The 144,179-nt window shown below is 44.3% G+C and overlaps 3 protein-coding genes across 3 annotated transcripts in view; 1 reads left to right on the plus strand and 2 right to left on the minus strand.

Annotated features, from left to right (window-relative positions):
• Positions 1-22,796: 22,796 nt before the first annotated feature.
• Positions 22,797-66,056, minus strand: Lcp2 (lymphocyte cytosolic protein 2). The gene is made up of 21 exons (XM_051180964.1): positions 65,690-66,056; positions 61,489-61,551; positions 58,012-58,058; positions 45,865-45,930; positions 45,393-45,424; positions 44,318-44,355; positions 43,017-43,218; positions 40,951-41,048; positions 39,392-39,458; positions 39,208-39,291; positions 35,906-35,931; positions 35,732-35,751; positions 35,511-35,627; positions 34,269-34,299; positions 33,852-33,864; positions 32,894-33,023; positions 30,978-31,027; positions 29,063-29,157; positions 28,290-28,367; positions 26,547-26,702; positions 22,797-24,359 (listed from the first exon to the last, which is right to left on the minus strand). Exons 1-21 carry the CDS (start codon positions 65,765-65,767, stop codon positions 24,237-24,239), a joined length of 1,614 nt encoding a protein of 537 aa, XP_051036921.1. The 5' UTR covers positions 65,768-66,056; the 3' UTR covers positions 22,797-24,236.
• Positions 66,057-109,496: 43,440 nt separating this feature from the next.
• Kcnip1 (potassium voltage-gated channel interacting protein 1) overlaps positions 109,497-144,179 on the plus strand; it is a 360,887-nt gene continuing 326,204 nt past the window's right edge. The window contains exon 1 of the mRNA XM_051180966.1: positions 109,497-109,619. Coding sequence (XP_051036923.1) covers positions 109,532-109,619 — 88 coding nt within the window. The 5' untranslated portion in view covers positions 109,497-109,531. The remainder of the gene's footprint in view (positions 109,620-144,179) is intronic.
• On the minus strand, positions 135,756-142,943 carry Kcnmb1 (potassium calcium-activated channel subfamily M regulatory beta subunit 1). Its single transcript, XM_051180971.1, has 4 exons — positions 142,565-142,943; positions 141,083-141,240; positions 139,652-139,823; positions 135,756-136,040 (listed from the first exon to the last, which is right to left on the minus strand). Exons 2-4 carry the CDS (start codon positions 141,214-141,216, stop codon positions 135,771-135,773), a joined length of 576 nt encoding a protein of 191 aa, XP_051036928.1. The 5' UTR covers positions 141,217-141,240; positions 142,565-142,943; the 3' UTR covers positions 135,756-135,770.

Genomic DNA, 144,179 nt, shown 5'->3' on the forward strand with positions numbered 1-144,179 from the left:
ATAACAGCATTAACAAGCTCAGCAGTGCAATGCCTAAAGACAGTGACCACTGAACCCAGTCACTGGCACTGTCTTGACACATATTCATCCCAAGTGCTTTAGGAACTCCCCAAGGGTAAAAATAAAACCAAAAGTATAGTAGAAAAAGCTTTACCTTCCAAGCCCTGCACCCAAATGATTGTCACACTTCAGTCACATATGAACACCAAAGGCTCCCAGGACACTCAACTTCACCCAACTAAGCAAATGGCTGATGGGGTTTCCAGCACAATTTTGTGAACATGGACCTGTACTTGCCTCTGGTTTGCATGGTTCCTCTTCAGCTTTGCTACAGTGCCGGTGAGGTGGGAGACCACGGACCTGAGGGAGGGAGGGGGTTGCAAGAGCATCAAGGTTAAATGACATGGGAACTATGTGAAATCACTAACATGTTTTCATTGGCTGGACCACCAAGGGAGGAAAACCCCATACCCACCAAGCGTATAAAATGTTGGACTACTGCCAAAAGACATTTGCCACCAAGCCAAATGACTTGGACCCATAAGGTAAAAGGAGACAAGTCGTACAAGTTGTCCTCTGACATCTACACATACACTTAGACACAAGTGAACCCATATGCATACACATATACACATAAACATAAACTATCAAAATAAATTAAATACTGTTTACTTTTAAAGGGAGACACCAGGTTGTTTTAAAGAACCCAACAGGCCTGACTGGTGGGAAATCTAACCTATCCTTACATCACACTGTCTTGATCCTGACTAATCTTTACAAGAACCTAAGAAGCAGGTCTGGGTTCCTATTTTGCAGAAGAAAACACTGAGGTCCAGAAGAATTAAATTAGTTCTTCCAAGTTCCAAATATAGTAAGAGAAGCCAGAATTGGCATTGAAGTTTACTAGCATCCAGAGCCTGAACTCTCAGGGTTGTTGTAATTTCTCTCTTGAGTAAATGAATGAAGGAGTTGATGAGATACGATTGCCCTTGAAAGCAACCAGGGCCTCTAGCACTGGTGATGTTTGGCATGCTAGTCCCTGAAATGTTCTTGGTCTTCCTTCAGGCACTAAATACATAAATGGCCAACAAAGCACCTCCCGAATACCCTTTGCCAAATCATCTGGGTGGACAATGATGGGCTTTGTCGGGCAAGTGTGTGCCCTCCTGGTTCCTTATGTGCTCTGCGGGAAAGGAAACTCCACTGGAAGTTGGATGGGCCACAGCCCCCAAGCTATCCAGCCCATAGACAAGAAGACACAACTGCCTCTTCAATGAATGTGATTCCTGCAGGATGGCTGTGTTTCTGACAGTCTGCCACTGGGGGGTGGAGTGGGGCATCAGGACAAACCCAAGAAAGGAAAAATTAACCTATGTTAGAAGGAGAAATGGGATACAACCTTTGCTTCCATCCTGAAACAAAAGTCTTTGAATAATTCCACTGAAGAAGGCACCTGTGTTCCCCTCCATAACAAGTCAGGGTCTGTGGTCTCACGGCAAGCAGCTGCAGCCAGGCTTTGAAGATGGACATCCTGGCTGTAGGGGAAACATTTGGTAATGCACCAGAAAGCCCATTCCTCTCCCATCTCATTCTAGAGCAAGAAGACAAATACATGATAAATGAAGCAATCACTGGCTGAGGTGACTATTGTGGAGGAAATAAGGGCGGTGATGAGTCATAGAGGAAGTGGGCGAGTGAATCAATCCGTCTCAACAGGAAACAGTGGGCACAGGCAAACTGGGTAATTTATCAGTGACACCTCCACGTGGTGTGGGTTAAGTTTGGGTAGAGCAGAGTTATGAGGGTGCATCTCTAGCTAAAACCTAGACAGTAAAGGCAAAGGAAATAGAGTCTAGAACAAGAGGTAATTGACAAGCTCTGAATGATGGAGCAAAGACCTTCAGAAGAGACACTGCCATCTAGGGTGACCCAGCAGGAAGGATCAAGAAAACAAACACAACTCAATATCCATGCATCTGTTTTGTTGTTGTTATTGTTGCTGTGAAAAAAGGAGGCAAAGCAACTTAAGGTTGGAAAGACTCATGGTCCAAGGATACAACTCATTATATGTGGATACATGGTGGCATAATCTTGGAGCAGCTGGCCATATTACATCCCCATCAGGAAACAGAGTAAAGCAATGCATGTGGCTGCTCAGGCCTCTTTCTCCTTTTTATTCAGTCGAGGCTGGAGCCCATGGAACGGTGTTGCCCACATTTAAAGTGGGTCTTCCTAGCCCAGTTAACCTTATGTAGAAAATCTCAGAGATTTGTTTCTGATGATTCAAAAATCCCATCATGCTATCAATCAAGTCAGGCATATCATTCATTCACTCCCTGGGCCCACCCCCGGGATGCAAGGCTCTCATTAGCTGGGAGGCTTTTAGGTTAGGAAGATGAGGTTAGACTAGCCACTAGGAATGCTCTATGTGGCATTGTCATCCCACATTAAACACATATTCTTCGGGTGCATTTATATTTCAGTCTCCTTGGGGACTCGGCCTGAGCAAATAGGAGGGGGCTATCTGCAAATAAAGACTCTGCTATGGTTTAAAAAGAAATTGTCACCCACTGGCTCATGTTTTAAATCTTTGTTCCCCAGATGGTGGTACTATTTGGGAAGGCTGTGGACGCTTCAAAAAATAAGGCCTCACCAGAGGAAGCAGATCACTGATGAGTAAGCCTATGTGCGTTCTTATCCCTGGGCTCCTTCCTGTGACACATGTGGGCTGTGCTGGCTGGTTTTCTGACAGCTTTACACAAGCCAGAGTTTTCAGAAAGGAGAGAACCTCAACTGAGAAAATGTCTCCATAAGATCGATCTACAGGCAAGCCTGTGGGGCATTTTCTTAATTAGTAATCGATGGGGTAAGGTCCGGCCCATTGTGGGTGGGGCCTGTGGCTTGTGGTCCTGTGTTTTATAAGAGAACTGGCTGAGCAAGCCATGAGGAGCAAGCCAGTAAACAGTACCCCTCTGTGACCTCTGCATCAGCCCCTGCCTCCAGGTTCCTGCCCTGTTTGAGTTCCTGTCCTGGTTTCCTTCCATGATGAACAGTGATGTGGAGGAATAAGCCAGTTAAACCCTTTCCCTTCTACATGCTTTGGGTCCTAGTGTTTCATCGCAGCAATAGGAACCCTAAGACACAGGCCAGACAACCACAGACCCGACCCTCTGAAAGTGTGAACCAAAATAAATCTTGTTTCATTTATGTTTTCTTTTTTGTTTTTTTTTTTGTTTGTTTGTTTGTATTTTGGGGGTTTGTTGTTGTTGTTGTTGTTGTTGTTTTCCAAGTATTTGGTCACAGAGATGGGAAAATTAACACAGAAGATTAATCTTCCTGTAAAGCTGGGAGAAGATTCTCTAGCCCCTAAGAAGTGACTTTGATCAAGTCACTTAGTATTTCTTAGTCTGTTTCCTCCCTTGCCTAAAGAAGAACTTTGGGCTTAATGATCTCCAGATATCAGGAAGTGCTGTGTAGAGACTTTATAGAGGCTTGTCATGGTAAACCCAAGCTCTTGTTTGACCAGTCACCTGGCAGTGGGTGCTGTGCATCTGTGGGGCTGAGCTTTGCCATCTGCCGGTGGTTGCAACAGTGACAGCGTCTTCTAACTAAAAAGTTCTGGCGTTCTGTGTGCAGAGTAGAGGCACCACAGGTGTCTATTCCAGTCCTTCAGGGGAACTTAAGCAGCAAGCAGGCAACTCTGAGACAGAGGGCAAGAGTTTGAAATCAACCAGCGCTGCCACCCTCTGCCCAGGGATCTTGGGCAAATTGCTCAATCTGTCTAAACCTTTTTTTCTCTTATGTAAAATGTTGTTCTTACCAAAATCGAGTGAAATCATATGTATTAAGCATGTGGAGCATCTTCCTTAAGTGAGACTATGCCACAGCTGCCAATAACATCCAAAGAGCACTTGAGAATGGTCTCAGATTTGTCTGTGCTTTTAATCCAGCAGTTTTCTGGCTTTAGTGAATTCAGTACCACCATGGTTTTTATCAGGACAGGACCATCACTCCGCCACTAATATCATTTTTGCCTTGCCCTGGGTTATGAGCATCTAAGATGGTAGAGGAGAAGGACATTGTTTACCTCAGATACCCTGAACACCAAAACTTGCTAGCTCCCACCCTCAGGACCTCAATATCTTGCTCTAACTACTGTTAGAGACCCCGATAGGATATGGTATCCAGCAGAAGAAACTCAAAGAACTGATCTGGGAACTGCTAATTTAAAAGAGTAGCTTTGGCAAAGTGAGCCCTCCTCTAGGATATGAGGGAGATAATAGCCACGTATGTTTGGAGGCTGGAATCAGGATGGCTGTATATTGCCTCTAGGGCCAAGCATTGCTATAGCAACAAATGACTTAGCAACAGCTCTGAACAGACTGCTTCCTTGAAAGAGTTTACATAATAGAGATTATGGTTGGGTTCTCTCTGGAAGGAACAACAGGACTTTTCTTGTCCTCTTAAACATTAAGGACATTTGAAGGACCAATTCTTTCTCAAAAGCTATATAATAAGGGAGGATGGGTGGCTAGAAGGCTGTGCATTACAGTAGTGACAGTTTCTTAAGAGACTGGAGGTGACTGTTTTTGTTCTTTGGGGCACATGTGATAATTGGAAGCTTTTTTCACTTTTCTTTTTATTTAAAGTAGTATTTCTATTTTATTTACGAATATGACATTTTATTCATCATTCTTATATTCTTCCTTAGCATCAAATATAATTATGAATAGAATATATTTAGAATTCTTTTTAATTAGTTTTATTAGTTTTTTTTTTTACTAGTACATAGTTGCACACAATAATGGAGTGCTCTGTTGTATTTTTGATACGCATATACACTGTGTAATGTTTATAACAGGTTAAATACACCTGTCTCCACAAATGTCATTTATTCATGGTGAAAAGTCCAGTTCTTTTAATCAAAAAATTACCTTAAAATAATAAATTGGCTATAGTATGCAAGCCTAGCAATGTGGAGAAAATGTTTGTGGCCCAGATGAGGACTGGGCCTGACATTGGTGGAGAAATGACCCCTATGGGCTTCACAACACCCGTCTCCCGGGCATCCACTGGCATCAACTAAGGAAACACCCCAAAGTGATGTGAAATGTTATCCATCATCTTACTGAGGGGAAGAGTTTGGATCCTGCTGTCTTTGGGATAGAGACAAAAAAGCCCAGTGAGGACTATTCCCAGTTATCATTTCTTGACTCAAGTACATGGCATCATCTCCCAAGACCAAAATGTGGGTATGGTGTAATGGGTCAAATATGTCTACTTTTAAGGCAGGAGTGAAGGTTTTACCACAGCTCTCATGACTCTGGAGAAAAATGAAATTTGAGAGGACACAATGTGAGTATCTGTATGTCTGCTGTAGCTATTCCAATGTGCCATTATGACAAAACGCTTAAACTGCATGGCTTGAAAGAAATGCTTATTGGACTCTTAGTTTCAGAGTTCAGTGCACAGTCTCTTGATCTTGCTTGGGGTCTATGGGTAAGACTGTGTTGCTTACTTCATGACATCTGGGAAGGGACCGGGGTTCTGATATTCCTTTTCAAGGGCATACCACCCACCAATGATCTAAATTTCTTTGACTATGCACCAGACATAGTTCCGACACTTACCAGTACTGTTAACAACCAAGCCTTCTAATATGTGGGCCTAAGATCCTAACACTGAATCTGGTGAACTGGAAAATCATATTTTTCCCTGATACTTTTTTTTCAGTTGCAAATATGGTATTATTGGGGAATAAGGGAAGAGGGGAAATTTCGTGGGACAAGTACTTGAAGACAGTATTATTGCATTAGTTCACATGTTCATTAAGCTCCTCTTGTATACTGGGTATTCATTCACTTGGGTGAACTCATAGTTGCACAACAATATTTAAGCAACTATAATAAACCATGTCCATGACCAATATATGGTAAAGGTTAAAGCCATAGGCTTTGGTTCAGACTCAGATGTGTATACAGCTTTACACATAGCCATTATGTGACCTTCAGTCCCTTGCTCAGCTGTACAGGGGGAGGTAGTGCAAGCCTACTGTTCTCACACTTTTGTGTGTGATTCCAGAGGTCTGGAATCCTAAAGTAAAATGGGTTTGGATTGGAAGATTTGTGGCTTTCTTGGGAGTCCTCTAGCTCCCTTGATGTATTAGACCACCTGTCTTGCTGTAGCTGCAGCTCTGGCTGCATTGTGCTCCAGTTCATACTCCCGTACCTGCCTAGGAATCCAGCTTGAAGTACTTCATTTGCTTAGTCTTCCCACCCACCTCCATTTTTAATTTTGTCAGTGCCATGAATTAAGAAGGAAACAGATCAGATTTATTCATTCCAGCCTGCTCCATGATTGTGCCCAGAGGCTTAGAGACACATTGTAAATCACAAAGAATAATAATTATAATAAAGAATAGTTCTCTGTTGAAAGCTGCCTTAGGGGACATCTGTCAACTTGTTGAGGACCTCCAGAGAGCCAGCTTCCTCTTTCTTCATTCCAGAATAAACCACAGGGAAAGAAACCTGTAAGTGACAGAAACTTCAGGGCCAACAGGAGAGAAATTCCCACTCTAACCCTTCTTGGCTAATCATGCAATTTCTTATCCTTAAAAAAAGGGGGTGGGGACATTAGCATATGTTAGCAGAGAAAAGCAATACAATGCTCACAACAGCCCTACTGAGTCAATTCCTTTTTAAAAATTAATTTTTATTTCAATTAAAAACAATCTTATTTTACATACCAATCCCAGTTCCCTTTCCCTCTCATCCTCCCATTTCCCCCTACCATCTCCCCATCCTACCCTCTATCCACTACTCAGGGAGGGTGAGGCTTCCCATGGAGGATCATCAAAGTCTGTCACACCATTTGGGGCAGGGCTGAGAGAGTATTGCTCCAAGGGAATGGGCTCCCAAAGCCCATCAGTGCACTAGGGATAAATACTGGTTCCACTGCTAGCAGCACCATAGACTACCCAAGCTGTCCAACTGACACCCACGTTCAGGGGCTGTAGATTGTAGGCTGGTGATCCTTTGCTCTATGTCTAATATCCACATATAAGTAAGTGCATGCCATGATTGTCTTTCTGTGTCTGGGTTACTACACTCAGGATGGTTTCTTCTAGTTCCACACATTTGCCTGCAAATTTCAAGGTGTCATTTTTTTTCCTTTGAGTAGTGTTCCATGTAAATGTACCACATTTTCTTTATTCATTCTTTGGTTGAGGGACATCTGGGTTGCTTCCAGGTTCTGAGTCAATTCTTAAATGTGCCTCATTTTGTACAGGAGGAAGCCAAAGCCTTGGAGCTCATAAGTACCATTAGAGTGCACATTGTAGTCCTGGGTTTATACCCAGAGCCACACCAGGGTAGGGTGTTAGAAACTTCTGGTTTCTTCTTAACAGTCGTTTCTGAGCATTGTATTCCGATCCCCCAAATGTGGCCTTGGTGCAAGGATTAGACCACTGAAAATATTTTAAGAGCACACTGCCCTCTAAACTGGCTTCCTTCTGGAGAAACTAGGGCACATTTCTTATTCTCTGATGCCTGGATTAATCTGGGTCATGTACAGAGCTAAATTCAGAAGTCCCTCCTTCAGCAATTTCTTTTTTCATGGTTTCAGTTACTTGAAGTCAACCATGTTACTACTGCCTTAATAGTATACGACATATATACCATTAAATACTATATTAAGATAATTAGTAGAAAAATTCTAAAATAAAGTAGTTTATAAGTTGTAAATAACTTTTGTATGTGTGTGTATGTTTTTGTGTATGTGTGTATAAATAACTTTTATTATAATACTGTGGTGGCTGGTTTTAGTGTCAGCTAACCATCAGAATCACCTAAGTAGGGAGCCTCAACTGAAAGCTGTCTTGATTCCCTTAATTAACATTAGAGGGGCCAGCCCAAAGTAATTGATTGGTGCTATTCCCGGGCAGGTGGTCCTTGCTTGGATAAAAAAGCAAGATGAGCAAAGCCATGGGGAGAAGCTACCCAGTAAATTCCTCCATGATCTCTGCCTTAGTTCCTGCCAATAGGTTCCTGCTTGCTTTCCTTCTTTGACTTCCTTCAGTGATAGACTGCTAAGGAAGTATAAACCAAATAAACCCTTTCCTTCCCAAACTGCTTTTGGTCACGGTGTTTTATCACAGCAACAGAAAACACACCAGTACAAAAAATATATTCTAATTGTCTTATTTTGTTGTTGCATTTGTTAATCTCTCACTTTGCCTGAATTTTAAAGTTAATTTTATCTGATAAACTACTTTATCAGAGTCAGTGAAGTGGATGAATATATCTTTTGATGTTAATCTCCCTTTCCATATTGAACTAATAAATGTATGTCTATGTATCTGTCCTTTCTTCATTCCTTCACCTTTGTCTTTAACCAGGGTTCCGGGACATAAGCCATATAGGGCATAGCATATATATATGTGTGTGTGTGTGTGTGTGTGTGTGTGTGTGTGTGTGTGTGTGTGAAAATTCAGGATTTGTAAAGAGTTTTCTATTATCCTAGGTTCAAGCATTCCCAAAGAGTCTTAGAACATACCCGTCTACAAGGAAAAAAGGGCTTGAGTCTCTTGGCAAAACAGAAAATAAGACCTAACTTTGGCAACAACCAGCCTAGCCTAGTCAGGGAGAAACAATGGCAAATAAATATTCAGTGTATTCTATGTCTTATACATTCCCATCATTTTCTCTAGCTAGGTCATTTTTACTACACAAGACTTCCTAATGGTTTCTGTCAAGAATCAAGAGAAAGACAGAGAGAGAGAGAGAGAGAGAGAGAGAGAGAGAGAGAGAGAGAGAGAGAGCACCTGTTCCTTGATGGTCCTGCCTCCTTTGGCCCTATACCACTTGTTCTACACTACTACACACTTGCTGATGTGGTTTCAGTCTCTCTCATCTGTGGGCTGCTTCCTGATGTGGTACTCTTGAACACAATACTCCCTCTGCCTGAAGAAAGAGTTCTGTTCTTCTCACCTTAGTTTGAGAGTCCCTTTCTCATAAAAACCATTCATGGAAGCCACTAGATCCATGTCACATCCCTCAACAATGAACAATGTCTATTAAATGCAAACGTAATATACACATTATTACCTTCATAATGATGCTTCTGTCAGCAAAGGATAGCTTGTAAAATGGTGGTCCCATTATGTCTCATCTTGGTTTGTATAAGCAACTGCATGCTACAAAGTTTACATATAATCAGTTCTCCTAATGATCCCATTAGTCCTTAGCATCACAAAGCTGTGTTAGTGTGACCTGGCAACTCCAGCATGTCTCCTTCACATCATGGCTTCCCAAAAAGCTAAAGACCTGACCATTTGAATTCAGTGCTAGGTATATGAAATGTAACATGGTGATTAACAGTGAAGAGAGACTCAAGGAAGACTAGTTGTATGAATAAATGACAGCACACAGTACATTTGCAAAAAAAAAAAAAAAAAAAAAAAAGTGGAAGTCCCATTTCACTATCTAGTGCTTCTTACAGTTTAAAGTTCAATTATTTTTTTTTTTTGCTTTTTTGTATCTGTTTTAATAAAATATGACTTGTCAGTCGCTAACAGTACCAGTCCTAAGACATCCTCCTGTACAAGAGATGGTCAGCAGAGGGCCCCCCAGGAGCAATAATTGAAGTCAAGTTTGGGAAGGCTGTTGGGAGACCTAAGGTCTCTTCAAATCTTGCTGAGCAGCACAGAGAGCATGCCACCAGTAGGCTGCAGGACACTGTGGCACTCCAGCCTAGCACATCCCGACCTGGCTTCAAGAAATGTGTTCATAAACAGGCAAGCACAGGCCCCATGGATTATTTTGATGCAAATATACCACTCGAACCTGGAATTGTCATTTTCAGGCTAGAAGAATTTGTAATCAAGAGCTTATCATTTGGAAGGGTCCTGCAGGAGTGTTAGGGGAGATCTGCTTTTTGCTTGCCAGTCAGTAGTTTTATTTCCATTTTAATTTTCGGAGCATCTGCCCCCCAGCAACAGCCTGTGGTTTGGAATTCATGGCTCTGTTGTGTGTTTACCCATGGTGCTTGCTTGTAATTGACAAATTTAAATTCTGGTCATATTTCATTTATTACCCAGACCCAGGGAAAAATCCTGGGCGGAAACCTAATTACAGCGGAAGTGCCACAAGGTAATTGCTGAGAAAGAAGTCGTGCAGTGCAGGGCTAAATATTTCATCTACCCATAAAATGATTACCCTGACAAGATTCTGAAAAATAATAAAATCTGTTTAATAAAACAGAAGCAAAATACCAGTGTTTTAACACACAAAGTATTAAAACATCCTTCATTTTGGACAGATCCCAAGTCATCTGATTTATATTCAAATGATGATACGCAGCTGAGACAGTCCCAAGGTCCTTCCTACACATGGCTCTCTTGAAGACTGCGGGTTTGGCATAGCTTCTAGAATAGTTTAGTCTGCTTTCTATTGCTCGGTGAACACTTTGGTAGAATGATGGGGATACCCTCAATTTGGGGTTGCTGTGTGTGGATGGCTATAATTCATGACTGATGCCCAGCCACCCCTTTCCTTAGAGGTCTCAGTAGAAGTGCAGCTTCTACTGCCAAAGCCCAGCCTAACATCCTGAAGAGTACCAAGAGGCAACACTCCTTTAAATTCCTCTGACCTCCTAGGGTACTGCTATGGCCAGGGCCTGTCTGCTTATCTGGCTGCTAAACAGAGACATTGAGCACTTACTGTGAGCCAGGAATTGTGGTAGGCAAAAGGCAGAGGATGTCAGGAAGAAAGAACTCTCCTTTAATAGAAGTGCTGCAAGGAAAGAAGACAAGCTCAAACCCCAACAACAAGCACACAGACATAGAGATGGAATCATTCTCTAAATACTAGCAAGTGTTGCCTGGAAGCAAATAAGGGGCTCAGTGCAGGGTGTGAGAAGATGGCTGGCATGCTCCCTAAAGTACAATAAAGAGCCCGCCTGTGAGGCACAGAAGGAAACAAGTGTCACACAATTGTTGGCAGCATGTATTTGGACTGAGGGAGGAGAGGGGAAAAGGGAGAATGGAACTCGATCAGGACGAGGAACAAAATGTTTGTGCCAAAAGCTAGAGAGAATCTCCTGTGTGCTCAGAGGAGGGGAAGGGGATGATCCAATTTACTTATCCACTGTCCTCGGAGAGTGGATTACAGCAGGCAAGAGTAGCTACAGGATGCCAGTAGGGACACTCTTGCAAGGATCAGGGGTCTTAAGGACATTCTTGCAAGGATTATGGGTAGGAAAGAAGTTGTCTTACACCAGGGCATAACAGCCAAGATGGAAGTAGGGAGTTTTGTGTACAAAAGGACACATCTAAAAGCATGTATTTTATAAACTGTATCTTAGACATTAGCTCTAGGCTTCCCATTATGACGGTAAACAAAACTAGAAAGCAGTAACAAAAAGGTCAGGAAACAGAAGGAATGAGCTAAATCGAAAAGATCTTGAGAGTCTGCTCTCATTTCCTCTTCCCACTTCAGTGATCAAAGCAGACAGCATGAGTCTGTTTCCACTAAGCTGGGGCAGGCATTCCACCCAAACTCTTCCCTACATATATGGATCTTATTTAGATCTCAAATTATATAAATGTCTAAAGGGGAAAAGTTCCTGAATGTAATAAGTTAAGTTGTGGCCATGCTTTTGAGTCTTACAGAAGATACCAGTGAAGCTATAAGCCATCATTCCTTCAGGTATGGTAGGCACATGGACCACCTGGGTTACAGGAGAGATGGGAGGTGGGGTGGGAGGGAATTGGACTTGGAGATTCAGAGGGCCACTCCTTAGATTTGCCAAGTCAGTCTTTGAGGGAGGTCCCTGAATCTGCCTTTGAGCCATTGAGCCGCTGTGGTACTATGTAAGGACTGAGGGTCTCTGCTTGAATGTGGATGATTTACCATGCTGAGCAATGATCAGAATAATTTAAAATAGGGAGAAGGGAGAAGGGGTCACCAGTTAAATTACAGCCAAATAAATATAACGAAGTCAGCCTTAAGTCCCATAATGATGAAATGATGAGTGCTAGTAATCCTTGCCCATATGCTCCTGGAGATATATATATATATATATATATATATATATATATATATATATATATAATTTTTATAACAAAAGATGAGCACACTTACATTCTGGTGTAATTGACTTCATTCACCTAATAAATCCTTTGATAAAGATGCTCATTCCTCACTCCATGGACAGCTGATGAGAATTCAAGGGGGTGGGGGGAGCACAATGCCCAGAGGGAGGTGACATTAGATCAGGATCTATGCCTTTAATAAACAGAGGAAGTATTGTTATGGGATGGATAGCTGACATAATAGAATTAGAAACATATTTTATTTTGGGACAGAGACAGGTATCCTCTGATTGGTGGATTTCTGGAAATAAACACAACTTGTGTCATGAATATGCCTTGCTAGATAAAGGGATATCTGAGAAGCCAAGCACAAAGAATTTTCAAACAAAAAGGCATCGCAAGAAACTGTTAAAAACGGTGCCTTGCTGAATAGCATCAGCTTTCTCAGACAACTAGCCCCTTCCTTACATGCTTCACAGGGAAACCGAAGGAAGAGGAGAGCCAAGTTCTGACACAGTAAGTGTATCCGTGTTAATATTTTGAACACCACATTGGAAGGCTCCAGCTTTCTCTTGGCTTCTGCAGCCACTGATGCTACAAGGCTCCCCACTGTTGTGTTCACAGTTGAAATGTTTAGGATAGAGATGTGGCAGCTTCGGCAAACAGAAGTGCAGGAGTCCCAGTTACATTTGAATCTCAGATAAATCACAAATTTTATTCTAAGTGTATCCTATAAGACCCTCAGGGCCTTCATACTATTTTTCTTATAAAATTCCAATTAGCTGAATAACCTGTATTTTGTCTGGCAGCCTTATCTGATTAGCTCCCTGTCTCAAAGGGAGAGAGACATTGGATACAACTGCAGTTGCATACTTGGAGGTAAGTGAGGAGCAATGTAGATTATCATTACTAACATCGTTCTGCATTTCAGAAGGTATTTTCCTGGGAGAAAAACCACATGGCTGCTCCTGGAAGATGGCATTGGGAAGGTGACTCTGTCACTTTCCATCACAGCAGCCAAGGTCTTCTGATTGCTTCTTGCTTCCATTGTGTAGTTGGCCATGGGAAAGCTCTGGTCATGTGGACGCAAAGGAAATCTCCCAGATCTTTTTGGCTCTGGTCATGCCTTTCAGATGATGATGCTAGTGTGAGTTCAGGGCTGCTGCCTCCTAAATTCAAGTTCACGAGATGGAATATAGCCCTGTTTCAAAGGGAGTTAGGAATCCTGTGTCCTTAGACACAGTGACGAGTACTTCCAATTGATAAGGAGCTGCCAGAGGAGAGAAACAGAAGCTCTGAGATCCAGCAAGAGTAAGGTAATTTACCCCATTTGTTTTTCCTAGAAACTAAGCCTTTATGTCAGGATTTTGCAATAAAATTAACTGAGGGACTCACTCTCAGCTTCATAAATGGCTTAATCACCTTGTTCTGCAATAGCTTTCCTCTTCATGGTGAATTCACCAGCCTTTTAATCTCCTTTAATTGATTAACATTAGAATCAATAACTCAACTATGTTGGGTTCTGGTAAAGTGCTACTACCAAGTTAATAAGGACAATAGACTTGTTTGTTTGTTTTTTGGGGGGGTCTCCACTATAAGAGTTCCAAGCTGTATGTAGTAGATCATGCATTTATGGTTTTATTTTCTTAGAAAAATATCCAGGGTGTATAGCTGTATACCTATTTAAGGAGGGAACACACTACAACTACAATAAGTTGTCATTGTCACCTAAGGCAGTGGCTTGCCATAGTTGACCTTTCAGAGTTCTTCATCTGTCTATTCTCCTATGATGATTATTTAAAAGAAATATGAAGTCAGTTCTCTGTGAATAACAAATGACATGCCTTTGCAAATGACAGTCAATCCAATCTATCTACAAGAGGAATTCAGAGCCACTGTGTAGGTGGCTAGCTTACAGAGGTTACCAAAAATTCTGTTAGTCCGGTAAGAGGCATTTTAAGCACAGGAAGTGAGGCAACGGCAGTTACTGAAAACACTAGGTGGATTCTGAAATAGATTCAATGTGCTCAGACCCTCACATCCCACACAGTCTCAGCCTTCATCACCACTTCATTTGTGGGATTCTCCAGTTACAAGGCTATCTTTGCACACCTACTTAAACAATAGTTTTTCTTAAGTGCCCCCCCTTTTTCTTGCTATTTCTGCAGGGAATTTCCAACATATCTAAAGGGGAGGGGGAGGGAAGGAGACAGATGGTAAGCTCTTCTTGTAAGTCGGTTTTATTCTGAAACTCTATTCTCCCTGTTGTTTTGCTGTTAGGTTAGTCTTACTTTTGTAACATGTTGGTGCTGGTTCTATTTATTTTTGTATTGTTGATGTCCTTGATTCATAAAACGAATGTCACTCACTCTGTGCTGGCCACTCCACATTTGTGTGCCTGTGGGTCATTATTATGTGTGTATTTAAGTTCAGTGGTCAATTAAAACTAAAAGTCCTGGGAGGCAGGCTGGGCTCATTTACCTACACAAGATGATCTATCGGTGTACCAGGCAGTGTAGGAGCATCTTGCCTTGCCAGTGTAAGTCAGTCCTAATAAGACACCACTGATACAGCATCACCACCAGCAGAAACAGCCTCTCATAGTTCTGGAGGCTGGAAGGTCAAGGCCAGAGAGACACAAAGCTCAGGTTCCTTCTTAGGCTTCTGGGCTTGCAGGTGGCCTCCTTCCTGCTGTGTCCCCAATGATCTTCACTCTCTGTGTGAACATCGATGGCTCTTTTTGCCTGTTACAGTCCCTCCACATAAGGTACTGTTAAGATGTGATGGGGTCCAATCTTAACACCTGGGTTTCAAGGCACAGTCACATCTTTAAAGGTGCTCCAAATAGAGTCACATTCTGAAGTTCTGAGGGCTAGCATTCCATCACAAGAATTTGAGAGGGATAAAAATCTAGTCCAGCAGATGGTAATATGGCTTCGGAGGCAACCATAATGGTGCAGGGAGAATAGCAGAAGGACTGAACCACAGATATGCAATGAATTCTGTGTTTCTGCTGTTGCCGGGCTGTGGATCCTTGAGCAGGGCAGGAACTAAGCTGTTTGAGAATAAAGATGCTTTTTCTATGTAACTGGGATAATAGCTGCTTCAGAGCTGTCAGACTCAAACTCCTAACATAACACAAGACATAGTGAACTCAGAGAACACCCATTGTCAGTCCTTTGTGTCTAGTTATATATAGTCTTTTAACTCAGAGTTCCAAACAGAAATAAGACATCGAGTGGTTATGTTAAAAATATTAACTGAGGGGAGTATTGGCCCAGGAAACTCTATGAAACCACACGAAGGCTGTCTCTAAGAATTTGAAAATTTATATCTAGTACACGGAGGATTAGGAAACTGTAGAAAAGGAAGGATTGTCAGAGAGCATCTAATCCAGGATCCCCTAATGCATGGACAAATACCACTAGTGGTATGAAGGATGCTTATATGGGGCACATAGGCATCAAACATCATATGTACTCACAGATAGTTACTCCTCTTCCAATTCTTTCAATCTTTCTGATCCCATTCAGATTCAAGTCTCAGTTTGTGACACTTTCCTGGCCAATAAGAACCCATTTAAACAAAGACCAGCCTCTGAAGGAAGACGAAGCATAAGAAGCAATCTCATGTAATGTAAAATAGTCACATTTTCATTACCTTTGTCTTCTCCTGTTACCTTCTAGTCACATTTTTATTTTACCTATACTGATGACATATAATTTCTAAAGTAAATTTAAAGGAAGGGAAGTTTAAGATAGCAAATAATAACAGCATGGGTACCACAATAATGTAATCTGCAATAGACTATTATATGAGTGAAATTTACCCTGTGCCTCTCACAAGGAGACCAAATGAGGAAATGAAGGAAGGCTCAGAAGAGAAAGGTAGTCTTTTAGAACCACAGAGCTAGCTATCCTCGGGACTGAAGCTTTGTTCTCCTACCCTATTGAACTTAGCATAAGGCAAGTTCTACATTGTTAAATTGAAGGTAAGCTAATTTTAAAATGACCAACAGACTGTGTTACGACTTGTCAGGGAGGCACTGATTCAATAAGGCTTGCCTGTATTGTACCAGATGCCTGGGGAAAACAGAATACTCTAGCACCTGGTGTTGGAGACCTAAGATCTCAAAAGGTTAAAGGTACTAACCCAGAGCACCAGGTAAAATGCCTGGGCCAGTTACTAAGCTTGTAGTGGCAGGGATTCCTCCTGGAAGCAAACAAAGATGGCCTGAATCCCAGCCTCTCCACTTGACAAGAAACCACCATATCTGTCAGCTCATATGTTCATATGAAAAAAAATTTTAAGAATGACACCAGCAAGCCATACGGTAGTAGCGAACACTTTTAATCCAAGCAGAAGCAGAAGAATTTCTGAGGCCAGACTGGTCTACAAAGTGAGTTCCAGGATAGCCAGGGCTACATAGAAAAACCATTTCTCAAAGAAACAAAAACAAAACAAAACAAACAAAAAAAAGCAAACCATTAGGATGCAACAGTTACCACCCACCAAACATCTCTGATGAATTATCTCACTTAGCTCTCAAAATATTCTGAGATTATTTTATTGCTCCATAAGATGGAGGAGGGGATTTGGTCTCAGAATGGTTACATGTTTATCTGTATCTCTGCAACTGGAGGAATTGTAAAGTCGGCTTCAAACCAAAACAGAGTCAATCTAGAATCTGTCCCTAGATCCAGCACTGCAGTATGGAAAGAGAATACAGGTAAGCCAGCACCCAGGAAGCAGAAATGCCAAGGCCTTGTTGGTACTCTCAGGAAGAGTCACTTGCATCTAGAATCCAGAAACTTCGAGTGTGTTACTCATTTAAGACTACAATTCCCAGAGTGCACAGGTGAAGAAACTATCCAATCAGAAAGAAGTATGCAGAGACACCTGACCAATCATCATGCAGGCAGAGACGCTGGCCAATCAGGAAGCCTATCCAGTTTTCCCCGCCATCTCACCACCACACCTAGCGTCAAGTTGGCTGACTATAGAGCGTCTGACAGCACACAGTCTGTTGAAGGTGACAAGGCTTTTATTTGTGGTGACCAGTTGGAAAGGTGAGCGTTATTTGAAGCCATTCAGTCACCAGACTAACTTCCTGGCTGCAAGATGGATGGAGAGTGGGCACCCGGAGAGTGGAAACTTCCAGGCTGCCTTAGGCCTGTTCCGAGCTTCTGAGCAGGGAGGGGTTGGGCCGTGGGGACTCGGTGAGCCCCAGAGAGCACAGGTCCTCGGGGTGCTGGTGGGGCTCAGGAGGAAGTCTTCTGAACAGAATCTGCCCTGGAAACCCTTCGTCGGGGTTGAGGGCTCGGGCTGGGCCCTGTGGGCAAGTGCGTTAGTGACGTCATGCCCTCGTGTGCCAGTGTTGGTGCTGACTCGGTCTAGTCCTCGGGGCCGAGTGGATCTTCTGGGCACAGTTGAGCATCATTTGAATAACGGTAAAGCTGAGCTGTCTGTCACCAGCCCTGTGGAATTTGGGCACCCTAAGCTCTCTGATGCCCACACCCCGGTCCTTTGAGAGGGGCTCAGGACATTCCCATAAGTTTCGGGTTCATGTTTTATCATCATTTATGAAGTTCTACACTTACTGTTTAAAATCATGTTTTTTTTTTTTTTTTTTTTTTCCCTCCTCAGGGAAAATGCTGGGTTTTGCATTCTTGTTTTAATATTCAGGGTCTTAGAGGTGGATGTTGAATGTGTTTTTTATTCATTAATGTCTGGAAAATAAAACATTTTTTTAATAGCTGCTGTAAAGGGAGTGAGCACTAAATAGGATAAATGACTGGAATTCAGGAAGGTACAATGGCAAGGTCTAACTTAGTGGTTAGTTTGCTTTCATTATCCTACACCAACAATCCTGACATGTAACTACCCACCCAGCTTTCATATGGCAGGAGTTGTCTGGGGTAATTGTGGTTTATTTTTCAAGTCACTTTGCTATGTTTGACTAAAAGGTTAATATCTACTGTGGGCAGTCTTGATTGGATATATTTACTGTATAGATATATTTACTGTACTATATATAGCACAATGTGGTGATTTATACATTTCAAATAGTCAAGTGCTTATCCTTGTCAATAAATTAAAAATAATCACATTTTAGTTTTAAAGAAATTACAAGTAGGCACTGCTATTCAAGAGTAAGAGACACTGAATAAACATAAAATTAGGGAAGCTCCTACACAATTGCTAAATTGTAAGGTAGTTTATAAATGAGGATTTCAGTAAAGGGAACTTTGTTTTTATTGTAAGGGCCCCATTTTGTGAATGTGGTTTGATAAGAAGAAACCACCCTAAGAATCCTTTTTGCAATTGTTTTCAAATGCAATTCCATTTGACACCTGAAAAAAACAAAACAAGTTGATGCGTCCCTAGGTTATAACTGGCCTAACCATTTAGAAAAGACAATGATTTTAGTTCTAAAATAACTTTTTCTTTTATTAATTACCTACATTATTTTAAAATACACACAATTATTATTTTTACAAATAATTTTTAAAATTTTATTTTCAACTGTGTGTGTTTGTGCCATTTGTACACGGGTGTCTGAAGAGACCAGAAGAGGAATCTGGATCTCCTGGAGCTATATTTATAGGCAGTTGTGGGAGACTGGGAACCGAGTTTAGGTTGAAGGAACTCTCTGTACTCTTGACTGCTGGGTCATCTCTCCAACCCCCCCCCCACACTACATTTCTATTTCTCTTTTATATTCAGATGTTTAAGAATAATCATCATGACCACAAGCAAAAAGTGGAAGCCATGATTAAGAATATTAATACAATTTCTTTGGAGATGAAGAAGATGAAAGGTAAGGAGGGAGTCAATCAGCATATTTGCATGCCACTGCTATAAAAGATACTGTAGAGCTAATTTGTGCTTTAGCTAGGGTAGTGTTCCTACTAATTATAACTGTCCTGTTAAGAAGTATTTACAGTGGGGCTGGAGAGATGTTTCAGCGGTTAAGAGCACTGGTGTTCAAGTCACACCACCCAAATGGCTGTAACTCCAGTTCCAGGGGATCTGACACCCTCATGCAGACACACATGCAGGCAAGACACCAATGCACATAAAAATAAAATCTAAAAAAGGAGGAATTTATGGTATATTCTCAACTGTATTTTTTGAAAATGCTAGGACTGAATCCCTATTTCTGACACTAAGAACTTATCTAACCTTTCTAAATTTACCTTCCTTCCTTTCCTTCAACAATTACATGACTATCACGTTCCAAAAAATTCATCCATGAATTGTGACTAAACCCCTGAAGTTATGCCAGATTGAGTTAAGTTTGATTCTGTACATGAAGTGGTTTTCATTTTAAATATATTCTTAGTGTAATAATAAATCTTAAAGGTCATGGTATTTAGTTAGTTATAGATATGTTCTCTTATTTTCTGCTAGCCATGTAAAATTTCTGTGATTGAGTATTTCTAGGGATAAGCTCTCCCTGAGGCAGCATGCTGGAGAACTCTGTCATCAGTTAACCCATTTCATTTTAGGTAGTTCCTTAGGGATTAGCTGGAATCTGTACCCCTACTCTCTTCATCTATAGGCCCCATTAACTATCCATAAAAGCGATTTTGGGTGTAAAATTATTTTTACAGCTCTAAGATTTTTGTAGATATGGTCTATCATTTCTGAGACCTGCAGCTGCAAAAAACAAATACCGAGCTAAAGTGATGCCCACCACGAGGAGAGACAATCCAAAGTAAGGGCAGCCCTGAAATTGATTCATCAAGGAGGGGCCAGGTTTCCCATCTTTCTGCTCTTCCATGTATACTCATCATTACTCCTGAGGTGACCACACACAGATGCTATTTCTGCCTGTGATACCTTTTTATAAGCCTTTGTCCAGATAGCTCCAGCGATTCTCCTTTCCTTATAAAGATGTGAGGGCTTAGATAGAGGGCTTGCCCAGCATGCACAAGGCCCTGAGTCCAGTCTCTGGTACTGAAAAATAAATACCTTGGGAGAGAAGAGACTTGTAATAAGGGAATGGTCAAGTTCTGAATAGGGAGAGAAACAATTTACTAACTAGGGGACATTTGAGGTGTCATGTTCCTCATTTTAAAAATGAAAAAACAAAAAACAAGTATAGTTAGGAGCAAGCCTGCACCTCCCCCCAAAAGTGGGATGATGTGTACTTACAAAATCCAACTCTTAAAGAGGGTCTATGTAAGTAAAATTGAAAGCTAAATATGGAGTTAGTAAAAGCTTTCCCCTTCCAGTATAGTTGGAGGAGTGGGGAGTCAGTGAAAGTGAAAGAATGTTGTCTTTGGTCAGGACCAAATGCCAGGAATTGAAAGGAAACAAACAAATAAACAAAAACCTCTTTTGAGATATAGAGAGAAATACTAACATACTCATAACTACCCTGTCTTCATCTGCTTTCTGTTCCTGTAATTAAACTTCATGACCAAAAGCAAATTGGAGAGGAAAGGGTTTATCCCACATTATAGCTGGCAGTCAATCATGAAGGGAAGTCAAGCAGAGACCACAGAGAAATGTGGCTCACTGGCTTGCTTCTCTTGGCTTACTCCGTATGCTTTCTTACACACCAAGACACCTGCCCAGGGATGGCACTGCCTACATCCACATCACCTGTCAGTCAAGAAAATAACCCCACAGGCTCATGTCCAGGCCAGTCTGAGGTAGGCAATTCCTCAATTGAAATCCCCTCTTCCTAGATATGGCTGGGTTTGTGTCAAGTTAACAAAGCTTAATAGGCACACTACCAAAGGAGGGCAACCCCTCCCCCACACACACCCAAAGAAAACAAAAGTCAAGAAAAGTTGAAAGCAAACGCTTGTCTTTGTAATGTCTTAGGGGTGGCTCCTGTTCTTTGCACTGTGTGCATATGTAAGTTAGCTAAGTTTAAGACTTATTTACACAGTGTTGTAGTGTGGAAGGCCTTTCTTGTATACCCATGGTTTTCGGTCAAAATGGGTCATACCTCAGTAGTAGCTTCATCAGTAAATATTTAACAAACATCTTTAGAAATTAGGAAATAGTAGTTACTATGACTCCAGTGATACTCTGTCTTCTCTTTTACACAGAACTCTCCCATATCCTGCTGTGTGACCTCAATCTCCATTTTGGTCAGCCCAAGAAGACTGAGGACCCCAAAGAAGCAGAAACAAGCCACCAATTTGAAGAGCCTGAGATACCAGATGTAGCTCTTGCTTCTATCAGTTTATCTGACTAAATTTTTTTTGTATTTTTTTTAATTTCTGGTTTATTGACTTAAATCTGTAATAACTAAGTTTACTATTATAATTTAAAACAATATAAAATTATAAATATGGAAATTATCTTCTTGAAAGATGCTCTTTTTTTGTTTGTTTTTGTTTTGTTTTTGATGTCTCAAGGGAAACTGATTCCACTAATGCTGGAAGTCTGACTTTGGAAACTGACCTGTGTGTGGTATGTTGGCCTCATTCTCCCTGCTATAGACAAGCTTCCTTCCTGGGATGGGTAAAAGGAGGCAGTAAGTAGCACAGCAGCAGACAGCTTTGCCTTTGGGGCCTAAAAGAGACTTCTGTTTCAGAGAGGGACCTGGATTGGCCTGACTTTTGCTAAGATGTTAATCCATGAGCAAAGAGATGAGCAGTGGTGATAGGTCCAGTTGATATTATAAGGCCTATGGTTCAGATAGGCAAGACTGGCGGAAGGATTAGAATTGAAAGTACCCAAAGAAGCAGGAGACTCCCATGATTGTAGTCATAGGGGTAAGAGAACACGTTATCCACAGGTTCACTTTTGCCCCTTTGCCCTAAGAGACTCAAATACATTTGTCTCATTTATGCACTGCTACTTTTCTTGTTTCAGTGAGCAAACACTAAAGAGAAGAAGGGTAGTTTGGACTTCTACTTGGAGAGGATTTGGTTGATGATGGCAGGGAGGGGAAGGTGGTGGGCTCTGAGGCAGCTGGTCTCATTGTGTCCACCATTATGAAGCGGAAAGAGTACTCGGCACTCAACCCACATTAGAGTGGATCCTCACACACACCCTCAAGGGATTCTAAAATTCAGTTAAGTTGACAGATCTAACCACCTGAAATGCCAGTAGATACTTTGAGATCTACCATGTCCTTCTATTTCTTCACCTTTAGATATAAAAATGCCTGCAGTGTCCTGCTGCCCTCTCCCCAGGACCTAGTTCAGTGCTTTACACAGTACAGATGCTGTGTAATTAATATAGTGTTTAAGCTTTAGCATTTCCAAGTTCTGCATCCTAAATTGAGAACTCTGAGTTTATAAGGATGCAGTTTTGTAGAACATTGTCATTTGTTAAGCATCAACCTGGTGATTTCTAAGGTCCCTTCCAAAACTGTATTTTTCTTTTGTTTATTTTCAACTTATGAAAATAAAAGTGTATTCTTTCTCACTTGAAATTGTGTAGATCAGAGAAATAAAAACATTTGTCTACTGAAAATCTCAAAAGAATGAGATTGGAAGGACAAGGCATGTCAGTGTTTGGTGAATTCTAGGCTATGGCTTGCTGAACATGTAACAGTACTGCAAAATTTTCTCAGCCTACACTGATATCTTTATAGTGACAAGGGGAAATACTGTGAACTGAAAATTCATTTACTGACAATACTTAGTGAACATCAGAGCTCAGCATAGCCTGCCTTAATGCTCAGGTCACACACCAGTCTGCAGCTGGGCAAAGTCACCTAATACAAACTCTGTTTTGTCTTAAAATGCTGACTATATTATTTAATTTATTGAATTTCCATATGTCCCCTGGAAAAGGAAAAAAAAAAACCCACCTGCAACATATTACACTGAACATACTGGTGTGTACCCTGCAGTCATAAATGGTAAAGCAACATAAACATAAACCCAACTGTACGTTTTAAAAGGGTGATTTATAGATTGAAAGACAGTTGAGGTGCTTTTAAAAGTTCATAAGTCCATCTGAGAAGGATGAGACAGACGGGAGTCACAGCACACTTGTAAGCAGAACTGAGGTTTGGGTAGGTAATCTCCAAAGGCTCCTGTGTTAGAGGCTTGACAGCCCCCTGCCCTGCACAGGGCAATAGTGGTCAGTGGCAAGACATAGAAGGCAGAGCCTAGTGGGATGGAGCTGGGTCAGTAGGTGCATACCCTTGAAGGGGAGTACTCAATCTTCTTTCCCTTTTGCTTCCCAGCCACAGTGAGGTGAATGAATGTCCTCCACACATTCTCACTTCAATACCCTGTATGAACCATCATAGTCCAAAAGGAACAGGAACAAACAACCATACTGAGCAAAAACTTTCCACTGAAAACCAGCTAATACAAGTGGTGGGCTAGAAATGAGTGTGTGCGCGTATGTATGTGCATGTATGTGTACAAAGCATTGCTTCATCTTCCCAGGAGATCTTTTCAAGACTGGCATGGACAGTTACACTGTGGATGTAGATATGGGAGGATGGATAAAGAAGCAATAGAAATGGCGTGTTTGACAGCAAAGCTGCAGCACTGAATCTAAAACCATTTTCTTCTTACAGAATTTGTAGCTTACATTTACTTTAAAACCAAAATATAACAGTGTGGAGTAAACAATAAAGTTGTTTTAAGGGTCTAGAAGAGTAAAGAGAAAGATTTAATTCCAGGAAGTTGTCCCAACATGCATTTATCTCAAATATGGAAATTACATAAAAAGTACTTTCCACAAAACCAAATAAGAAAGAATGAAGTTATGTTTTTAGAGCCTCAAGTTAATTGTTTTAAGTTGTGTAAAAAACAAATTGCCTCAGATTGGCAAAATTTCATTATAAAATGTGTGCTATCAAAAGTGATCAGTTCTAGTACTTCTTGAACTTGCCCACATTATTTCTACAAAATGTAAAGTGCTGGATTTTGAGATGGATTGTTCAAAATCTCAGGTCTTGAGATGAAGTACTGCAATGCACTCAAACTTCATATGTGGACGTGATTACTTCTGCACTTTGCAGACATCGAAGAACATAAATAAGTTATGGGGTATTTAGCAATCTTCAAACACTTTTTAAAGGAAAGGGCAAAACTCTGTGCCTGAATGGCGGGGCTTGCTTTAGTCCTAAGTGTCCATCCATGTCCTAAGGTCGCTTGATCTTCCCTCGTTGATGACAGGGTCAGGAACGTTGATTTGCTTGACTGACTTGCTATGGACACCCTGCAGCGTGTGTCAGTGTGCACTGGTATCTAGAGCCTCTGTTTTTCCCATCAATGAGCAACAGTGGCATTTTCCTGAAGTAGTCAATAATATCTGATACAGACAGAAAGTCCTGGAAAATTCAAATGGGAAGATGAGTTAAGCTTGGAGTGGTGGAATGGACAATACACATTTTATAAATGCAGTTTTGTTTGTTTGTTTCTCATTTTGCATCAGCTTGGGGAAGTTGTGGGAAAAATAAAATTTGTCAGTATTTTATAGATATCCTCATCAATAGTCAACAAATTTTAAGTAAGTGATAACAATGTTAGGTTGGGACAGCAAGATAACTCAAGTTAGAGGCCCGATGACCTGAAGTCAATCCTCAGGTCCCACACAAAGGGAAGAGAGAACTTATATTATACAAGTTGTTCTCTAATCTCCATACATGTGCCATGGTTCACACAAAAAAAAAAGGTTTTTTTTTTTTTTTAAAATAAAAAAATTTTAACCTCTGTAGTAGCTCATAAACTAAACATTTCCATCATGATACCTGTGGCTTGGTATTAGTCTTTGGGTTTTCTTTTTTGTTTTGTTTTGTTTTCTGTTTTTTTTTTTTTTTTTAATTTTTATTTATTATGTGTACAGTGTTGTCTGCATGTACACCTGCAGGCCAGAAGAGGGCATCAGATCTTTACAGATGGTTGTGAGCCACTGTGGTTACTGGAATTTGAGTTCAGGACCCCTAGAAGAGCAGCCAAAGCTCTTAACCGCTGAGCCATCTCTTCAGCTCTGGTTTCTGGCTTTCATTTCTGTTTGGGCTTGTCTATCCCCATATTGCCACAATTCAGACTATCAGGAGGTCTAAGGTACCAGGAGGTCAGATTGGTGTCATTTCTGGAAGGAAAGCTTTAGCGTGGTGTAACCATTCCTTCCCTTTGACCTCCACACTGATGATGAGGGCTCAGTAGTCAAGCCTTTGCATCCATAACCTGGATCATTCAGTACAGGCACACTGGTCCCACTCATGCCTGGACCAGAATTCAAGTTGCACCTAAACTGAATTATGTGGTTGTTCCAAGACAAACTGTCCAGATACCTCCCTCTGAGGAAACATGTTTTCATGTTAGACCCAGAAAAGCCTTGGGAGGTGACACTTTGCCTCTACAGAGACTATGCAGCTCTGTTGACAGGGAGCAAATGTTTGACAGAAATTGTGTTGTTTCTGCTCAGCATTGTCACTGATTTAAAGTATTTGGAGTAAAATTATTAGTGGATTGTTTTCATTCTGTTACTGCTTTGTTCAGCTTATTTGGTGTTTTGTTTTTTATTTTGTGTAACATTAAAAAGATGTCTTAGGGTGTTACATTTGTTTGTTTCCTGCACAAAAGCAGACTGATGGTTATCTTCACACCAAAAAGTGACTTGACCAAAATGTGACTTGACCAAACAGGAGAATTTCTTTAGTAATATGACCATCTTCACAGAGTCAAATGTTTCAATTTAGCAAGAAATCCCCCTCCCAACTATCTCAATAATTACTGTAGCAGTAATTCTAGGTTTCTAGGGATTCAAAATTAAAATTTTTATTTGTTATTGATGTGTACATGTGTGTATGTGCTTGTCTGTATGATTCATGTGAATGCAGTTCCCATGGAGGCCAGAAGAGGGCGTCAGAGCCCTGGGACTGGAGTTACAGGAGGTTGTGAGTCACCCAATGTGAATTCTGGGACTAGAACCCAAGTCCTCTGCAAGAGTAGTAAATACTCGATTTTTGAGCCATTTCTCCAGTCCCTCTTATTTTTATTTATTAAATCTTATTTTAATAAAGTTTTATAGGCATACCATAACCTGACATTGATTATGTCAAAAAGAAGTCAAAATAGATGATACTGCCTTCTACACTTCCTAAATGTATTTTTCATTTTTTTTTTTTTTTAATTTTAAAAGTTACACTTTAGGACTAGAGGTAGAGCTTGGGGTTAGCACCTGACTGGTATGCACAAGGCCCCAGGTTCAGTCCCAAGCACCACAAGCAGGTTATGTCTATAATGTTGGGCTATTTAGAATGAAAACACAAAAAACACCCCTCTAGTGGAATAAGTCACTTGTACTGTTTGTCATCTTTCCTTCAGAAAATGGGGGGGGGGGGCTTCACTACAGTTGTTTAACAGCATTGTTGCTATATACCATGTGACTTAACTGCATAGTTGCTATACAGCATGCATTTAACTGCATGGTTGCTAAGTAGCATGTGATTTAACTGCATAGTTGCTATGTAGCATGGGTTGGGGTAAAGAATGAAGCATGAAGTCCTTACCTCTTTTCCTCGAAGTCCAGTCCCCAACAAGTATACTTGACTTTCCTCCTGGTAACGGATCTGAATGTTGTAAACTTTGTCTTTGTACAACACCATGAGGACATATGGATTGCTTACTGTTTTCTTAGAACTATCTCTTACCAGGAAAGTACCATCCTAGAAGAATAGATGCTTGATGTTAATGGGAGCAATCAAAGTCAATCCTTTTGTTGCTGTTAAAAGACAAGCCAGGCAGGCAAAGCTGTCACTTGTTAATTGACACTGAGTTCTCACAGCTGGGGACAGCAGGTACCCTGGGTCTTTTGATTTTTAAGGAAAACAACTGGGATTGTATCTGAAGTTTGCAAGTTAACATCTTTGAAGCTTTTTATTGTTTTTGTTTCTGTTTTTAGCAACAAGGCTTCTCTTTGTAACCTTGGCTGTCCTGGACCTCACTCTGTAGACCAGGTTGGCTTTGAACTCATAGAGATTCACTTGCCTCTGACTCCTGAACGCTGGGATTAAAGGCATGTGCCTCCACCACCCTGTTGTTGTAGTTTCTCAGTATAAATATTTTTCAGTAATAAAAACAATCCATAGGTGAGTAAGAAATAAGCGATAAGGTGGATCACCTCCTATATACCTGCTTACTTCTGATTGTTTTCTAAACTTGCCTTTTTACACCCTTACTATTTGCCTGTGAAATGCACAGCTCTTTTCCCCACACATTTGCTGTATTTAGCTTTTACCCATCTGACACCTGAACAAAAGTGAATGAGGACTTTGTATATTCTTGTCACCTCTCTCCCCATTACTTTATAAAATGTGATTTGTTCTGTACTTTAAATTTTCATACAAGAATTATTTCAATGTAATAAAACATGACAAAGATCTAATATTAAAATAGAGCTAATTAGTAAGACCAATGTAAATCACTCCCTCCTCTATGTACTTAATTAGAATGGGTTTTAAATGGCCATCAATATGCAGTAACGTCGTTCCTTTGTTCCTTTTGCTCTGAGTTAATTGAGTGAGTCAGAACATAGCTGGTAAAGGAACTTCCCCCAGACCAATGAGCCACAGGTTTGGCTTGAATTCAGGGTCACCTGGGGAGTCTAAAGACTCCCTCAGTCCACCCTGCACTCCCACTTATTAACACAATCTCCTCAAAACTCAGGAACCTAAATAAATAAATAAATAAATAAATAAACAAATAAATAAATAAATAAACCATCCCCAGATGATCAAATCAGCTGCTGAAACTGAAAATGGTTGCTATAGCCTTACCAGTGTGAAGGCTGAAGGGTTGTTGTTCTCCCATGTCTGATCCAGGGACTCAGGGTTATGAGTCAGTACTGGACTTGAGTAAGACTTTATAACATTCAGACTAACTAGAAATGTCTAGAAGACTCTGCAGTTGTGCTTTTAACATGGGTCTTTCTCGGGATCTTGAATGGCAACCAATCATTAAGAGGAAGATAAACTAGTAAGATGTCTGAAATGATGCACGATTCCTTTGACCAAAAAAGAGACACACTCATTAATGAAACTGCCTAAGATCTGCCAACTGAGGATAGTGATGGCTTGGAGGAAACATTCCAGGGATGCTAGCAGGTAGGATGGTAGCACTAATGGCTATTAAAGGAACCGCATCAAGCAGCAGGAAAAGCGGCTAGCTCATACTTGAGTGCCAGTGCATATCAATACCATTCTCTTTCTCCACTCCCATTTATAACTGCATAAACATAAACTGTAGAATGATACCTGGTTTATCTTCCTAAGAGCAGCTTCTGCCTCTGGTCGGGTGATATAAGAGACATACCACTCTTCATCTAATGCAGTCTGCAAACAAGAAATTTTAAAAGCACGGTGAGTTCTGTAGTTACATAAGCAAAGTGAAAAGAAACAAAGGAGGAAGGTTAGTATTTTCCATAATTCTCTGGGCTTTGAAACATTTGTTTTCTTGACTTGAATCCCTTAGATAGGGTTGCATGGAAAACATGTTGTGCAAGCTGCTTCCTTAGCTTGCCACTGACTGCAAAAGCAGCTATGAAGGGAGGAGCTTCCCTTATATAATGGAAACTTTGATCTGGAAAGACAGAGACGAACTTCTCCAGCTTATTATATAGTAGTAACGTAGTTAATGTAAAATCCATTTTAATGGAGCAACTACAAGACTTACTCATTCAAGGCTATAAGCCAGGAAACATGAAAAAAAAAAAAAGGGGGGGATTATTTTCCTCATTTCTTAATGCCCCTGGAAGACGGTGAGGGAACACTAAAGAAAACATTATTTTTCATCTTCATCTTCCCCTCAAGTTTTGGTTTATTGTGTGTGGTGCTGTGGACCCAGGGCAGGGCTTCACCCAATGCAAGGCAAGGGTTTGACCACTGAGTTATACATCTGCCCTCTTAATTAAATGGCGATAAACAAAACTCTAATGGAAGACGCAAATACAGCAGAGCAGCTTAGGAGAGTTTCTTATGGTCCCTTTGCTAGGGAGAAAGGCAAACAAAATTAGAAACAGCTGTATTACCTCTTCTTCCTCAGGAGATGGAGGCTGTGGCCTATTTGGAACTGGCAAGGGTAAGTTTCTGCCTTCATTTCTGAAAGGTGGTCTGTTGCTGGGACCTTTCAAAGCAAAATATTTTAAAAAGTAATTTACTGTCAGCCAGTGTTTTCTCATCTCATAGTACATCCATTAAAGATACCCCCATGACAGTAGGGGTATTCATTTTTCAAGATTAAGAGGTTGGAGGGAGCCTGCATGGGACTGACCTAAGTCCTCTACACATGTTACAGTTGTGTAGGTTGGCCCTCTTGTGGGACTCCTAAGAGCAGGAGCAGGGCTTATCTCTGAGTCTTTTACCAGCTTTTAGAAACCTATTTCCTCATACTAGGTTTTCTTGCCCAGCTTTAATACATGGGGAGATGCTTAATCTTACTGCAACTTGACATGCCATGTTTTGTTGATATCCACGAGAGACCTGTCCTTTCCTAAACAGAAATGGATGAGGACTGGATTAGGGGTGGGAGTGGGAACAGAAGGAGAGGGTGGGGGAGGGACCGGGAAGGGAGGAGGGATGGGAAACTGCCCCCAGGATGTAAAATCAATCAATCAATCAAAAAGAATGTGAGGTTGGAAAAATAATTTCTACCTCTTTCATAATATGAGGGCTGTTTAGGCCATGTTCCATACCATGCTAGTGAAACTTTGAGAAAAGACCCTGGTATTTCAATGAACCCCTAAACATGCATACAGCATAAATGTTGGCCCGTTTATGAAAGCAGCCACATTGTTTGACTATGTGCCTCAATAAGAACGTACCGAAAGCCGACCTTTCATAGAGCCACACGTGGGACGCCTCACCCACAGCCCCCACGTTGGCAGCAGCGAAGAGCTAACTATGCTCTCAGTGTCTTCACAGAGAGAAAGGGAAGGGCTTGAGAACAGGGTTACTTTAGAGCCCGTGTTGGCTGTGCTCTTTCTGTTTGTTTTGGTTTTGCAGTTCCCCAAGATGTAGAACTGCTGGACTAGAGGTCACCATAACTGACCACTTGCTTTAAAATCATCCCAGTGCAGTCTGTCTCACAGACCTTTGCCAGAACATGGACCAATAGCATCAATGTCCCATGGGAACTTGCTAGAAAAGCAGTCACAGGTGACACCCAGCCTTTCTGAGTGAGATCACTTGAACATGATTTCCAGGCATCTGTACTGGGTAGAGAGATTTTACCCTGAAGGGCAGTGGGACCTGGTGGGAAAGAACCTCCAGCAACATCTGTGTGGACACTGAATGTTGAGAACATTCATAGTGGACACTCAGTGGCAGCATCATTGGGAAAGGAAAGCCTCTGACCTCTCCTACTGACTCAGAAACTTCGGTTGTTTTTCTGAGGCATCATCTCATGTAGCCCGGGCTGGCTGAAAACTTGCTCTTTAGCTTAAGATGGTCTTAAACTTTTTTGTCTTAGACTCTTAATCCACCTCCCATGAGTAGAGATTACAAATTTGAGCCACCATATCTGATTTGATTCAGAATCTCTGGGGCTGGGTTCTTGTAATCTATATTTGAATATGCTTCCCAATTCACAACCTGAGAGCAGATTCATCACTGAGATAACAAGGAAGCTAAGCACTACTCTGAGCTCTCTATCAAACCATCAGGGACATAGCTCTGGATGGGAAATGAGGGATTAAGGCTGGCCTGCTGCTGCTGCTGCTGATAGTGATGGTGGTGGTGGTGGTGGTTTTTTTTTTTTTTTTTTTTTTTTTTGTGTGTGTGTAAGTAATTTCATGTAGTGTGTCATTCCAACAGCCTTCATTTAACAATGTTAAATGAAGAAGCCATATACTTTTATGAAACAGCCTTTGCCTAAAGGCGTTGAGACACATTACACTGTTGCCATATGGACATGTTGGTAGGCAGAGATCATAATTGTGTACAAACCTTGAGAGAAGTATGGTGGCAGGGAGGCACTCTGCTGAAAGCCAATGTTACTGTAGAAACAGAAAAAAAACTTTACCACTGTCCCAAGATGGACAAAGTCTAATATGCTTCACAAGCTGAAGGCAAACAACAATAAAAATAATGCTTGTAAACTGAATTTAAAAGCCAATTTTAAAATGGGGCTGTAGTTTGGGGCCTTTGAGTCTACAGAAGGACCAAAGAAGGAAGACAACACTAATCAGAGTGCATGTGAACAGTAAATCCCCAAGAGCTGCTGGTCCCCAGAGAAAGGGTGGGTCCAAAGGGAAGAAAGTGAAGGGTGCTGCTGTAGCGGAGAGACATCCACAAGGCTGGAATGGGAAAGGAAATCTGCAGAGGCCCTGGAATACTATCCGTTCTTTCTATTCTAAGCACCAACACCAGCCATTAGCCCAAATAGGCATGGTCTGCTCTGCACAGCCGATCTTCTCACTGGTAGTTTTCAAGACCAAAAGATGGGGCTAGAGCTGTGTATATGTATGGGACAATGCACACATGGACATGGCAGTAGAGAAAGCCAGCTGGAGGAATGAATGGGAAGAATTGAAGGTGTGAAGACCCTGGCGCCAAGGGAAGACTTCAAGAATCTCCCCAGGGTTAGCAGAGGTGACAGATTGGGCTGATGGTTCCATTTTTCACAGCATGTAAGGTAAGGAGTTGGGCTTCTTTTGAATACTAGTGTTGGTGGGCCAGCAGGCTGGAGGCCCTGGGAAGCCACATGAGGCAGCCCATTGGCTTGCCTGGGCAGGGATGATTTGGGTCTTACTTTGTTCTTCTGGCCATGCCTCTGTTTCTGGGTGGTATTAATATGACTGAGAAATCCTAGTTTTAGAGAGAACAATGCTTTTGAGGACAGCTCCCTAGCAGGGGTAGTTGGCCTCTGTCAGGTGCAAGGCACATTCTCTATTTCCCTATCCAAGATGGAAGAGAAAATAGAGGGACTTCAATTAACTGCTGGATTTCTCTCTCTCCCTCTCCCTCTTCTCTCTCTCTCTCTCTCTCTCTCTCTCTCTCTCTCTCTCTCTCTCTCTCTCATTCTCTCTCCTTCCTACCTTCCTCTTTTTTCCTTTTGAGACCAGGTCTCTGTATAACAGCCCTAGCTGTCCTGGCACTGTAGATCAGGCTGGCCTTGAACTCACAGAGATCTGCCTGCCTCTGCCTCCTGAGTGCTGGGATTAAAGGAGTGGGCCACCACCATCCAGCTGTCATCTGGGTTTCTTAATGATGTTTGCTTGTTTGTTTGAAATAAGTGAAAACACCCACCATTTTCTGTCAACATGTCCATACCGTAGGACAATTGTGAGACAAGTCAGCCCCCACTCCCCTCAAGCACAGAAACTCAGAGAACAACAACTGGACTTTCAGGTTGTTCTCCAAGCTCATTTCGCTTGTAAGGAGAGACAGTTCTGCCCAATGGCTCATTTCTTTCTTCCTCAAGCCACCTGGCATTTGCCACAACGCTAAGTTGTACTGATTAGTTACAACTGTTAATGTGACACAGCCGAGGAGCTCCTGAAAAGGCAGTCTTAAATGAGGAATTATCTAGATCTCATTGGCCTGTGGGTGGATCTGTGGGGAATTGGTCACTTGAGGTAGGAGGATCCAGCCCACTGTAGGTATACCATTTCATGGGCTAGGACCTGAGCTGCATATGAAGAAAGCCAGGCAGTGAAAAAAGTAAGCAAACAGATAGCAGGGGCATTCATTTCTCTGTGCTCTGGACTGTGGATATGATATGACTAGCTACTTGAGTCCCTGCCTCCACTTTTCTGAAATATTGGGGGGAGGGGTCAGGTATTTGTCACAGCAACATACATGAAGCTAGAACACAAGACCCAGCCATTATACTTCCTTAGAACTGAGTGATCATCCCTGACCTTTCTGAGAAGGCTCCCGGCATGTGAGACAATGGAAATGTGTGCTTAGGGCTGGGCTTGGCAGATCTTGAGGGGAATGTGTTGGAGCTCATAGGAGGTAGTGATGGCTGGGGCAAAGGTCTTTGGTGCACTGTGGGGGAAGAAGAAAAAGAAATGAGTAGTCAGAATCAAATCTGGGGACATTTAGAGTACCTCCATTGGGGACATTTAGAGTACCTCCCAAGCTAAAACCAAACCCAAGCCCCAAACCAGTTGATATGGAGAGACAAAAATCCAAAAGATCAGATATAATTAGGAAATGGTAGCAATATAACCTATATCATGTTGTGTTTGTCTGTTTGTTGTTTGTTTGTGTTTTTGTTTTTCTATAGATAGTTCACCACCTTGGGATGCACTTAAAATTGCTGCCGCTCTCTATAGTGAATTTTTAATTTTATTTTTTGAACTGCTTACTTGGCAAAAACTTGTTAGTGGGAAAGTTGTGAATTCCAAGTTTTATTTTGTCTTCTGAAAGCCAAAACCACATGCTATTTTGATCATCCACAGTTACTGGTTCTGGACTCATGTATGTAAGAGGGTATAAATATTAGAAAATTTTCTACCAAGACATACATGCAATTTTCTGTGCAGTTAGGTATTCTGAACATAGGAACTTAAGTTTTCCTTGGTAAACCAAGTTATCCGTAGTATACAAATGGCCTTTGGGAGCCCATTCCACATAGAGGGATACTCTATCAGCCTAAACACATGGGGGAGAGCCTAGTCCTGCTCCAAATGATGTGACAGGCTTTGAAGATCCCCCATGGAAGGCCTCACTCTCCCTGGGGAGCAGAAAAGGGATGGGGTGGGGATGGGAGGTCAGGGAAGGAGGGGAGGGAGAGGGAACTGGTATTGACATGTAAAACAAACTTGATTCTAAGTTAAATTTAAAAAAAAAGGAAAAAATATCTAAACATACCATCATCTTCATCCTGTAAGGGAAAAATAATAAAAGATATTAACTTATTATCAAAGTAGCATCCATCAACACTAACCCCCTCTTTTGTGAGCTGTGGAGGTTTTCAAGGAAAAGGCAGGCTTGTGTGAGACTTGGACTATACAATATCTTCCTGACCCTTTCCTTCATTCCCACGCTTCCCAATCTCCTTGCTAATTACTCTTGGGAATGAGGCTGCAAGACACCAGCCACCTAGGACCTCTCAGAGGGATGGGAGGTAGGCAATCCAGCCTGATGAACTTTAAGTAAAGATGCAGACTGCCATTTAACAGAATCTTTGGAGGTCAGACAGGGGCAGGGTAGATGGAGTACCACCTCCCCAGACCCTACACTGGTTGCCCTGTATCAGACATTTATTAAGTGGCATTTCAAACTTACATTCTCCCTTCTGTCCAGTCCCCGTCCAGGCCTGAAGTGAATTAAGCACAGGAGTGAGCATCAAGACTTTTGAAGAGCCAGCCCCAGAATATAATTTCAGTAAATTGCATAAGGAGAAATAAAACCCACTGAGCCATGCCCAAAAGAGAAGTTGCAAATGCCAGCAGAAACGCTGGGAAAAGGGAGAGAAAGGAAATTTGGCCATTGGATGCTCTGTTATCATTGCAAGCTGAGCTAGGCAAACCTTTGTTCTACAGAACTACTGTAGCAAATAATGACATAATTATCCACATATATATGTTTAGTCAGCTTTTAGTAGCTATTAAATTTCACTGAGTTGATGTTTTTCCAAGGAAATAAAAACTTTTTCAGTAATATTCTTCTTTGCTAGGGTTTTAAACCAGTCACCACAAGGTCTACCCTTCAAGTACTAATACATCAGTTGGCAAAGCTCTCTGTTCCAGGCTTTTCTGATAGGGCCTGGATGCCACTGGCTCAGATGAACAAGCCAATCCAACAGCTTTGACAATAGCTGTCTAAGGGCAACAGAGGCAGCTGTACTTCCTGGGAGAGGGGTAAAGAAGGGAGGAAAGAGAAGAACCATTTGTTGAGTAGCTAATGTCAGATGCTTCTCACGTCATCCTTCAGTTCTTCCCCTGTTTTGTTGAACATTTAAATGTTCTGGTAACTATGATCATCTTTCCTGAATTTTGATTTTGTTAAATGATTCATTAAAATGTTATGAAAGTCAATGACAGAGGATTTTCTTGGCATACCCTAGCCCTAGTTCTGACTGAATCCTCACATCAGCCAAGCCAGGTTACGAATCTTGATAGACAGATTAGGTAATAAACCTCACTGTTCCCTCCCAAAGTAGCCTGGCTGGTCCAAAACTCAGGAATAAGTGTGTCATTTTGTAAATCAGCCATACATGATTTTATTATAGCAGACATAAAGCAGCTAGTGCAGAGCTCAGTGGCTATAAAAGTGGTTGTGCTGTCCAGGTTTCAGTCTGACAAGGCAGGGAAAAGCCAACAAAGAGACCCTGTGAGACCCGATTCAGACAGGCTTCCCACAGCAGCCACCCTGTACTCCCCACTAAGCACTTCTACTCATTCCTCAACTAAACTCCATTCTCTTCAGGAACCTCAGTACTTTCCGTTTAGCCAGCAAGGATAGGAGTCCTTGCCCTCCAGAGCACCGGAGTTCAAAGGCCCCCTGCAAGCAGCACAAGAGAATTACCTTGGAACTAGTGGCTTCTTTGGTATCAAGGGTCCGCTCCTTTCACTCCTTTCATGTCTATCCACTGCTGGTGGAAAAGGAGGCTTTTGTATCTTGGGTAAATGCTCCCCATGAATCCTGCTGAGTGTGTAGAGAAAGGGATTTATTTGTAGAAACCACCTTAACGGGGCAGAGATCTGCAGGGCAACTCTGGGACTTGATACAATACAATAGAGACTTACCTTCCCACAGGGGCTGAGGGCTGCAAGACATTAGAGAAGACATGGAAGACATGTGAGGGTCCAGTACTTTCCAAAGAATAGGGATGAGACACACACACACACACATACACACACACACACACACACAAATCAAACAAAAACTAAAACCACAAACACACCAGCGAAACAGCTTACCTTGTCAGAAAATGTTGGTTTCTTTCCTGGGAATGAGAGAGAGCAGAACATTCAATGTGGGACAAGTGCAAGGTTGAGAAACAGATTCTGATGAACACCATGTCTGAGAGGTCTCCAGGGAAGGCTGACTTCAAACCTGGGCTTCAGATCTTGGAGGGACCCTTGCAGGGCACCTGGTCTTGGCTTAAAAATACTGTGCGGGGGCTCTGTGCTTCTTTCCAACGTATGACTTAGTATAACTTAACTGAGCATCAAATGATGGACATCTTGGGATTTTATTTTTCTTTCATTGGCTTAAGCATCTATTGTCCACCCCACTTTGATTTTTCAAGTAAATCTGTGTGACATGAAGGAGTAAATTTCCTTCAAATCCTGTGTTACACTTGATATTATGTAAAGAATGCCATTTAGTTTCTGAAAAAAAAAATAACCTGGGAACAAGGGCTTTAGAAGATTGTCCTGGCATGCCAGAAACCATTTAATGGGTAGTCATCATGGTCATGGTGTTGGTGGTGGTCATTGTGGTGATGGTAACAGTGGTGATAGTCATGGTGATGGTCATAGTTGTGGTGGTGGCAGTGATTTTTGTTTGCCCATTTGTTTGATTTCTTTTGGAATCAGGCATTACGCTGGCCTGGCCCTGTCATCTGGCAGAATGCACTCAGGCAGTACTCTGGTCAGCCCAGGGTTCCATGAGTACTAGTCTACAGGCAGGTGTAAAGGACCCTTTAAAAGACAGACTCCCGCCCACTACGTTCCCTTTGCTCTTTGCTTTCCTTGCTCTTTTGCTCATGCTCTTCTCCTCACCTCTCTCTCTCTCTCTCTCTCTCTCTCTCTCTCTCTCTCTCTCTCTCTCTCTCTCTCTCTCTCTCTTCTGTTCCCGGTGTCTCTGTGTCTCTTTTCCCTCCCCACTCACTCCCCTTCTAAATAAACTTCTCCCTCAAGCTCTGTCTTCCTGGTGCGTTATTCTCTCCGCCTCTGGCACCCTCTCCTGCTATGGAACCTGCTGTGCTCTCCCACGTGTTCCCTTACCCTGGGACCCCCACTAGGGACCACCCCTCCCTTCTCCAGCTTTATCCTATAACTGCAACAAAAGAACAACACAGATGACATTGAGCTCAAATATTTATACCTAAGAGCTCTTTAATGCCAAATTATTCAAAACGACTTAGGTCATTATCTGAAATCCTGTGGGTTAATAGGACCTGAGCATGTTGGATCTCAGTTTCCATGGCTGTGAAGTCAGTGTAGGTTTGCTGTGAGGGTCAGATGGTAATTTATATGCAAGGTTCGAGATGGGATGGGTGAGCACCACAAATGCTGGCTAGCTCCTCCCTCTTCCCCACCCTCCCATACTTAGCACAATAAGGGGCATGCTGATGCTGTTCATCCGGAATCACATATTCACATTCACAGTATCCCCTGAGTTCATGGTAGACCCAGGAAGGTCTAAGGAAATTGTGTACTTTGAATAACTCATTGGCCTAGGGAAGAACATTCTCACGGCACAGAAAAAGTTTAGTAACTATTTAGAGTTTGAGATTGAACAACTTCTTTAAAGGGGTACCCCCAAAAGTAAATTAGCATTCTTTGGCCAAAGTAGATTTTCCCTTTTCATAAAGTATTTGATTTATAAGAAGCAAACAAACAGAACCAAACAACATTCTTCTGATATGCATATATGTGCTTTGCATGTTAGGAGTTTTATGGTCAAAGTATAAGCATTAGTGGAAGAAGTTAGTTCCTTGGCAATGTCATGGACAAAGATGAAATTCAAAGATCAAACATGTTACCAGGAAATGATATTCCTCAAATGTCTGTAAAATAATACAGGGTAATTTTTTTTAAGGAATAAGTTGTGTGTCTGAAGATAACTGTGAAGTATTGACATCTATATTTCAGTTTCCCGATGTCCTGGCTCATGGTATTGAGCAGACTTAGAGTCCAGGTCAAGTCTATCTACTTTTTTTTTTTTTTTTTTTTGTGGTGGTGGTGGTTTTGTTTTTTGAGACAGGGTTTCTCTCTCTGTAACAGCCCTGGCTGTCCTGGAACTCCCTCGGTAGACCAGGCTGACCTTGAACTTACAGAGGTCTGCCTACCTCTGCCTCCTGAGTACTGGTATTAAAGGCATGTGCTACCATTGCCGGGCTCCTTTTTATATAATATGCATAGCTCTCTACTATGAACTCTAAACTCAATGGATAACACAGCTTCGAATGACTCAGCAGAGTTGACATGTGCATAAGGGGAAAAACAGCAAGCTGCAGCTTCCAATCCAAGATCTCAAAGTCATTTGGCCAAACGAGGAGAATGCTGAGGCCAAGAAAAGGCAAATGCCTTGTCCAGAGTCCTGCTGGAGAGTAGAAAGATGGAGCTGAGATCTGGGTTGCATTTCTACTCAGCTTAAGTGCTCTTTGCCCAGATCCACCTAGTCTTTAGCAGGTTCAAAGCCTAGGTCGTCAGTGTCATGCATTAGGATGCAAAAGAGCATCCACTTCAAAGTCAGAAAGATATGGGTTCAAATCTTAAGCCACCTATGCAAATTGAGCACACCATTCAACCTCTCTGAACTTGTTTCATCCTCTGAGAAGTGGGGCTGATAACAACCCCCCTTCACTAGCTTGGCCTAAGGATATAAAGTGCTTGACTCATACTAGGTGTTCAATAAATGGTAACTAAATTTTAGAGTTGACTTTTAAAAAGTAACTCTATATAAGGGTAGCTAGAGTTATGAGTAAATTATGAGAAAAGTCCATAGTGTTTAATTAACTGCACATATCCACAACAAAGAACAATTTTGAGATCTGACTGGTACTTGGAATTTTAGAAAACATTTTCTCCTAAGAGAAGAGCATCATTCTTTATGGCAAGACTGTGCCCTAAGGAAGTACCACCCCCTGGGTCAGCAAACTAAGAAATAGCAGTCAAAATAGCTGTCAATAGCTCTCCCAGAGCTCTGTCTCTCAGTCCATTTCCTTCCTGGGTACCAGATGTTTCCTTCTGTGCCTTCTGTGCCTTGGCCAAAGCATACACAGTTATAGCGGAGCAGGCACAGCCCAAGGTCTAAGAGCAGGGGATCTGGAATCAGGCTGATCTGCATTTAGGTCTCATCATCATTTGGTAGCTGAGCGATGTTGGAAAGTTACTGTCTTGTGCCTTGGTTTCTTTCTCTGTAAAATGAAGGTGCTTCTCACAACAGTACAGTAGTAAAATGTGATGGTGTGTATAAAAGAGTGCACCTAGTGTGCTATAAAGGTAGCCATTATTATTATTATTATGCATAAAATATGAGTAATACCAACCTAGTGTGAAGGGCTCTCGGTCAAGAGGCACCAATGAGCGGTCGAGGGGAGGTTTTGTGCTTCTGTCTATTGATGGAGCAGGCACTGGAGTGGAAAAGGCTAAGGTTAGTTAAAAGAAGAAAGCTACTGGCCAGGGATGAGGTGGGTAGATGGGCTAGTATTCAGAAAGCAACAATATGCTTACATTTTGCTGGTTTGTGGTTTCGACTTCTGCTGGGTTCTTCATGGTTCGGATGGGGTGGAGATAGTGGCTGCATGAAATTAAAAAAAAAATCAAATATTTGGAAACTTTCCCACATATGCTTCAGTAAGACTTGGTGGCAAATTCCTCCTGCAATCTGTCTGGATCTGCTCCACTTTTTCGACCTGAAGCTTGCATCCCGTTGGTCAGCTGAGCTGCTGAGGTCACCTCCTCTCTGAGTTTCCTCACTCTCTCATGCAAAGGGCCTTCTGCACAGCAAAGGACCAAGCAGAAACTCCTGCAAGCCCTCCAGGAGCTCTAGTCACATTGGCAATGAAACCCAAGTTCCTTGTGAAACCCTACATTTAATGCTCCTGCCTGTCTTTCCAAGAACATTTTATGTTCTTCTTGGATGCTCACAGGGTCCCCACATAAGGATCTCCTTACAGTTCTCACAAAGCCCAAAGCTCATATATACTCTTGGACATCTCTGTACTTCCTCTGTATGGGGTGTTCTCTCTGATTTCCACATGACTAGCCTGTCCTGTGCCAGCTCAGTATCAGTTTGGTATTCTCGGTCACGTCACCTGGTATTCTGCCTTCCTAACCACATATCCAAATCGCTTCTACATATACTTGTTTATCGCCAAAACTTCCTGAAATTCAGGGCATTCTATGCTACTCATATTCTTCCCCTGGCATGGAGAACACTGCTGTGTAGTAGCTACCTAATCAGTATCTTAGCTGTGTGATGAGCAAAGTCTGCCTCCCAGTGGTGCAGGAGAAATTCTCCAGACTTCAAAAACAAAATGCCTGTGTAGACACATGAGGTTCCATGAAGCCCCTTTGCAAAGGTGCTATGCCAGCAGGAGGGGGCTATCTATGAGAAGGAGGTCCTCCCTACTGTGAGGTCTCCATATTTGCCAAGACCCTCCTCCCACCCTAACCTTCCCTCTTGGTCCCGAGACTTTGGCACTTGCCAGTTGTTAACATGCGTTGGACACTTGAGGAAAGAGCACATCGCCAGATACTGACTCCTTTAGACTCCTTTAGCTCTGTGTGAACTCCATAGGAGCTGGACTGAGTGCTGAAAGGAAAAGGGAGCTTGCTATCAATGTTTCTCCCCGCTTCATAGCATTGGAAATTGGGTCTGAAGGCATTCATCCCTGAAATTTTGGGATCTTGCCAGCAGGTGGCGCAATACAGCTTGCAGGAGGGAGGCCTAGAATGGGAACCTTGGCAACACCAGGAAATGTGGGACCAGTGTTAGTTCTCCCACGGTTAAACAGATGAACACTGGAAGAGGAGTCCCTCATTAAACACGCAGTTCGTATTGTTTATGGTACCAAAAATGCTAATAAACATTACGACATAAATAGAAACTGCGTATATATCACTACAAAGTCGACCCGCTGAGTGGAGCGTGTGGGTGTGCATCTTCCCTGGCTTAACCGTTTCTTATAAACGTAGAATCAGGTAAAGATGCTTAGTTCTTTTTCTGTCCGCTAAAGAAGGAATTGCCATGGATACAAAGTGGCCTGGAAGAAAGGGAAGAGGTTTACCGAGTGATTCCGGCCTGTTGGCAGAGGAGGGAGGGCGGCCATTGGTCTCTGTGGGGGCACCGGAGGCTGCTGGGAGACCTTGCTGGTGGGAGGCCGGTCTGTGGAAACACAATATTCAAATGAAAGAAGAAATGGAAATTTGAAGTGAGTGTTGTCTAAATGCAGGGTTCTCTTGGAACAGGTTGCGCTTGAGGTACAAAGAAAGAGCTTGTCCTCCAGACCTCCACTGGTATCAGAGTGAGTGGGAGCTATAGTCAGACCCAGCCTGGGTCTTTCAGGAGGCGGGAAGTCCGTGACCCCTGTCTGCCCATCTTCTTGCCCAAGTTAGTTAGATCCTTCATATACACGGGAATAATTCTCATCATACCTCCCACTAACAGGTAACATCTGAGTCACTGCCAACTAGAGGAAGCCTCTATAGAGTTACCCCAGTGAGAGCTTTCAGATACAATCCTACATGTGCAGATGTACACGTGTACACATGCATGCACACATAAAGTGTGTATGTTCATATGCATGCGCACACGTGTGTACCTAGAAACGTGTGTGTGCTGATGTTTGTGCATGCACAGAGGCACACGTGTGTCTGCCTGCATACATATGCACACAAAGATGCTTATCAGTGTTACATTAGTTACCACCCCTCAAGGGCGCCTTGTTCTGTTGCTTTGTTCCCTTCACAAATGTTCTGGGCTGCCTCACCCTCCTACTTCCTCCTTTTGTCTGTTTCCTCCCTTAAAGGAGGAGCTGGCCCCCAATTCTGTTACCAAGTTAAATAGCATGGCCTCACTTTAGTGGCCACAGAACTACCTGAGACCAGCTCCACAAGTTTGGGTCTCTTACCCCTTTGGCTGGGAAAGGCCAGAGTGGAGCTGTGAGGTGTGGGCAGCAAGTGGCCCAGGGCCTCCTAGTATCTTGTGCTTTTGGCCCTAGCCCTTTATCACACTTACAGAAACCCTAACTAAGACGCTGACTGTGTTAGTTTTAGGAGGTTTGTGGAAAGAGTCTGGAACTTGGGGTTGAAAATAGCACTGAGAGCTCTCTTGATCCACCCTTTTGTCAGCTCTGGGAAGAATGTCATTCCCCTTCCAGAAGGAATGGGCTCAGGGCAAGCCTGGTCCTTTCCACACCACAGGCCACCCTTCAGCTCCTCTGACATGTCATGTTCCTTTGGACCTCAGGTCCTTGTGCAGCCATTTCAACTGCTTCAAATGGTCCTCCCTTACCCCATTTAGTCTCACTTAAGCAATTTTTACTTGTTCTCAATATCAGCCAAAGACTATCACTCAAATATCACAGGAGCAAACCTATTTATCATGCTGGCTTGATGAAATAACATGATGCAATTGTTTGGTGTTACCTCACCCCATAGACTGAGAGTGCTGGAGTATGAGGTCTTGCTCACTCACCAACATGGTTTCCCTTTTCTGCCCCACTCTGCTAAGTCTGGAACAGCCTTGGTGGTGGTTGAAGCTCCCTGTCTGTTAGTTTTAGTGATCTGTCCTTCAATGCACACAGTGAGGGGGTGGAATGGAGTCAGAAGCAGAGAACAACATGGCCCCAAGGGTTAGACATGTCACTCCCTGAGTGCAGAGGAAGCTGAGTGTGCCTATATGTTCATTTTCTGTTATCTCCTCTACTAGAAAGTAATCCCCACATGACAAATGTGCATCTTCCTTCCTGCTAGCTTCCGACACGTGCTGTCTGGCTCACAATAGGAGATGAGTAATATTTGTGACTTTGTGAATTAATGGATGAGTAAACGAGGAAGGATATATGGGTACAGAGAAACAGGCAGTGGGAGAACATCCTAGCACCTGTCTCATTGTAAAGGTGGAACCAACCCCTCTGAACACCTTCACATCATTGTGACAATATATAGATGGCAGTGCCACATAGCTGCCCTCTTTCTGGACGCCTTTACCCTCTGTTCTATCATTAGCCTGAGGGGTAGATTCTTTACTCTCAAGCCACACAGTTTTCCAGAAGCTGAGCAGGAATCAGCACCCAGAGAGGCTCAATGGGGCAGCTTGTGCCAGGGCTGCTAGAGCCAGCAAAACTCTCACCGATGTACATGGAGTTGGTGTTGGGGAAAGGCTTGGCAGGCAGGATGGAGTTCTGCAGTGCCTCCTCATCATTAGAGGGTGGAGGTTCATAATCAGCTGCATCATCCACCAGAGCCTCTTCCTCCTCATTGGGGGACTCATAGTCACCGTCGTCCTCCCCTTCCGGATCATCGTCATTGGGACTTTCATAATCATCTTCTTCCTGCCAGCACAGTGGAGGAACAGCACAGCTTGTACAGATGTCACAGGATGACATTTTGCAGTATGGATTCTGTGAGACCACTACCAGGGATCCCAGTATCCTCCCAGCAGATTTGTCCGAGAAGGGAACTACAAGACTGGAAACCTATGCTTTGGGGAAAGGATTGAAGCCTAACCTCTGCCTGAGCACAGGAGGGCTAAAGACAAACCCTGGCAGGATACAGCTTCCATGCTGAAGTACAAACATATAACTTGTTTCTTTTGCACAAAATAAATCTGGTGCATTCCTTTGTTTCCCCATAAAATCCATACTTTAACAGAGGTCATTTCTTTTCTAATGAAATGCTTAATTTTTGCAAGTATCCCCATGAGATAAGGGGCAGTCTCTCCATGAAAGACCTAGAGGTTGTCGCTTACCAGAAAGATAACTTAGACTGAGGGTTGGGTAGCCTGGGCCCCAGATCTGCCTCTACCTGGCAAAGAACTTTGCACAAGGCACACCCTCCAGCAGGCTCCCTGGCTTTCTCTTCCATCATAGAGCTTTATCTCCCACCTGGCTTCATGTATGGTGACAGTGTGTGGTTTGAGAAGAAGGAATGCACAATCCACCAGACTCTGGAAGATGTTGTCACTGTGACCCTTCTAATGTGAAACTGGTGTGGGAGCCTTTCCAGTGCTAACACTTCGTTGTGGAATGATTTTCCCTCTGTGTCACCAGTGGTGACTGAAGTCCATGAGAAGAAAAGTTGCAGTAGCATAGATTTCTGGGAAAGACAGAAGAAAGCGAAGGGTTGCTGTTGGGCATGGTAGTGGAGAGCAATGGTGTGGCCAGAAAGTTGCAACCCCTGTATTCTTCAAGGAAGCTCTATTGTCACAGCTGAACCCACTCATTGGCTCACTGCCCCTGATGGCTTCTGTGTCATGGGGGCAGAGCTTTGGATTCCCAAAGCTGGATATATTTACTGCCTGACCCTTTCTGGGCCCTGGGATGTTTCAATGCCTTGTTGGTAGAGGAGGCTTGTTCATTTTTCAGCACTATGATCAGTGCAGAGCCACTCTGGCCATCACTATAAAGGTGATTTACCCCAAGCCATACTCACAAAGGATGACCAGCCGCCATTGTCTTCTTCATGGCTTTCTGTGGAGGAGATAACACCACCATCAGCACCTAATAGAGTCAGCACAGCTCTCCCTTCCAGTGTCCATCACAGGCCCCATCCTTCATTTTTCATACTCGGGGCCAGCAAGTGTTGTATTGAGCACAATTTACCCCAGCAGAACTCATGCTAAATCCTACTGTGATGGTACTGAGGGGCGGCAGGATCTTTAAGAGATAATTAGGTCAAAGGGACCTTTTGAATGGATTGATATCTTCCTCCATATTGGAAGGACATCTTTCTCTAGAGACTAACTTGGGTCTCTCCAGACTGGAGTGGGTGTCACAGGGGTCATCTGGGACTTGAAACTAGATGACTTGTTATAAGCACAGTGCTGGTATTTTGGTCACTTATACATATGTGGGTCTCATTTTCCCACATGATGCTATTTGTAATGAAGTTGAATTTAACCAGAAGTTGACCTGACTGCTGCACCATGCTCTTGGACCTGTAGAACTTTGAAATCAATAAACCTCTTTCCTTCATAAAGTAGCCAGCTTTAGGAGCAGTGTTACAGAGGCAGAAAACATACTGACTGAGAGAGCAACTTTTGCCCATATCATTTCTATCTGACGAGGTCATTCTACCAGGGATCGACAGTGGTACCAAATCTTCCTTGTGTGTATTTAAAAGTTACCTAGGTTTGCTTTCATAGAGTAAGACCTGGGGCCTTATTCTCAGAGTTTCTTAATAAACAGGGCTGGGTGTGGTTCAGGAACCCAAATGTAGGTGTTTTATGCAATTGAACAATGGAAAACTGCTTGAAAGACTCAGAAATGAGACTCTGGCTCAGCTCAGATGCTCACAGCTGAGTCAGGCTCTCTCACAGAGAAGCAGAGTTGGGCAGTGTAGCTCTAGAGTGACATGCTTCCTCCTGTCAGTAGAAACCCCAACTCTTTTATGATGAAGACCTGGCTGATAAGTTAATTTGTCGGGTCCCATACAAGGCACTCAAGGAGTCCAGAACTGAAGCATACAGCACCTCCTAAAGCGGGTCTCCCAGCCCCGATACCCTTACCTGTTTCCTCTTGAAATCGAGGAACCTGGGGTCTGCAAAGGCAAACAACAGCATCTCAGTAGCCTGTCATCTAAGAGCATCCACTTTCCTCTGTCTAGCCCTCTGCACCAGTCAGGATTATGTCTCCTTGCCCAAGACTTGTCCCCTTGTTGCTTGACAACCAGAGTTGAGCAAGCTGTCCCTCAGCTTCTGGAGACCACTAAAGCCACACTGATGTCACAGCTAGGAGCTTGTGGCTCTTTAATGATCTAGGGAATATTCCCCTGATGACCTGGACTCAAGGGCAAAATGTTCATCAGGGAGAGGGAACCCTTCCACTCCTGAGGCCCTCTCTTCATGACCCCTGGGACAGAGGGGACCATCATAGGTGAAGCAGAAGGAACAAAACTAGTACTACAAAGTCTTTTAAGGGCTCAACTTGGGATTTTAGTTCTTGAGTTCTCTTGTAGCAGTGTCTAGGCTGCCCACTCACTTGCGTGTAAAAATGCTCCTTCTCTCTTCATTCTTGTTGATATCTTGACTTAACTTACTGAGAATCCTATAAGATAAAGACACACATGAAGAGACAAAGCAATCCCCTCCATGCTGCCACCTCCCTGCTGTTCTCTGATCCACATGACTTCTAAGCACGTAGGCCAAACTTGGCCAATCTTCTTTTTGTGTCCATCCTCCCCAAGCCACCCTCACACCTTCAACTCCATTTTTTGCTCCCACCTAGCTAGAACTTATCTCCTCTTTATTCAGGACCTGACCCAGTACTGACCACTTCTCCTGCTCCCATGATGCCTTCTGTCATCTGCTGACCTATGTCTACTGGGCCTTCAAAATCTGCCACTCTGCTCTGAAGGTTTGGAGCCCTAGGATCTGCACAATGGAGCTGTTTCACTTACTGTTCTGACATTCATAGTGTGGTTGCTTGAGCCTGTTGTTCATTCCTTTGCAGACATCTTGCTCACACAAGTGATCAAACCATATGCTAGACCCCGAGACCCATGTGTATTTCTTGTTACAAACTCCAATGAACTAGTATTCATCCTGTTATCTCCCCACACCATCTTCCCTCTTTGAATCTGCTTAGTGACATGGTATGATGGTCAGTCTTGCATATCAATGTAATTGGATTGAAAGACACCAAGCACACCTGGTATGTCTGTGAAACTGTTTCCAGAGATGAGTGTATTGTGAGTACTCTGACTTAAGCCAGGATGGGAGGGGTGAGGGGTGGGTGGACTCATTTGAGGTAGGGCAGAAAAATGGGTAAATTATGGAGACATCGGAGAGGAGCCCCTCACCCAGGATCTGCTCAGAGACTCTCTCCAGTTAAAGGCAAGAACTCCAAGCAGAGTTAGCAACATTTGCTGCAACAGCTGAGCCTTCAGTGACATTTTATAGAGATATTTTAATAAGAATATTAAAATAGCAACAAAGCATGCTTAAGACCTATGTGTAAATGACCTTTCTCTCATCCCAGCTGAAAACCTACAGTTTTCCAGGAATCTCACTAGAAAACCACTACCCCCCCCCCAGCCCCTGGCAGTGAAGGATACCTCTTCACCTCCTTGCACGATCTTGTGGCATATAGTTTATTTTTATAATATTGTAACACTATGGAACCATCCCATAGTCTCCCTTATCAAAAACAGGGCAGTGTCTGCTCTTAGTAATCATGTGAGCTGTAACTTGAGAGAAACCAGTGGATTATGTGGGGACTGCTAAGATACATAAGGGCTACTGTCCTTGAAAAATCCCATGCCCACCTTCTCTGTGTGTCTTCTTCCTCTGTGGGCATCTCCTTCTAGTAACTTCTATGTTTAAATCTATGTTAAACATCCTCTTATTTTATAATAAACACAAACTCTGCTTCACATTGACTTATCCTGAAAATCTTTTCTGCAGTGAAGTCAAAGATGGACTTTGCCAGAGTGGAGGTCCCTGAAGGATAAGGGGACTCTTCAGGCCACTGCGGGCTGTTGTGGTTTGTTGTGGTTTGGTTTGTTCTAATACACTTATGCATGCTGATCTTGAGCAGGCTGTTGGGAGGAGGGGAAGCTTCAGAAAGTGACAGCCAGGTTGGAAGTTCGTGGTTTCTAGAGGTAGGACCCTGAAGAGCATTTTAGACAGGGTGTTTTCTCCTGTCTCTTTCTACATTCTGGCTACCAGGAAGCTAGCGAATGAATGACCCTGTGCTTCCGTACCCTTCCATGCTGATTTGTTGCCTCATCTCAGACCCAGAAGCCACAGGGTCAAAGAGAATGCTCTGAACCTCTGAAGCCATGAGCCAAAAGAAACCCTTCCTTTAAGTTATTTTACTTGGGTGTTTTGTCACAGTGATACAGACAAGTTGGTCTAGTACACACTTGCTAGATTAGCAAAGGCAGTCCTTAATTTTATTCCTTCTTTACTCCCAGGGGCTTCTCAGTACCCTCCTATCTCATCTGAGTGACAGGGCAGATGAATTTGAGAAGCCTAACGACTGGAGAGTACAGACATATTAGGCAATAGTAAGGCTTCCATAGTAATGCCATTGTCAGAACTTTAGACTTTAATCACCACCTAGAGCAGAGGTTCTCAACCTGTGGGTCATGACCCCTTTGGAAAGTCAAATGACCTTTTCACAGGGGTGGTATATCAAATATTCTGCATATCAGACATTCACATTACAATTCTTAAAAGTAGAAAAATGTAGTTATGAAGTAGCAACAAAAATAATTTCATGGTTGGGGGTCAGCACAACATGGGGAACTGCATTGAAGGATAGAAACATTAGGAAGGCAGAGAACCAACCACTGGTCTAAAGGGAGAGGTGCTTTAAAGTGCAGGGGTGGGGGTGGAGAGCATTTCCTAGTTCTCTGTAAACACAGCATCAGGACATTTATGACACATGACCCAGTAGTGGTTGTTTAGAACAGACAGCAGGCATGCTAGAGGTCTCTGAATGAATCATCAGAGGAGAGTATATCCTGCATCCTGCCAGGATAAGTGGTAATAGCTACAGCAGCCACTCCTCTTCTGTCATCTGCTTAGCTAAGAGCATTAGTGACAATGGGTCTTCTAAGGGTCAAGAATTCTGCTGGGCATGCAACATCAAAAGCAACTCTGCTCTTGAACTTGATAGGTTGTAGAGAGAAGCAGACGAGGGGGCTGGGGAGATGGCTCAATCAGCAAAGTGCATGCTGTGCAAAATGTGGGGACCTGAGGTGTAAGTTCAGTTGATCCCCACCCCTCACTTCAAATCCCAACACTGGGGAGGCAAAGGCAGGCAGAGCCCGGGGTTCACTGGGTGGCCAGCTGAGGCCCTAGATCACAATAAGAGACCTGCTCACAAAACCAGGTGGCTTACTCTTGAGGAATGAAAACTGAAGTTAATATTTTATCTTTATACACATCACACACATGCACATGATCAAGTGTGCAAGCACACACACACATATCTACATGCATATGCATATGCATAAAAATATAAGAGAAAAGCAAGTGTGTGTGTATGAAATAGAGATAGGGAGAGAGAGAGAGAGAGAGAGAGAGAGAGAGAGAGACATAAAGAGAGAGAATGTTTATTTGAGAAGACAGGGTCCCACTGTGTAATCCAGGCTTCTGAAAATTGAAATCATACTGTTTCAATCTCCCAAGGGGTGGGATTAAAGGTGCATGTTATCACCTAGATAACTATGAATATTTAAGGAAGTAATATTCAAAGTAAGAAGGCACCACCTATGTTCATGTGATGGTAGTGGGAGCTTGGACAGGAGGACAGTGGAGTTACAATTTAAAACTACCAGCCCTCAGCAATTAGGTGCCATTTCAGCGAGGGCTTGGAGGAAGGTGGAGTTGAGCCAGAACCCATGTTCCCATTCCACAGAGCTTAGCTGGGCTTTGACTGGCTCCCACATGTGTTGACTCTTAAAAAACAACAATAAAAAAAATCCACTACTCTTTGTTATGTCTATTCTCACCAGTATCTCTAACAGCCAGGTTGGGGCTCTTGGGGCTCTAGCTGGAAAGGAAGGAAATGCTAAACCACAGGCCCCACACAGCAGCAAAGAGCCCAGAAAGGGCAGGATGGCTCAGGCAGTCCACAAACAGCAAACTTGGCCTCCCAGAGTCCTGCTACTGAGGCAGGCTCCTGAGAACTCTTCCAAGCCTCCTGGGCCCCTGCTGGTGGCAGGCTCTTGCCTTGCTAGCAAGAGGGCAGTGAAGTGGCTGCTACCTTGAGCAAACTTACAAAGTTGTACCCCACCCTCGGTGGATCAAATGACAGTGAATGGCAGAGATGACTCACTCTCCCCACACACCCCCAACCTTCTATCTCTGACTAGAGAAGGAGGAAGAGAAGGCTATGCATCCGCACAGTAGCTCCTTCTACTTCCGTCATTATCGGAGGGTGGTGCTGGCCCTTGGGAGGGACTGAACCTCTCAAAGGAAGTCAATCCATTGCAAGACGGTGCATCACATAATGGCCTAGGTTCCAGCCCAAATGCATCTCTAACTTGCTGTGTGACAAAGCCAGTCTTCATCATCACATTCTTTCCCAAGGATGCACAAGGGACAGAAACTGCAGGCATGATATTGTGACCATAATGTCCCTCCCCAAGGCCAGAACCTGTTTGTCTTCAACAAAAGCATTTTCCACCCAAAGGTGGCAGACTTTTTGTTTGTTTGCTTTAATTTTTGTACTAACTAGGTTATATATGAATACTTGACTGCCTCCTCATCAGGATGACTGACCTAGGTGCATCTGTGACATAGATTTCCAGGTCTACCCTGCAATCCACGGAATCCACAGGGGCTAGGAGCTGGAGAGTAAATCCCAGCAGCCCTGAGGTGGCTCTAATGATGAGACCATCTTGCAAAGTAACTTCTGTTACTCTGGATTTCAATGGTGATTGTTATTTATGAGAGAGAGAGGGAGAGACAGAGAGAGAGAGAGAGAGAGAGAGAGAGAGAGAGAGAGAGAGAGAGAGAGGAGAAGGAACTTTGTAATTACAAAGGGAATAAGGTTGGTGTGGAGTGAACGAGACAAAAGGGCCTCATCTATCTGGGATCTGCCATCACAGTTCACTTCTTAATAGTCCATTCTAGTTTACGTATCTCACCTGTGGGCCTGGAATCAAATGTGATGACAGCTCCAGAAGAAAGAGATGGAAAGGGAAGAAGAAGAGAGCACAAATGTGCAGGGGGGCAGAGAGGGGGAAAGAAAGAGGAGGGGCAGCAGGACACACAATGCGCAGGAAGAGTAGGTACTGCCTCAAGCAAATGCAAGCTTTGTTGCCTCTCTTGCTCCATTTGTAGCTGCTCAGCCAATGAGGGTGAGACAAAGGCAGTTTCTTGTCATAGTTGGCCAGTAAAAGTGTTTCCTATCCCCATTTTGGTTGGCATACTCCTTGAAAGGCTGCACTCTTGCCTGGGGGTCCCTCCAGAACTGCATGCTCCAGGCCCAGGATGGGATAGACATCTGCACTTGTCTGGGGTGGCATTGTTAGAATGTCTCCCCCAACCCTGGCCTCAGCCCTCCTCCCAGAACACCTTGACACCATCATGGTCTCTGCTTTGAATTTCACCAATCTTTAAGGAAACAAAGTGCTCTGCCTTAACTCGACACCCTTTTAAACCAGGAAACAGACTTTCCATAATCCTTCCCTAGCCAGAGAAGAGTCACACTGTCTGAGGACTCAGGAAGGGGCTGTCATGGCCTCTTAGATTTCAATGGAACCCTGTGTGTAGGTTGGAGAATCTCTGAGAGAAATATGACCTCCCTACTTTTCTCTAATTGGCCGTCATTTTACTTGGACCTTACAAACGTTTGAGTGGGAAGCAGATATAGTCAGTTCTGTTTTACCAGTGTGGAACTTGAAGCAAATGAGAACTGGTGTGAAGTCGTAACTAAAGTTTCTGAACTTGCAGTGGAGGAAACTAAGCAGCAGTTGAGCTGAATTGCCCCTCATTGAGAAGGATTGTGGAGAGCTGGGTGTCTCTCCCTCTGCTCCTTCCTCAAGGCCTTCTCTTCCTCGGGTATAGAGATACACACTGTGTAGATGAGATAGTAGGTCCTGCCTGCTAGTAGGAAGCTTGCATCTTTATCGAGAGAAACACGTGAACTCTGCACTGCTCCTCTGATGGATCTAATCACTGCATGTGATGGATACAGTGAACATTAACAATGAAGGGCATTTGCTCATTCCTGTCTGTGGCTTGTGCCACACACACCAGTGCTGCTGCCCCCACCATCCCTGGCTACAACACGAGGCTTAGTCTAGGTGCTCTGAAGGCAACTTCTGTTGCTTTCTCTAAGATTCCCTCATCCTTAAAATGTTCAGGTCTTGATTAGCAACTGTGTCCCGAGAGAGTGCCTATATTTGGAGCAAGAGAATTTCATTACAGAATCAACATTTTTAAATCAAATCTAATTTAAATTTGCTTCCCCCCCTTATAAAACACTGTAGAGTCCATTTTCTGTTGGCCAACAACTCCTGGGCATGGGGACTGCCCTGGAGTATGGTTAATATACCCAGTGAGAGTCCATTGAAGAAAACTCATTTCTCCTTTGCTATCAGCTAAAGATAGCTTTTTAAGGTTATGGATGGGAGCCTGTGTCTACTTCCCCTGCTCAGTGCTGGGACCCGGTCTGGTTTGAACTTGTGCAGGCTTTGCATGTGCTGCCACCGTCTCTATGAGCTCATATGTGAATCAGTCATGTTGCATCTGGAAGACACTGTTTCCCTGGAATCGCATCACCTCTGGCTCTTACAATCTTTTTACCCCATCTTCCACGTAGTTCCCTGAGCCCTGAAGGGAAGGGTTTGATAAAGACATCATATTTTGGACTGAGCTCTCCAGAGTATCTCACTCTGTACATTGTCCAGTTATGGGTCTCTGTTTAATTCTGATATTTTAAGTAGTAGGAAAGGACACAGAATAAACAGAGGCATGTGATCTAATTTTGCTTCTGTGCTTGACTACAATCTCTTTTCCATTGACCCTTAGGACAACAGTCAAGAAAAACCAACCTATTTACAAGATGATGAAATACTAATTATTAAATATCTATATTGTAAAGGACAGAGCCAAGGAATTTATGTTCCTTTAATATTCCTCCCTTCCTGAGAACTATTACTTTCCCCTTCTACAGATGAGGAAACCAAGGCTCATACTATTGAGTAGCTTCCCAAGGATCCCATTGGAGGCAGGAGGCAAATTCAGCTTTAGAAACAATCCCTCCCACTCCATAGCCTTGTGCCATGCCATGGCTACTCTCTAACCCTCTCTTTCCAGCAAGATAGAATTAGTAAAAAAGGGAAAGTATTCTGGCCACCATTTTACGTAAAAGACAAGCTTATACTTAGTCAATGATTTTTGTTTGCTTGTATTTCCCCAGTGTTTCTTCTAATGTCCCCACTGACTCTCTGAGGTCAGTGCCATTATTATCCCCATTTTACAGAGGAACAGAAGCTCCAGGAGCTGAGACAGCGCGCTCAGAGTCCTCACAGCATCATGTGAGTATGAGGGCGTCCACATCTAACTCACCCTCATGTCCCAGCTGATTCTCTTCTAAGCCATCTTTTATACTTCCCTGGACAGATCCGAGATGCAGGGCTTCCTTGATATTCTCCCTGGTCCTCTCCCTTCGACAACTCTTCCTTACAGATTCTCACGGGACCTTTATAAATTGTGAGCTGCACATGCCAACAAGCCATGTTAGCCATTTGTTTTCCTCTGCCCTGATGCACATGCCCCAGACACTTTGACAAAGTAGCAGTACCAATGAATATCCTATCCCCCTGTAGTTTTACAGTATACATCTTTCTCCTGACCTCCCTCTCACTCCGTCATTTTTTTTTCTTTTTTGGCCACAGGGTTGGTTTCATACAGACCAGGCTAACATCTACCTCATTTTGTGTTGCTGAGGCTGGCCTTGAAATCTCAATCCTTCTGCTTCTGCTTCCTTCCAAGTGCTGGGATTTTAGGCATGTGCCACTATGTCTGACTGTGAATGGGATATTACCTGCTCTTCCAGTTAGAATGTAAGCATACTGTGTGTGAAGGATCTGTCCTTTACCTTTGTAGTTCCACACTGACAAGTCTTGAGAAATTATAGGCACCTAACAGCGTTCACCAAAAGAATGAGGTGTTCACATAGTAGTAATTGGCATGGAAACTGGGAGATGGAACTCAGATATCTTCAAAGGGTTAAATGCATAGTCACAAGCACATGGCCACCGTTTCTGACACTGTATTCTCCCATGAAGATTCACATTAGCAGCAGATGCATTTCCTTCCCCCTGGGATACTTTCTCTAACAGTTGTTGTGTGACTCGGCATTTGCAATGAGTTTTTTCAGACTTTATATGTCCAGAAAAGTCCTATTTTACCTACACTTGTCAGCTGTTGAAAAACACATTATCGAGTGCCTACTGTGTGTCAGGCACAGTTCTAAACAAAGAGAAACTGCAGCAAACACCACATCAGAGCACAACATAACAGAGGGCTCAGCTCTCATGCTCTGCCCCCGCATCCTTCTAGCATGCTTGCTTTTGACCAAAGACACAAACATATTTTGAGGCCTCTAACTTTCTCAGGAATCTCAAAATTAGTTATTAAAATGTTATTACTTTGATTATTTGTTCAGTAGCTGTAAGTATCATGAAGACTAAACCACAGCAATGTAGTTAAAGGTTTTTGCCTTCATTTCTTTCTTTCTTTCTTTCTTTCTTTCTTTCTTCCTTCTTTCCTTGTTTCCTTCCTTCCTTCCTTCCTTCCTTTCTTTCTTTCTTTCTTTCTTTTTTTTTTTTTTTTTTTTTTTTTTTTTTTGGTCTTGAAACTGTTTCCCTTCTGGGGGCTTAAGGAGTCTCCTTGGTGGTATTGTTCCTGACAGAATCCCCCTTCCCGATCTTCATAGTCACTCCTTAGGGTGCCATGCACTTTCTCTTCTCTGACTATGTGGGTGATTTTTCCCTTCACTGTTTATCTACAGACAGTAGTTTTTTTTTGGAAAATTTGATAACAACACATCACAGAGCAGCGGTCCGTCTGTTTCTTGAACTTAGGGTTTGTGATGCCTCTCAAATCTGTGATCTTGAGAATTTTTATCTAACTTGGGAGTTTCTCAGCTGCCGTGTCCTTGTGTTGTTGATTTCTGTCTCTCCTCTCGGCAGGCACATCTTTTGAGGACTGTAATTCTGCGTGTTCAGCTAGTTGAAGTGGCCCTGCAGTAGCTGGGCTCTGCTCTGCCTGCTACCAGCACTGGCGAGCAAACCCAGAGCCTCATGAGTGCTAAGCAAGCACTCTACCCCCAGCCGTAGCCCAGCTCCCTGATGATCTGCTTCGTGGTACTTTCTCTTCCATTTGACTTTGGGTAGTTTCTCTTGTTCTGTGTTCATATTTGATAACTCGGTTGGTTAGTTGTCAACTTGACACAAACTAGAGATACCAGAAAAGAGGGAACTGTCTCCAGGAAATTGCCTTGTAGTCAAGATCGTGGGGTGGGGCATTTTCTTGATTGCTGATTGGTGGGGAAGGGTCCAGCGCACCATGGATGGTGGTACCCCTGTGAAGATGAGTCTGGGAAGTATAAAGCAGTAGCTGAATGTGAGCCTGGGAGCAAGCCGGTAAGTAATTTCTTGTTCCTCAGAGGTCTCTGTTTCAGTTCCTGCTTTGAGCTTTTTCCTTGGCTTCCCTGAATAATGGGCTGTGACCTACCAGTCAAATACACCCTTCCCTCCCCAACACTGCTGTTGGTTATAACGCTGATGACAGCAGTGAAGTAACTAGGACACTGACTTGATTGTGCAAAACCTAGTTTCCGGTGAAACTACAGCAGTTTACCCCTCATCCAGACACTTGCACCTCTAGAAGTTCTGTGCTGATCTGTTTGTGTTTTTTGTGCCTCAGCTTGACTTTGGTCATACGGAGCTCAGCTACGGTGTTCCTTTTTGATAAATCCCGCTATCTGGAGCAGTTACGGGTCAGTTTTAAAATGTTTTTTTTTCCCACTGTGGGTCATTTTTATTTCCTTACCTGCTACTGATTAGAAACTTCACACTGTGCTTTTGTTTGATCATGGATGCTTTTGCACATTCAAGTTTTGTCTGAGGATGTAGTAAGGTTGCTTGGGAAAACAGTCTGCATTGTCTCTGACTTGTTTGTAAGATTGATTCACCAGGACTGATCGTTCTTCATTTCGGAGTCCAGCCCTTCCTGTGCACTCTCCATGGTGACTGACTCTGGGACCCTGACACCTGACTTACATTAATGGGCACCATTTTTAACCCTCTGGCTTCTGTTCCTTCTCTGATTGGGTAGATCTTTGGTCAGACACAGGCTTCCTCCCACGCATCGGCTGACCAGCACCCTATTAGTGAGGGATCCTGGAAAATTTTCCAGGACATTTTCTCTCCAGTTCTCTCCTCTCAGGCACACAGATAATGGACTCTAATCTCCAGGAGTCTCTCTACCCTGCCTCCTCAACTCCAGGATCCATCAGATGCAGGTTTTCCCTGTTCTTGCCCTGATGAGAAGACTGGAAGCTGAGGGTAAGCATAGGAGTTGACACTGTGCTTCTATTGGTGAGAACTACAGTAAACTGATAAGAATGAATCCCACTTAAATGGGACTCCTGACTGCTTTCACAGTAGAATGTGAATCTAGAAATATACTTTCCATTGCTTTTTAGAGAAAGCAGATTCTGCGAAACATTTGATGATTTTAAAATACAGGATGAGCAAAGTCTAAAGTATCTGAGGCTGAATCTGTGTCCAACAATTCTGGCTTCTGAGTGTCTGGCTTTCAACAGAACTCATCCATGCACTGGTGGGACTGTCCTGTGCCTGTACTCTTATATAAAGCCGCCACCCTTTTTCACAGGAGGTCCCCCAGCAGACATGCCTGAAGCTATAGGTGGTACTGATCCTGATAAAATACATATGATGAGTCTGCCTATGAAGACATACCTATGATAAAGACCAAGTTATAAACCAGGTACAACAATAATGATAATAAAGGAGCAGCTGTTACACTACTGTAAAATAAAAGCTGGACTCTCTCTCTCCCATTCTCTCTCTTTTCCTCTTTCTCTGTATTTTATTGTACTGTGTTTTCCAATGCAGTTGATCATGGGTAATGGAAACATGGGGAGCAAAACCACAAGTGAAGAGTGGCTACTGTAGTAGTTACCATGCACCTGTAGCTACTGAAATATGCCCGGTGGGCCGGTAGAGCTGGATCTTAGATTTAACCTATATTTGAATCAGCCATATGTGCCTATAAAAAAGTCAGCCATAAGAGCCCTTCATGCCTTCATTTCCTTCACTTTTCTGGACAAAGAAGAAATAGCCAGGCTAAGTGTATTTTCCTTATTTCAAACCCACTCAAGCAACCTTCCAGCTTCCTGTTTTCTTGGGCTACTTTCTTTTTATCATCATGCACTCCGAGGCCCTTAGGCTCCAGGGAATGCCCAGAGTAGATGTTTCAAACCGGGAGCATTTGTGTTGCTTTTCACAATGTTTAAGAACATTTGAGTCAGGATTGAAAAATTGAGACAGACCATTTGAGCTGAGTGACTGTAGGGTTCTCAGAATGGATAATGTGATATGTGATTAACCTTCACTAACACTGTCCCCTGCTGTTTCACCGTCACCCAACCTTTGTACTGGTTATCTTGAAAATCATAATTTCCTATTTTTATTTTATTGTCGAAATACTTCTCTGGAGACACTTGCATTTAAGGATAACAAAAAGAGAGATAAACCCAGTGGGGATTCCTGTTTAGAACCTGTCCTACTTTGTACATTCATATCAACTGCCTGACCTCTGTATTTGAGCATGTGAGGCCTCTACTAGGACAATGACAAAATACGGGTCACAATACGCATACAGCTGCTTCCCATTTCAGCACTCAGGGTAGACATTACTAATCGATCATAGCTCCTTTTCCTCTGCATTCTTCTTAATACCAGTAGCAATCATCCCAAGAAATCAGTGTTGACAGATAAAAATGACCTCCACATTCATTTTACTAACCACAAAACAGAGGTCTGGAAATCTTAAACCGGTGAGTCAATGAAGATGCCACGATGAGCTAGACAGATGACTCAGCAGTTAAGGCCACGTACTGCTCTTAAAGGGGTCCCAAATTCTGCTCCAAGAATCCACATCAAGTACCTCAAGGTTGTAACTCCAGCTCCAGGTTATCTGACACATTCTTCTGGCCTATATATGCACCTTTACTCTCATGCATTTACTCACATGAAAACACACAAACAAACACATAATTTTAACATGAAATCAATCTTTTAAAAGATGTTATGATGAATCCATAGGGTCTCTTGACTTTGGTACTGTGTTCACAGGCCCAATTTATTCTATCAAAAAGATGGGAAGTAAAACACACAACCCAGTGTTGAACAAAGCATCCAACTTCTAGCATGCTTGGATCTGTTACTTCCTTTGAACTCAGCATGTGATTCCTCTTCCCTAGAGCCTGTCATGGTCCTCAACCTACCTACCTCTTTTTACCATTTAAAATTACATTACTGTACTCCTGGCCCAGTGTCCCCTGAACAGGTCTTTTGTTCAACCTGCTGCCCATCCTGCTCCCAATCTGCTGTGCATCAGGGGGCATACTCACGGCATCCTCAGCTTAGGGAACTTCTGGATGTCATTTTCTGTCAGGTTCTGAAAAGAAAAGACACTTGGCAGGCTGGTTAAAAACACACAGGAGGCCCCTGATCAGGTGGCTAGGGAGGGAAGGACAGAGAACCATTGTCACCATCAACATCATGAGGTTTACGTTTCAAAGGGAATCCTGTAACTAGAATCTTATGTTAAATTTCTTTAATCATAAACAGAAATGACTGTAGTAAACAAATATGGGGAAAATCTGTGAAACCAAACAGAATTTGTAGCATGGGCAAAATTTGGCAACCTCCCCCTGTGTTTTCACCCCATGGTTCAGGCCCCTACTCAGTTTTGCATAGGAAGGGAGAAGTTAGGGCCCTCAGAGGAGCTAGCTAGGACTGAGGTGTCTTGGCAAGGTGTTTGGTGGAACAGCAGGTCCAGCCTTTATCAGCCCGTGGAGAGTTTTCTGAGCAGGATCCTGTCAGGCTGCCTACAGTGAAAGGATGAAGAAACAGCCATATACCTAGAAGGCGGAAGACCACGGCTTCCTTCAGAGTGTGGCATAATGGGTTGAAGGCATCTTGGGTCTTCCAGAGCGATACTCTGGAAACAACTGAGAGGAGGACACAAGCTGAGAAAGCTGAGGAAGAGATGAAGGATAGGCGCACGGCTGTGACTGGAGACAGAAGAGAAGGATGCTGGGAAAGAAAGAAGACTTCTAAAACACGGACAACTGCTGGGAAGGAAGATGAGAAACATTGAAACAGGCTTTGGGAGTTTTGCTGTGTGACATAACTTCCTCCTCCCCTTCTTTCAAAACCCACCAGAAATCCTGGGCTAAACTTTATTGGAGTTAGATGTATGGATTTTAAAAACATGGTTATATGCTGAGTTCGGAAAAGAGATCCATAGATAGGATAGCTACAAGCCAGGCCTGCTTGTCTCTCAATGTCCATTCTTTGGTCTTCCTTACCATAAGAACCTGAATTTGGTTCAGGGTAGGAAATGTGTTTGTGCAAAATATTTAACTCCCAAGTTACCATGGAGATGGTGGAGTCACATGGTTCATTTGTGGCCAGTAAGATGTAATTTGCAGTTTACTGGATGAGATCTCTAGAATAATGATTATTTTTCACTTTTTTTGGGCTCTTTTGCAAAGGATATATATATCCTAAAGGTGGAGCATCCAGCTTGAAGTGATTAGCACAAAACTCCAAGGCTTCCCATATGCTGAATGGGGCCTAAGTTCTGGGCTTCCTCCAGAAGTCACTCAGCCCTGAGTGTCCACTTGTACATGTCTTAGTGCTTGAGAAAGACCACATACATTCCCAGTTAATCCATCAAGTACTTCCCTCCTTCACGAAGCACAGCATCCCATTTTCTAACCAGAAAAGACTCCGTTCTTCTCCGTGTTAAACCTAAGCGACATTAAGACAGATGAGGGGGAGGTGGCTACCGGCTCCCACACTGAAGAAGGAAGACATGGAAGGAGTGAGGAAAAGGAGAAGGGGAAGAAGGGAAGGGGATAGCACGCACTGTTGCCTCCATTAGCAGAATAGTCCTGGATAGTTCAGAGCTGACAGGGTATGAGCTGAGTAACTAGAGCTTAGATTAAGACCTTCAAAGTGAGCCCAGAGCACAGTGCATTTTGCTTGGACAGGCACAGGGTTCCACTCCCTACTCTGGCTCCTCTTGCCCCCTTTGCTCTCCCTCCTGTTCACAGGGTAAGTAGGATGTGCTGCTTTCTCTGAAGTGCTGATAGGTCTCAGAGATTGGAACAGAGGAGATGCTGTTCAGATACCATCTCTCAACCAAGGAAACAGCCGTCCTATCAAGTCACTTCAGGCCTGACACTCACATGGAGTGTTGGGCGAGAGTCACATAGCTGAGAAGTGCCACTATTATCCCCAAGTGTGACCCTGCACAGTGCATTCCTTCATCAGAGGATGAAACAAAGGGGAATTGGGGACAGGGGACAAATGCTTACTCAAGACTAGTCAGGACAACAGGGCAACCAGACCCTCTCCAAAGATGTTGCCCTCCACCTGTACTCAAAGTGGTGTCCCTTTTCTCAGTGCTAAGGCATCAGAATGAAACATACAGATTTAGTGTGGTTGCAGGAATCCCAACAATAAAACACAGGGAATTCTATCCATTTAAAGCTCATTATGATCAAAACAACAACAAAACCTACACCATATAGGACTAAGCATGTTTTGGTTTAGTCATTAGATTTGTGACTTAAGACAAAATTACCACATCTCTGCATATGTTTCCTTATTTGTAAATGAGGTGGTTGAAGACATCCGTGAAGGTATCTTTCTGCTAAAAACAGCTTCATGAAGGCAGGAATCTTACATATTAATAATTTCTCTGTCCCCAGCATATGGGGATCTAGGATAGAAAAGGAACTCATCTCAGGGCGAGACTTCTGAGGTTCTCAAGAAGGAGAATAAAATTACAGGTGGTAGTGAGATCACCATCACTAAAGATGCTGAAGCAGAGCAGGGCGGGGATGCAGTGTCAGAAATGGACTGGTGTGCTGTGTAGCAAGCCACAACATATGCCATCTTGTTCCCTTTCAACTAGCTTGAAGTCTCATGGTTAAGCTTTTATTCTATGACATAAAGACATACAATTTGATTGCCCTTCTCACTCTGAATCTGAGGACATCTCCCATGAGACCTTTAAATTCATATTCTTTCCTGCTTAAAGAGTGAAGCAAAATATCCAGAAAGGACAACTTGGAACAGTGACAGTCTGTACTTAACACTCAAGCAAAGCATCATCTCTGGGAAAAGATGAGACCACCTTCCTGACAGCCAAATGCCTCTGCCTTCATCTGAACTGAGTTTCTTTCCCTTTAGTGGTCTGGATTTAACATGGACCTGAAACACGAGCCTATATTTAAAGCTTGTGGAATTATAACAGAGTAGAGAGGGCACCCTCACGTGTTTGTTTGACAGTCACTATACGTATTCTGTAATAAGGAGGAGATGAAGAGGAAGAAGGTAGCCGCCCTTTAAGTCCACTCAGTGGATGTGTATGCAGAGTTAGCAACCAGGAATGAAAACCCCCGGGTTCTTCAGTGGTATCTCCTGCTACCCACTCCGGGCTTCTCAGAGTATACATGGCAATTGAGTAGAATTTCAAGGTGTGTGTGTATGTGTGTGTGTGTGTGTGTGTGTGTGTGTGTGTGTGTGTGTGTGTGTATGCGGGGGTTTAAACTGTGCTCAGATTCCTTCAATATATTACTTTGAAGTCTATCTTGCTGTCTATACAAGAGCTTACAGGGCTCCTGAACAAGACATTGAGTTAGTGAGAAAGACCTATCAACCCTTTGATCAAAGCAAATGGCTTAATGGGACACTGACCACGACATTGACCATGAGCAGCCTAGGGGACAAGGTAGGTCAGTTGGCCCTGAAGCTGATGGGAAGAACACAGCACATTTTTCATTTCAGTGTTGGGACTGGACAGAGCTTACCAAAAACCGAGCGCCGTCAATGTGGTATTTCTTCACCGCCTTCTCACAGTCCCTGTAGTTCAACTGCACAGAGAAGCACAAGGTGCCATCAGTGCCACAGGCTCCTGTGTTTCCCCTCTTCTGCCTCCCCCCAGAGCTGAGCAATATGTGGTACCTGTGGCTAGCCAACCCCCTCCTGATCCTTTGTCTAAAAGAGGGGCCAGGTCCCCACCTCAGCCATACTTTCACTACCTCACCCCCCCCCACCCCAGACAGTCTGAAATGGAGAAATTGTATACTCTAGTCCTTGGTACCAGAACCTCTGGACAGACAGTTTTCAAAGCCCCAGATGGGTGGTCACATTGTAATCAGGAAAGCATGAAGGGACTAACAGAAGAAATCAAACACCAGCCCCTGTCCTGTGTCCCCAAAGGTGATCTTAGTGACCACATCAGTCATTTATGCCTAGCCCATTTCTGAACATGATGGAGGAATCAACTCACATTCAGACTTGTTAGAGTGACATTTTCTTTTTAACTTAAATGACCTAGAACAACAACACAAACACTGTCTGGTACTATGACAAACTTGTTTTAAATATTTTGTCGAGGACCCCATTTACTAAATAATTCCTGTAATTTTAACCACTGAATGTTCACAGGTCATCTCCCTGACCACCATTTCAGCAATGAGATCAGCAGCTGCTAGTTAGCACTGGATGGGATGCTCTGTATGTAGCAGACCCTGCTTCCACCCCAAAGCGACTGCAAATCACTTAATCTTCCAGTTTCATGAGAAGAGAAACATAGAGAGCTAAGAAACTTGCATGGGTGGAAGGTGACAAAGGTGACCATTGAGCTTTGGAACTTGGCTTTAATGTTTCCATGAAGAATAGTCTTTAAGTAGCAGCGTCAGGTACATAAGTCCTTACAGTGAGTAATCAGGGGTGCATTCAAACCCACCACTCCGATAGCACACACTACACAGTGGACATTCTGTCGCCTTTTTCTCTGTAGGGTACATTGTTGAAGTCAAGTTTTCAGAACAGAGTGATGGAATCAACAGAGGTATGTGTCTGTAAGGTCTTGGTTGGTTATTTTTCAAAGCTGATCTATGACTGTGGTCTTGCCTTGTCCTCACTAGCACAAAACTTCACACCAGAAATAGCTCCAAGATTGAGAGGTCTGATGTATTTAAGGTGACATATTTTTCTCTGAGGACCTCACGAACAGTTAGTCCAACCTTCTTTGGAGGAAATTTTCAAATCAGTTTCTTATCTATGACACCCCCCCCCCCAAATGTGAAAAGTAAACACGGCTGGGTGTAGAGGCACACACCCCTTATCTTAGCACCCAGGAGAATGAGGCAGGGGGACAGGTTTGCCAGTCCAAGAGAAGCCTGGGCTATACTCCAAAAACCCATCTCAATAATAATAATAATAATAAGAAGAAGAAGAAGAAGAAGAAGAAGAAGAAGAAGAATAATTTTAAGATATAATTGCCATCTCCTTGTCTGGAAGAGCAGACTGAAGACCCACACTGTCAAGGGCAGGCAGCATCTGCAGCATGGTGCTGTCTCCTTGACTCATATGCACATGTACAGTGGGCTTTTGGAAATGTCAGCTTCCTTTAATTCATTTCACTGCCATCACTATCAGATGGATTGCCAGTTCTGCAGAGTACCAGTTTTGACTCTAAACCAAAACTAGAGTTCTAGCCTTGAACCTAGACAATTGATGCAATTCAGTAAGATTTAAGTCTTGAGACCTAAAAATCTGTATTTCAACAAGCACCCTAAGTAATTCTCATTAGCAGCTAAGATACCAATCTTGGCACTGACCAAGTGGTTCTTCAACTTTGTAGATGACAGGGACTGGGGCCCAGAGAGAAGAAGGGTCTGACTTAAGGTCACATAGTGAGGTAGAAACCCAACAGCATTAGAACACATAGCTATGAGCCAGGTGACTATATTGCATGGCCTGAGAATGTTCTCCTGTGAGGCCTAAGCCAATTGAAGGAGTTAGGGACGTGCAGACTATGGCCTTAATCCTCATGGTTCCCATCCTCAATCCAGGGCAAGGCATACATCTGAGGCAATATGACACAAAGCCTCACCAGCTTGCCTCAGCCTCCCCAGCCAGGTTCTGGTTAGAAGATCAGGATAAAGGTGGGGTAGAACATGAAACTTAATGCCTCACACATATTTCCTTTCAACCTCACCTCCATCTCACCTGGTTAGTTACTGATAATACCTCTGTTTCACTGTATATGTAGACTGAGGTACAGGGAAGCAAAGTAATTAAAAATACTAAGTTCCCAAGCTAGCTGGGAAGGACCAAAGTGTATTTGACTCCAGAACTGGAAAGAAGTCTCAGTGGCCCAACCCGACTGCTTCTGTAGACATTATACTTGCTGGTCAGTCCTTTAAGTGACACACTGATGTCCAAGAGCATCTGTAAGTGGCTCTGTGTTCATTTCACAGAGTGTCTTCTCAGGGACCAATGAATTTAGGGTCTGAAGAGTTTCATCTGTGTCTGTGGTAGGGGGCTGGTCCTTCTAGCATTATCAATTCCCCCGCCAGCTTCCTTGTTCCCACCAGAAGGAGAGACCTGTCCCTGGAATGTAGCTTTTACTAAGGTCCATGATCCCCAAGAAGAAACCTCCCCTTCTCTTAGCTCAAGCAGAATGGTGTCTGCTTGGCCTATCTAAGGCCTACCCTGTGCTGAAGGGAACTTGACCCACACTTTATCTGTGGCACCATGAGATTACATAATATCCTAGTTGCACTTGAATATGGGCCCTTTCTGTGCCTCTTGGTCCCTCCCCAGACTTCCCTGCCTTAATTCTCGATTCCATTCTCACTGCTCCATTGAAATAATTCACTACTTCACTCCACCATGGCAAATTTACCTTTCTGCCCTAACTTACTTCATTTTTAGTTAAGAAAGGTAACTTAATAACATGCTTCAAAGTCAGCTGTCTAATCACATTTCCACCCACAGTATTGAAAGAGATGTTTACGATGATCTTTTAGGGAGAAAGTAACCAAAATAAGATTCATGAAAAGTGGCAAATATCAGGATCTGTGGGGTAGTGCTCCTACCATGCCTCACCCAGTACAGAATGCTCACATTTTCTTCTGTAGGTTGGGAAGGAACCACTGTGTATATTACAGTTTTAATTTTACAACCCAATGAGCCTATTCTACTTCGTAGATCTCCGTTTCTTCAGAAAAAAACAGAAGGTAAAATAGATGAATTCTATGGCCTTAGCTTTAGGACGTCATCTTCATCACTGCCTGGAATATCAGTGGATATGAGGCCAGCCGGAAGAAATGGAGACAATAGAAACTCGTGTCTCTCATTAGACCTCTTAGCTCTTCTGTATGGGTGCCTTAGAGGAGTTAGGTTTCTTCAGATACCCCTAAGCAGACATGTGGTCCTTATTAGCAGATAACTGAACAAGGACCCTTGACTATTTCCTCCTAGCCTGGAAGTAGGACACTAGTCCTGCTTGACTTGTAATTCTACTTAGCTTATCCATTGTGTCCCTAACTATCCTGGGGCTCATGTCTGCTTTCTGGCCTACTTTTAAGGATTCTTATAAAGCTCTGGTGAAACTCCGGCCACTAAAGAAACATTCCCCTCTTCCAAGATCATGGACAATGGATGCTCAAATGCCACTGTTCAGCTAGCCATCTGTCCATCCCTCCTGCCCTGCTTGTCCATCCCTTCTATCCCAGAACTCTATATCTCCTTTTCTAGGTAAGTAGACTTCACCATAACCATTCTCTGCATTTCAGAGCATGTGCTGTTAAGCTAAATAGGCATGACTCCAATCCAACCTGATCACTTAAACTCAAGAGCTGACTTCAGTTACTGACGTTGAGATGCAATGGTGTCAGTACATATCCTTAATATGGTAACACGGAACTCACATTGCAATGGGTTGTGTCTAACAAGACCCAGTCTGTGGAGCACTGGACCCACACCTGTATGTACTAGGGACTTGTGCATGGGAGCCCTCCCCCCATTTTTCTCTACAGGACACATTGCCCACAAAGCTCAGTAGTCTGCCTGCCTCCCAGGAAGGTAGCAACTGCAGGTGGTAACTCTGCAGCTATCTTGTACACCTTTCATATTCCATCCAGATTCTGCCTCCACTCTGCCCACCCTACCGAAGTCATACCAACCCAACCAGAAGCACAGGAGTGAAAGACTCACCTTCCTAAAATAATCAGCTAGGCTGTCCGGGTTCCAGGCTAAGACCTCTGAGCGAAAGGGCACATTCTTCAAGGCCATGGCTGCTATTCGGGGAGCTCACAGGCTGGGGAGAGCCGCTGCAGCCATGAACAGAGAAAAACCCAGACCTAGAGCACTGAGGTGTCCCCGGCTCTTCCAAATTCCAACTACGCTCAGGAACACCCTTGTTGAACAGGCACTGTTTCTGTTCTAACCAGATCCCAAGAAGCAGTGGCTTCCCCTGTGAACAAATATGGTCTCTTCTCAGAAAACGGCTCAGCTAGTTTCCTTTACCACTTCCTCTGCTGACTTCTAAATAAGTAAACAAGGAAGGCCAGCTCTGGGGACTCAATGCAGAGAGAGAGAGACAGAGAGAGAGAGAGAGAGAGAGAGAGAGAGAGAGAGAGAGAGACTGGTAAGAGACTGGTGGTAATTTCCCACTGGTCCAGGCACTCTAGCCAAGTGGGGCTTAAACTCTGTTCCAGCAGCTTTTTCTACTAGAATTCTAGGCACGCAAAGCTAGATACCACACTTCTGCATGACTGGGTCTATGCAGATAACAGGCTCTTTTGACAGTTCCCTAAAATTATCTATAATATCATCCTCTAGTGAACTGTGGAGGAAGGAAGATGGTCTCTTCATGTTCTCCAACCTCCTTCCCCACTAGTCTGTTTTTATTGAAAGCCAAGGTGCCTTCAGCTGCTTCTCAGTGTTAAGATCAGTGAGTGGGTCCTTGGTGAGTGAGGCAGCCAGGCTCTGTGTGGTGAAAGTTTCTACGGTGCAGAGGACCATCTACATTCTGATACGAATATGTCTGCATATGCCTTGGGCATGGAGTGACTGAAGGGACCACTATTAGCTCAGGACATCCCAGGACCAAGTTCTTGGGAAAAAAGATATTTACGTATCCCAGAGGGACAAAAGACAGGGAAAAAGACAAAGATGGGAAATAAAGGATGAGGGAGAAGGTAGAGAGGGGAGGGATATTTGTCCCAGAGGGGAACAAAGAGCTGCCTCTAGATAGAGAAGAAACAGACATGGCCCATAGGAAAATGGCAGTTTATAAAGGTAAAAGGGGAAAGCCTGAGTTTAATTTTATTGGGTATAGTAATTAGGTGAGCCATTGGGGGCTTTTGATTCCTGGGCTTCAATACTTTGATAGCTGGATAATGGTAGCCAGGCTCAGGAGGAGGAAGTGACCCTGGCTTTAGGAATGTAATCTAACAGTTTTCGGCAAGGCAGAGGCAATGGAGGGGTGGGGGAAGGGTAAGGCCTGCCAAAGCCATGTTTGCCATGTTCAGGCCCAGCTAAAGTCCCTTCATAACAGTTTGGTAACTAGTTTCCATATCTGCAAGGCAGGAAAGGAGAAAGCTTATATACATACAACTTTAATGTATTTGCTAGGCAAATGTAAAAATCAAAAGTTTAAAACATTGTTGTTATTGGTAGCACAATAGCTTCCATACACTGTGCTTTCTTACTTTATATTCTGTCTACTATCATTTTTTTCCCATTGAGTCCACCATATATGTAGCCAAAGAGTATATTCCCTGGAGATAGGAGATGGGAATCTGTTGCATCTTTCTTCAGTTTCAGACTTTGAACAGATCTCATAGACTGAAACAATCCTTGATAGTGAGTGAGACCTGAGGCTAAAAGCAAATGTAAACACAGGTGAGCCAGTGTCCCATATGGACATGCACATACATGTTTGCACATATGGGAATGTATAGACTCACACATGTGCACAGCTCTCTATTCCAGTGTTTGAACAATACTCTATTGGTACCTGCGATGCTCTTCCTAAGGTTTCTCAAGGGTAGTTTTAGTAATGTATGCCTCTAGTAGCTATCTCATTGCCTATTTATGAACTTAAATGAGACACAGATGAAGTGTCAGACCCCATCCCTGGAAAGTGGTCCATGATGGTGATCTGCAGGAGGCATCAACATTAAGTGTCCAACAACTGATGATGCTCAATGGACTGCCCTGCTGCTCTAAAGCTCCTTGACTAGTGAGAGACATTACTTCATTCTTCAGATCAGCAGCATGTCAGCCATGATGGAGGCAAATCACTTTCAAGTAGAGTAAATAAGACATCATGGGATGGGAGGGAAGAGTGGATGGATGAAGATTCTGGCCCTCAATCAGTCAACCAGTCAAGGTCTCTCAAAATAGAGAATTTCTGTGGAAAGAAACATTCTAGATCATCCTTAAAACTAAAAGCAATAGTGGGTTGTCTTTTTTGGGGGGGTTCAGCATTGTGTCTTTTAATATTGTTCACCCAACTCAAGGTTAAAAAACAACAACAGAAAAAAATGGAAGATAGAACTAAATATTGTTAAATATTATACCCCTTTGGAAAAAATTATCCAATAAAAAGTGGCCAAGGGGACCAGTATCAAGGTAGCCACAGAAACCAGAAACAAAGGTAATGACAGTGAAGGTAGTAAAGGTGCAAGACCCCAGGAAGCCCCTGCAGTGTGTCAGATAGTACCTTGAGAACTTTATACCAACCGTCCCTGATGGCTGGCACAGTCTTTAAACAGCCATTTATTTGCCTGCTCCCTTCGTCCCTCAAGTAGGTTGTGCACCCCAATCTTTTCAAGAGTATACCTGAGTCCAGAGCCACTATCCATTTATCTCCTCAGGGTTCTGAGATGCTTTGGCAATGCCCAGAATAGAGTCAGAATTCAAACTAGGTCTGTCTGCAGAGCTTGCACAGCAGCTCCCATGTTCGTTTCTGGCCTGCAGCCCATGAAGGGTCAATGAACTGCTTGCTGCTCTGAAGTGTCTCTCACATTGTGTGCTCTGCCCATTGACCCACAGACCCATACCTCAGATAAGGCATCAGGGCAGAGACAGAGAGAGAGAGAGAGAGAGAGAGAGAGAGAGAGAGAGAGAGAGAGAGAGAGAGAGGAGAGAGAGCAGATGATGAAAGGAGAAGTATGTTGCCTCAGGCCTGAAGAATGTCCTCTTCCTATCCTTGGGTGACTTCCTAATAAGTTTAGGTTTCACATCTCCTGTGTCTAGCTCAAGTGTTCCAGAAACTCCCATGGCAGAGCAGCTCTGAAGAACCCCTCTCAGGAAACATGACAATGTGTGTGACAGTATGTCATCTCACTTGTTCCAGACTAGTTCTCTTTACATGTAAAGCAGACAGGCCTTTTCACCAGTGGTAGGATAGCTAGGACTCGGTGCATATCAAGGTATCATTCTGTTTATTGCCTTTAAGCATGAAACAGAGTAGCAGACAGGAACTAAGGAGCAAAGGTCCAGCATCAGAACCAAAGAAACCTCTTTGATGGGGCAACTGGTCCCACCCCATCTCTTTTGACCAGAACCAGGTAGAGAAACCCAGTTGTTTATGAAGAAACAAGCTCAAAGATTAGCCAAAGTAAGAGATTGCTTCCGGAATCTTTCATAGGTACTGAGATCTGTCAGAGCACAAGTTCCTTATATAAAATGGTGTAGTTCTTAAACCTAATATGTATACACCCTCTCACATTTCTAGAAGACTGATAATTCCTAAGAATACCAATGCTGTGTGTAGCTGTGATACTCTGTTGTTTAGGGAATAATGGCAAAGAGAAGAAACTCTACCCACACTCAGCGTGGATCCAATTTTTAAAAATATTTCCCATCTGTTGTTGGTTGAACACATGTACATAGAGTCTGCAGACACAGAAGACCAACCATATGTCTCAAGGTAAAAGCAACACAGAGAAAGCACTGAGCCAGTGACTGGCAGGGATTCATACAATGGGAATTGAGAAGCTGTGGGAAAGAAAGCAATGCTTGCAGTATGTCTGACTGTTGGAACATAGGGGCAGACAGGGAAGGTGGAACCCTTCTGCTCCCTCCCTTAGTCCACCAAGCCTAGAGTCACAGCATCCACCCACCCACCCACCCACCCCTTTACCTCTACCTCACAGCAGAATCACAGGGCAGAGGTGATAACCACCTATCTCAATGACTCATTCTAGAAGTGAGAAAATAGAGTGGGGTGCTGCTGCTGCTGCTCCTGGGGAACTGTCACATCAGGACCAGGGAAGAAAGAAAAGTAAAGGTTTTGTACATGAGAACATGTTGTCCTTCTTAGGGCAGAGGCTAAGGGAAGTTATCCCACCATGCTCAGGGGCAGGCAGTAGAAATGGCACCCATTCTGGATGACAAAAGCCGATAGGAGAATTCAGTGGAGGAGAACCATGGTGGGTCCTTCACAGAACCTGACATCTCATATGATGGTGCAGAACAAAGAATACCTTCTAAACAGTGCAGGGAACAGGGGACAGGACCCCAGTAACCGCCACCTCCGTAGGCCCAGTGCTTCCTAGCACTCCTAGGGCTGCAGAATAGGAGATGGTGAAAATGGCCTTGCACCGTCCCATCCCAGCCCTTTGATAACACTCATCCTGTCTCCACAGCCCTGAGAGGTCCCTCCCACCTGTCCTGGACACTAGTCTCACCTCCCTCGTCCATGGATAACACAGGAGGAAAATATGAGTGAGCTGCCCTAGACAAGGCAAGGCAAGGACCAGCAACATTTTCCACTTCCTCGTGGCTGACAATTTTATTTTATTTTTAAAAATCTCCTTGCTTTGATTCTTTTGCTTTGCTGTTCAGCTGAGGTACCTTAGAAGTTCAAGGTAAATGGGAGGAAGTCCTAATTTGGACTTCCTGTCAAACCTCCTTCCTTCTCTATCCTGTGTTTCACTTTGGTCGCCCTGAACTCAGATAAGTATGTTACTGAGAGAAAACTCCCAACGTGCCAGGAAGTGTGAGTGGCTGTGGGCAGGGGCAAGAGGGAGGGGCCAGCTTCTCTGCCTAATGGATGAGAAACCTTTGCTTCCTTCTATGGACAAGCTGGAATGTGGCAGAAGTGGCAGAGGAGGATATTACAAGAATAAAAAGCAAAAGGGATTTAAGCCCCTGGCATCAAAATCAGCTCAGTCTAGCTGCCTCTCATGGTAAAGGGAAGGTTTGAGGCTAAAAAGAATGACAAGATTAGGGGACTGGTTTATGTTTTAGGTGAAGCCGAAGCATGGAGAAAGTCTACCACCTCTTCCCAGGAACGTCCATGGTTTGGAGAGAAGAAATGGTAGGTGGGCCTTTATTCATTATGCCATGTAACCCTCACAACCACTGCACCGGCGGGGATTCTGGCACATGTACCCAGTTTACAAATGGGAAGGAAGGGTGGAGGAAGAGTATCTGCTTATTGAAAGCCCCACAGAGAGCCAGAGGTAGAATGTGGGGTCTGATGCCGAGAGAGACATGGTTTGCAGAGGTAGAAACCTTACAGCTGAGTCATCAGCATCACCTGGAACAGGTCTTGCTGGTCACATCTGCCAGGCTTCAAAACCCTTTTCCTTTGTGTTCTAAAATGATGGCCCTACGTTTGCACACATTGTTCTCTAGTGAGGAAGGAGGAGCAAGCTAAGTGAGTCTGATGCTGTGTTTGGGGTACAGGGTGTTCTGCAAGCTCAGACACATAGCACTGCTACACCAGGGTGATTTGGAGGTGAGGTGCTGAAAGAGAAGGGGAAACTGAGGAAAGAAAAAGACCGTCAAATTCTACTCTTCCCATTGGGAGCCCCAGTGAGGTCGGAGTCATGGTGTGGCTCTTACATTCCAAGCTTGCTTCTGAAAACCGTGCTTGCAGGTATGTGAGGGCCCTGAATCCTTCAAGTAGGCTACCTTGCTGGTCGGGCATTATGATGCTTGTGTCCTCAGGACCCTAACTCTGCAAGAACAGATGAACATTACTGTTCAATTTGTCCACACAATATGAAAGGGAATAAAGCAGGCAACCTAGAGTAACTACATTGTGGACCACAGGCTGGCAACCGCTAAGCCCCACCAGTGGAGTGTCTGACTTTGAACTCCTTTTAAAACCACCCAATCTTTATATTTTTATGTAATAGAGTTAGGATTGAACCTGGAACCTTGCACATGCTACATCCCCAGCTCTTCTTGTCTTTTGTGGGATGCGAATAAACTTAACATCCTTCATAGTCATTTGTTGATAAATGAAGCTGTTAGTGTTACATGACTGAGCTATACCTGATGTAGCATAGAGACATTTCCAGTTTATTTACTTTCCCCAGACAATGCTAGTGGTTCCTTTCTGTGCTAGCATGCTACGATCCTCTCAGTGGCTGATTAATTCTGTTTGCCTCTCTTTTAGAGACAGATACAAAAGAAACACAAATAATCCTGTAGTGAGGTTTTATTCTGCAAAGCTCCTGTGGAGTACCATCAGAGGGTGATCAGACTGGTTACCAGGGAACAAGGATACTGCTGAGAGCAGAAAGAGCTCTGTTTATAGGATGCTGAGCAACAAGTGCACCTTGGGGCCATGCCTAGAGATAAAAATGCAAGGTTACCCTTAATTTGTTCCCACCTTCTTGTGTTGATGAGTCAATCTTTTCCCTGTCTCATTTCATCTGCCTCTGTTGCAGAATTCCCTGATCCTCACTTGTCCACAGCAAATGGTAACTCCACTTGCTTCTAGTGAGAAACCATGATCCTGCCTACAGAACACAAGGCAGGCAGGGGAGTGTGTGAGAATGTGACAGCAACATCCTTAGCTCAGTTCAGGAGCTGCTGTGGCCCAGCTGCTGGGGAGTGAGACCTCTTCAGATCACTGCTTGATCTTCCCTTAGCAGAAATGGGCCCCTGTTGGTCTTTAGCCAGAGAGATGACATAGGTCTCCAGCTCTAAACAAAACTTGGACCAATAAAAGTACCAGGTTCTCCTAAGCAAGCCTCTGCCTCCCCAACCACTTGCCCCCATTGTTCCTTGTTACCTACAATATCACTTTGTTCTTCTTTTTAAAAAATGCTAGTTTTCCAATTAGCTTACAAAGTATTCCATTTCATTATGGCATATTTTTTTATAATGCATTGTTTTAATTGATCCTCTTCCCCTGATTCTCTCCATCAATCAATCTCTTGTCCCCCAACTTGTACCTTCCTACCCCAAGTATCCCCCTTTCTCTCTCTTAAGAAAACACAGGCATCTAAAGAATAATAAAAATAAGGTATGTATGTATACCATGTGTATGCCTGGTGCCCACAAAAGCCAGAAGAGGGTGTCAAATCCCCTGAAACTGAAGTTATAGACAGTTATGAGCTACTAAAGGGGTGTTGGAATCTGAACCCATGTGCCCTGAAAGAACAACAAGAACTCTTAACCTCTGATCCAGCTCTCCAGTCCATTACAGATGTATTCTGTCACACACCCACTTCTTTAATACCTCTTCCCCCCCCTCACACAGTCCCCTTCCCATCCCATGGCCAATGAATGGACAGTGTCAGGCCGTTTTGCATGTCTATTCACTCTGTGACTCAGGAAGTCTCACCCAGACCATTCCAAGCCCAGAATTCCCCAAGTGGAAACATCCTCTGATGGAGGTAGGGGGCATTGCTCCTGTTTTGTCAGCTTCCAGGGTGAATCTGGGACCACAGGAGGAACACAGCTCCAACAGAATCAGCCTCCCAGTCTTGGCTTTTCTTCGAAAGTTTGAAGCTCAAGCTTTCATCTCTTTCCAAAGACAGAATGCAAGAAGGGTGAAGGCTCAGACTACAGCTAAGTGGCCCACTCAGTGCCTTAGTTTCCCACAAGGACTGGGAAACCTAAATAACAGGTTTGGCTTCTGTGTGCTTCTCAAGACTGTGAAATGAAGTGGTAAGCATGGAACTCTGCCTGGCTTGCTGTTCTCGGCAGCCCTTGCTGGAATGTGGGAGAAGAACAAACAAAGGAAGCTGTGTCCAACGCTAAAAAACAGAGAAATATGATGATGCTGGCCTTGGAGATGGGCAAAGGGACACAAGTCAAACATGGGTGACTTCTGGAATCTACTGAAGGCCAGGAAAAGGATGTTCTCTTAAAACATGGAGAAAGGAGGAGAGCTCTTGGTTTTAGCTCAAGGAGATGCATCTCTCGATTGCTGTTGGTCTGAGAACTATGATAATGTGTTTGTATTGTTGTAAATCTCGGAGGTTTTCAACCTGTAGGTCATGACACCTTTGGGTGTATGTCAGATATTTATATTATGATTCATAAGAGTAGCAAAACTACAGTTATGAAGTAGACCAGATAGATAGATAGATAGACAGACAGACAAACAGACAGATACCATTGTTTTTTAAGTTGGAGTGATTTGAAATCATCAACAGAAACCCCATGACCTACTCAGGCAGTAAAGGACTCAAGATGACACAGATGTGACTCATGGCAGGGGTGCTAAGCCTTAGAGTGAAGCTCACATCCTCATTTCTGTGAGGTGAATGGAGGTAAACTGTGATTAGTATAGTGTCTGACTGTGTGCAGTCACATGGATGAACTTGTCAGTTATATAAGCACACTGAACAAGGGTTTGAGGAGAAAGAAAGGGCAACTTAAAGGGTCACTGTTTCCTACTTCTTTATGCAAGGATAGGAACGATGCAGACTCACTTGAGGTTAACTGTAGGCATGTCCTTCAGAACTTTTAACCTTGTCCAACAAGAGACTACAAGACCTAAGACACAGGGCATCATGCTAGGCTCTTTGCTAGTTAATGTTGTCAGTTCTGTCACCTGCTTCCCATACCAGTGTTGTTTGATTGCTTATACACTAGCAGTGTACATCAACACGGTGTCATGCTTAGAGCTGAACCATGGGAAATAGGTCCAAAAGCTTCCATTATTGAGAGTTGGAGTCCTAAAGGGTCTTGGCTTCACAGTGACAAACTTCAGCATCTTTTAGATAGGGATGTTCTGTTTGTCCCATGGTGTTCCTTCCTGCCCCATCCCAAGAAACTTTTTCTGAAACCATGTTCTCTTCCATTTGTCTCAGTCTGCAGTCAACCCATAGGGCTATCACTCAGCTAGACTCCTGGCTAGGCTCCCCAAAAAGCTATTGGCATTGTGCCTCTGTAACCTTGTTAAATCTCCATGCTTACTTCAGCTTACTTACTCATTCATTAAACAAATATTTGTTAATCATCTGATTAGTGCCTAAGAATTTAATGGGCAAGAATGAACATTGCTGGTCTAAAAAGGGCCCAAAAGGTGATAATAATAGATAATTAGCATTTATATTTACTTTGTGCCAGGCTAACCTTATCATGTGTATGGTATATAATCTCTTATAGTATATAGAACTATAGCTTATACTTATATATATATATATATAATATGCATAATAGTGATTATGTCACACATATATGTACATATATATGTACTCAGTTTTCTTTATACATGGGTTGATTCAAATTGTGGGTTGAAAACATTCAAAAAATAATAAACGTCTACATGTAGACCTTTTTCTTCCTTGGTATTCTCTAAACCACTTAGTTAATAATTGTTTACATTTCATTAAATGTTCAAGTCCTACAGTGATGATTTGAAGCACATGAGAGGTTGTGCATAGATTGTATAAGATAAAGATTGTGATATTTCCAAGATGATGAGATTGAGACACAGAGCAGTTCCATGCTTATGTGACAGACAAGAACAGAGGAGCAAATGGGAGTTCTGGGTCTCTGCCATGAACTAGCCACCAGTCTGACTGTGTAGTCTAAAGAACAAAGAGTGAAATAATTCAAGACTGCTTCCATAGCAGCACACATCTCATGTGCTCACCATATTGATCTACAAAATGTGGTTAACATATATGAGCGTTCTCATGGAGCTTGGGGGAGGATGAGTTAATTCTGGGTTGCTTAGGGGGTGCCCAGCATACAGCATTGACCTATTAGAGCTCCTGTCTCAAGCTCATGAGCTGATAGGGTATGGAAATAGAGCACAGAAAAGAGATAGGGGTGGGAGGGGCTGGCCTAGGCAGGTCTTAGCTTTGTATGTGTGGCATCTAAGGAAGCTAGGAAGCACCACAGGATCACCATGTGAAAAATACCCAGACTCAAGGCTAAGGTTTGCTAGGACAGCCCAGGGCTTGCAGTGAAGCCAGTGTGATTGGGAAGGGGTACATGAGACTGAGAGCAAAAGCACAGCTTGGAGACCTGCCAAAGAACCACACTGGGGCCCTGGCCATCTGTCCTGAGCATGGGGAGCACTTAGTGGTTTGAAGCAGGAAGTGGGGGTGTCTGGCTCACATGTGAAAGTCATCTTGACCAGCTATGTGTGAAGGGCAGACCACAGAGTTGAGGTGAAGCGGGGAGCCCTGTTTGGAGGATGCTCCACTAGTGGGCCACCTGGAGGGTATTAAGGATGGAGGTACACAAGTTTCATCTCACAGCCAGATCTTCATTGGGAAGTCTCTCTGACTGGGGAACTCTCGGCTGAGCGTCCTCCTGGCTTACTCTCTCACTTCCGTAAGTGCTGACTCAGATTTCTGTCCTAGTTTCGTTACCAAATACTGTTGTGAAATACTCAGACAACAGCAACTTATGGGAGAAAACACTTACTTTAGCTCATGAAACCAGATCAAGGTCCATCCGTTGTTGAAGGAGAATCATGGGACAGGAAACCTCTAGCCAAGGTCAAGACAGAGTATGAACGCATGCGTGCTTAGTCCTCATCTAGCGTTCTCCTTTTAAAATAATGTCCAGTACCCCAAGTGCAAGAAATGTTACCACCCATGGTGGGTGAGTCTTCCCACCTAACTAACAAATCAAGATAATTTCCCAGAGATAAGCCCATCCTTTATTAAGACTTTATTCCCGGATGATTATATTGTATCAAGTTAATTAAATGAACTGTCACAATCACTCTTTAGAACAGACTTCCTATGCCCCTTTCCTGATTTATTTATTTTTCTCCATATCCAAAACTAATGTATATTTTACTAGTGTCATTATTGTTCACACAAGAACCATTATGATATGATAATGTGATTGATTTTTGTCACCTCTGTTCCTTGCTGAATCCCCAAATTCTACAGCATGGCAAACTGGGTGTTCAACAAATATTGTAGAATTAATTAATGAGCCAATGAATGCCTAGCATAGAGGAGGCAAGAGAGCAGATGCTGAGACACTGAAGCTCAGAGAAGGAAGCCACTGGCCTGAAGCCGCACAGAGCAGAGTGAACAGTAGAGCCATGCTGGAAGCCAGCCCCCCCCCCCCACAGCCCTCACCCTGGCTGCCTTCCTCTGTACCTCTTACTACCTCATGTAAGTTTCTTCTATATTCCCCGGCTCTCCGTGAGTCCTCTCTGCTCAGTTGTCACTTTTGCCCCTTGTGCTAGCTATTCTCAACTGTCCCCCCCCCTTTTCCCTAGAATGTGCTGTCCCTTTGGCTGAGCTTTCTTTTTTTCTGTAAACCTGGACAACTGTGAGGTCTGAAGAGCTACTGCATCACATGGAAGAAAAGGAACAAGATGCCAAGATGCCTAACCAGCAGACTACTCCAGCAGTCTGTCTGGTAAGATGTGAAGACCCTGACTCCAGGCAGGACTGCTATGGGGATAGAGAAGGGGACCTAAGCTGGATCACGTTCCTCCCTCAGCCACAGCTCCTCCTGAGCACTAGTAGTGGGTGTACAGTTTTTTCTGCTACATGCACAGGGACTGATGGCAGAAACTTCATCAAATCTGTCTTTTATGAGCAGAGAGACCCAGTAACATGGCCTCATGGTCTATTTTCCATTGCTGGGTGGCTTATAAAGAAAATATGCTGGCTCCAGTACACCAGTATCTGATGGTGGCCTCTTGGTGCATCAAAACATGAAAAGGGCCTTATTTTGTAAAGTAGAACATGGCAGCTGTGGAGGGGGTGGACTTTTACTGTTATGCCATGTTTGTGAGGCCCCTAAAAGACCATCCAGGAACCAACTCACTGATGCAGATGCACCAGGTTTATTGATAAGCTGCAAGCCTTAGCAGGGACCCTGTCCAGAAAACTGGTGCAGCAGCTAGTAGCTGCAGGAAAAGTGTGCCTGGCCTCAGCTGCAAGGGGTTTATGAAGAGAAAACCCCACAAGCAGGGTAGTACGTGCCTTGGATGTTCAGGATTGGGTAAGAGTCCATGACCTTTGGATTCATTGACATGGGTTTAGGGGAATTTCAAAATTGTTACTAACAGTTGCCCACAAGGACAGTTGTGACTAGAATATGTTATTTACCAAAATTAGTCATTGGCTGACCACTCGGGTAGGGGTCGCTTTGACCGGGGTGGGCACAGTTTGGGTGCTTCTTGGAACTGTTTATGGTTCCTTGATTGGAGCTGAATCAGCCTTGTGCCACACAGGGAATTTCTTAGGGTGATTTTTTTTTTGAGGATGGAATGGAGTTAACTCCAATCTCTCCAGTGTACCATGCTCTTTCATTATAACAGACGAATTCCTGCAGCAACTAGTAAATTTACTAATCCACAGATGCATCAGGTATTTGAGGCCCAAACCTCCCCAAGGTTTCATGTCTCCAATACAACTAGCACTCAGAGGATTATGTTTTTCATATGAAATTTGGAATCTAAACATAGCTTCAAGCTTTATTCCCATCTGGTAGAGAGTTTCTTAAAACTGGGCAACCCACTCATCTGCCTTTTCCTGAGAAATGGAGTTTACTGCTTCAGCTTGCCTGCTTGGTGCCCATCAAAGTCTCTCATTCTATCCTATAGCAAAAATTTTCTCTTTATTCTGAATAATAGAATAGTAAAGTACCCTTTTGAGTGTTGGTTGGACTACAGGCATTTTGCAAACTCACAGTGCTACACATCCCTCTCCACAATCAGAATAGTGACTCATGTGAGAAGTAAACTTGGACTGACTGCTGTGCCAAAGAAGAGGCACAAGGGTGCCTTCTTGATTGGATGATTGGATGATCTGGACATGTTCTCTCATGCTGATGGGTACCATAGACAGTTGGCTAAAAATTCCCCCAAGAAGGTGGTGTCTGGGTTAAAAAGTGCCAAGGAGAAGGAGAGGGCATCAAGAACGGGAGATGGGTGTGGCTTCTCCTGGAGACCCCCCTCCCCAAGTGTTATAAGTCTTCCACTTTTACCCGCCTCTCCCACTGTGTCTGGGTGATCCCTCTAGTGAGTTTCCCTCCTGCTGACACAGAAGGCCTTTTGTAGTCACCACAAAGACACCAGCCACAGCTCCTGCAGCATCACCTGTAGACTCTCCAAAAAGCGCTTGTATTTCACTGTGAACTGTTCAATGCAGTGGTTGCCTGTCCACCACCTCTGTCCACAGCCTTCCACCTAGATCTCCCCCACCCCACTACCCCCACCCCACCCTGCCTGCTCAACCCCCTTCAGACTGGGAAGCTAGTGGGCTCTGCCACTTAGCTGCTCACTCCCTCGCTGGGGCTGCAGCCCTCATGCCAGGGACTCTGGGAAAGCTCACTTCCTCTTTTGACTTCTCAGCATGTAGGAATCCTTCCAGATTGGTGGCTCTTCAATTTCCTCTTTTGTTTCTTCTAAAAAGCTTGCCCTGGGGGGAAATCTATGGGTTCAATGAGGACCAGAGGATCAGAAGGAAGGGTTTAAGAACATTCATAGAGTACTCAAGACATATGCTAGACTCCCTGCGATGTAATGGAGCACATCAGAGCAAGGCATAGGCATTTCTGCATGTCCGGAAAACCCCTGAGTTACCTGCTCAGAACATAGTGAATCTCTATCCCTGTTCTAGAGCACTGAACCACTGGACAGAGGCAGAGGTATGAGAGATAGCCAAGAGAGGTGAGCGGGGAGGGGTGGGGGACTGGGTTCATATATTCCATCAGTAGCCTCTCTCCCATTTGTCTGTGACTTACTTCACTTGAACTATGTTATATTCTTTTCAGCTACAGAAGTCAAACATAATGACTATGGAAATGTAATCAAAATACAGGTGAGGAAATAAATGCCATAATAAAATGCTGGAATTTCCTTTTATGAAAAGAAAATACTTTCTCACAATTTGTAAAAGATTTGTGTGTATGTGTGCATGCCATCAATGAAGACACCGGTGTAGGCCATAGTCCCTTAGAACTGTAGTGACAGGCAGCTGTGAGCCCTTGACATGGGTGATTAGAACCAAGCTTGGGTTCTATGGAAGAAGGGAAAGGACTTTTAACTGCTGACCCATCTCTCTGACTACCAACTTTCTCACTTTTCAAGTGGAATCATATTTTTCATGGTGTTCTTATAGCCTCTATAAAAAGAACAACTTCCGACAGCTGTAATAGCATTAACTTGGGCAAATAATAGTTCATGAGTCTGCAGAACTCAGAACCAGATGACAGTCATCACCGGTATGAGCAGTTGCCTTTTATAAACCAGTTATGGAAGTTAAGCAGAGACATTACCTGGGCTATAGTTGATATAATGTGATACAGTGGCTGTTTATGATTGGCTGAAACCTGGCCATTCATTACCAAAAAGAAAAAAAGAAAAAAGAAAGCACTCAGGCTTCAGTTTGTGTATGTTACCAAACTACAATGTAGTTTGCTTCATAGGAACTCAGAGAACAGAAACAGCCTCTAGCTAAAGAGCTAAAGGCCTCTGCTTATTTAATTTAGCACCCCTGTGGGGCATTTTTAAATGTTGTTTCATATACCCGACATATTGTGAACAGCTTTCCTCGTGATAGAATGCCATCCCAAAGCAGCTTTTTAATGGCTGCTGAGCGCCCTGCGGTATGCAGGTACCAGAATTTATTCCAGCGATTCCCTCTGCTTGGGTATTTAAGTTGGTTCCAAGTTTCATTATTGTAACTCAGAAACAAGCTTTCTTTTACCTCAATAGCTGCACACAGCTTTGGTTATTTCTTCAGGCTCAATGTTGATGTGCTGATATGGGCGGCTTATGTTTTGTCTACATCTCACCCCACTGTTCTCAATAAAAGAAAGGTTTCATTTGGCTGCTGCTCCTTGGTCACAGGTACTTGTCACCTTGTAGCATTCCCTCCTGTCACACTTCCTTAGGTGCCCACTTAACCTGTCTCCATGGAGATGAGGGAGGGTAGGCATTGCTAAAATTTCTTCTCTGGGAAGATGGTGAACTGCTCCCTTTTCATCTGAAGGTCCCAATGTCAAACCAAGGTGCAACTCCACCATAGTTCATTATGGGAAAACAATGAGTTTATTAGGGTAAGCCTAGTAAACTGTATGACAATGGACAAGGGGTTATGGGCATAGTTAATCTTAAACAGACACACTGGAAGATCAGTACCCAGCATGGAGGATGAAGACCCAGGACTGCAAAAATGAAGCCATACCCCAGTAGTCTCCCCTGTCCACATACTTCAGCCCCTCTCTGAGGTCACATGCAATTAGGGCATAATTGCATACAGCTAATTGGGAGGAGTATCTGGGTACTCTGGTGAGAATTCGATGACTTTTTTCTATAGTTAACGAACCCAGCTGTGGTGATCTTTTGAAATCAGGTACGACTGATCTGATAAAGATGGTGGCAATTTGTCCAGCTATGCATTTGTCAGGTGTTTCCACTCAGGAAAAGCCCCATAGAAACCTTAGCATTCATGTGGCACACACCAGGCAGGTCCAGTTTAAGTGTCGGTGGAACAAGGCAATTATGATCAAGGGACTGCCGTCCCCATATAAGTCCTGCACAGGCTACACAGAGGCTTATAGATCCTGAGGCCACACCAGCCTGAACTGGAATACTGACCCTGACTTGGGCAAGAGCCCCCTGAACCTCAGTTTTCCCAGTTGGGAAATAGAGTCATTATATGACATCCTGCTGGGGAGGTGTTGGAAATAAAATGAATTAGGTGGTGGTGGTGGGGGAACAAATTCAAAGCATGAAGCAAGTACCATGTGGGCCTTCAGAACATACTACTTAGGATTTTCATGAAATAGGCAATAATTTGAGTTAATATAGCAAACTTTATTTGGGGCCCTTGAGAGGCCCATGAAACTGCTAAGGGTGATTTGTACGCAGCACAACAGCTAATCTCACAGGAAAAGATGCCCGTGTTAGTTAACTTCCCGCAGTGTTTACTGTGTTTTGTGTTTCATAACTCAATGCCTCTTTATATTTCCTGGGAATTTGTATTTAGCTTGCTAGGCTCTATTTTCATAATGCTTGCCCTAGGGAGCCTACTACATAGCAAGGGGTGAGGGGTAAGCCCAGGTTTGGCCAGCAGGTCAGAGGTTCTCAGCTGGTGATCCTGGGGGGAAATGCAATCCATGGTCTCATCAAAACCTCCTGCTCAGTGCGCAGGTGGATCCCAGGTACCTGAGGCATTAGAAGACTTGACAGACAATTCTTACAGAAAGGTGGCCCTAAAACTGTGGGTGGACTTTGGAAATGCTATTTGAGAACTTTTAGAATAAAAGGAAACATTTTTATGGTAACTCTTCATAATTGTGCCCCAGCTCCCCTCCCCCACCTCAGCTCTTATCCCACATGGGGCTATAAGCCCTGTGAGTCAGAGCACATCTCCCAGCTCTGGACTTCTGAATGAGCTCTGGGTTCTTGTGTTGTTTGGCTTGAATGTTCTGAGCCCTTCCCTATGCCAAACACTCTGTTAAACATGACCTTATTAATTACTACTGTTAAGTATTTCAAACATCATAAAAGATGATCATAAATCATAAAAGAATAAACAGAAATGCACACCTGTTTCTGTCTTGGCTGACGAAATATTCTGCCCCTCATTTGTTTCAGATCTCTTTGTTCTAAGAAATAAAACTTTATAGATATGGTAGAATTTCTTTCCTTGCTTCCCAGAAACAATTTTATGCTAAACACTAGCTGGTCTTCATCCTCTCCCATTTGTATCCATTTTCTACAAATGTAAATATTCATAAAGCACATGCATAGAAGTGTTTGCTTAAGTCTTTTCTCTATGGTGAAAAATACATATGAAATCTGTGTCCTTCACAAATGTGTGCACACACCACACTGTTAGCTACCGGCACTTTGTTGTACTGTGGCTCTCTAGGAACTTTTCTCTTCGATGCTGAAATTGCATGACCCTCAGATAGTAATTCATTCCCCCTCCAGCTCAAGGCCCATGTCCTCAGAGTTCCTCCATGCAGAATACAGGACAGAATCTCCACTTTTCAAGGCTGAGTCAAACACACCTCTATGTTCACTGCAGCTTCTTTCCCAACAGCCAAGGTTTGGAAGGAACCAAAATGTCCCTTGATAGATGAGAGGGTAAAGATCACACACAGTGTGTACGTGGAGTAGTATATTGTTTCTTTAAGCTTATTATCTGTCTATAGAGGTGTTATTATTTGCTATTTATAAGCAAAGAAACAGACAATTAAAATTAAACAAGTTGTCTAAATTGAATCTAACTGCTTAAATAAAACCTTCTAAACCCTGTCTAATCATCACCATTCCACTTCCTCCCAAAACCAGAGTCCCTCCCCCATTCTTTTGGCCCACATGATGACCAATGTTACGGTGTCAACCCCAGTCAACTGCTGGTGACCTATCTGTCCCATTCTGCAGGGGGAAAAAAATGGATCCTTGTCCAGTCTGGAGTGCCAGCACTCAGGGCAGTGACTGATACCTGACAAGAGAGCAGGCAGATGTTCTCAGTGAATGTTGGAAGGAAAGGATGGGTAGACAAAAGGGGACTCTGGTGGTGCTCCTGCAAAGCCACCTGCAGGACAGCCTGCCTCTAGAAACACTTTCTCCTGCGTCCCTCCACTCATAGTATGGAGAACTCTGAAATTTCAGTCTAAATAATTGCAGAAACCTTAATCATTAGACACTGGGACAGGAACACCCATCACTTTTGCCCAGGTCTGGTTTTCTGTGTATTTGCAAATGAAGAATGGATTGCCAAGAGCAAGTGGGTGCTTAAAGACCATTCGCTGAATGGAAGAGGTGGTGACAAACAGATTTGCAGTTGAGTTGGCCCATCTGGGCCATCTTTCTTCAGGAGTACTGCAGCTCTGCTGAAGACACTCATAGGTCACTATTGTGTTCTTGCCTTTCCTGAGATAAAACCATGGCATGTTAATTTATTTTGTGTACTATCTTAGTTCCATTTATTTCTTAACTTGAAAAAAATGTTTGGGAGGGGTGCAGAAAGATGGCTTACTGAGTAAGAGCACTTGTCCAAACAACCTGAGTTTGATTCCCAGAACCCACATAGAGGAAGGAGAGAATTTCTACATGTTGTCCTCTGACATCCACACTTCATTGTGGTATATACCCCACCCCAAATGAATAAATAAGTTTTAAAATACTGCTTTCTGTTTTTCTGAGTGACAAGTCATAGGAAATCATGGATTACATAATCTCATGGTGTACTTCTCTGACACACAGCAGTATGTGCAAAGAGCAGGCATACACTTGTATCTGGAAGGCATGTATATGGCTGGTTGCTTTTCAGGCACTTACCTGTATCTGTACAGCATGCACACAGTGGGTTGCTTTGTGCACCCACCATTGTACCTCTATTCAGCACTAAATTTCCATCTGTTCCAACAAGAACCTATCTGTGGGTAGTGAACAATTCAGGAAGTAAATTGGTGTATAGATCTCAGACAAAACTTAAATACCATCATCTTTTCTGGACACCAGAGATCCACATCCAGCCAAGCCTGAACTGGAATCCTCTCTAACCTAGAGTTCTGCTTCCTTACCTACAAATGGGTCACCAATACCCAGAGATGGAGATCAAACCTGATACTTGTTTGCAATCGCACCAAAGGATTCCCCTTTGAAGAACAAATGGAACCTGGTACCCAATAACTAATTCCACAAACAGCTCTGAAGGCTAGAGATGCATGCACTTGAGGGATGTTTTAATAGGCTGGAAGATGGAGAATGGGAAGCATCCATGGGATCTCTGCCAGCCAGGCCAGGAAGACGTCATGGTAACTCTAACCTCTGCAGTACAGTGGTGCATAGACAGGTGTTCCAGCTGGGCCTGAGCCTTTCTTTTTCCTAAATATTTCTTTTTATTGTCTTTAATTCTGTACATATATGTGCTTGGGTATAGGCAATTTTAGAAGAATTTTATTTCACTTGCTTTTTGACTATGACCTATCACACAAGTTCAATACCTGATAAGTTTTTTAAAGTTTTAGATTTTTTGGAACATTTTGGAGTGGAGGTTTTCAGATTAGGATGGCCAACCTGGACAGTGTGTCTGATTAGTATATTAGGTAGCCAGCTAATTCCATCAGGTAGAAGGGTAGTGAGAAATATAGGAGCTTCGATGTAAGATAACACAGCATGGAATAACTGTATGTCTCCAAGAGGGCTCCAAGAAGCTGCTCTTTGAAAGCTCCCTCTTTTCCAGACCAAGCTGCCAGTTTTCAGCATGGCTTCTGCAGATAAAATGAGCTCAGTGCCCACTCTTGGAGGCAGTATGTTTGTTGTTAAAGAACATTTAAATTGAAAACAGCCCAGCAACTGGAATCAATGTGTCCTTGGGGAAAGAAAGTGGAATTCTGGGCTATGCCACACCAGTAACGCCATGAACCAAAGCCTTAATTTCATGGGCTCCTGGAGGGCTGCTCATGGGGGAAAGAGGAAAAATATAAAGTCACAACAGAAGGCAGGAACTGAAGATTAACCTTGCTAGAAGATACAAGACCTTTCTAGAAAAAGTAAAAATAAAGCTTGGTGCTTTACATGGTTCTTACAGAGAACCTAGTCTTTAAGTGTAGAATGCATAGTGTTTTCTCTCCAAACAACACATGTGGAAAGGGAGAGGGTCAACTTGAAGAACTGTAACAAACACTACTTTAATTAGTTAATCAAGATCACCACCACCAGTAACAGAGTGTCAGAAGGAGAGGAGTCCACTTTCCCTTTGTGGCCTTTCTTTCCCAACCCTAAACTTCAACCTAATTCTGAAAGCCATGCAGATAAATCCTAGTTCAAAACATTCTATACAACATCTCTATTACTGTGATTAACACCATGGCCAACAGCAACTTGTCAGAGGAAAAGGTCTATTTCAGTGTATAGCTCACAGTCCATCATCAAAGAAACCAGGACAGGATCCCAAGGGAGAAAACTGGAGGCAGGAACTGAAGGAGAAACCAGGAAGGAACTCTGCTTACTGGCTTGCCTCATCTGGATTGCTCAGTAACATTTTTATATAGCCCAGAACTGCCTGCCTAAGGAGGGTATCACCCACAGTGGGCTAAACACTTCTACATCAATTAGCAATCAAGAAAATTCTCATGCCACACTCACATGCCAATCCAATGGAAGCAATTTCTCAGTTGCAGATTACTCCAGTTTGTGTCAAGCAGAGTGATGAGTACATATGATGTAGGGCCCAGGAACATAAAAGAAGTGATAGGTAAAAGCTAGAGAAATCTGAGTAAAGCTTGGGCTTTAGGTAATATTAATCTACCATTACTAACTAATCCAGGGGTTGTAAAAAATACTGATAATAAGGGAAAGTGGTGGCTGTAAAATGTACAAGAATGCCACACCCATTGCAAATTTCATGCAAATTTAAAACCATTTTAAAACAGAAAATTTATTTTAATAAATAAACTTAGGTGGTAGAAAAATGGTCTTTGTTATAATATTATTTCAAGTTTGTTGTTGACTCAAATTACACCACAGAGCTCTGTTCTTCTAATCTTGCCCATGTCTTCTCTCCAAAGACAAGGTTCTCTACAGGATAGGCCACAACTGTTGTCTGTAGCCTCAGAGAAAGCCCTCTAACAGGATCGTTGTGACTCTCCTGAGTAACTTTCATAGTCATTTCATCTCACTAATGCTCTTTTAGCTTCTCTCAGAGCCCAGAGCACATACCACACCTTCATACACCTGATAACGAAAAATGTGTATTGAACTTTATAGCACTCATTTATTTCTACACCCCCATTGGGTCTGGTACACAGTAGACATTAACCATCATCCATTCATTTATCCATCCACCCACACATAAAGCCATCCATCCATTCATCTATCATCCATCTTTCTATCTCTTCATGCATCCACCCAACAATCACCTATGTATCCATCTATGCATTCATACACGTACTCATCTATCCACCCATCTATCTGTTCACCACCTATCCATCAACACATCTATCCAGCCAGCCAGCCAGCCAGCCAGCCAGCCAGCCAGCCAGCCAGCCAGTCAGCAAATATTTCCTAGTATCTTCATTGTCAACTTTCTCTAGGCTCTGTGGATAGAAAAGAAAAAGGAAAATGAGTTTCCATTCTTACTAACTATACATTCTAGTGGGCACCGAGGACAATGGAAATAAGCAAGCTAGTGACAGCCACTGAAAAGTTACTGTGTGAGGGAGACAGGACCAAAGACCTATTCACTGCAGACAGGACATCAGAGTAAGTAGTCCACCCAAGTCTTGAATGGAGAAATAATGAACTTATTGTGCTTCCTGGCAAAGAATGGGTGAGAGGTCACTCACAGAAGCAGATGTCCCCCAGGTAGCTGCACCACCTGAAGGTCTCACCCCACAGTGAATGAGAACTTCCCCACAACTGTAGAGATGGTGGCTCCCCTTCAGTTACCTTCCAGCTCTTATCCTCTATTGCCTCCTAAGACCATATGCAACTGGGGAAATGAATATCCAGCCATTTGGAAGGTGCCGGAGGGAGTGGCTTAGGTCTCAGGTGTGGGGCTGATGGCTCCCTTGCCTGAGGGAAAGTTAACAGGTTGACTCTGAAGGGCCCTCTACTAGTAGTCACAGGACTGTGATGAGAAGGAATGGGTGCTGTGCATAGGGGACAGTGCTCCACAATAAAATGAAGAGGTGGATTCTCAGAGGGCTGCTTTAAAAGGAGTACCTAGATCACCTCACAAGAGGGTGGTATTTGTAATTTGTGTCTGTTTGTTTTGTTGTTTGGTGGTGATGGTGGTTCTTTAAGAAGAGAACATTTTTATTGTTCCTTTCTTTCGTAAGATAATATAACTCCATCATTTCCTCATGCCCTTTCCCCCAAGCCCTCCCATATGCCTCTCCTTGCTCTCGCGGCCTCTTTATTAATTCATTATTGATATATGTATATATGTGTATACACACACACACACACACACACACACACACACACACACACACATATATATATATATATATATATATATATATATATATATCCCAGTCTGTATAGTGTTACTTGAATGCATGTTTGTATTTGAAAAGGGCTGACCATTTGGTGTCCTTAAGGTTTTTTCACCTTTTTGTTGGTTAATTTTGTTATTTGACAATTTCAAACATGTATATAATCTATTCTGACTACTCTCCCCCCTTATTCCCATCAATCCCTCCCTACAGATTCTTTTCCTGGATTATCCATGAGTTTGGGCTTGGGTTTGTGACTCATTCAGTTTAACTAGGGCTATCTGTGTGGCCACTGGACTAGAGCTGCCCATTAAAGCCTAGAGAAGCCATCGGTGGCTACACAACTGAAGGCAATGAATTCTTCTCTCCCAGGATCTCTTAGTAGCAAATAGCTCATCCTTGAGTGGATGAGCCTCCCAAGGCCTTCCTCCATCCTGACTGTTAACAGGTCCATTTTGTGCAGCCATCCCCAGCTCTGGCAAGTTTCTGGTTAAAATGGGTGTCTATTCCCACAGAAGATGACAGTTCACAGTCCTTCTCCCTGTCTTCGTTTTCTCTGCTCTCTCCTTCACAATGTTCCCCGAGCCTTACAAGAAATAGTATGAACGTTTTGTTTAGAACTGAGCATTCCAGTGTCAGTTATTTCTCAACACTTTGTGCACTTTCTGTGTGAGTAGATCTTATCCAATGATTCCATGTAGTCAATGACCTCAAATATATATATATATATATATATATATATATATATATATAAACATATGTTTATATATATATATGTTTGTTTATCATGTTTATTGACTGTCTGCTTTATGTTGGATACTATTCATCTCTATTAGCAAGGCTAAAGACAGCTTGCTTTTGCAACAGTAAACATTAATTTTTTCCGTTACTGAAAATAGATTTTTAATACAATATATTAATTACAGTTTCCCCTCTCCTAATTCTTTTCAGATTCTCCAGACCAGCCCTCCATCTGAATCCATACACCCTTCTTCTCTCTCTCTCTCTCTCTTTCTCTTTAGAAAACACGGACATCTAAAGAATAATAAAATAAGGTAAAACAAAAACAAACCAGAAAAGGACAAAACAAACAAGCAGAGCAGAGATAAATACTAAAAATGAAGATCCCAGCCCAACAGAAGCGAGCAGGAAAGCCTAAGAGAAAATGACCCTAGAGTGTTTTGAGGAACAGAAAAGAGCAGAGGCAAGCGGAAGCAAACTGGAGCGAGAGTGAGAGAGCTGGAAGACGGAGAGGGTGTGGTGAAGTCAAGACAGTTGGTGATGATTATGTTAGATTTGGAATGTTAGCTCCTCGTCTCAGATCTCAGGATAAGACACTTCTTATCCTTAGCTTCTCTTCCAGGAAATGGAGAGAGGAAGATTAGATAAAGTAAGTGATTCAGTAAAATTCTTGTTAAGATGCTGATGAACCTGATTCCTCTTCTTTTTTTTTTTACACTAAGTCAAGAACGATGCTGAAGTTAGGTTGTTCTTCCAGTTTTTCAAAAATGCACTTAGGAGGCACAGGCTGATAGATCTCTGTGAGTTCAAGGCTAGCGTGGTCCATACAGTGAGTACTAGGCCAGCCAGGAACTACATTGCAGATTCTGTCTTGAAAGGAAGGGTCAAAAACCTAGTGTCAAGTCTCAGTTCCCCATTCATTATGTTTATCTCCACATTGACCTTTGCCTCTTATACTAATAAAAATATGCTAAACTAAAACAGCTTCACCCTTAATGTCCTCAGAACACATCCTGGCTACCCTTGTCACCCTCTAGCAGAGCTGCTTCCTAAGCAATGTCCCCACAGTGGCCCCTCCACTTTCCCCAGTGGGCTTGGAGTCCAGGGCTGATGAGGGAGCTGACGACTGGCAGGTACTCAGGACGAGGCCAAGTCTTGGAGTGCAGGATGACATATAGACATCTTTCTATTCCCCACGCACTTGCTGAAACTACTTCAGGAGCACGTGTTTCATTTCTTTGTTTTCATGTAGTTATACTTCGTTGTTCTCCTTAAGAAAAAAATAAAAAGAGATGTAAGGACTGGACAGGTGGTTCAGCCTTTAAGAGGACTCCCTGCTCTTGCAGCGAGAACCCACAAAGCAGTTCACAACCATCTGTAATTCCAGTTCCAGGATATCTGACACTCTCTTCTGTCCTCCATGGACACCTGGCACACACACACACACACACACACACACACACACAGTGCAAATATATTCATGAGGAAAAACATTCATACATATAAAATACAAAATAAATAAATGAATAGAGGGCTGGTGAGATGGTTCAGTGGGTAAAGAAGCTTGCAGCCAAGCCTGATGACCTGAATTCAATCCCCAGGACTCACATGGTGGACGGAAAGAAATGACCTTCTCATTTGTACTATGACATGTGTCTGCACATGCACACACACACACAAACTCACATATACAAACACATACCTACATGCATCTGTGAATCTGCACATACACAAACATAATTACACAGCACACAAATACATAAATAAGTAAATAACAAAAAGAAAGGTAAAATGTCTAAATAGGTTTGAGTGATGCCAGGGTACTACCTGGTAAGGAGATGAATGGTTTAGAGCTAATTTTTGCTGGCCCAGAACCCAGAATGCTGCTGCATTTCTTTGGAAGTCCACCGGAGCACACCCTCTCTCTCACTCACACACATTTACACATGCACTTGCCCTCCCAACAGGACCTAGTTTCATTCCATGCCCAGCTTCCAACCTCAAGAAGTAGATTTCTCAAAAGCTAGGGCTGGATATGAGTCACAGGCAATTCCGTTTTGTTTGTGGCACAAGACTTCCTACTAGTTGGGGCCAAAGGGGGTTACTGAGAAGATGTGGTCCTAACCCCAAGGGAAATCCCCACAATTGAATGACAGCTTGGGAAGAACACAGCCCCTATTACCAGAAAGGATGTTGCTCCCCCAGTCAGGGTCTTGAAATCTTTGGGTTCCAGGGCTCATGGTGTAAAGCTGAGGCAGTAGAGAGAGGAAAATGTGAACATTATGGGGTCCTTTGGAAGAGTCTGCAGGGTCACAGATCGAAGGAGGTACTAGCACCTACATTCAAAGTTAGGACCTGGGAAGGGAAGCAGGTCCTTAATATTTGGCCACAAAGTTGCTGTGAGGCTTCCAAACTTTCCCTGGGAGCAACAACCTTTGGAGAGAGAGGGCAGGAGAACCCTACAGCACCTTCCAGTCCTCCTGCCATCTCTTCATCCCCTTCCCTAAAACCTCAGGCCATGAAGGAAGTGGTGAGGGCTGTCACTCATTGCTCGCCTTTGCCCACATCAGGACAGTCTAAGCCAAGGAGATAATGGATCAGACACCCTCTCCTCCATTGCATCATGGTGGGAGGGGAGACAAGGCCTGCTGGGGAGGTGGCCAGCCATAGGGGCTGGTCCTATGATTCCCTGGGGGACAAGGAGGTGAACTGCCATGAAGGCTCTGATCAGACCTCTTCCTTCCTCTTCCCTGTGCCTCCTGCCATCCTGATTCTTCAACTCACAGTGTGGGATGGAGGGGAGGGGAACAAGGGAAGGTCAAGGAAAGCGGCCATAGCTCTGACCATCCTCGTGCCCCCCACCCCCAGGGCCAGTTCTGCTGGCCACCTCCCCTCTAGGCCACTCCCTGCTGACAGTGAGGCTGACACTCCAGCACCTCTTTTGAGGAAGCAGGGCTCTCTCTCCACCACTGTGTCACAGGGTGGACCAAGAGCATTGCACCAGTCTTAGCAACAGGATAGTGCCAAACAACACCACTGTCTGGTAAAACCACAGGAAGACAGAAATTCAAACAGTCACCAGTCAACACAAGACGCCTTCCTGGACCCAGAGATCAGACAGACACCTGGGCCTAATCTGAGGGAGAAAAGAAGCATCTTAGGTAGATATGCTTAGCTAAAGTTTTGCTAGCAAGAACTTCTCCCAGCTGTATCTTAGGGTAGAGCCACGAGAACCATGGGAGACCACACACATCTTGCTCAATGGCAGACAGTCTCCATTACACAGGGGCAGCTACTTAGATACAGCTGAGCGTGAAACACCAAAACCGTACATATCAGATACTATAATGCAACCTACTTTGGCCATGGGAATTAATCCAGGGCAATGGGAGTCTGTGAGTGACAGGAAGTGGCTAAGAAGATATTTCTGAAGAAATTTTTTAATATAGAGTCATGGTGGCTTTGTGCAAAGATGTGGTCTGGCAGAGTCCTGGGCGGTAGTCACTTTTGCCTACTTCGTTTCCTTTTGTCTTACAGTTGTCAAAAGCTACTTGGCTTTGATGCCAACAAAACTCACAGTGAAGAACAGAAACCAAGATGTCTTAGGAAGCCACTTCTAGAACAAGGCTTGGCCATGGCAGGTTTATCACCTCAGGTAAGGGGCAATCATAGGTGGCCTGAGCCCAGCTCCTTGACTGTTATTAACTGAGACAATGTCATTTCTCCCCAGCAGAGGGCAGAGCAGCTTCTCCATTCTCCTTTCCTCTCGGTCCACAGCTAAAGAAATGCTGTTTAGCAAAGGAGGCAAGGCTGAAAGAACAGTTAGCCTACAAGCCTTCAGCTGGTCTGGGTGTGATAAAGACCCCTTATGGATTGTGTTCAGAGATTATGGGAATGTGCTCTGGGGCTGAAGCAACTTGAAGGGCCCTATGACAGTCTCTCATAGGTGAGCCTAAGTGAGTGGCACCAGGCTTCCCTGAAGTCCTGAATCCACACCCCTGGCCCAGGTTAGAGCCTCGTTGGTCATTTACTCTGAAGATGCTTGTGTGGATGTGTGATATTATTAAAGTGGAGTTGGGGTGCTGCCCCTGCTGTGGATCCCAATGCAGGCTGTGAAAGCACCTCCTTCAGCACAAGGTTTGGATCACACAGCAGAGACTAGGTCAGTCCCTCCACAGGAAGGAAGAGGACAGGACTCTAGGTTTTATTTCCGGGATTCAGAAAGCATCGGAGTATTGTGTCTGCCTTCCCTTTTTAGAGAAAACCTGCCTTCTAGGGTCACCTTCAAATCTCAGTTCATCTGTGTTGGTGACTGAAAGCCTCTTTACCCTAAGGAATGAGAGAGACACTCTGGCCGTGCCCCCTGTATTGTAATCTCTTCCTCCCCTGCTTCCTTCTGGCTTTGTCTTTCTCTACTCTTCTGGTTGGTTCCTGTTAGTCCCAAAGATGAAAGAGCACTGACCCAAATCATTAAGGCTAAATTAATTGAATAAAACAATTCGTTAAAGCAAGCTTTTTAATGCTTGTACACGGGCTGCCTCCCCCTAAGGCAGGGTTTGAGGTCAGCTTTGGATGTGAGGAAGTCAAGGTTTTTATAGCTCAGAGGTAGGGGGTTTCCAAATGGGGCTTTTGGAGGGCATAGTAGGTGGAGTTTCGGGTGCAGAACCTAAGCATACCAAGTTAGTCATAAACAAAGACATTATTTCAAGGTGGTCATGTCTAGGTAGTCACAACAACCTTTTGAGACAAAGGTAGGGTTGCAAGATGGTTATGAACAATGTTTGGAAACAAAGACATGGTTGCCATTTCTTAAAACAGACAGTTCAGAATAATTTGTAGTTAGGTTACAGGTGGGGCATAGCCCAATCCTTGAGAAACAGAGGTTTAATAATAAACAGGAATGAGCCTAGTTTGTCTTTGCTGTAAGATGGCATTTAAGCCTAAGAAGGAGGAAGGCTGGTTCATCTGTTCCCTCCTCTTGTTCACTTCTCACTCCCTCCAGGTGGTGAGATAGCTCATGTTCGTCTTTCAAGTAAGAGGTTCCAATCCTAAGAAACTCAGTCGATCCTTGGTGGGTCCTACCCCTCTCAGCTGCGTCAGTGTTTGCTTACATCTGAGACACCATGACACAGGCTTCACTAGGTGTTCCCAAGAGTGGGAAAGCTGTGATGATAAACAGTGGTGTTACTTTGCCCCAGGCTCTGAGCTAGTGCCCAAGCAGCTGCTGATCTCAGAGCAGGCACAGAGAGGGGACCCTCAGGAAGTCTCCAGGGTAGTGTCACTGACTGAGATGTGTTTTAGCCTGTTCTATATAGTGAGTTCCAGGATAGCCAGAATCACTGTCCCTCCTTCCCTCCCTCCCTCTCTCCCTCACCCATCTCTCTCTCCTTATCTCTCCCCCTCTCTTCCCTCCCTCTTCCCCCATCTCTCATGTGTGCTTATTCCATATTTGAATCCGACTTACTCTACCTCACATAATCTCTAGCTCCATTTATTTTCCCATGAATGTTGACTTAAAAGCAGAAGGAAGAACTGTTTGGAGGGAGGAGACCAACAAAAGGGATGATAGAGGAGGGCATTGGGAGTGCAAACAAGAACAATGTATAATGACATCTGTGTTATAGAGTGCTTCAATGACATTTCTCTGTATGCTAACCAAAACCAATTAAAACATCAACAATGAAAAATGCCACACCTCCAGGGGGAGCTGCAGGGTCTTCTTCCCCTCCCCCAGTCCCTCTAGAGGCCTCACCTTGACTTGTGGAGCCTGGGCTCTCAAGACAGAAACCAAGCCCAAGGTTGGTGTGGCACCTTCCTGACACCCTCCATAAAGGATCAAGGAATGCACACATAACTTGGAATCTCCTCCAGTCTGGAGCCACGACTCCCATTTCCTGGAAAGGGAGGTAACACTTCAGCCTAAAGCACAGACACTTAGGTCTTGGCTGCATGGAGCCTTAGGTCCCTGCCCTGTCACCCAGCCACCATGTGGCTATGTTACTATCTCTCTTGATTTTGAGTTTCTTTGTCTGCAAAATAGGAATAAATGAGTGTCTTCCTGTAAGTAGGGGTAGATAGGAGCATAGTGTGAAAGCACTGAGCTTGACTGTGGCACATGACCACTGTGCAGCCAATGTTACCATCACCCCTGACCATTGCAGATAGCCCAGGGCTGCCCTTTCTTTATACCTCAGTTGGCTACACATGACTTGAGACTTTGGGTACCCTTACCCAAATTAAATGCTAGTGGCAATCTCAGGGTGCCTTTAAGACACCCTGTTCATGGGTCTTGCACTTCAATGCGCTGATCCCCCATTATAATTCCAGCAAAAGCAAACTGTGTGGACCAGCGAGGGTTGTCAAGGAGCAATTACTTGGCAATTTCCCCCCCCCTTTTTTTTTTTCCTAAGTGGAAGCCAAGTAAGATAAGAAGGGAGACACAGGAAAGAACTCACTTCCCTACTCTTTCCCTTTTCTGGGTGCTCTCTGTAGGGTTGGGTGGTTTCCTCAGAGCCAACTCAGCACTGTCCTTGGAGGGCAGGCCTCAGGGATGGTACCTGAAGGCTGGAGGAGGAAGAAATGGGATCTGGAGTCAGCCTTAGGCAGAGGCTATTGAAAGTCAAAAGGGCCTGTGATGCACTTCTAAATAACTCTAGGGAAGAAAGAGAGGAGGGAGAGAGGGAGGGAGGAAGGAAGGGAGGGAGTGAGAGAGAGAGATGAACTTCTGGAGTGGGGGTACACTTGCATTAGAATTGCCCAAGTTCTTGTTAATGATGCACGTGTCTATCATCTACAGAAAGGAAGACAGTCCTATTATGAAGCCAGAGACAGGACAGTGTGCTAAGTGAAATAAGCCAGGCCCAGGATTCGTCTTCCTGGATTTCTCTCACGTGGAATCCTGAAAATTAGTCCAGTGGGAAAAAGCAGATGTTGCTCCAAACTAGCTAAGAGGAATACGTCCTAGTGTTCTGTTGCCCAGAAGGATGACAGAGGTTAACAGTAATGCTGTGTGTAATTCAAAACAGCTAAGAAAGAGGCTATCGGATGTCCTTATCATGAAGAAATGAATGTTGGTGACAGGCATGCTCTGACAGTCACTCTGATTTGAACATTACATAAATATCTCAACATCACATTTTACCCCAGGAATATGTAAGTTAGGATGTATCATAACTCAATAGAGATGCAGATCCCAAAGTCTCAGTCCCATGAACATCAGCATCTGAACATGTTGTGGAATGGGGTGATGTTGGCACCTGCCCTTGACTGGCGGACCAGGTGCCTGTGCTGGCAGGCACCATTAGTGAGTGCCAGATGTAGAGATGATTAACAGAAATCTACACATGACAACCAGAAACCTAGCACTGTAATTTATGGAATATAGTGTCTGGAAGGACCATATGTAAGCTATTTCTAAGCATAGGAACAAAATCATAGAACCTTCCTGCAGGCCCTTAAATCCTGATCCATTATCACTGATCGGCAAGATAAAGTTGAGCACATCACTCAGCCTCTCTGGCCTCAGTTTCCTCAAATGTGAAATAAGATAATGATAGGCTCGTGTCCCTAGAAGGATCACCTTAAACCTCAGACACACACATATGAAGACTGCTTACATCCAGTGGCTACTATTGAAGCCTACCTGGCGGTTGACCCAGAGAGCAGAGACCTCAGCTATGTTTCCCTTTGCCCTTCACCACTCTGTTTGCCTAGTATCCTTTGCTCCCTTTCAAATAAAACAGAGCAAGCCACAAAGTAACTAGTCCAAGGTTAAAAAACAACACTGGAGATTGGAGTTCTTGGCTTTTTCATAAAATATTTAATGTCCTCTATTGCCAGGCTCTATTCTAGGCATTGGGGGTTTTGTGGTACAGAAGGTAGATATGGTTCCTGGACCGGTGGCAGTTCTGTGTAGTTTGGGAAGGGTTGGAAGCAAAATTGTCTGAATCCAGAGCCAATCGACGTAATCATCCTGTATTATGCCTCCTTGATGGGTGGCGGGCTTATTGTCATTGTTGGGCACAAAGCTCGGCCTGAGAAATCCATCAGAGAGTTGACTGGCTAGGAAAACCTGAAAAGTCCAATAAATCCTGCTTTACCATAGCTTTCCCTTCCCCTTTCCAGAGAGGCAGATCTTTCCAACAGGGACCTTGCCCAGTGGAGTGACTTCTTCTGCTTCTTCTATCTCTGTCTGCTGCCTCTGGGTTCCCCAGACCCTGCATTTGGTGTCCAGAAGAGTCTGAATCCAGGAATGGGATGTTAAATTCATTGTGGGATTATTGCTCAGGCTGGGTATTACAGGGTCTCACAACATACATTAGAAACAGCAATCATTTTCCAGATGCATCTATTACAGCATCTGCTGCTTGATTTCCTAAATTCTGTTGAGAGGTTAGAAAGAAAGACAGCCCCTCTTTCATAATCCCACATCTCTGGGAGCAGAAAGGAGCGGGAACACGGGCTCCCTCTAGTGACAAAAATGGAGGCATTTTAGAAAATGCCCACAGGCCACCTCTGCAGTCAGGGAGGCCACTGCAGGGTCCTGGTATAAAATGGCTACTCTGTAGTCTCCAAGGTCAGAAGGCAACCTATCTTAGAATGCTCACTCTTCTGAGGACCATGGTTCTAAACTCCATCTGTATACATTTGGGGACTAGCTATATGTAGTTTCTCACAGGCTTCCCCAGGGGATTCAACCCTCCTCACCAATCTTCCTCTGACAGGTCAAATACACACCTTACTCCTTTGCTGGCCTGATGGGCTGGCCTTGCTCTACTCACCCTTTACCCTGTCCAGATCAAAGACAGAGTTGGGTCCTCAACCCCATTTCCAGGCTTAGCTTCACCTTCCAGAAGGCATCTCATTGTATTTTTGAAACCACTTAATACCCTAATGATTAGGAAACTCTTGCAAACAGATGCCTCTCTGCTGAGTCAACAGACATCCAACTGTTGTGGGCATGGACCCTGGAAAATGTCACTTTGAGGCAGTCTTGTGACCTCCTAAGTCTGCACTCTCCTTGCCTGAAAGTTGAGACTCAGAATTCTGTGGTTAAACAGACAAATATAGGGAAGTACTTTTGGAAAGGACAGTGTGCAAGCTGACGTTAGTGTTTTTGTTATTTACACAGTTCAGAAATCAGCTAAGATGCTGTGTTGCTTAGAACCAAATAATTGTGTGAGAATGCAACACCACCATGTATGAATGCCTTCTCTCCCAACCATTCTGCTAGTGTGTGTGTGTGTGTGTGTGTGTGTGTGTGTGTGTGTGTTGGGGTGTGTATGTGCTGGGGACATGGTGCATGGGTAGGTAGAGTTTAAGGCCTGTCCAGTTACCCAGAGCTCTGAGCATTTGCTTTCAGTGACTTGGCAGTTTACTGGCTTTCTATATGTGCTAGTCTATTCTGCAACAATTACATTCCTTAGTTTCCACTTTTAAAATGGAAGTCCTGACAAGTCCTTTGTTTGTGGCCTACATCATAGGAGGTTTAAGGGGATGGGAGTCACGAAGTCAATTTGAAGTCTAGTATTAGATGTACTGTTCTTCAAAGCCCTCCAGCTGTTCCCCGTAGTTCAAGGGCAGCTTCCATCTCCTCTCTCTTCGACTCTTTTAGATGAATTTTTTTCTGAGATTCTAGATAAGGGAGGTCACTTCTGCTGTGTCTTCTGACACTCATTGTTTACAAAGGGGATGTTCAGGGCCCATACCGCAGCCAAGCCAACCCCTTCCCAAAGGACAGTTTGGTGCAGCCTTTTCTCTCCCCTCTTACTTTAGATGGGTATGTTTCTAGGGGCAGGAGAGGTAGTTCAGCAGTTAGGAGCACTTGCTACTCTTGCAGAAGACCCAGGCTTGGTTCCCAGAACCCACACATGTGAAGGTTCACTATCATTTGTTAACTCCAGTTCCGGGTGATCTACCACCCTCTTCTGGCCTCTGCAGGCATTTCATGTATGTGGTGTACTTAAACATGAAGGCAAAGCCCTCATAGACATAACATAAATACATCTTTAAAAAGTCTGTTGCTGGTCCTCCTGTTCATATGTGTAATAGACATAAAAGGATGAAAGTTGATAGCTGATTAAGCCAGATAACACTGCAGCAGTCTGTAGGGTACACAGACTAGGAGAGGGCTTCCTTCAAAAGGCATTAGTTCTCTAGATGAAGAATACAGAGTCCAAGTCAAGGAAAATCTCAATGTGTCATGTGAAGTCCTGTAGTAATACTTTGGAGGTAGCTCACATCTCTCTCTATCCTTGCTAAAGCCAAAATGCAAGAGAGACCTGGAAAATCCTCCAGATACAATTGTGTCTAGTCCCTTAGTCTACTCTGGAGCTCTGAGTCCAAGGATTCCAGCTCTTGGGCTCTTGTCCAGAGAAAGTTTATATGTAAGAAAGGCAGAGTCACAGGTATTTGTTACCCATAAGTCTTTGGAGTATTTGGACACCCTGGAGGGGTTAGCTATGGTCTTTATTTGTCTATAACTCTCCATGATCAATTGTATGAAAATAATAGTAAAAGCTGAGGTGACTTGAGCACTCATTTTTCATTAAATGTAATAAGCAGGTGATGTGGCCATTAGTATCTATTACCACCTCCATTTTACAGTGGGGAAACTGAGGCTTAGGAGAGTTGCCTGAACACACAGGGATAGAAGGTCTACAAAGTGAGCTGCCTACCATCTTCATAAACTGCCTTTTAATGCCTGTATTAATGATGCTTCAATGGAGAAAACTGACACAAAGTCACCATGAGCAAGAAACCATCATGATCCCTTCCCAATCTGGCCCTTCCTGGAACACACCAGCTTGGCACTAGGCTTGAATTCTACTAATCGTTTAGTTAGTTTCACCATCTGAGGCACTGGGCACCATGACAAGGGGCGGGTTTCTCAAATCTGTAGTGGGCAACCGACCAGAGTCTGGGAAATGGCGCCTGTAGCATCCTACTCCATGGACCCATGCAAACTCCCGCAGTCTCCAGATGCCCATCAGTTGCCCAGGACTCTGAGACCCTCCAAGCACTGACATAATTATCAAAATAAGATGAATATCCAAAGGACACTTAGTCACCTGATAAACAAGCAAACACTTCCCCAAGTTCCTTTTATTGGGGGGTCTCTGAGTGGGTTTCTAGACCAACATTCTCTGATGATGACCTGGAGCTGCCTGTGCCTGGACCTTGTTCACATAACCATCACATAACCTGTCTGACCTGGTGGTGAACAAGTCAGCCTTCACAAACAGCCCCCTGAGTACCTACAACAGCAAAAAGGGCAGGCACCTACCACCATTGTTCCTAAACAATCCATGGTACCACAGAAGACCTAGGGCCACTTGTGACAGGGTATGCAGCAAAATATAAAACTCAAATGACCAGAAATGCACACATGTAGAAATGTGGCAATTTACCTGGAGTTCCTCTGTTCAGGGCTGCCACACTGCGACTGGAAGTCCCATGTCCCTGAACATCCCGCCATTAGGAAACCGGAAGAGCTGGTCATGCCCACTCTTGTTTATTATTACCTTCATTAGCATATAAAGTAGTGGGGTTCATTATAATAGCATCACATGTGCCTATCACTATTCTTCGTTATTTACCACTGGCCATGTCTGTCCCCTTTCTCCCTCTTGATGATTGCCCCCTCCCAAATAGAGCCTCTTCTGCTTTCATGTTTAAAATAAAAACTAGATGTTTAAAGAAGTGGAGTGACTGAGCTATGTGAATGCAATAATGAATCTTCAGCTGTTTTCTGTTTCTGTATCAAAATGTTTGAGCTCTGGCCATCTTCAAAGGACAGAAGTTTATTTAGATCATGGTTCTGTAGACTGGGAGTCCAGGAACATAGCTCCAGCATCTCTCTGGTTATGTACTGAGTGCCTAATACTGTATCCTGCCATGGCAGAGAGCACTCCATGGTGAGAGCTGTGCCAACTCAGGTCCCACCTGTTTTTTTTTTCTTATAAAGCCACGTATACCCTCACAGGGCCCTCTCTTGACCTCATCTAATTCTAATTACCCACCTCCAAACATTGTTGGCAGTGAATTGGGAGCTTGAGTTTCCAAAACATGAACTTTGGGGAGACACATCATACTACAGGGCAGTAGCAAGTTGATTCAGTTCTCATAGGCTCCAATACCTTTATGATCCATGCTTGGTGTTGCTCTAACTGAGCAAGCCCCTCCCAAAAGATCAACATGTCAAGCATACATCTGTGAACTTATTTAGGGCTAGGCTGTGGAAACATCTGGAACTCAGGCTGAAAATGTTGAGAGGGATCTATGGACACAGGGTAGATTATGCCAGCTTTACCAAATCCACTCACCTTCACTCTCAACAAGTTCCAACAAGGTCCTACATTGAGGGTTCAACTAACCACACAATAACAACAAATTAGGGTTTGTGAGCTAGCTCAGTGAGTAAAGGCACTTGCTATCCCACCAAGCCTGAAGACCTGAGTTTGGTCCCCAGAGCCCACATAGTGGAAGAAGAGACCCAACTCCTAAAAGTTATTCTCTGGCCTGAACACGTGTTCACCACTCAACAAATAAATGGGGGGAAATTAATAAAAAGTTTAAACACATCTCTCTGATGAAAGTGTATAGATGGTTTTCTTAGCATTGTTCATTAACCAATCATTTGCATGGTGGTAGCTATGACAGGGGATTAGGGACGACTTAGAGTAGACAGAAGTTCTATGTGGACGCAATGCCATTTCATAGAAGGACTTGAGTATCCATGGACTGTGGTCTCCACCAAAGATCCTCCTGCTGGCTGACCCCTGGGGGGAAGTTCCTCCTCAGCCCTGGCAGACCTGTGAGGAGGACTGATCATTAGAGCGTTGCCGAAGAGCTGGAGGCTGTGCAGTCACTCGCGGGAAGGGAGGTAGAGGAAGGTCAAGGTAGGACTGAAAACGCCAGAGAAGTGAAGAAAGTTCTATGATATGAGAGAGCGGCTTCCATGGGTTGGAGCATAGGGCTGGAACCCTCAGATTTCAAAGCTGAGCCCCCACACTCCAGAATGTGCAGTCCCTGCAACAGGTTGTACCAAGGTCATCTTCTCACCCATTTTTATGGGTCTCTATGCTCCCTGGTATCCTCATCCCTGGTCATAATTGAAGAAACTGGGGTTCAGGGTATATTATTGGAAACAAAAGTAAAAGCCAGAAGTTAACAGAGCAAATATGTAGAGATGGAATTTCACCTTATTTGGTAGGGGAAAGGCACTGTGTGTCAGAAGGCAGACAGGTCTTCCTGGAAGATCACTATTGGTTGTTCTGATGGAGACTTTCCAGGATCTTCTGCCTAAACCCACCTTGCAAAGTTCTGCCAGAGGTTTGGAGCCTTTGCTGCCTGTCCTGTCATGGGTTGACTGGCTGGAACTTTGCTCTGTTTATGTTTCCCTGGCTTCTTTGTTCCCCATGGAGTCTCCACTCTCCTTACTGGTTTCTCTAAACCCTAAACCCACCCTTCCTGTGTGCAGCTCCGGATGTATGGGGTCTATTAAAGAAAAGGTTGAAAAGGAGAAATCCAGAGATCATATTTCTCAAGGAGAAAAGTCAGCTTTCTTTGGACATTACCAAAGCCAAAGGCACCATCTGAAAAATGATACTCAAATGACTGGTGAATGGTGTGAGCTTGCCTCTGCAGAAGGAGGCAGGAAGGCTGGTGGCTGTGGCCCAGCAATGTGGCATTGTGTGTCATGTCTAGTGCCAGAACTCAACTTCCTCATCTATAAAATGGAACCAGCGAGGGTTTGCCTAGGCTTCATGGGAAGTATAAAGTCACAAAAGCACAGACTGGGAAAGCTTTGAAGAGCACAGAGACTTATTCTGGAGATCCAGCACCTGTTAAGAGGCCACATGTGATGATGGCTGTTTTGCTGGTGACATTTTGAGGAGAGATGGGAGTATGTGCATGTGTCCTGAATGGCTTCTCTCTTCCTTTACAAAGCTACTAAGATCCAATAGTGGGGTCTCCATACTGGTTTCCCTCTCACATGACACCTTTAAACACCAAATTCAGATTATGACTCCTCACTTCAATTCACAGTGTGTACTCAGTTCCAATGTGTGCTGTTAAGGAACAAGCCACACCAGACCACAGCACTGGGCACCGATGAGGTGCAGACACAACTCCATTATTCCATGTTCCATGAGTTGATTGATCCTTCTGGTCAGGGGACCTTGGAAGGCATGGTTTAGGAAAGGAAGTGTGAGTGTGGCTGCTAAGTGAATTGTGTGATTGCAAGTGCCATTCATCCATCCAGATGCCAACTCGGCATCTTCCTGCCCCCAGCCTGTTGCTGGCACTGGAGATCCAGACCACAGAGGTTATCAGACCACACTGTAGAGTGACTGAAGGAGTTATTGAAGTTCAGATCTCAGAGCCCATGCCAGACAGTCTGAGAGCACCCAGGAGACAGCACTTTATCCAACTAATCCCAGGTGATTGCTAGAGAAGGTCACCATGAGTGTGGCTCCAAGAATTCACTTTTCTTAATTCCTGCAGTGAATTTTGCTTTAGATGAGCTGCATTAGTTTCTCATGGCTGCTGTAAAGAACCCTTCTAAACCGAGTGACTTCAAATGACAAGGTTCTCTCTCTCTCTCTCTCTCTCTCTCTCTCTCTCTCTCTCTCTCTCTCTCTCTCTCTCTCTTTCTCTGTCTCACACACAAACAATCCTGAAGGACAGATTTCCTAAACCAAGTGTCCTTATCTCAGTAACATGCAGGGAAATCTCTCTGGCTGGTGTTCCTGAAGTTCAAGGACTCAGGCTGCATCACTACCATTTCTGGCCGTGCTCCCTCTCTTCCTCTTCCCACCTTCTCCTGTCAATCAAAGATGATCTTTCCTTCCAAACTTCTTCATTTAGGTTCACTTGCAAAGACCCTTTTCCCAGTAAGTCTCTACTTTCTCTACATTCACACCATCTTTTTTGGGGGGGGTCACCATTCAATTCAGATTGGAATGTAGGTTTCCCTTTGTTTGTGCATGTGCATAAAGGTAGTGACAAATGGGCAGGTCCAGGTAATCCTAAGGAGGTCGGTGTATCAGGAACTGGTGTGGTCTGGCTGAGTTAGAGAGGAAAAGGAGAAGGCTATGGATATTTGGATATTGTGTCCTAGAAGCACTGGCAGGCTGCTGAGGATGTTAATCATGATACAGAATATGAGAGAAAACAACAGGGTCATTCAGAAAGAACAGGTTTCCAAGTGCCTGGAACACAGGACATAATGGTTTTATGGGAATCAACTTTTATTCAGGAATTTGGGTCCTGTATTTGTGGGGCTTGCTGTGCTTCCAGTGGCTACAGAAAGAAGTGGGAAATATCAACCCTATTAGCCTGGATATGGGTTACAGGCAGGATCAGCCAGCCTGTATCCTATTAAACCAGGGTTTTCCCATCCGTGGTTGCACAGTGAACTATCACAGTGGTCTCTTTCTTAGCACAGCATGCAAATGTGGGTGGGAGGATATAAGCTTGGACAGGACATGCCCTTCATAGCAGTGTGGGGCTTAGAGACACTGAGCATCTAGGGGCAGTAGGAAGAGAAAGGGGCTTCAGGGACCACTCATCTCTTTTTATATTTGTCTGGCAGCTCTTGCAGCAACATCCATCATTCAGGGGGGCTAGCAGGGTACAGACTTGCTGACAGCCAAGAGCAGAGTGCATACAGATCCCAAGATGAGGTGCCTTGCTCTCAATGCAATGAGCCCTAAAAACTGCAAACATTGCTGATGAATTGCCCTTGGCTTCTCAGGCATCATTTGCTCACAATTATAACATGGAGAAGCTGCAAACTCCCGTAGAGTTTGCTGGTCCACCCTGGAGCAAACAAAATCCCTCTCTGAGGCCCACACTCAAGCAGAACTGATTCCTCTGAAGCTTAGAGGCAGAAATAAAATCAGATTTAAATCTTGGGAAATTGTGTGTGCATGTGTGTTTTAAATCCACCTATGTAAACCCATATTTAAATGCTAATATTTGGAGCCTACTGGGATACTACATTTATTTTCTTCCTTAGCAGCAATGAGAATAATTTATTTATAAGAATTTCAATACTCACCTATTCTCCTGAGCCCCTACTCCCATTCCTACCCGCCAGGGATGGCGCTGTCCCCTAAGACATTTAGAACTTACAGCTCACTCTCTTCACACATCTCATCCTCCAAATGCTTCTACCATTTTTGCCTCTAGACCTCCTGGAGGGTTTCTCTCCCCTCACCCCCGGTTTCCCCACCCAGCCACTAGCTGCATTGCTTCTGCCCTTTTTTGTCCTCCATGAAGTACTCACTGAGCCCCACCTAAGCCTTCCCTTGTTTATCTATCTACAAATGCATAGAATAAATAATGGTATCCAAATGTGTCACAAGTTTAATATGACTAGGGTCAGATCCCCCAAATCCAACACCTAGAACCGCATTGGGCCAGAGGAAAAAATCCTGCTGGTGTTTGTCTCACGATGGAGACGACCACAGAATGCACCCTTTTCTTCTGCACCGTTGTTCTCTTAGGAGCTGGCCAGCAAGTTCTGGGAGGTCCCTGTCCCACTAGTTTTAAAGCGCAGAGTAGTTTCACTCCAGAATTGCTCATTTTTTTTCATTTGTTTGTGGTCCTAACACCCCCATACCTTCAAACTCTACAACTGAGAACCACATACCCGCTTTGCCAGCAGCCACATGCCCGTCTCCAACAGCGTATGAGCAGTGCTGGCTGGAGGGAGGAACATGTTTCTTGCAGGCTGTCCTCTCCTGCCAACGTCCCCTCAGCAGGAACATGGATTCCTGCTTCCAGGAGTTGAATCATCAGTTTGATTTTGAACTCCAAAAAAAAGAACAGTGACATCCTCATCATTCCTGGCCAGAGCCCTTAAAACCATCCAGTAGCACCCTCCTGGAAGGACTGTGTCTCTGCCTTCTAGGATCCTTCTGCCAAGCTTTCAGATCCAGGGGATCCTGTTTTCTTTCCTTTGTATCCTGTCTCTCTAGAGGAAGAAGCTGGCTCCTATACTGTCACCTCTGTGACTCCTCCATGTTCCCATCAGTTTCCTGAGTATCACAGCACTAGCATCCCAAGTCCCTACATCCTCTGTTCCACTTCCTGACTGGACAGCAGCTGCACCATCCTCCTACCTCCTGCATCTGTGACCACAGAGAGAATGTTTTTTTCAGGGGACATGCTTTCTCCTTCAGTTTCCAACTATGATGGGCAAAAGCTCACTTCTTCTGGTAGCAAGGCAAGCATAGCTCTCTAAAGGTGCTATGAACTTTAACTTGGAACCCTAGTAAGATGTGAAATAAGTGTGCATGCACTCAGGAGGCTGGGAGCATAAGGCAGGTGGATCCCTATGAGTTCAAGGCCAGCCTGGGCTATAGGAATTCTAGGCCAGCCAGGAATACCCAGTGAGACTCTCTCTCTCTCCCTTCTCCCCTGCCCTCATCACATTAGTTTCCATCTCTAATATAGAATGAGTGATATAGAAATGGCTGTCTCGCACAGTTCTGAAAAGGATTTGTGTTATGGAAAATGAATACTCAGGGCATTTGCTCAGGGAAGGACACCGGTGCACGGTGGTGTCGTTGCTACCCTCTGGAGGACAGGCTTCCTGCTCTTTTCATGTAGGAGGCTTGTCTATCCTCCTATCCTTGCACTCAGATGAGTCAGTGCACTCACCAGCACCAGAGACTGCCTAGAGTCCCCATCTGCCTGTCCCACTTCTTCCTGGAGCCAATGTGTGATGAAGATTCCCATGAGTGGAGTCAGGTGGAGAGAAGGTCTGACTTCCTGTGTTCCCCTGGTAATGCACATCTGTGGTGCAGAGGCTAATTACATGCCTGCTGGTGAGCCAGTTTCCCTTATGCTACCTGCGTGCTTGGCTCCTGTCTTTGTTTCTCTTCCCTCCCTCCCTTCCTCTCTCTCTTCCTCCTTTCTTTCTCTTTCTTTCTTCCTTTCTTCCTTTCTGTGGTGGTAGTGGGAGATATATATATATATATATATATATATATATATACATACATACATACATATATATATATATATATATATCTGTGCTCACATGCAGAGGACATCCGGTGGAGGAGGCTAGGCATCTTGTTTTATAACTCTCTACCTTAATTCCCTGAGATAGAATCTGTCACTGGACCTGGAGATAGGTGGTAGCCAGCCAGCCCCAGTGGTCCTCCTGTCTCTGTCCAACAGTTTTGGGGGAATGGTCACAGGTGCACATGTGACTAAACCTAGCATTTTACTTGCACACTGGAAACTAAGCTCAGTTTCTGTAATTTTCCCCACAAGTGTTCTTTCCCTCTTTGTCTCCTGTTTCTTGCAGGATAGCAAGGTCCTTAAGCATGATTTTTGTCCTGTATTCTCCTACCAGGAACCCAACACTTCCTTCTCTACGAATGTTCTTGGCACAATACACAGCTTGTTTGTGGGACACCGCTGTGTGGGACGTTGGACATGGCTGACCTTTTCTGGGCCTGACTCACCTATCTAAGACAGAGTTGAAACATATGATGCCTTGTAGAGAACAGAGCAGAATTCAAATGCTGGAGTCTGAGTTGCTGCTGGGGAAGATAAAAACCTGAGCCTAGTGATTGCCAGAGATTCTGAGGCTCTGCCTGTATCTCTGTTTTCTTGTCCTCTTCCCATGATGACTTTGCTTCTTATCTATTAACTCTTCCCACTCACCAAGCCCTCACTATCTTCAAGTTTCTTTCCCTTTTTCTGTAAGTCTCTTACCCTTATTTGATATAAACAGTGATTCTTGTAACGGGTTTGTATGTGGACAGAGATTTCATCTTAGACCTGCTTTGTAGCCTCCCACAGCACTCCCACAGGTCAGGCCAAGCCGCATATGTTTAAGAATACTGACAAGATTTTTGTAATGAGCCACATTCTTGTCCAGTGGTATAGACATTATGAGATGCTCTGGGAACAGGGATGGAACAGAAGCAGAAGCAGAAACAGGCTGGTTAATGGAAGCATGGCAACAGTCTTGCAATTGACACAGTATCCTTTGTCATGTACCATACAGACACTCTGGTGAGCATGCTCACTTTACTTAACAGGTCAGAGCCCAAGCAGTAAGAACCAAGCGTGGTTGTGAATCTCAGCTGCTGGCCTGTCTGTATTGAGAGACACATAGAGAACTGGCAAAGCACACATCAGAGTGTGTATATAGGGTGCCTCAAGAAATGATTGGAATGTGGATAGGCCCAATGAAGGGAAAGGCTTATTGTGCACATGGGTGGCACATACGCATTGTGCATATGTCCAACACATTGGGTGACCCAGATAGAGTAAAATGTAGAAGAAAAAGGATGCTTAACGGCACATGCAAGCCCAAGTCTTCTTCAGCATGAGTGTGTTGCTGCTGACATCAGATGCTGGCTCCAGATTATGAATGCAGACTCCCACCAGCTCTTTTCTGCATGCCAGGGGCACAGTAAACATTGGACAAGTGAATAAGTGAACAAAAGATTAAGTACCATTTACATTCCCAGATGTGTTGCAACTATGTGTGTTGTAACGGGCTTTTAACGCCTAAAGGTAAAGGGTAGATAATGTAGTTGTCTCAGAGGCTGAGACATCAAGCACAATGAGATATTCTCTGTCAGCACGGATATGTAAATGTGACATAGAATGCTAGCAAAGCTGGGGAGACTGGGAGCCTGGAGAAAAGCTTGTAGCCTGCCTCTCAGGCCTCTCCTTGGGGCCCAACTCTTGGTGCCCACCCGGGGCTGAGGTCTGTTTCTTAAAGATTTGCTTCCCTGTCACTCCCAGGAGAGAGAGAGAGAGAGCTTGACAAGAACAGATGACACAGACCTAGGTTCTGATTTATCCGGCATTCTGTCAGTTTGGGTATCCATTCATAAACTCTCATCCTATGTATTGCTCTGGATCATCCTGCAGGAGAAGGTCACAGAGAGAGGAGCCAGTGTCGAGGAGAGTTTCCCCAGGGGATGACAGGGTTCAGAGGAGGTGGACGTCATCACTGCTGCGCACACATAGGCGCCATGCATCTGTAGATGATGTTTGTGGCCAAGGCCCACCTCAGTGACCTTCTGAGTCACCAAGAAAGTGGAGTGGAGCCACTGTGGAGCAATGAGATGTCCCTTGAGGAGACTTCTATTCCACACAGTCTTCTTATACAAAATATCAGCCAAGTGTTTATTAAGAATGGTTACTTTACATAAGGCCTGCAGTTTCTGTTCCTAGTACTGCATTGTGGTCAACTTACTTAAACCGCTGTTGCCATCACTGCTTTATGTCTTCCTGAGGTTAATAGTGCCACTCTCCTGTCCCTGTCAGGCAGCAGGTACTCTTTCCCAGCTGTTCCTTTTGAGATGGGGCACCTGAAGCCAGGAGTTGGACCTGCGGCTATTCTGAGTCAGAGAGGCACATAGCACCTGGTGTTGGTGCTAGGTCTTTCCACCCAAGGTATAGCAATCATCTGGTAAGGGACATGGAGTTCACTAATTCCCGGGTCTCCACTCAGCCTGGCCTCCCTGTGGTATATATCAGGCTGGTCCAAGGCTGCCTGCAAACTTTCCACTGAGTGCCTGGGGCGGCTGAAGCTTCCTGCTCTGTGTGGCATTCTCCTAGATCCAGATCAAGGTTCCAATAATTCATCTATTAGATTAACTGGGAAGGACAGAGGGGAAGAGCGAGTGAGCCAGCGAGTGATCCTGCAGAGCAAGAGCTGTGGGGCCGTGTTTCTGTGTGGCAGTTCCTCCCCTCTGACTGGAGTATTAATTGCTACATTACCGCTGCCATGTAGGCAAGACTGTCAGCAAAGCCTGGGAGGGCTCCGGCTCCTCCCTCCCTGCTCTGCTCAATTTCACTCGTATCTCAGTCTTCTCCGAGCCCTAGGTACCCTGGCAGTGCCGTCCTGGCATCCCGAGGTGCTCCTGTGGCGAGGACTTGAGTGGCCAGAAGGAGGGGGTGGAGAAGGAGGGAGGGCTTGCCCTGCAGGCTCTCTGGATGCAGAGCTGAACTAGCTGCAGAGGCAGCCGTGCTGTTCTCAGGGACTGGTTTCTGGGGTGCATTCATCTCGCAGGGTTCACCTAGTCAGGCTCCAAGGTCCAGAGGCACACGAGGTGGGTGTCATCCTTTCTTGGTGCTGACCGAAGAACCTGTTTCACCTTTGCCATTATGAGTGGCTGCTCCAAAAGATGCAGGCTTGGGTTCGTGAAATTTGCCCAGACCATCTTTAAACTCATCACCGGGACCCTCAGCAAAGGTAGGGAGACTGGCTTCCACCACCATGTCCTGCCTTGATGTGACCTGACTGTTCACGTTGCCTCAGTGTGCTGAGTGTATCTCTCCTGGTGTGCAGGAGTCTTGCTGGAGTCTCTGAGGGGCCAGGGAATAAGCACCTGGGATCAGAGGCTGCTGACAAACTGATCTGGCCCTAGGCAGATAGGCACCCCGCCAGAAAGTTCCGTAGGCTGTAATTGCCTGGAACTTTAGAAATGGAGTTGGCGATGTGTGGCTGATTGGTTATAGATGGGTAGAGAAACAGAACCTTTCCCAGAGTCTGGGAAGCAGCTTGGCGTGACTGGAGTTTTAAAAACTTATCCTAGGAGTGTTGTATTTTGTTGATAAGGGTGAGATTTGATGCAGTGGACTGCGAGTAATTTTGCACAGCAGAGATGCTGAAGGGGGGCAGCAGAAGGTAACCTTCGGGCTGGAGTAATTCTGCAGTGGCAAACTCAGAATCCTGATCAGCTCCACAGTCAGTGCTGAGGCTGCTCCGTTGGGATTCCGGGGGTCCTGTGCTCCTGGACTCTATCCACTGATCCCCTGTCTCTGATGACTGTTCCTCCCCTTGTCTGATTTCCTTGCTTCTCCAAGTACCGGAGTGTCAAGAGGTTTGTTGATTAACTCTCTGTGTGGTCGTGGAGAAGAATCAGGACTACACACACATCTCCAGCCCTCAAACCCAGCCAACAGCCCTGGTAACCCTCCCGACAAAAGGGAGGCTAACTTCTCAGGGACACTCCATTTGATATCATATGCTCCAGAAGGTGGGCCATGGAGGGAAACTCAGGGAAACTTTCTGGGCATAAATTTAAAGAGAGAACAGCAGTGGTGGTATGGTTCCAATGGCTGGAAAAATGTCTTTAAATATTCATGCCCTCTCACTGGAAAAATAAGTCTTTTGGGAGGGGAGAAGACACTGGAAGCTGCAGACTCAATTTTCATGCAGGAAGTTCATGAGGAAGCAAATGCTGTGGGTGGCCATCTCTCATGACGGGTGCCCAGGTACCCAGCTGCATAGGGTTGGCTGGTGTCAGTTGTGTGGCTGCTGTGGCGAGGATTATGAGAACCTCTTACCATCTCCTCTGGGTCTTTAATGACTCCCAGTGTTTCCGTGGCCCCTTCTTGAACTAGGACATTTGTCCTTCCAGGATATCCTGGGGGGGCTGAGCATCTAGTGTTGGGGTTAGGAGGCCTAGGGCAGAGAACAGACATGAGCAGGGTACATCTGCAGCGATGCCCAGTGCCTTCACTTCTAGGAAGGGAAATCAGGGGCGAGAGACCGGACAAAGTTCTCCATTTGTCCTAGGACAAGTGGGGGGTGTTCTAGAACCTCTGGGACTGAGGGACTGACAGGTGAGGTAGCATCCTACCCCACCTCCACTCCCTGATGTGCCCCAGAAACAGCTCCAGCCCAGATAGAGAAAGCCTAGGTCTCAGCTCTGTGTTGCCACCTGGGAAAGCCACAGCGTCTCCTCTCTCTCTCTCTCTCTCTCTCTCTCTCTCTCTCTCTCTCTCTCTCTCTCCCCTCTCTCTTTTCTTCATCTATGAAATGAATTCATTACCTCATGATGAGGGATGTTGCAAGAGTCCAGGAAATCCACATATGGAATTCCTTCATGGAATGCATCACTGCATTCAGATATGAAGAAGTAGGCCAGAGGCTGAGATGGGTGTGCATGTGTGGTAGAGGACCTAGACCCAGCCCTCTCCATGGCCAAGGTCAGAAACTCTTTAGATACTGCAATAGGGTCTATATACCCCCTATTGACACCATGCAACAAAGACATAAGCATGAGAAAGTGAGTCAGCAAAAGAAACAGTATGTCAAAATGGTGTGTGTGTGTGTGTGTGTGTGTGTGTGTGTGTGTTGTCTAAGAAAGACACAGACTTCTTCTGGAGAGAGGAAAGATGAATATTTTAATAAGTAAGTGAAAGACATTTTCTCAATATTTATGTATTGAGCATCTACCTCCCATGCACACTCAGCTATTACACATTATTTCATGGATGCAAATTCCCCTGCAAGAAAATCTGAGTCTGGTGGGATGCAGATCCCTCATGGATTTCACTTAGACACCACACTGAGTGCTTAGTGGAACAGAAATGGGGGAGTGGGGGTGCTGTAACAGTAAACACAGAAGACAGATCCCCAGGAAGACTGGGGGTCTTCTTTAAAAAGTAGCTTCTAAACAGAGGAGAAGTAGATTCAGACTGGGCAGGAGAGGGAGTTGGTGGGTCTAAAATGGTGATTAATGCAGAAAGGCCAGCGGTGGAGAGGCAGGATACAACACACACACACACACACACACACACACACACACACACACACACACACACACGTATGTACATGCACATGCACACATCTGGTCAGAATCCCAGAAACTAAGATTCATCTGACATAGAAGGGACTTGGTTGGGACCTATACTGGGGACCAAGTGAGTGCCTGGCCTTCCTCTGAGCTGCTTCTATAGCAAGTTCCCAAGAGCTCTGTCTCAGTGAGGCAGCACACAGCAGGCAGGGGGGGGGAGGGCTGTGTCTGAATTTTACCTCTACCCTTGGCCTCAGCTCTGCAGAAAGGACCAAATGTTTACACAGCCCTGGCTCTGAGCCAGACCTGTGCGGGGAGAGTAGTACTGCCGAACCCAGGTGTTGGTTAAATATTTGTTAAATAAGTGATGACAACAGGAGCTGGGCCAGACCTGAAGCTGCATAGCTGAGAAAGGTCTTCGCTGAGTCCAGAAAAAAGGCTTTCTGATGTGTAGATAATGTGTACAATTTAGACTCCATCCTGTGTGGACACATTATGATTGCATAATGCTTTCTGGTTTCAGCTGTCTCTTACTCATTGCACTAAATTCTAGATTTGCAACAATCCAACCCTCCAAAGTAGAATTAATCTCTGTCCTTTCCCGAATTGGTAAACCAGTGCATCTATCATGCTCCTCTTCTGGTCTAGGGAACCTCTCCCTTCTCTATGTCATTGGGAATGTCTGGGCATTGAGAAAAGATCAAGCCCAGCCCCTCTGCCAGCTCTTTGTACTCAGTTACCTTCCCTTCATAACTACACCCAGTTTCGCGACTGGTCTAAGGTACCAAGAGTCCCAGATTTCCTACATGCTGTAGAGACAATTGCTCAGGTCTCCCTGCATATGTATCTCACTGGTTATGAGTTTTGCCTTAATAACCCTGACCACAATTAGTGATCTGTGTCCCTCTTAGTAGTATTTGAAAGGCTGCCTTCCCCACTAGCTTTACACTGCAGGAGGGCAAACCACACACTCTCCATTCCCACTGTAGCCAGGATGACTACAGAGCCTGGCTCATCAGCAGAATTAAGTGAACACAATGTACTATGCAGCAGAGCCACCAGCCTGTGGTCTAAGGGATGCCTGTGTACCACCTGTCCCACACCTGAAGGGTAACGCTAGCTGAGCCCTGTGCAGGAGCAGGAGCCCTGGGCCACTCGAAGCCTTCAGAGCTTTGTTTGGACTTTCATATTGTCTCACATGTCCTCAGAGAGGAGCTGGGCATGCAGACTTTTGGCGCTCTCCCCACTTCAGCTCTATTTGGATTTATTTTAGATCTCTCCTCCATGATTTGCTTTTGCTTAAAAAAAAAAAAGCCAACAAGTTCCCCAGCTGGGCATGTTGGTCTGTGCCCAATGAACCTGGCGATTTGGGAGGCTGAGGCATGGGGATGGCTGGACCATAGGGATTGGAAATCAACCCAGGCAACATAGGAGGACCCTGTCTCAAAAGTAAGTAAAAAAAAAAATAATAATAATCACAAACCTCAAATGCAATGGGAGGCACCAGACTGGGGCATCCCAGGACCCTCCTGGAAAACATGGAAGCTTTGGGCTAGACCTCTCACTTCTGGCCTCAGTTTCTTCATCAATAAAATGGAATCAGTACCCTCTGTTACTGCACTCAGTCAATGAGGGTGAATGTGGCTTTTATTAATGGTCTGCATCCTCGGGTCTGTGAGTGCTCAGGGCAGGGACACCCTATCTCTCAATCCCTACATCACTGGTGTCCAGCACAGACTGACTGCAGTCCCCTCAGAATAGTTTGTGATGGCATCAGCCTGCCACCTAAGCACCACATGTTTAATCTCTGTCCAGCGTGCTCTCCAAAGGGCCTTCCCTGAGCAAAAACCAAACCAAAACAAACAAACAAAACCCCTTATTTTTCGATTTTTTTTTTATTGTACTTAGTGTGTGTGTTGGGGAGAGTACAGACTACACTCTGACTAGGGCGGCTCAAAGCAGCCCCTTTGTGCACTGGAACTGATTTGCCACCTGAGGCACAGACAACAAAGCCACAGGAAGCAGGAAGGAGGAACCTAACCCAGAAGAGCATGTAGCATTGTCCAGGCCACCCATGAGGCAATGGGATGAGAGGAGTCTGTGGGAACGGAGATCTGTGTCAAGGACAAAGCCTTGGTTTCAGATCTTCTTTCCACTTAGTCCAGGATGTTCCTGTCTAAGCCAGGAGAGACTTTACTATAGATCCCCTGAAGACACGCTGTTCTCCCATGACTCCTCCCCAGTGCTATTCCAGGTCCTCACAAACTTGACCTTGGACCTCGTATGGGATCTGCCTTAGGCCAGCTGGGCTCGCATCCCAACTTTGTTGTCTACCAGCTGTGTGAATGAATGGTGCAAGGTCCTTGAGTGCAGGAAGGACCTTGCTTTTGATCTGAGAATAGTAAGGCCAACTGAGCATTGATTGTTTTTAATTTACTGAGGACCATGAAGTAAGGGCAGGCAGTTAGTTAGTAGGGAGTACGTTCTCCTTGCAGCTGCAGAAAACTAAGGACAAGTCTTCTCTTTGCTTTTGTGCCTAGCACTAGTCCCAACCCTGGAAATAGGAATTGCCATCCCTGGTTCCCAAGGGAAGGAAACTGACTAGCTAAGCCACATGGCCCACTTGAGAAGTGACAGAGCTGGCATTAGACATCAGGTCCTCTGGGGTCAAGAGCAGGCATACTGTTCTTCTCTTATGGAGCTGTAGAAGATGCCCTTGCCTGTGCCACCCACCACATTGTCACGCAGAGAGTCCCCCACCCTAGCTTGCTAGTTATTGTATTGGTGAGTTTGTTGTGAGCTGTGTAGCATCTGTATCTCTTCAGGACAGCCACTTGTCATTCAGTAGTTGTGACAAATTCCAGAAGGAGACATGACCTGAGATTTAAAAAACAAGCTTTATAAGAAAAAGGACCAATGACAGGCCAAGGACAGAAGAGAAGATAGCTGTACCCATTTTCTTCAGCATCCTTATTACCTCTTGGAGAAGCAGGCAGGGCTTAGGCATGTGCTGGATATTAGGTAGGATTACACCAATGACAGGTCTTCCCCACAATTTTCTTATTATATGAAAACTATGAAAAGAACTCTTAACTGTTGAGGAACAGGCATAATTTGGGGCAGCTGGTCATCTGGCATTGAGTTGGCAGCTAGAATTCATCTGGGAATTGATGGCCTTCACATTTGGGATCTATGAGATATGATAATGGCCTCTACCAAAGAAAAGGCACTGCCTCTTCCTTAGGAAGCTCACTAGGGGAAAGGAGTTCCTACCACCACACTCCTGTTAGCTCATTGTCCCAGCAGTGCATGGTAAGCCAACACTAGGGCCATGTTAGACAGCCCCACTCCCTGTGTCCCAGGAGGCCCTCAGTGTTGGTGCCCTGCCATAGACAGAGAGCTTAACCAGTGGGTTTCTGGATCTTACCTTCCTCCCAGGCCCCAGGTCAGAATGACCACACTGAGATGTGTATTTGTTTTGGCTCTGACCATATTCTGTAGCTTTCATTCTGTCATGTCTCCCATCCTAGCTGCTCTATGACAGGCCCGTCACTCCACTCATGCATTTGAGATGGCCAGGTGCTCTCTTGGATCTCCACAGTTCGAAGAAAGTCAAACTCCCATCACTTGTGTGGGAATTATAGTCTCCCAAGGTAGGTGACCAGTAAACACCCAGACGTTCAAGTCAAAGGAATCTGTTTAGCTACTGACAGATTCTCAGTTACAGAACTTGCCATTGAGGTGACCGGGGCAGCTGAAATGGCTTAGGAGCTGTCTCTTCTAAGTTTCCTGGCCTCCTTCCTGAAGACCCCTTTAATACCAAGCAAGAATAATTTGTTCAGGGATGCTTAGCCTGGCAATGCTGTCCAGACATCCTATTAACTTCAGGACCATGGGGAAGTTTGTTCCAAATTAAAAGTAGTTGGAAATGGTCCTTATATAGCAGGAGGGCACTGTGGGCTGCAATGCCATGACACAATGAAGAATGGAACAAACCAGGTCTTATTTGGCCCTCTGAAGCTGAGGCTCCACAGCCCTGTTCCCTTCATTATAAACCCCACCTTTTCCAATCTTCTTAGGGCTTCAGGATCTTCCCTGGATGCTTCTGTCAACCCAGATCCCAAATTCCCTCAAACAGTTGATTCTTAAGGGTAGAGTAGTACTGATGCAATCATGGAAGGAAGCAATGTACAAGGAGGAAAGCATAGATATGATGTCAGACAGCTGTATTCAAATCTGCCAAGTCTGCACAAGATTTGAACTGTTCTTCCTTTATACAATGAGGTCAGGGATGTTCATGCCCTGGAGCTACCAAGAGAGGATGAGACAGCATGTAACACACACACATGCCCGCACACACGTACGCACAGTGATTGGTATATAGCAGTGGTCTGGTAAAGCTCAAGGTGGCCACTTTTTTTTCCTCACCCACTTTTGCTGTGGATGATAACAAGGGGATGTGAGGCCAAGCTGTAAGAAACAATGATGCATGGTCCAGCTCTCCTGATTTCTAGATAAGTGCTACAAAGTCATTTCAGTTGCCCCCAATCACCTCAATGGTAAGCTTTGTAACTGATAATTTGTTACTAGCTGAACAGATTCCTTTCTCCTGGATGTCTGTGTGCTACTGGCCACCCCACTGTGGGAGAATGTGATCCCTACACAAGTACTCACCTGGTGGTATAACTGCCTCAAGTGCCTGCACCCCCATGACAGTTGAACAAATGACAACTAAATAGTGACAGTATCGGGACCTTACCGGAAATACCTTTTTGAGGTCTGGTCTTTGTCTATTTCTTGGCCCTCCAATTCACAGGCTTTCTGACTTCTGTGTGGGTTTGACAGAAGAGATGAGCTAGCATGGGCCCTGCCTTGTACCATCTCAGTTTTCTCATGCTTGGTCCCCACTCTTAGTCCCCTGGCATTAGTCTCTGTCTGCTGTCCAGGTGGCTGTCCATTGTTGTGCATACAGAGATGTCCATTGTAGCTCAGGTGTAGCTCAGGGTCAGCGTCTTCCCAGTGTCTGTCTACATTACAACTTGAGGGACCTAGTGTCTGAGGACCACACCAAAGATCAGGACACTAAGGAGATCTTAACAGGGAAGAAACAAGAATGGGGAAACATTACAGACTCCTGAGCCAGATAAGGAGGGGGAGAAGCCAAGGATCCCAGAAAAAAAACTCAGGGAAAGCCAATTAGCAACAAGAGTGACAGCTCTCCTGAGTGCCACAGATCTGTGTTCTGCAGGCTGAAGAAAGCCTTCCTCCTCCACTGGATGGGGACTGAAAACTGTGAACATAGGCCAGTCCTGATCTTTTCTCCTGGAGGAACCAAGATTACATCTTTTGTCCTTTGGAGTACAAAGAGCAACAACTTTGGAGTCAGGCATGGTCTTTTTCATATATATATATAAAATTTGTTCATTAACACTGCTGTATTGAATGCCATCAATGAACTGGCTATAAGTCATTCACTTCTCCATTCTGGAACTAATATCTGAGAATCCGGTGGCCCATGGTTCTATTGGTATCTCTTCAGTCATCTGTGCCATGGCACCAGAGAGCAGGAGATGATTGCCTGGCTTCTTTTATAAAGGCCCCGCCATTACAATCCAATCACCTCCCAAAGACATACCTAGAGTTCCATCTGTTTCTCTGCAAATGCAAATGTGTGTGTGTGTGTGTGTGTGTGTGTGTGTGTGTGTGTGTGTGTGTGTGTAGACATATATATGACATGAAGTAGATGTGGGTCTATCTGATCAAAAGAAAAGAGAGAAGAAAGTAGAGCATATAGGAGGGGTGAATATGGTCAATATATATATAATACAATTAAAATGTCTGAGTAAAACCCACTACTATGTACAACACATGTATGCCAATAAAAATAAATCAATAAATATATTGAGACCTCACCACTAAATATCATCACAATGGGTGGGTGGGTAGAGCTAAAATGTATGTTTTTGTTTTTTGTTTTTTGTTTTGTGGGGTTTTTTATGAGATAAACCTTCAATCCACTTCACTAAGTACTGTTTTCCCTTCTCTAGGCCTCTATGTGTTCATCTCCCAAGTGAGGAAACTAATTTCAACGATCAGTTCCAGCTTTGGCATTTAGTATTTAATCCTACACTTGAAGTAAAAAGATTGTACATGAGCTATCTGCCCAACATGCACTGTATGCCTGGACCCATCCTTTCACCTACCTTCCACCATCTTACCATTTACAAGAACCCCAAAGGTGGAGAGCTCACCTGAACCCCATTTACAGAAATGAAGACCTAAGCTGCAGAGAAAGGAAGGGTGTTCCCATTTTGATATAAAATGACTCTCAAAGGCTCCAGGTGTGAACACTTGGTCCACAGCTAGTGCACCCAGCCATTGGGAAGGGGTTGGATCATGGGATGTATTGATGGATTAAACTATGGATAGATTCATAATTTAATAGAATTAGTAAGGGGTAATGGAGATGAGGTTCAGTTGGTTCAAGGGATGAGGTCAATGGGGACAGGCTCTGAAAGGGTTATCTTGTTCTGGCCCTTTGTGTCTTTCTGCTTCCTGACTGCAATGACATGAGCAGTTTCCTCTTCCACACCCATCTGCCATGATGCTTTTTGCTTTATCACAGTGCTAACAGCAATGAAGTCAGCTGGTCATGGATTAAAACCTCTGCCACCATGAGTCAAAAAAAAAATCTGCTTTACCTTGTCTTCTCATATATTTTTTGTCACAGCAAAAGAAATCTATAACAAAAAAGAGCTGCCTGTTGGCAAAGGGCAGAGCCAGATCTGGGATTCTAGGCTGTCTGTCTCCTAGTTCCAGTACATATCCCCCAATCTCTCTGTCTCTCTTTCTCTCTCTGTCTCTCTCGGTCTCTGTCTCTCTTTCTCTGCCTGTCTCTCTCTCTCTCACACACACATGCTCACTCTCACACACATACACACTCACACATACTCACTCTCTCTCACATACACACACACACACACACACACACACACACACACACCTCAGAGAAGAAAGCAAGAGACAACACATACCCTTACTAGCATTCAGACTAGAGAAGCTCATTTCTAGGGAAGACTGCCACCCTCAAGACCTGAGTTCTCCAAACTAGTACCAACCAGTTAGGTTCTGTAGTCAAATAACAGAAAGTGGGGGAGAATTGACCGAGCATCCACGAGTTCAGGGAGAGGAGAGAAAACACCACTCAGCAAGTCTTTCCAGCTGTGAGTCGAGTCTGACCAATTTTCATTTTTTGCTTAGAAGTTGTTTGGAGGGAGAGAACTGAACAAGAGCCAGTGGGGAGACAGAACCCTGGGGCTTCTCTCAAGGAGGCTGGGGTTAGCCTACCCCAATTTTCTTTATGTAATCTTTTGATTAAATTGGCTCAGTTTGAGCGACAGTTTTCAAACCACCTGTACTTATCAGGTCAAGCCAAGCCTGGGCTTCTTGCTCCGAATCTGCAGACATCAGCTTGGGACTAAAGGTCACTCAGAGCTCGGGATAGCTCTAAGGCATATTGGGTTTGCAAAGATCATAAACCGTTGCTGGTGAATTCTACCCATGACTCACAAGAACAGAACTGGTGGTCTGACAGCCCACATGTGACAAAAATAAGAGGGATAGTCATTGCCATCATTCACTGAGTGTTGTGGCTTTAGGAGGAATCCCGCACTTACCCAGTTCCCCTTGGGAGATTTCTGTTCATATCCCCCATGCTTAGGGAGCTTGAAGCACTTGTCCACGTCACATAGGAGATCAAAGCTGTGACTTGTTTTAGAGGAACAGTCCCCCAATCAAGTTACTCAGCAGCGTCATCTTCTGTTGTAGATTAAACTGTGCCCCTATTAAAATTAACATGCTGACGTTCTAACCCCCAATGCGGTTATATTTGGAGATAGGACCTTGAATGAGGTAGTTTAATGAGGTCACTTGGGCGGGGCACCGATCCCATGGGACTGCTGTCCTTATAGAAAGAGGAAGCCACGGTAGGGATATGAAGAAGTGACCACCTACAAGCTGCAGGGAGAAGCCTCGCCTCACACCAACTCCTCCAGCTTAACCTTGGCCTTTGGACTCCAGAACTGAAAGAATATTAATTTGTTATTGAAGACATTCTTGATTGGCGGTATTCTGTTAATGTGGCTCACACTGATTAAATACCTTTTCTTACATTCTTTATTGTGATAAATAGCTATAAAGTCATATTTAATAAGCCACTTTTAAGTGTACAGTTCAGTGGTTTGGGCTACATTCGTGCTGTCACCACCATTCATTTCCAGAACATTTTTCATTTTTTGTAACACAAACTCTCATTCTCCCTGGCCCTGGCCATCACTATTCTACTGTCTATCTTACGATTTTTGTCTATGCTAAGTACCTTGGGCAAGCAGACGAACATTCTTTTGTGTCTCACTTGGTACACTTAGCATGTTTCCAAGATCTGTTCATGTTGTGGCATTTCTTTCCTTTGTAAATAATGGAGTATTACTTCATTGTGTGGCTGTGTCATGTGCTTATCCATTTACTTATCAGTGCACCATTCTGATACTTTAAAAATACAAAACAGAAACTGCCTCCAATAGATTCCTGACAAACCTTTTAAAGGTGTACTTATTTTATTTTGTATGTGCATATGAATGCCTGAATGTATGCATGTATACCCCATGAGCGTGGGTGCCCAAGTAAGACAGAGAGGGCATTGGATCCCCCTGGAACTAGACTTATACAGGTAACTGTAAGCCTCCTGATATGGGTGCTTGGAACTGAACTCCAGTCCTCTGGAAAAATAGCCAGTGCTCTTAACTTCTCAGCCATCTTTCCAGCCCCCAGTTCTTGACATCTTTTGAACTGAAGGCAGACTTCTTGCAATGGGTATTTTGTGATTTGTTCTGTAGATTAATGCTCTCTTCTTCGTGTCACCACCCTGAATGATTCACTCAAGTAACTGAATCATGCTGCTCTTGCTGGGGTGTTAACCAGCTTCTTCAGCCTTGGGGTCCCCATGGTTACTGTTCCCCTGGCTGGCTCTGACCTTCCCAGAAACTCTCCCCTATTCTTCATTCACTCCTCTGCTGCCTCTTGTAGCCAGCTATACATGCTTTGACATATCCTGTCACCTAATGCTGCCTTGTTTCCCTGGCACATTTATACATACTTTTAAAAGTTAGTATTAAAATGATGTGCACTTACGGTGTAGAGTTTGATGTTTGGTTGTGAGTGCATAGTGAAGTGGTTACTGCTGTCAAGCTAATTATCATGTTTGTCTCACTGCACCATCACCTTTGTGAATGTGATCTGGATATCAAGTCTCTTCCACAGGATACAAGGCAGTGTGATTCACCATAGTCCACAGTATTCAGAACTAGTTCATCTCCACAACCCACAGTGTTCCTTGACTTATATATCCCTGCTATTCATGCTTATCCACTGGTAGGGACTGTGTGGTGGCCATTACTGCTTCCCCTGCACTTAGCCAACAGCCTGGAACATGGGCCTCAAGTGGAAACTGAGGTTGCCCAGACAGTTTAGAAGCCCAAGGCCCTGAGGATGCTACCCAGCCAGCTGGATTTTTGCTATCAGTAAAGCTGACACTGGAATCTAAACCTCCATATTTACCCTCCATCCCTGTAGGTTCTGCCCAGTGTACTGCTTAAAAGAGCCCAGCTTCATTTCCTTGCCTTCCCATGCCCATCTTCCCATCCACACTTAGCCTTGACAAAACTGCTGCCATCTAGCCTTTGAGCCATCACCTCCTTAGTTTCTGCAGCTGGGGACAGTTTTGTTAACTTCACTGTGGAAAGAGGGAGACTCTGGATCTGGAGGTGGAATGGATGATCTCCATTCTGCTCTCTGCTCCATTTGGAAGAGTGGATCATCTCTGGAGATATGGACTCATCTAAAAAAAGTTTATGGGAGCTACGGGCACAGAATGTCCCCTGCCCAGGTTCCCCTTCATCCACTGAATATCCAGGACCTTTTGAAAGCATGGAATTCACTAGATGCCACCATTTTAACTTCTACTACATGAAGATGTCTTAGGAACTCACTCCTCTGTTCTGTCATCTATACAATGGGTACAGCAAAGCACACCCTGAAGGCTGACTGAAGGAATGTACAAAAGTATTGAGTACAAGGCTTGTGCCTTATTAGGGCTCATAAATGACAGTGTGCTCTTGCTTTTATGTCTTGCTGTTATTTATAAGAACTAAATATAAATCTTCCCTTGTTGTATTACTGTCAAACCAGGGGCTTCTATGTCCTGGAAAATGACCCATGTGAGCCAGAAATTAGTCACAGATGTGTCCCCAATTCTCTTTGCCTTCTCTTTCCCTACATGGAATCAGAGTCTCATCTTTGATCGATAGAGTGGGAGAGCTAATGGTCCAGTCAGAGCAACTTTAGCACCCAGAAACTCCCCTGTGTCTTGCACACCCTTCAGTCAACCTTCCTCCATTCCTTCAGAAGACAGGGAAAGAACAGTAAAGCCCCCACTTTGCATCATCTTTCTGGGGCTCAGAGAAGCAGGTGGAGGAGTTCTGAGATGTAATGCTAGGTCAGTCACCTGTGGTTGGGCTAACTTTCCCCTGAGGACTCTTTCAACAGGAAACAGGGAAACCAGCCTCTAGTTGTGAAGTCTCCCAGGCAGGCACACTCTGACAGACAGTCATCCTTTGCAAACTGAAGGTGGGACTCAGAAGAGCATCTGCTACTCCCTGCGAGCTTCTGTTTCCAGGGCACCATGATGCACGCACAAAGAAGACATGAGACATTGTCCCCATGATGATTATATCTTAGACTTGGAAACATAACCCTCACATGCCACTGAGAGCCTGAACTGGCATAAGAGAGTGAAGTCAAGGCTATGTAGCACAGTCTGCCTCCTAGGTACAAGTGAAGAAACTAAGGACAAAATAAGCAAGGTCCTTGAGCACTGTACCCTCAAAGCAGAGCCCTCTCTGAAAGGTGGCTGGGGCACTGGGATGGGGATGGTGTGACCTGGCTCCTCCTGCAGGTGGTAGTGCTCCAGGAGATGGTTCTTCACACTCACACGCCAGGCTCAGCAAGATCTCTTCTTCAGTGACACTTGATGAACTTATATCTGAGAAGGGACCCCCGTGTTCCCTTTTCCTGGGCTTTGTTTATCTGTATTGTTTCTCTGTATTGTTTTGGAGCCTGTCCTGGAACTCACTCTGTAGACCAGGCTGGCCTTGAAATCACAGAGATCCGCCTGCCTCTGCCTCCCCAGTGCTTGGATTAAAGGTATGTGCCACCAACACCCAGCTTCCTGGGCTCTTTTCTTATGTTCCTGGCCTATAGTGATAGGGCGGGGGCCATGCCTTAGTTATTTAAGAAAGTTCGAGATTCAACACAAGGAGTGCTCAGAGGATAGGAAGAGGGAGGGGAAGAAAGGGAGGGAGGGAAAAGAGGAAGGAGGAGAAAGCCATTAGACCTTTCTACTCTAATAACTGCCTGTAACCTCTGCTGAACCCTTAGAAAGTCATAGCCGATCTTCATCTCTCCCAGCTTTCCTGTTTCTCTTACATGTTCCTGACTGGAACTGTGAATCATCTTCTGCCTTTCCTTTCAGTGTTGTTACCGGAATCACCCCTGAACTCCAGGGCTTACCACTTCTCCCTGCTTTGCTGCAGTAGCCTGTAGTTCTTCCCATTTCTCTCCCCCCACACACAACCAGAAAAAACATGGGCCAGATGGGAAATTGTCCATCCAACCCTAATGGAGAAATGTCTTCTAGGCTTCCGTAACACACGTGTACTGCACATAGACTTTCATTCAGAGGTGTCTGCCATGGTGTTATCACATGATTTACTAAAGTGAAAGTCGGAGATGATTTAAACTTCAGGAAAATAAATAGAAGCAAAGATGCACAGATTTTTGCCTCACCTGCTGATAGGACCTCTGAATGTTTACTTTGACTACATAACATATGGGAATGCTAAGTGTAAAGCTACAGGTAAAACTCTATGTCCGATGTGTTTCCAATCAATGAATGGATGTGCATGATAAAAATGTAAATTAGAAAAGAAACCAACCAAAGCAATTAACCCAAGCTTCTGTTGGTAGTAGGAGCTATTTAAGGTTCATTTTTATATAGTTTGAGTTCTTTCCTATTTGTGTTCCTGTTATTTACATCTCTTGTCTTACTAGCTAAGACTTCAAGTACCATATTGAATAAGAGGGAAGAAAGTGGTGTAATTTTTCTGTAAAGAGTTTGTAAAATTCAGCCCCCGCCCCAGGCTTTCTTTTTCTTTTTCTTTTTTCAGATTATTTTATCACTGACTCAAACTTACAACATGCTATAGACTTTAAGTCCTCTTGGCTGATTTTGGTAGGTTAATCTAAAAATGTGTTCGGTTCTTTTAGGGTTTCCAATTTGTTGGAAAATCTTTTTTAGAGTATGCCCTAATGGGCCTCTAAGTTTCAATGGATTTGTTATAATGCTTCCCTTTTCATCTCTTTAATTAATGTGGCCCTTCACTCTATTTTGCTTAGTTTAGCTAAGGGTTTGTGAGTCTTGTTTATTTTTTCAAGAACTAACTCAGTTTCATGGTTTTCTGTGCTGTTATTTTCATTTCCATTTTGTTAATTTCTGGACAGGTGTTTCTGATGTCTTTTCAGACACTGTTTGGAGGTTTGGCTTCTTGTTTTTCTCAGACACTGTGGTGTATAATCAAGTTACTTTATCTGAGATCTTTCTGATTAAAAAAAAAAAAACAGCTATAAAACTCATACATAGAACTATTTTCACTGTATTTCACAGATTTTGGTATATTGTGTTTTCATCTTCATTTGACTCTAAAGGTTTTATGTTTTCCTTTCTTATTTCTCTAATGATGCATCAATTAATTTTAAATAGTATCTTTTTAAGCCACCATGGGTTTGAATATTTCCTGTAATTTCTCTTCCAGTTGACTTCTTGTCTTGTTGCCTGCAAAATAAAATGCACAAAGTTATTTTAACTTTCTTATATTTGTTAAGAAATTGTTTGTGTCCTAAAATATGGTCCATTTTAGAGAAACTTCCATGGGCTTCAGGAAATAATGTATATTCTGTAATTTGGGTGTAATATTTTGTAGATGCCTGATAAATTCACTATCTGTGATGTCATTTAACTCTGAAAGGTTTTTGTTTGCTTTTCTGGCTGACCTGTCTATCGGTAAGAGTGATTGTGAATACCCATAAATATTCTGTTGAGATAAATTTGTGCCTTTACAACTGGTAGTATTTCTTTTATAAAACTGAGGACAATTAGTTTGATGTGAACATGTATAGAAGTTTTAGGGAATCCCCCCTTAAGCTATCTTCTTTTTTCAACATAATATTTTACTGATTATTTGGGAATTTCACATAATGTATCCTGATTGCACTCACTTCCCAGTTCTCCCATGTCCAACCCTACCCTTGTGATTTTCTCCCAGAAAAAAGTAAGAACAAAGAAAGAAGAAGGGAAAAAAATACCTAGGCCATTTTGTGTTGCCCATATACTCACTGGAGCATGGTCAAACTCCCACTGGCCATCCTCTTAAAGAAAATTGAGTCCTTCCCTACGCCCACCCCTGGCAGAATCCATCAACTGTAAAGAGCATCCCTATCACAATTTGTTTTGTTTGTTTGTTTGTTTCTGTTTTGTTGTTTTTTGTTTGGTTGGTTGATTGGTTGGTTGGTTTTTATTTATTTATTTATTTTTAGGCAGAATCTGTCTATATACCCTTGGCTGTCCTGGAACTTGATCTGCAGACCAGGCTGGCCTTGAACTCACTGTTTCTGCCTCCCAGGTGCTGGGAGCAAAGGCATGAACCACCATGCCTGAGGCATGAACCACCATGCCTGGCTGCCTATCACAAGTTTTAAGAGTTCTCCTGGATGTCTTCCTGTCTAGAATGTTTTGTTTTTGTTGTTGTTGTTGTTGTTGTTTGTTGTTGTTGTTGTTGTTTAGGGAGAGTCACAGAATCCTTCTGTCTCTCCTTCTCAACCGGGAGTCTGCAGATGTCTGTATCACTGCAAAAGAAGCTTGCTTGCACTTTACAGTCAGCAGCAGCATGGGTCATGGACTTCCACATGGTTTCTGGTGACTGCAAGGACCATGAACATCCACACAGTCTCCAACATCATCACAGACCACAGACCTCAGCATGGTCTCTAGTGGCAGTACAGATCACAGACATCTACACAGCCTTCAGCTGGAGTACAGACCATAGGCACAGACCATGGTCCTCAACAGTTGCACAGGCCTCCAGAGACACCCAGCTTACACACATCCACAAGGCCTTTAGTAGTAATGTGGACTATTGGCATTGACATGGGCTCCTTTGAGAGGATACACCACAGACATCCACATAGCCTCCAACTGCAGCATAGACCACAGACATCAACAAGGCCCTCAGTAACACCATGACCACAGACATCAATACGGCCATCAGTGGCTGTGTGGACTTTGGATATAGACATGGCCTCAGGAGGGTGGCACAGAGCACATGCATATACCTGGCCTCTGGTAGTAGCACAGGCCACAGACATTGATCTGGCCTCTGAAGGCACCACAGACCACGGACACACACAAGGACCTCAGGTCTTGACAAGGTCTGGGACTGGCAGCATGTACCATGTTCACCAACATGTGCCTGAGTTATAGCACAGACCACAGATACCAACATGGCCTCCAGGGTCAACAAGGACCATGGGGGTCTTTTGAGAAGGCCCATTCCAGAGAATGAGTCGTTCTTCATTTAGGACATCTTGTAGTTGCTCAGAGCTAGGGCATTCATGTGGCTGAGCAGCATGTTCAGGGACACGGTCTGTGAGAATTCCAGGCTGCTGAATCCCACCCTAACAGCCCTGCTCAGCAATGACATGCTCCCCTGTCCACAGCATCCTTTTCTCACACCTCTCAATGCCACTGTGTCTCTAGTTCTGCCTCTCTCTACCATCCATATGTCACTACATTCCTCTATCTTTCCCACCATTTCATTGCATATCTGTTCATCAAAGTAGCATTGCAAACAATGAGTCATTGGTCTAGTTCAGAGCAGAGTTTCTGGTTTCTAAAGTGCCATAAATACTGAACCATTGCCAAAACTCTTCTTGTACATCCTGTTGTCACCTAGGATCTGGGTGATGTTGCAGCTAGGCAGCGCATCTGGAGGCAGAATCTGAGCAAGTTGCAGACTACCGTATATTCCATACTCACAAGTGGGCCACTCCAAGAGAACTCAGGCATGAGCATTGTGCTTGTAGCCTTCAGGGAGTACCACATCCTTGTGCTCTCCTTTTCCTATCATGGTGAGCATCAGCAATAGCTCCGTGCTGCAGGCTGGCCCTCTGACCAAGGACCGGCTCTGTGCAGAAATGTGACTGTATTCTCATATTACGCCATGCCACCATTGCCATGTCTGTAGTTTCACCATTCTCTCCCAAGGGCTCGAGGCTCTGTTCTGCCATTTTTCCTTCCGATTTCTTGAGTCTACTTTTTAAAAGCATCTTCCCATTGGACCTGTATTTTTTAAATTGCTCCAGGGGTACTGTGGGCTCTGTAAACTCCTCCTCTGCTGTTATCACTACTTTCCTCTCAGAACTTCCATTGGTCCCTCAGGGTCCTCAGAACTATTCTGAGGTCCATGGTGGTTGCTGGTGGCTGTCACCACCTTTAATCACAGCCAGTCTTCAAGTTTTCATATTCAGTGGTGATGAAATGTTCTGGGATCTGGTTCTGAGCACTGGCTCCCCGACACAGTCCAGCAGCCGATAGATGGAGTAGACAAAGCACATATGGGCCCGGAGGCAGCTGAATTGGTCAGCTTGCACCTTAAATTAACTTCTTTATTCTTCTAATTTGGACTTGATGTCTACGTTGTGAAATATTAGTGCAACTATGCCTACTTTTTCCCCCTGTACCATTTGATGATTGGAATGCCCTTTCTACCCCTTCACCCCAAGGCTTGCTTGTCTTTGCCAATAAGGTGCATTTCGTGAAGACAATCAACAGTTGGGTCCTATTTTCTATCCAATTAGCTGTTCTGTGTCTTTTGAACTGATATCATTAAGAGTCATTATTGAAAGTTATGTACTAATTTCTGTCACCTTGTTGTTTTTATATTGGTTGGTGTTTTCCTAACCTTTGGTCACTTATCTATTTTGGTGTAATTTATTCTTCCTTGTGGCCTCATGGACGTGTTTATCTTTCTTTTTAGTCTGTAGTGATAGTTTTGTAGATGTAGACTCTTTTAGTTTGTGTTTATCACAGAAAGCCTTTCCTCTTTCTTCTATTATTAAGGGTAGCTTTGCTGGATACAGTCACCGAGGCTGGCAGTTATTGCTTTCCAGATCTTGAAATACTTCATTTCATGTCCTCCTGACTTTGAGAGTTTCTCTCCTGAAATCGCTATTATTTTTAAGGATTTGTCATTGTATGTGACCTGGAGTTTCTCTCCTGTCACTTTCCATATTCGTTCTTCCTTCTGCATCCTTGGTACTCTAACGATAACATGATGAGTTGATGTTCTTTTGGTGTTGTCTGTTTGGAGTTCTGAGACTCTTAGGCCTAGATAACCATCTCCTCCTAGGTCTGAGAAGTCCTCTGCTATGATCTTGTTAAATTCATGCTCTCCATACCATAAGAGAGTTGGCCTGATCCTCCCAGCCCAACTCAAGGAAGTCAGTCACCATCATCTGTCCCTGTCTGTCCCTCCTACATTCATGTTCTTGTTCAGCCAAATCGACCTCTATGTCCTATGTTTTATGTTTCTGCATCTAATTCTCAAATTCCATGCACACACACAAACACACAGTGAGGTGAGGAGATGCATAGAGGGAGAGATACGGAAAGAGGGGGGAGTGCAATTCTAGCTAAGTATTGGTAATCTTCAGTGAATCAGGGTGAGCACTACATATACTAATAACTGCAGCTATAGTTAGACAGTTTCAAAGCTAAAAGTTGATGGGAATAAGAGAGCACTAGAGTGTAGCGTTCAAAGGCAAAGGCTCTGTAGAAGTTACCTGAGTTTCAGTTCCAGTTCTGTGATTATTAGATGCAAAGTGGTGACCTTAGGAAGTGACTCACCTTCTAAGCCTTGGACTGTTGTTCATCAGTAAATATACCAGGGATGATGGAAACACTACCATATGTTTTTCCTGTGCAGAGTATGGAATGAATAGTTCTGAGCTTCATGGAGAAGCTGGCTGGCACAGCCCCTCATCACTGAAAACTGTCTTTATCAGTGCTCAAGCAAAACTCCAGTCCTTTACCTGAGTCTATTCATTGCGCTCTACCTCCCTTTGCTACTCAGCCCAAGACAACCAAATGATGTAGCTTTAGGAACTTTACCTAATGATTCTTGTGCCACTGAACCATGAACACTAGAACATGGATCTAGGTTCCATTTATATCCATATTTCTAGGTCCTGTCATATCACCTGACAGAGAAATGGCTAATGGGCGCATAAAGCTCCAAATGAGAAACTTGAGAAGTTCAAGCTAAATGGTAAAGAAAGTTCTTTTATTGGGTACAATCTTGCAATTTTGCTGAGACAGCCACTCTATTCCCATGGGTTTCCTCCAGATAAGACGTCACCTTGATAAATTGTTTGTGGATATAGGCATCCTGAAGGTGGCATGGAAATGCAATTTAATTTCCAATTAAGCCTGATTTCTGGGCCAAGGGATTTGGCTGCCTCACACTGGGAAGATTATTTTGTCCAGACCTATCATTATCATGTGTAATGATTCTGCCACGAAGTGAACTCTCAAAGCAAAGTCCTTTGATTCTTGAGATGGCATAACAAGACAGTGGTATGGGTTCCAAGGGCAAGACTGCTTTCTTTCAATATCTAAATTTACCTGAGGAATCATCAAGACTGTTCAAGGGAAGACAGTCCATTGATATGTGGCAGACATTTTTTTAAGACAAACCGGGAAAGGAAAACGAACTTAGCAGTTCTCAGTCATAGTGTCCAGAAGGAAGAGGAAAAACTGCTAGTGAGACAGGGTGGCAACAGAGAGTCCTAAGAGCTCTCAACAGAGAAGAATCTGGGGCGGCTGGCTTGCTGGAACATTTCTGGAGCCGTCTCCAATGTGCCAGGTACTCTGCTGAGTTCCTGTACTCAATCATCCTAAGCACCCTATAAAACAAATGAAGTTTCTCTCATTTCCCAATTGAGGAAACTGAGCCTCAGGGAAGTTGAATTAACTGCTCACGGTCACAGACAAGCCGTTTTGAACTCCCGATTTTCTAATTTTTTCTCCTGCCAAAGACATACATAAAAATATAGTTGGGACCTTTCAAGTACTGTCACTGTGAGCTGGCACTTAGCCCTGGAATTGAAGGGTGTGAACAAGCCCTTGAAGAGATGCCCTGAGATAGTGAAAATAAGTGCTGTCTGCACATTCCTGGTGCAATGGCCCGAGAGTAGGTGCACACAAGACCCAATTCTGTTTGGATATGTTCCCAATTTCCACGCAAGAAGTGAGACCCAAGAGCTGACTTTAGTGATCCAGCATGGCTGCAGTTCTCAGATGGGGCCAGGAGCTTCATCAAGGATCCTGACTTGTTTTTTTTTTCCTGGTGACAGAATAATCACTTTCAAGCACTGGAAAAAAAATGCAAGAGTCTGAAGGACCATGGTCAGTATGTTCACAGAAAATTTAGTTGGATGCCAAGAGATGTCTCATGGCCAAATTTTTTATTAACAATAAAGATAAACATAAATGATTATGCTGTGCACAACTGGGAAAGTTGTAGAGATGATTATTAAGTCCGTGGTTTGTTAACACTGACTAAAGAATGAAAGGGCCACCAAGAAAAGGGTGGGGTCACTAAGAAAGTCAAATTGCCCATCAAACTGCCACCCTGCTATTCTGATTTGTAATTGTGGCCAGCAATGCAAGGACTCAGGTGATTGGAGAATGCCTTGGTTTCAAGTGACCAAATGGGTTGTGGGCCAGAAATTGTGGCTTCTGGCAAATCGTTGACAGCCCCAGTTATTCTTGGCAGCACCCACATTCCAAGTGTTTATATTTGGGAAATAGTCTCAGTTACTGGCTCTTTAGATAAATAGCATAGAGAAGCTGTGAGAGCCTGGGCTCTGTAGGGGTGCCATGAAGGCAGCTAACAGGCTCTCAACATTGGGCCTTTGCACACTTGATACAGGGGAAGAGGTGGGAGAAGGTTCTCAGTAGTTAGAGCCATAGTAGTTAGAGCCATAGTAAACCCATATTGTCTAATTTTTTTTAATCTCATCTCTTCTACTTGATAACTCTAGGGCAAGTTAAACCCCTTCTGCATGCCTCAGTTATCACATCTATGAAATGGAGATGCCAGCCTTAACCTCAAAGGATGCTGTTAGTGTTAAATGAGCCATATGTGGAAAGGCTTGGCCCACATCCCAGCACACAGGTGTTCCACAAATGTTAGTTCTTATTACTATTAGGGATGACAGATTGTCGCTTGGGGGAATGGTTAGCTAAATATATCCCGGAATGGAAGGGCTACAGCTTGGTCCAGTGAGTTATTCATCAAACGTGTTGATGTAGACTGTCACTAAAGAGAAATGTGGAAATATGAGGGTTTTCTCCCTGGCGATACTTCTGACAGAAGATGGGAAAGTTATATCTCCTCTGACACCAACCAGTTCTGACACTGTTGAAGCTTCCTGCAGTGTATTGCAATTTGATGCTGCACAGAGTTAGCAAGAGACCCCACAGGTCACTGGTAAATTCACACAAGATTGCCCTTCACAGTGCATAGGAGTAGAAGTCCTGTTTCTATGATGCATATGTTTAGTGAGTCTCTGATTTTATTTCATGTGTGTGGTGTCAGGAGTGAGGGTTGTGTGGAGGGATGAGGTTATGGGGAACCAAGTCTCTGCAGCTTGGGAGAAGGAGCAAGCCTGGGGATATATCACACAGTTGATTCACATTCAGTCTAGAGTTCGATGCCTCTGCGTACCTCCCCTCCCCATCTCCCAACTACCCTTTAGGAAAGCTGGCTGATGACAACATGTTTTATATCAGTAGGGAGAGCAGGAAAGTTGGGTAATCCAGGAAGACCCTGAGTTCTGCACTGATCTGAAATGCAAATAAATGATCTAGGAAGTGCTTGTAGGTAAGGAGATGATCCATCCACTGACCCTTTTGTCAAATCATGAACTGAGACACAGAGGCAATCCAGAGAACTAAAACCTCCCCTCTGTGCCTCAGTGGGAATCTGAAGAACTCAACAGAGATTGGCTTTATATTTTCATGGGCACAGTGGGAAGAGACATCATCTTTATCTCTAGATGCACTAGCCCAACCCCCTAAAGCTGTCTGTGCTCAGGACCTATTACACTTTTGAAAAATATTGAGGATCCAGGGAGTGTTGGTGTATATTTGTTATAGCTATTAGTAGTTGTCATTTTATCAATTAAAATTAGGAACTATAAAACATTTCATTTCAATATCTTTATTTTAAAGTAATAGTAAATTATGAATATTACATAAACATTTTATGAAAAATAATTTTATCTTACAAAATGTTATCAAGAGAAATCTCATTATTTTACATTTTTAAATTTTTATTTTTATTTTAAGTGTGTGGGGGGGGGGTGAGTTTGGGCATGTGCCCATGGCCACAGGAGCCCCCAGCCCCTGGAACCCAGAGGTGTTAGATCTCCCATGGATATGGAGTCACAGGCAGATGTGAGCTGGCTGATATGGGTGCTGGGAACCAAATCCTGGTCCTCTACAAAGACACCATACACCCTTAACCACTGAACCATCTGTTGCACATTTTTTGAAGGTATCTTTAATGTTTAGTCAACCAAGCAGCTGGACTCCAACCAAAATTCTATATTTGCTCTGTATCTCACTATCTTGACCTGGAACTTCTGACCACATATTTGTAGAGAACAAGTAAGAAAAGGTGTAATTATTGTGTAGTCATGGAAGGTTGTGGTCCCATGTGCCTCCAGTTTAAGCCCAGCTGCCCAATACTCCAGGGGAGATCTCATGCCCTAACCTGCACTTGCTGCTTCTCTTTCATCTGCTCCTGGAGGGACCTTGGCTGGTAAGGAACTAGACAGCTTCACTCGCTCAAATGGCATCTTCCCAAATATTTCATAGAATTCAAATTCCTCCAAATAGAATGGGAAATGAAAGGGCACTTGACAGCCTAACCAACCACCTGTTATATCAGTAATAGCTTTGCACTTGGCTGACTCAAGGGGGTTCAAAATAGGAGAAGCTTGGGCTGAAACTTGTTTGTTTAGAGGGAAATAGGAATTATTTCAGAAAATCACAAAAAAATTTTAAGATTTCTATAGCACACAATTTAGGTTCCTTACCACCCTTAATGATGCCAATAGAGCTGGAGGTTGAGAGAGAGACATCTCCTGGAAGGCAAGCATGTATCAGAGTCAGCTCTCTGCCCTCCTTGCCTTCCAGCTTTATAGGGAACAGAGAGCCCTCTTCCCTTGGGAACCTTCAAATCTGGAAGAGGCCCACTTTTTTTTTTCTTTTTTTTAATCTCAGCCTTGGCTGGAGAGCTGAAGCCATCTGAGGTCTGGCACTACTAGGATACCTCACAAGGATTCTTTCCACTTCAAATCAGAAACTCAGGAGTCCTATTGCTTCTGATGTCGACAAGGTGTCTGATTTAGGAGAAAGGATGCATGGGGAATAGACCAGGCACACCTCTGCAGGTATGAATCATGGCCAGTGAGAACGAATCAGGAACAGAAAGTATCTGATGCTCTTTAGCAGTGATTTATTCAGGATGGGTGAGGGCTCTGTTTCTAGGCAGCCTTTGTCACCAAGATCATCTTATCTCCCCACATATAACTCCATCATGCTCAAATGCCCATTATTTCACACTCTCCCTAGCCATGCAGTTCTGAAGCACAGATAGGTGTGGTTTTGATGGAAGCAGGCCAGTCCCTGCTGACAGCAGGGAAACAATTTTTTTTCCAAGAAAATGAAGGTCATCATGACTAATGCTTGGGACAGGGGAGGCTAGGCATCCATCCCTATGTACTAATTCTTCTGGAAGATGTGTCATTTTCTCCTGTTGAAAACCTGCATAAAATAACCCTTAAAAGTAGGCCTCCCTGTGGGGACTTTGCTTTCTCTTTTTAAATTGAATTTGAATTTGGGGGAATAAGCATAGATTCACACATACTTGTAAGAATAAATAATAATGCTGGGCGATCTCTCCTTCCCATTCATGACTCTTCCCAGTGGTAGCACCTCATAAACTATACCTCAGCATCAGAATGTCAGCTTTACTGAAGACTCCTGAGACCTTGCTGACCCCTAGATGGAGATGTTCTAGGGAGTGATAAGCTACTTGGCCTTGAAAGGAAAGGCCATGGCTAAGAAACTGGAAGACAACATCAGATGTCAGGGCAACCTGGTTAGAATTATCAGATGGGTTGCAAGGATATAATTGTCCTGTTCACTTGCCCACCAGGGACCCATGTGGCGAGAGCATCCAAAGGGGTGGCAGAGCAACATCCTACCTCAGGTCTTTCTTCCTGTTCTTGAAAAGCTGGTACCCTATTCTAACCCTAATCTAATCCTAATCACCTCCAAGTGTTGTTAACATTAGCTGTGTTAAATGCCCAACACCTGTGTATAGAGGGGACATGTTGAAATCACCTGCAGTATGAACTGCAAATTCTCATCTTAGTAAGTGCCTTTCTTCCATCCAGGGAGGCTAACACTGTGTCTTCTTAGCTTGTCTCTGACAGGAGAAACAGCTCCTCCCAGCCCATCCTCATCTCCCTAAGGATGGCCTCTTTCAACATTCTCCAAAATAACAGTTCTGCATTGCATTGCTCTTCCAGTTAAAATCAACGAAACAGTATATTATCTTCCTATTACTGAAAAATGAAAATAACAAAAATGGGTGGAGGTAAGGAAAAAAGTTAAAATTAACTACCATGCCACGGTTAATGTTTTGAAGTGTTTGTGTTTATTTCCTTGAAGACTTTTGTTATTGTGAGAATATGCTTGGACTCTGTATCAACAGGTTCTGCCGCATTGGATTCAATCAGCTGCAGATGAAAGTATTTTGGGGAAAACTGCATATGTAGTGAACACGGATGGACCCTTCCTCATCATTATTCCCTAAACAGTAGAGAATGCCAGAATTGGCTTTGTGGTGGATGTTATGAGTCATCTGAGGATGTTGTGAGGCACACAGGAAGGTGTTCAGAGGTCACACACACACACACACACACACACAGAGAGAGAGAGAGAGAGAGAGGTGAAGAGGGAGAGAGAGAGAGAGGCTGTACCACTTTACATATGGAATTTTTGGCATCTTCAGTAGTCACAGAACTAGTCCTGTGGATATTGAAGGAGAACGGAAAATTTAAATTTTAGAATAACATGTGTGTGACTTAATGTCCTTAATAAAAAGCAATACAATGAGTTGCCCTATAAATGAGAACTGATGTTTTTTGTAACAATTCAAAGAAGCTGAATTTGGTCAAGAACAATATCCTGGGTGCAATAGGCAGGCATTTGAGCTAAGAGAGAGAACATAGGAACAGAGGTGACAATATTCATCATCTGGGGAGTGCATAGTGACATAGAAGGTAACAGACAAACAATTGAGAACAGGAAGTGGGGAGCTGAAACTGGCTTTCCCTTTGTCCTCCAAAGGCACTGGGAGGCTATTAAATTTTCTTGAGTAGGAAATGACTTCCCAAAGATGTTGAGCAAGCAAAAGAGGAGACAAGAGAAAGAGTGACGAGTGATAAGCAGCCATGCCTGTGACCCCTGCTGTCTCTGGTGATTCCTGTGCTGTGATGAAGAGTGTATTGGTCTATCTCTGAGCAGCCAAGATGGATAGGGACCTGTTGAGTTTCACCATGGCAATAACGAGGAGGCCACCAGTTAGCAGGAAGGTGGGCCAGAAGAAGGAGAAGAGGAGGACTTGAGGCCCATAGAGGCGCTGATACACAACGCTGGTCTCGTTGACTTGAGGCGCAGAGAAGCAGTAGAAAGCCTTGTGCTCATGGAAATTGGCTCTGACCTTCTTCACATCAGCCAGAGCCATCTGGTAGTTGTCCAGGTTGCTAGGGATATAGGAGCACTGTGGAGGAGAAGCAAGGATGCTTAGGCTTTCAAATGCTCACTTCACTTCGAAGAGGCTCAGGGTGAGGCTTTGGGGTATGAGAAAAAATAAACAAAACACTGGCTTGGGCGTCAGGCCCTGGAGAGCATGGTTGGTGTCTGTGTTTGGATGGTAGCCTTGGAGCCACTCAACACGATGCTGCACACCTAGACGCAGGGCTCGATTGGCGTTCTGGTTCTATTTGCTGTGAAATCTTGGGCAAATTGCTCGCATTCTCTGACCCTTCATGACTTCATTACCGAGTTGGATTAATAGCATCACAGTGATGAGCTGGAGAATCATGAGCAACACAAGCTCAGGGACAAGAGGTTTATGTATCTGAGCTGACCAGGTACCACCAAGCAGTGAAGCTTGGCAGACAGTGTCAAGGCCCAGTGGAAGGGAGTGAGCCAGCCACATCCAGAAGAGCAGTTATCACTCCAGTGGACAAGGGACACCACACCATCCACCAACACATCCAGAGAAGCTAGAAGATATCTGATTTTATTGCAAATTCCTAGGATTTCAAAATCCTGGCTAAAATCCAAATAGAAGACTCTTTGAAGCCTAATTCTGTGTGAACCGGAGAAAATATGCTGGCAAGTCTGTCTATGACAGAATCCAAAGGAAAGAGAGAAAGTGCAGAAAAGAGCTCCAGGCGAGCAGAGCACAGCACACAGTTAAGCTCTGCACTGATAGTTGCTGTTAGGAACTTCTGGTCTGTTAGGATGATGAGACCCAGCTGCAAAGCTCTGTAGAGACAGCCCTGAGTGGAGACCTGACTGTTATCTTTCCATTCAAGGACTGTGTGCTGTCTGTATAAACCTCAAGAGAAAGTTTGCAAGGGTGGACCTCTCTATGGACCTACAGGAGAATACTTCTGGGGTGTCCTTCAGCATTGGCTCTTTTCCTGTGGGATATGGGCACGTGGAAGTAGAAACATTCCAGGGCCATGTTCTAGTGAAGTCATGTCCAAGTTCAAATATGTAAACCTGAGGCCCAATGGGCAAGTGTTGAGCTAGCATCTTCCCCGGGACTCAGTTGCCTCCCAAGCTGCATCTCTGTGGGCACCCAGTCCAGCATCGTGGAGGTGCTTTGGCATAGTGCTGTCAAGGAAATAGGGGAGCTGCAGGCATATGCAAGCCCCCAGTGAGCCAGGGAGAGCTGAAGCTCCTGTGGAATCTGGCCCTCAGTGGGGTTGGGTACTGCAGGGTGTTTAGTAGCATGACTGTCACTGGGTAACCTTGTCCATTAAGCATAGATTTCTTTGTAGAGCCCAACAGGCCCAGGTTCAACAATGGCTTCCAAGCCCTGTGACTTTTGTAACTGATACAATCTCTTAAACCTTATGAAGTCATTTGTAGAAGTGCCTGCACAGAACTTACCTGGGGATTAAATAGGAAACTTATGTAAAACACTTAATAAGAGCCCAGATCTTGGAAGTTCAAAGTGGAAGAATTATTATTATTATTATTATTATTATTATTATTATTATTATTATTATTATTATTGCCTCACCTATGAAATTAGAGTAAATGCTGTATCTGTTGCCTGCTTGCAGTTCCTCCAGATTCTATACTCTTGATCTGTCTGTCAAGACTCTTGCCAGAATTCCCTCTCCAGGCCAAGGCAAGGCCTGGGACATTTTACCCTTCTCTGCCTGCCCTTGTACAACCATCCTTGAGTTGTCTGCATGAACTAAAATTATGAAGCCCCTGCCTCTATTCTGAGGCTTCACTCTTGTTAGCCTAGACTGAGGTTCACGGGAGGAGACAGAGCAGGTGATGGAGGAGGAAGGAGGGTCTGACATGTCCAGAAGCATGCATCGACCAACCGGTAGCATCAGCCAGTCATGTATCCTGATGCTGAACCAGAGAATGAAATGTGTGACTGTCCCAGCATGGCAGGCTGCTCTTCACTTTCTGTTTGTAGTTTGTAGGTGCTGTGGTTTAACAGCCCCTCCTTCCCTCACTAGAGAAGAAGTAATACACACTTTTCACAACCCACGCAGGGTTTGGACTAGCTTCTGGCCTCTCTGGGATGGCACCTTGGGATTAAGAGGTGAGCAGCCTTAACGCAGTGTGCCAGGAGAATGGCACTATAGCCACGGCTTCTCATCTTTGAAAATGTTTTTCTCACTCCTGGGATAAATTAAGGTTCCGGGATGTCAAGGAGGTAGGAGCTAACCCTGATGGGGCTCGAGGTTCTTGTCCCATACAGTCGTGCCAACAATGATCATGAGTCTGACTTCTACACACTGCTACCTCTGGCTTCCGTGCCCCCCAAGAGCCCGCCCCCCCCCAAACACCACATCAGGCACCAGTCAGCCTCAATTCTGACTATTAGTATCATGCTTGTGACAGATCCACACACCTGTCCTGGGGACTGCTGTGTTCCAGCTTCCATTTAGTAGCTGACCCTTAATGGCTCCTGGTTATGTCTTTCCAACATCACTTGAATGGTGACCCCAGGCCTCCAGTAGCTCATAGCAATAATATCCAACCTCAGAATCATCTGAAGGGCTCCACCAACTGATCTATACTCAGGGATTCTGTCTCAGGTAGTCTGATGTAGAGTCTGATTTGTTAAATCTCGATAGTTTGCATATATAACCAAAGGTGAGATGCCCCAATGATATGCTAATATTAATTCCATAGTTATATAGGAGAGTTCTCAGGAAACAGACCTTAGTGCCATCTGGCCGTTTCTGACCATATGCCCCACTGTATCAGGTGGCATTTCTGGAATCATTCTTTGCCTAGCCTTCTCCCTTGTGCCTATGTGAGGTCCCACCATTGCTGTGCCTCCCTCCTCATGTTTCCATGGCTCCAGGAATTGCCCGTTTTGAAAATCCTGACCCATCATTTCCCTGCTCCAGGCCTCATTGCCAGCTGGGAGATAATGCCTGCTTCCTGGAGTCCCTTTTCTCTCTGCTGCTCTCTGTGGCCTCCCACCCCTCAGCTATCAGTGATCCTCTATAAGCTGTCTCCTCTTGAGACCCAAGAGCCTGATGTGGGAAGGCACAGTGGTTGTTGAATGAATAGAGGAAGTGAACGAGAGGAAGAGAGTAAAGGGGACCAATTTGTCTGCACAACAGGGAGGGCTATGACAGTGATTGGAAGGGGTATGCAGTTTGAGGGAAATTCTTGAATGTTGGTTATGGAGGTTGCTATCCCTGACTCCTAGGTGGCTCATGGGTTCATCCAGCTCCACTGTGTGACTCTGTTGGTGGAAGACATATCTACTAATGACTGCTTCTGCTCTTTGAGGGCCCACCATTAACCAACATGGGGCTTTGCCCATTTGGACAGAGCACTGTGTTTTCTGGGCAGGGTATTAGAACCCATTTACAATGTTGCAGACTGAGACTCGTGGGACCTCAGTGGCCTTTCCCCAGATGCGCAGTCAATGATGGGTAAATTCAAAGTACCCACATCTGTCTGATTCCAACACTGAAGGCTGACTCGACCTCATGCCAGCCATAAGACCCCATTCAGGTGGGTTAATATACCTTGGCTTTAGAAACATAGGCAGCTTTGGACAGGCTCACATACCTGCCAGGGCTAATGTACCCAACCTCCATTCATTACCTGCTGGTTTTGGTCCCGAGTGTCCTCTGTGTGATACAGCATGGCCCATCTGCCCATAGATGATACGTTGACCCAAAGGCATGGGTACTGGGGCACTTTCTTGCTCTCCAGCTCATCATGGTCCTTGATGTTGGTTTCAATCAGGTGACAGGTGGATTCCTGGGTCCACACACTGGGAGACACACACACATATTTCAGAACAACTTGAAATCCTTGTTCCCCAAGGGTCTTTGAAGAGGCCAGGGCTGGTACCTTCATCCTGCCGTGAGCATATACATTGACTAGGTCCACAGCCCCTGAGTCCTGGTCTTTGGGGTAAATCACAACAACTTCAGACATGTTGGCTCTTAGATATTTTCTCCATAGTGGTTCTTCAACCTTGTTACCTGCTCTACACCTGAGAACTTTTAAAAAGATCACATGGCTGAGCCCCATTCTAGGGAATTTCTCAGGTGCTTGGGCCCAGGCTTTCTCTAGTGTTGTTTAAAATGGTCATCATGGGACTGTGATGAGCAGACTAGCCTGAGACCTTCTTATTTATATCATCTTCAAGTCTCAGGTGTAGATGAAAACTTCAGATTGATTATAACTTTTAGGAGGAGGTGGGGGACACATCACCTGAGGCAAGGTCTGAGTAGCTCCAGAATCTCTGCTCTTTCTCTAAAAAATCAAGGAACTATATGAGGGTCTTGATATAGCCAGGGTGGCACTCCACTGTAGCAGAGTCTCATTCGGGTGATACTCTGGACTAGCATGACTATAGCACTATAAAGTGTGAGTGTAGAGCAGGCCAGGGAGAGGACGATAGGCTCGTCAACTCCTAAGCAATAGATTGTGACTTAGCTGCCTGTATCCAGTGGGACACCCACTGTCAAACATGAGCGGATTGTCAGGAGCCAGAATATGCCTGGAGGCCTCCCTCAGCACTGTAGGTATGTTCCAAAGACAACAGCAATCAGGAACTCCACATTGCTTCTTTAAAAGCTGGAGAGATGGCATGCCAGGGAGGGAGGCACCAGGGTATGGCACACTCTCCAAGATTCCTGCTAGATTTTGCAGCAACAGATGTCAGCTCCGTGCAGTGATTCCCTACTTATTGGGAAGCCCCAGACAAGGAGAAATGTGTGCTGCAAAAAGGGAAATCCCATCTCAGAGACATTGTGCAAACTTCTGCCAGTCTGCCGGTCTGATTGTCCCCCAAAGAACACACCCTCACCGGAGAGCTAATTCTTATGACAAGGGCATCCTGCACCTGTCCTCTCCAGGTCTCAGACCAGCAAGGCTCCCACTGGACTGCTTTTCTAGCACTGGAACCCCTAAGCTTAAGGATAAGGGATGTCCAGCCTTCTGTGATGGGGTCAAGGGTAGGGCAGGTAGAAGGGTGGGGTTCCTAGGCCTGTGGGAATATCCAGGCAGTGGGGAGTTCCATACCTTTTCTGATAGAGGGGCAGCACAGTGGTACCCAGGATGTAGTAGGTGATGGCGGCACACACTACCATTGCCACCCCCAGGCAGAGGGCTCGAGTCTCTCCACGTTTCTGGGCCATCACCAGCTTCTTCCCCATGGTCACTGGGGACAGCAATCATTTCTAGCACCACAGAAGCAAAGAGAAATGAGACCCTCCCAGCTAATAGATAGTCCATAGAAGAGAGGGCAGATGAGAGGAGATGTGGTCAGACATCAATACTGCTCTTACTCTGCATGGAGCTTTGTGAGTTTCACAGGGCTGTGAGCTCACAGGGGCCCCACCCTTATAAGACCCATGATTAGTTTTGAATACTCAGAATCCATTATCACCAATTATCTCTCTGAGAAGCTGGGCACACTTGTCAGGGATTCCCTTGTGGTGCCAGCCTCTTCCAATGAGCCCTCCTTGTCTGCTGGGCATTCCCAAGACTGATGACAGTAGGAGCCTGATGATGGCTAGAGTGTGGGAGCTCAGACGGGCAGAAAAGGGGAACAGAGAGGTCCAGCTGCAGTGACTTGTCCCAGTCCCACCTGCCTGCAATGTCCTGCTGGAGTGAGTTCTATAAGAAACATCAACTTCTGTGCTTGATCGTGGGTTTTGCTTTAATGTAGGACTTAGGTGGGAATTTGGGATTCTGTAGGCTTAGTGAGGGTCTCCATCAGGAAAGAGGATGTGAACCCTTGATATTACCTGTAGCCTAGACAGGGAGAAATGGGTTTCTGTGAGAAAAGCAGAGATTTCAGTTAGACTATAGAGAGACTATCCTTGTTGTGAGATGTTAGGTGTCTTAGAACCTCTTGGATGGAACTTTCTGTGTAGAAAAAACCACCCTAGTTCTGTGCTGGATTTAGGAAAGTTGGAAAAGGGTTAAAGAAGAGTCTTGTGTGGTTTAACCATTGGAGAGACAGACTCTTCCTTAGACAGACTGAGAACAGAGTGTCTAGGGATTTAGGGGAGTATAGAAAAGAGAGGGTCTGAGGTCATCAGACATGAGACCAAGTCCTGACTTTGCTGCTTAGAAACCACATGACTGTAAAAACAAGAAAAGCAGTACCTGCCTCAGAGTCCCAGTGCAGACCTACAGATATTGTTGAGTGTCACAAACATGCTACAATGGAAGCCATCCATAAACAGTAGTCATCCTTAATGGAGAATTGAAACACCAAAATCGTGCAGCACTCTGCCAGGCCTATCTATTGTTGTCCCTCTACTGATGACAAGTGACAAGACTGGTTCTGATCTCTAGGCTGGCCACTGAAGTGACTCCTAGACCCAAGTCTCATGCTAGGCTCTCTGGTGCCAGAACTCTGATGGGCAGCAGCGGAGGTAGGGGGTTTCCACCATCCTATCGGTAGGTACTATTGCATGCTGCTGTCTCCCACCATCACCCCCAGCCCCAGCTTCCCAGAAGCCCTTCCCAAGTTCTCTGGGATGCAGTACTCACAGTTCACTGGGTCTCCGCTGGCAGATGGTTTTTCTCCTCCCGGCCCCCCAACCCCCACCCCAAGTCAGGCTTTAGCAGGAAGTTTGGTCTCCCAGCTGGTCTCCAGGGAAGCAGTCTTCAATCCTGTCTGGGTCGAGCCTCCATGCCCAAACATGGTCAGGTCTGAGCACACAGCTTGCCTCGGGACAAAAACTCCACAAGCAGGTACATAGCTCTAAAGCCCTCATCTGCTGTTGGGGACTCTGCCCCTGCATTTCCCAGAGTCTCCTGGGAAACAGATGTCAAACAGTGAAACCCAGTATCCCCTTCACCAAGGCTGTCCTTATATATGAAAATAATTCTTCTACACTCCATCTCTCAGGCTGACTCGGGCTGGCAAAGAAGCCAGGAATAGGAAATGATCTTCCTCATGTGGTTCAGGGGAGGGAGGTATAGGGGTTGGGCTTGTCACTAACCCTGGTATATCCAGCCCAGAGCAGCCAAAGCCTCTCTGCCTTTGTCACTGACATCCTGTGTGACTCTGAACAAGTTCTGGCACCTCTCTGGGCCTCTGTCTTCTCACTTCTATTGTTAGCATTTTGAAAACTTAACTTTGTTCAGGATTGTAGTGAAGTTAGGGATAGTGGAATCCAGAGATGGGAGGACCCTCCACCTTTTATGGGTAAGCAGTGACAGTGTTTCATCCATGCTAAAGGAGCGCCATGACTGTTGTGCTCTATCAGAAGTGTGGATGGTGTGTGGAGTGGCTGTCTCTGAAATATACAATTTCAACACTATGTTGCCAGTATTAGATGAGTTCCCATTCCCTAAAAATTACACAGGGTTGATGGTGCAATTATCTCTCTCCTGGAGATGGACAGAACAAGGCTCCAGGTGGCTTTCCTTGGACAATTTAAACCAATGAACCTCAGTTTACATCCCCATAAAATGGGTAGAAAGCCTCCACACCTCAAAGTACCACTGGCACTGAAGCTGGGAATGGTCCCCTACACACACCAGCTCCTTGATCCTCAGGTGGTGAGTACCATCCCACCCTCCTTCCTCAGTGACTCTAACAAGAGAGTCAATTGTCTGAGTCATGGGCTGCATAGCAACTGGAGATTTCTTAGTGTGTATGGGCATGCATGTGTGTGGTGTCTGTATGGTTCATACAGAGGTGTGTGGTATGTGTATATGGATGTGTGGTGTGTGTGTGTTCTGTGTGTGTGTGATATATTCACACATGTGTGAATGCATGGAGACTGGAGAGAGGACATTGGGTGTTCTGCTCTATCATGCCCCATAAAGGCTCTTTCACTGAACCTAGAGCTGGGAGGAATGGCAGGGCTTTTCAGCAATCTTGTGTCCCTGCTGCTCACAGTGCTAGGTTTGCAGGTATACACCCAGTTATGCTCAGCTTTTTACATGGATACTGGAGATTTGAACTCAGTCTGCATGCAGGTGAGGATTCTTACCCACCCAGGCCCAGGGACAGGAACATTGACAATGAAGGGGAAATATGAATCTGACATAAGTCCTTAGGAGAAGATTTTTCCAGTGATGGGCTATGGTCCCTTCAAGGACTGGAAGTTTTCTCCTGGGACCTACAAAGTAACTCAGAAACTCCTTCTCCCTT

Source organism: Phodopus roborovskii, unplaced genomic scaffold (genome assembly GCF_943737965.1).
Source record: "Phodopus roborovskii unplaced genomic scaffold, PHOROB, whole genome shotgun sequence".
Taxonomy (NCBI): Eukaryota; Metazoa; Chordata; class Mammalia; order Rodentia; family Cricetidae; genus Phodopus; species Phodopus roborovskii.

What these genes read in the sequence shown, in the direction of transcription:
- Lcp2 (XM_051180964.1), bottom strand. Translation starts at nt 65,767, where the DNA reads ATGGCCTTGAAGAATGTGCCCTTTCGCTCAGAGGTCTTAGCCTGGAAC. An exon ending in TTCCCTAAGCTGAGGATGCC is followed by an intron (nt 45,931 to 58,011) that starts GTGAGTATGCCC and finishes TTTATCTTATAG; the next exon opens with GATTCTCAGTAAGTTAAGTC. An exon ending in CACCAACTCCATGTACATCG is followed by an intron (nt 41,049 to 43,016) that starts GTGAGAGTTTTG and finishes GTGTTTCCACAG; the next exon opens with ACCGGCCTCCCACCAGCAAG.
- Kcnmb1 (XM_051180971.1), bottom strand. Translation starts at nt 141,216, where the DNA reads ATGGGGAAGAAGCTGGTGATGGCCCAGAAACGTGGAGAGACTCGAGCC. An exon ending in CTGCCCCTCTATCAGAAAAG is followed by an intron (nt 139,824 to 141,082) that starts GTATGGAACTCC and finishes TGTGTCTCCCAG; the next exon opens with TGTGTGGACCCAGGAATCCA. An exon ending in CTCGGGACCAAAACCAGCAG is followed by an intron (nt 136,041 to 139,651) that starts GTAATGAATGGA and finishes TCTCCTCCACAG; the next exon opens with TGCTCCTATATCCCTAGCAA.